Source organism: Amblyraja radiata, chromosome 2 (genome assembly GCF_010909765.2).
Source record: "Amblyraja radiata isolate CabotCenter1 chromosome 2, sAmbRad1.1.pri, whole genome shotgun sequence".
Taxonomy (NCBI): domain Eukaryota; kingdom Metazoa; phylum Chordata; class Chondrichthyes; order Rajiformes; family Rajidae; genus Amblyraja; species Amblyraja radiata.
This window is the reverse complement of record NC_045957.1, coordinates 111,103,962-111,248,140: the sequence shown is the minus strand read 5'-3', so window position 1 is coordinate 111,248,140 and position 144,179 is coordinate 111,103,962. Positions and strand designations below refer to the sequence as shown.

Below are 144,179 nucleotides of genomic sequence, written 5' to 3'. Positions count from 1 at the left end.
AGACCAAGCGTAGGCTTGGCGATCTTTTCGCCTAACACCTCGCTCAGTCCGTATTAACCAACCTGATCTCCCTGTGGCTCAGCACTTCAATTCTCCCTCCCATTCCGAATCAAACCTTTCTGGCCTGGGCCTCCTCCATTGCCAGAGTGAGCACCACCGGAAACTGGAGGAGCAGCACCTCATATTCCGCTTGGGCAGTCTGCATCCCGGTGGCCTGAACATTGACTTCTCCAATTTCCGGTAGCCCTTGCTGTCTCCTCCCCTTCTCAGCTCTCCCTCAGCCCTCTGGCCCCTCCTCTTCCTTTCTTCTTCCCGCCCCCCCGCCCCCCCCCCCTCACCCTGCATCAGTCTGAAGAAGGGTTTCGGCCCGAAACGTTGCCTCTTTCCTTCGCTCCATAGGTGCTGCCGCAGCCGCTGAGTTTCTCCAGCAATTTTGTCTAGCTTCATCTACTATATCTGTTGTTCAAGATGTGGAGTCTTATACATCGGCGAGACCAAACGCAGACTGGATGATCGTTTCGCGGAACACCTTCGCTCAGTCGTCCTGAACCACCTACCTGATCTCCTGGTTGCTGGACACTTTAATTCTCCTTCCCATCCCTATACAGATCTTTCTGTCCTTGGTCTCCTCCATTGTCAGAGTGAGGCTAAACGCAAATTGGAGGAACAGCATCTCATATTTCACTTGGCCAGCTTACAGCCCAGTGGTATGAATATTGATTTCTCTCACTTCAGGTAGCCCCGGCATTCCCTCTCTCTCTATCCCTCCCCCACCCGTCTCACTAGTTTCTAATTTTCACCCTACAAACAGCTAACAATGGCCTGTTTTGCTTATCATCATAACTTTTTTGCATATCTTTCATTCATTGGTCTTTATCTCTCCTCAACACCGTCAATATCTCTCGTTTCCCTTGTCCCTAACCAGTCTGAAGAAGGGTTTCGACCCGAAACATCACCCATTCCTTCTCTCCAGAGATGCTGCCTGTCCCGCTGAGTTACTCCAGCATTTTGTGTCAATCTTTAGTGGTAACAGTGGCTCCTTTTAGCATGAGCAGGTACTACTTGATTTGCTCAAATAAGATGTGGCTGGCTCACTTGTAATCTGTAGTTTAAGGCTCGCGAAGAGTTTTTTCGTGGTTGCTGCCTTACAGGTTCTATGCAAAGGAAGCACTTTTTGGGCTGAATTTTATCATCTCAATTAAAAAAATCCTTTTTCAAAAAGATCAAAGATGATTAAAAATTGAAGGCAAGTAATTGGCGATAGTTTACGAAGAACAATGGTTGTATATTTTTTTGGCAAAGCTCTGTTTCACTGAAAAAATCATTGCAAAAAAGATTATGAGATGGGCAATGACTCTGGATACATTGATTAGCAAACCAGATACCGAAATAGGCAGAAAAAATGTCATTAAACTGCATGAGAGAAAAGCCAGTAATGCTATTACTCGTTGAAGAGAAACCATAAAGACAATTCTACGTCGGGGTCAGAGCAACTCTAATTCAATTGCCCACAGGAAATAAAGCAACTTGATGATCTCAGAGAATTAATTCACATGAGTGCTACCTCGTGATTTATCCGTTTTTTTAGGAAACCAGAAACATAATTAAATATTTAAGTGGTGTGCATAACTCCACAGCATGCAACTCAAAGTCGAAAGATGTCATGCAAAAGGACTTTCAATTCAATTTGTACAATATTTGCATTTGATATTCACCTCCAACATTTCCCATCTTCATCTATTTTTTTAAAATAATATAATAGCTCTGATATTATATTATAAATCAGCTCTGCTCAGCTCTGATAAAGGAATATTATTAAATAAATAGATGAGGATTTAAAATGTTGGACGTGAATACCAAATGCAAATATTGTAATATTGCAAATATTGTCTGAGCCGCTGAGTTACTCCAGCTTTTTGTGTCTATTTTCCCTTCATCAGGGCATTTAGTATGTTGGAGCCCAGATTGTCTCATCTGCATTACTTTAACATTAGTGCTTACTCATTTAAACCGAATAGGCTGACAAATGTGCTATATGATCAGCAAATTCAAAACTGAGGTCTTCAGATCTCGGCTTTCCTCTTCAATTTTGGATAATTACTTGTCAGAATTAGCTGGATGTGATAGTTCTGAGTAAAGATTCCACCAGGAATATTAACCTGTCTGCTTTCAATTTCTGAATCACCTGTTGTGCACTTTGAATATATTTTGTTTCTGTTCCAGTTTCTTTCATCCTCAGAGGTTCATCAATTCTAGGAGCAGAATTAGGCCATTCGGCCCGTCAAGTCTACTCTGCCCTTCAATCAAGCTGATCTATCTTTTCCTCTCAACCTTCTCCCTATAACCCCTGACACCCGTACCAATAAATAATCTGTCAATCTCCACCTCACAAATATCCATTGACTGCCTCCGTAGCTGTCTGTGGCAATGAATTCCACAGATTCACCACCCTCTGACTAAAGAAATTCCTCCTCATCTCCTTTCTAAAGGTACGTCCTTTTATTCTGAGGCTTGGGCCTCTGGTCCTAGACTCTCCCGCTAGTGGAAACATCCTCTCCACATCCACTCTTTCAATGAGGTGCCCCCTCATCCTTCTGAACTCCAGGGAGTAGAGGCCCTGAACAGAATAAAAGTGAGTGGACAGGTACATGGAAGGGAACGGTTTGAAGGGATATTGGGCCATGCTGGTAGGTGGGACGAGTGTAGATGGGCCACCTCTACCTCCTTAGAAGGCTTAGGAAGTTCAGCATGTCCCCAACAACTCTCACCAACCTCTACAGATGCGCCATCGAAAGCATTTCATTGAGATGCATCACAGCATGGTTTGGAAATAACTCCGTGCAAGACCACAAGAAGTTGCAGAGAATTGTGGACGCAGTCCAGACCATCACAGAAACCAACCACCCTTCCACTGCCTCCATTTACACTTCGCGCAGCCTCGACAAGGCCAGCAGCATAATCAAGGATGAGTCTCACCCCAGTCGCTCCCTCCTCTCCCCTCCATGTTGCCTGGGTTTCAGCAATTAAGTTACAGAGAAAGGTTGAACAAGTTAGGGCTTTATTCTTTGGAGCGCAGAAGGTTAAGGGGGGACTTGATAGAGGTCTTTAAAATGATGAGAGGGATAGACAGAGTTGACGTGGATAAGCTTTTCCCACTGAGAGTAGGGAAGATTCAAACAAGAGGACATGACTTGAGAATTAAGGGACAGAAGTTTAGGGGTAACATGAGGGGGAACTTCTTTACTCAGAGAGTGGTAGCTGTGTGGAATGAGCTTTCAGTGAAGGTGGTGGAGGCAGGTTCGATTTTATCATTTAAAAATAAATTGGATAGTTATATGGACGGGAAAGGAATGGAGGGTTATGGTCTGAGTGCAGGTAGATGGGACTAGGGGAGAATACGTGTTCGGCACGGACTAGAAGGGCTGAGATGGCCTGTTTCCGTGCTGTAATTGTTATATGGTTATATGGTTATATGGTTATTAGGCAAGTGGTATAGAAGTGTGAAAACGCACACCTCCAGATTCAGGAACAGTTTCTTCCCAGCTGTTATGAGGCAACTGAATCATCCTATCAACAACTAGAGAGCAGTCCTGAGCTACTACCTACCTCATTGGAGACCCTCGGACTATCGTTAATTGGACTTTACTGGACTTTATCTTGCAATAAACGTTTATCCATGTATCTGTGCACTGTGGATAGCTCGACTGTAATCATGTATAATCTTTCTGCTGACAGGTTAGCACGCGACAAAAGCTTTTCACTGTACCTCCGTACACGTGACAATAAACTAAAATAATCTATATGAAAACTTGGGCGACATGGGCAAGTTGGGCTGCAGGGACCTGTTTCCATGCTGTCTGACTCTCTTGACTCTACGAGTGGATGGAAGGGTGATATTTTCAATTTAAAATGAACGCTTAGCCACTTTTGTTAAAATAGCGGTAAATACAAGGTCGCACCCTTGCACTCGCACACGTAATGGAAATAAAGTGGATTGCGATTTAACGTGATTGCTCACCAATCGTTAAAAATCAAAACTTACAGGACCAGGCCAATTACCTTCATGTTGACAATTCCTTCGAATGATCCTTCTTACGCTCCAGAACTGACACTTGGACCAGTTAAATGATGAGCCCCTAATGGTAAGTGCCTTCCCCGTGTTACCCTGTCATTCCAAATTAGTCAGACGGTGTTAAGAGCTCTGTGGATGATTGCACATTTCTGAGCATCCTCTTCGGTAGGCTGTCAACTGAAAGGCAACCCCTGTTGGGCCAGCATCGGTGTGACAACTTGTTAAAAAAAATCACCATTATTAAACCACGGACGTCCTGAGTGTCACAATCCTGCAAACTACCCAGATGCCACTTACTACATTACTGTCTACATCAGAATCCACGCCAAGCATGAGGTCTGTCCAATCCTGATGTCAATTTCAGAAATAGTAAGGATTATTTCACAAATAAAATATCCCTGTCAACCGCACGCAAAAAGGTAATTTGTAGTTCAACCAACAAACCTTTTTGATTAGTACGGGTGTCAGGGGTTACGCGGAGAAGGCAGGAGGATGGGGTTGAGAGGGAGAGATAGATCAGCCATCATTGAATGGTGGAGTAGACTAGATGGGGCAAAAAATGGCCCAATTCTGCACGGAGAACTTTTGAACTCTCAACAAATATTTTAAAAATTGGCGTTACTTGACGTGGCATGGGTTTTCACAAGTCGTGCTTTTTAAAAAGAATGAGGCACCAAAGGTCATGAGGAGTTAAGTCAAGTGATGCTCCGTTCTATCTAAGAATAAGGGGTGTGCCATTTGGGACCGAGATGAGGAAAAACCTTTACACCCAGAGAGTTGTAAACCTGTGGAATTCTCTGCCAGAGAAGGCAGTGGAGGCCAATTTACTGGATGTTTTCAAGAGAGAGTTTGATATACAGTAGCACTTAGGGCTAATGGAGTCAAGGGAAATGGGGAGAAAACATGAACGGGGTACTGATTTTGGATGATCAGCCATGATCATATTGAATGGTGGTGCCGGCTCGATGGGCCGAAAAGCCTACTCCTGCAGCTATTTTCAATATTTCTATGTTTCTATTCCTTAGGTAAATCTAATTAACTTTTTGCACAATTCCATAATATGTCTAAAATCACCTGTGCTTAAATTTTCACAAGATGAGACTTGTGGGAGGGAGCCGACGCGAGGTGCAAGGGCCGGTAGGAGAGTGAACCGGTGGTGTATTGCCTTCAACACCTTCAAGATCGGCTGCAGGAGGTGCCCCCGGGACACCAAGATGGCCGGTCGAGGAGAGGGACGCCGGTTTGTGGGCCGATCCGTTCGAAGGCGATGGAGGAAGGACCTGCAGGTGGCTGGGGCTTACCTGGATTGGGAAGTGCTCCAGTCGAGCGAGCAAAACAAATTTCACTGTGCAGTCCCACATGTGATAAATAAAGCACCATTGACGTTTGTCGGACAGATGGAACTCTGTCAAATGGCCTAATCATTTGTCTGGACATAAGTTCAAGAGCTGTTTGGAATGGAATGGAATGGAATACTTTATTGTCACATGAGACGTGGAATAGTGGAATTCTTTGCTGCATAGCCAAGGTATGCAAATATAAGGGGTGCAGACAAACTTACAAACTTTGAGCATCGTGTACAAGCACAAAGAGCACAATTGGGAACGAGGTCAACCAAAGACACAGGGAGGGGGTAGCTTGATCAGCAAGGGCTTCCACTGGATCGTGCAGTTCACGTCTTGGTTAGACTGACACAACGTATAAAAATTCATCGTGACGCGATCGTTATGTTTCACAGTTCCTGGTTCAGTTCTTAAATACAGGTCCATCACCGATTCTCCGGCAACTGAGTGGCGCGGTGGCGCAGCGATAGAGTTGCTGCCTTACAGCGCTTGCAGCGCCAGAGACCCGGGTTCTCTGTACGGAGTTTGTACATTCTCCACGTGACCGTGTGGGTTTTCTCTGAGATCTTTGGTTTCCTCCCACACTCCAAAGACGCACAGGTTTGTAGGTTAATTGGCTTAGGTTTATATACTTGGTATAAGTGTAAATTGTCGCTGGTATGGGTGGGATAGTGTTAATGTGCGAGAATCGCTGGTCGGCGTGGACCCGGTGGGCCGAAGGGCCTGTTTTTGCACTGTGTCTCTAAACTAAACTTTTTGGGATTTTTTTTGCTATTTGATTATAACAATATCAGCAGCTACCCTGTTGACAGAACAATCAGCAATGCTTGCTGTAAGATGCATCCCACATAGATCATTCATTCATTCGTCACCGTTGAAAACATTAGTGATGCAGTGGTACTGGTTTCCAACGGGAACGGTGACGGACGCACCACACAACTCTGTCCTCCAGTTCCTGCGGACTTCCGCCGCTGGAAGTATAGGATTTTGGTGTGTGTGTGCTTTATCATAATTCCTTACAATGCTGTGTACGACAATGATCGCAACTTCTACAGAAGTGTGGATGGCTGTTGGCTCACTAGAAGCTCATCCGCCCTTTGACAGGTCTTGTTTATGGTCCTGCTGGGGGTCCACAGCCCCCTCCTCACCAGGCAAACCAGGTGGGGGAGACGGTTTAGTCGCCGACCATCCCACCATGGAGCAGGTAGCACGGGATTACAAGGTACCCGTGGCGGGGGGAACTCCCCTGACCTGACCCACATAGAAATGAAGGCAGGACACTATTTGAAGCGATAAGCTGAGCTCAATGACGTCCAGCAGTCCGTATGGAACCTCAACATTGGACAGAGGGACATGTTATGATTAATAAGGTAGTGCTTGTGACTGAAATCATAGAACGAATACAGCACAGAGGCCATTCACCCGATCATGTCCATGCCAGCTCTCAACCTGGGCAAAGCTCTAAATCCACCTACTGCTCTTTCTCCACAGCCCTGCATATTTTTCTTCTCCATTTATTTATCCAGTTGCCTCTTGAACGCTAGGATGGAACCTGCCTCCGCCACATATGCACGCAGTGCATTCTAGATTCCAACCACACGCTGCACTCCTTTTCCTCTGCTTAGTTTGCACAATTCTATTCCCTTTTTTTTCCTGCAGCCTCCAATCTTCGACCACCTCACCAATGGGAACACCCTCCCACTATCCACCCTGTCAAGATTCCACATTAGTCTATTCGCTTCCGTTAAATCTCCCAGTGGCCGGTTCCAAAGGAAAGATACAGCCTGTCTCATCTATCCCCATAACGGCTGTTCCTTTACTTTATCTTCCCTGCTTTCTGACCAAAATGCATCGCCTCACATCTCTCCACATTATAAACATCATCATAAGATCATGTGATAGGAGTACAATTAGGCCATTCGGCCCATCAAGTCTACTCCGCCATTCAATCATGGCTGATCTATCTCTCCCTCCTAATCCCATTCTCCTGCCTTCTCCCCATAACCTCTGACACCCGTACTAAACAAGAATCTATCTATCTCTGCCTTAAAAATATCCACTGACTTTGCCTCCACAGCCGTCTGTGGCAAAGAATTCCACAGATTCACCACCTTCTGACTAAATAAATTCCTCCTTATCTGCTTCCCAAACGAATGTACTTTAATTCGGAGGCTATGACCTCTAGTCCTAGACTCTCCCACTAGTGGAAAACTTCTCTCCACATCCAATCAGTACAAGTGATTGTAATAACTTGCCCACAAGGTGGTTCATACTTTTAGGTGCTCATTAAATACCTATATCTATGGTATGTACTGTGAGCATTTTAAATAAACACAAGCAGCAATCTTTGTGGCACATTGGCGTAACACTAGAGTTGCTAACTTACAGCGCCAGTGACTCCGGTTCGATCGTGACCATGGGTGCTGTCTGCATGGAGTTTGTGCGTTCTCCCTGTGACCACGTGGGTTTTCTCTGGGTGCTCTGGTTTCCTCCCACACTCAGAAAAAACATAGAAAAATAGGTGCAGGAGTAGGCCATTCGGCCCTTCGAATCAGCACCGCCATTCAATGTGATCATGGCTGATCATCTAAAATCAGTACCCCGTTCCTGCTTTTTCCCCATATCCCTTGATTCCTTCAGCCCTAAGAGCTAAATATAACTCTCTTTTGAAAACATCCAGTGAATTGGCCTCCACTGCCTGCTGTAGCAGAGAATTCCACGGATTAACAAACTCTCTGGGTGAAGAAGTTTTTCCTCATCTCAGTCCTAAATGGCCTACCCCTTATTCTTAAACTGTGACCCCTGTTTCTGGACTTCACCAACATCGGGAACACTTTTCCTGCATCTAGCCTGTCAATTCCTTTAAGAATTATATATGTTTCAATAAGATCTCCTCTCATCCGTCTAAATTCCAGTGAATACTAGCCCAGTCGACCCATTCTTTCATCATTAACCTAGGAATTAACCTGGTGAACCTACGCTGCACTCCCTCAATAGCAATAATGTCCTTCCTCAAATTAGGAGAGCAAAATTGCACACAATACTCTAGGTGCGGTCTCACCAGGGCCCTGTACAACTCTAAATCCTCTAAACTCAAATCCTCTTGCAATGAAGGCCAAAATGCCATTCGCTTTCTTCACTGCCAGCTGTGCCTGCATGCTTACTTGCTTACTTTCAGTGACTGAAAGAAGTACAGGTTTGTTGGTTAATTGGCTTCTGTAAATTGTCCCCAGTGTGCAGGATAGTGTTAGTGTACGTGAATCGCTGGTCGGCACGGACTCAGTGGGCTGAAGGGCCTATTTCCGCGCTGTATATCTCAGCTAATCTAAACACAAGAGATGCACCTGCTCTTTTACCTCCTCTTTTCCCAAACAGTCCTTTCAGTTTTTTACATGGAGAGTGGTGGGCGCCTGGAATGTGATGCAGCATAGAGTGGTGGTGGAAGCAGATACAAGTGTACTGTAGAGAGGGGGGAGAGAGGGGAAAGAGAGGGGTTAGAGGGTGGGAGGGGGCAGAGAAGGGGAATAGAGTGGGGCAGAGGTGGGGGGAAGAGAGAGGAGGGAGAGAGGGGGGAGAGGGCAGAGAAGGGGAATAGAGGGGGGGCAGACGTGGGGGGAAGAGAGAGGGGTAGAGAGAGGGGGGGGAGAGGGGGGGAGAGGGTGGGAGAGGGGGCGAGAGGGGGGGGAGGGGGGGATGGGGGAGAAGGGGGGTGAGGTGGGGGAGTTAGAGGGGGAGAAAGGGTGGAGAGGGGTGGGGGAGAGGGGGGGAGAGGAGAGAGGCTGAGGGAGGGGAGAGGAGTGGAGGGGAGAGGAGAGGAGGGGGGGAGAGGAGGGAGGAGAGGTGGGGGGAGGAGAGGAGGGAGAGGAGGGGGAGAGAGAGATGGTGGGGGAGAGGGTGGGCAGAAGGGGGGAGAGCAAGGGGAAGAGGGGAAAGATGGGTGAGAGAGAGCGGGGAGAGAGAGGGGGGAGAGAGAGGAGAGACCCTGGGGGAGGGGAGAGAAGGGGAGAGGAGCGGAGGGGGGAGGGGAGGGGGAGAGGAGGAGAAGGGAGAGGACGAGGGGGGGAGAGGGACCCGACCCGAGACGGACCCGAGAGATCGTTCTTCACTCGCAGCATGAGGAACACTGCGCGCCAACCCATTGTGATGTCATCAGTGAAAGAGGCCTTTTTTTTTTCAACGTTTTACAGATTTGTGAATATTTTAATTAATAAGGCATGAATTTTTCAGATAAGGTGATTTTGGATTCCACGGGAGAAATCTCTACCGGAATATGTAAAGATTTTACCGTTGGCGAGTCGTTTTTTTCGAGAAGAGGTGATCACACACACACACACACACACACACACACACACACACACACACACACACACACACACACACACACACACACACACACACACACACACACACACACACATCCAAGATCAGAGTTTTATAATTATAGAGATAATGTGGAAATGGGTAGCTAGAGGGAGAATGGGACCTCTTCGGGATCAAAGTGGTCACGTCTGTGTGGAGCCACAGGAGATCGGCAAGGTCCTCAATGAGTATTTCTCTGTATTTACCGAGGAGAAAGACAGGAGAACGGAGGGACGGGGCAGTCAATGGAAGTGTCTGGAGAGCAGAAGGCGTTACGGTCGAAGAGGTGCTGAAGGTAGTATCGTGTTTGAAGGTAGACAAATCTCCTGGGGCAGATCAGATATATCCTAAGACATTGTGGGAAACTGGAGAGGAAATTGCCGGAGTCTTGGTTGAAATTTACGAGTCGTCTTTAAATACAGGAGAGATGCCGGAAGATTGGAGGGTGGCAAATGTTGTACCTCTATTCAAGAAGGGCTGCAGGGAAAATGATGGGAACTATAGGCCAGTGATGCTTAACATCTGCAGTTGGAAAGTTACTAGAGGGTATTCTGAGGGATAGGATATATAGGCGTTTGGACGGGCAAGGGCTGATTAGGGACAGTCAGCATAGAATAGAATAGAATAGAATAGCCTTTTATTGTCATCCAGACCGAAGTCTGAACGAAATTTAAGCAGTCATACATATAATACAATACAATAAAAAACAACAATAAACACATATTAACATCCACCACAGTGAGTCCACCCAACATCTCCTCACTGTGATGGAGGCAAAAGTCTTAGGGCTGCAGTCTCTTCCCTCCTCTTCTCCTTCTGCGCTGAGGCGATACCCCCCGGGCGATGTTAAAACCTGTCCTCGCGGCTCAAACACCGCGGCCCGGGGTAGTCGAAGCTGCCGCTCACCAGACCTGCTGACGCAGTCGCTGGCCCGCGGCCGAACCCCCGGTCTCAGGCCACCGCCACCAGAACTGCCGTCCCAGCCCCCGGAGCATCGTTCCAGCCCCGAGCCGGATCGCCCTCACGTGAGTAAGTGGGAGATCGTGTCTTAAAAATCTGATTGAGTTTTCTGAAGTTGTTCTCTAAGTGACCAAAAAGGTCGATGAGGGCAGAGCTGTAGATGTTGCATACATGGATTTCAGTAAGGCATTCAACAAGGTTCCGCATGGTAGGCTGCTCTGGAAGGTTAGATCGCTTAGGGATCCAAGGAGAGATAGCTGAAAGGATAGAAAATTGGCTTCATGGAAGGAAGCAGAGGATAATGGTGAAAGGTTGCTTCTTGGACTGGAGGCCTGTGACTAGTGTTGGGGTTAGGGTTTGGTGCTGGGCCCGTTACTGTTTGTCATCTACATCAATGATTTGGATTAAAACATAAGGGCAAGATTAGCTGAAGAATGGTTGATGGAATTTAATACAGAGAAATGTGAGTTGTTGCATTTTGGGAAATCTAACAGGAGCAGGACCTACACAGTGAATGATAGGGCTCTGGGGAGTGTTGTAGAGCAGATGGATCTAGGAGTACAGGTGTATGGTTCCTTGAAGGCTGAGTCGCAGATAGATAAGGTGGTCAAAAAGGCTTTTGGTACATTTGCCTTCATCAGTCAGAGTATTGAGCATAGAAGTTGGGAGGTCATGTTGCAGTTGTACTTGACGTTGATGGGGCCGCATTTAGAGTATTGTCTTCAGTTCTGGGCACCATGTTATAGGAACGATGCTGTCAAGCTGGAAAGGGTACAGAGAAGATTTACGAGGATGTTGCCAGGACTAGAGGGTCTGAACTATAGGGAGAAGTTGAATAGGCTGGTACTGTATTCCCTGGAGCGCAGGAGGATGAGCAGTGATCTTATAGAGGGTATAAAAGATTTAATAGGTATCTGAGGGGTAACTTTTTCACACAAAGGGTGGTGGGTGTATGGAACAAGCTGCCAGAGGAGGTATTTGAAGCAGGGATCATCCCATCATTTAAGAAACAGTTAGACAGGTACAACGGTAAGACAGGTTTAGAGGGATTATGGACCAAACACAGGCAGGTGGGACTAGTGTCGCTGGGATATGTTGGCTGGTGTGGGAAAATTGGGCCGAAGGGCCTGTTTCCACACTGTATCACTCTATGACTCTAATTAGGCAACACTCAAATCTCCACCTGAATCGACTTGCATTAGAAGCTCTTAAGCCTGGGCCACGCCACGACAGTGCCATTGAACTCTGGCTTTACGTTAATTGATGTGGACACAAGAGGAGCCCTCCATTTGTGGAGGCGTTACAAGCAAGTGCAGCCGCGTCCATAAAACTACACCACGGCACAAGGTCAAATTGTGTAGGACAGTGCATAACGACGGCACATTCAGGCAGCAATTGTGGAGGCATCAGCCAGTGCGGAAAGCGCAATTTATTACCGCTGACAGAAATTTTAATTGCATTTCATTAAGGTGGATTTGGGGGGGGGGGGGGGGGAGTAGTGTGGTGCTACTGATAAGAAAACAGAGCGCCGGTGTCTTCGAGGCTTTTAGGAGGAGGACACTCAACCGACAAAAAAAAAAGAGCAGGCGGCAGAAAGTAATTTCTCAAGGCAGGCATTCATTATTAGATTGCTAAATTGCCACCATGACACAGCGGGGAAGCAAATCAAAACTTGCCTCCCTCGGATGTAAACAGCGACTGGTCCCCACTGCAGATGGCTAATTAGCTCTGTACTTTCAGTGCATGTGCAAGGCCTCTCTCGGGTTAAGACAGCCCTGGGCAGTGACAGTGGGCTCCTCTGGGACTTGTGTTATATACTGAACGGGAGAGGGGGGGCATTCTCTGTCTAGTCGATACCGAGCTATGACAAATTGGCCCTGTCACTGCTTTAGTGCGGGTCATGCATTCAGGAAAGGGACAGGCACCGAGCTCTTTTCCTGATAGATGGAGCATCCTGACCCCTTTTCCACCTTTGCTTTAATATAAGTCGCCAATAATGAAACCAACCGCCGAAGCTTAATTTATAATTTGTCCTATCTTTGCGGCAAAGAAAGCTAATTATCCAAATTAGACGGCCAAACGGAGTTTTTTTTTTAAACGCGTTTACAGAAGAAAGCTGCTTTTTCCCCCCCAGCATTATTACAAGAACGTAGCGAGCGGGAATAATTATAAATAAAGCACTGCGAGAAAAAATCCATCAATGCCAATTTCCTCGGCATCTGTAATATACAGTATACATCTCTTAAGACCATTATCTCAGCAACACAGAGGGACAACTCTTCAGTGGCTTCATCCAGTTACCCTTTGAAGCACGTACAAGATTAGGTTTCCAAACTCGGCAGATGGAGAGCACACGATGCCCTACTTTATGTGTGCGAAAGAAATGATGCACTCGGTTAAAAAAACCCAACTGAAACCCCTGTATGAATAATAGCACAGCGTGATTAGGACTGCAGATGCTCTGGCTAAACCCACAATGAAATGCTGCCGCTTTATTCCTCACCGGGGCCGACAAAACGACAGGCAGGCAGACTCCCTCCCCTCTGGTGTTCTTGTAGTTTGGTCTATCTTCCCCCACCCCGCCCCCCACTGTTCACGGCACATAGAGGTCTAAATAATACTCATGACTGCAGACTGCTCCTGCAGTTAATAATCCTCGCTGCTATCGACTTGAGTCCAATTTAAATATATTTGCCTACGATTGTTTGCAGCGATTGGAGACATTACGCCCTTCTTTACCCAGCAGATGTAGCTTTGTGGGCCTGTCCCACTCAGGCGACATTTTAGGCGACCGCAGGAGACTATGCAGTCGCCACATGTTCACGGGTGGTTGTCGGGGAGTTGTCTTCATGGTCGTGAGGAGTTCCCGCATTCTGGGAACTAGTCGCGGCCTCATTATGGTCACCGCAAATTTTTCAACATATTGGGTGGGTGGGTGGGTAGGTAGGCAGACAGACAGTGTAGAAAGAACTGCAGCTGCTGGTTTATAGAAACATAGAAACATAGAAAATAGGTGCAGGAGGAGGCCATTCGGCCCTTCGAGCCAGCACCGCCATTCATTGTGATCACGGCTGATCATCCCTTATCAATAACCCGTGCCTGCCTTCTCTCCATATCCCTTGACTCCACTAGCCCCAGTTTAAATCAAAGGTAGATACAAAATGCTGGAGTAACTCAGCGGATCAGGCAGCATGAGTCTTGAGACTCGTATATAGCTGGAGGAATGCATTCAGCCTGCAAAATCCTGCAAGCCTTTTGGATTTGCCACGGTCGGAATACAAAACGCCTTCACAATTGCTTGCTGCACATTCAAGCGGCACAATCCTTACAGCGCCAGAGACCCGGGTTCAATCCTGACTACGGGTGCTGTCCGTATGGAATTTGTACCTTCTCCCAGTGACCTGTGTGGGTTTGCTCCGGGTGCTTCTGCTTCCTCCCACATTCAAAGATGTGGACGTTTGCAGATCAATTGGCTTCTGTAAAATTGTAAATTCCCCCTAGTGTGTAGGATAGTGCTCGTTCAGTTTAGTTTAGAGATACAGTGCGGAAATAGGCCCTTCAGCCCACCGGGTCTGCGCCGACCAGTGATCCCCGCATACTAACACTATGTAGGTGCTCCCCAGATTTATGATGCTTCGCCTTGCTATATTTCGACTTTACGATCGGCAAATGCTCGGCAACGGCAGCGAGTCGCACGTCACTTCCGGTCACGTGATCGCATTGTATTAAATACGTTTTCGAATTGCGATATTTTTGGTTTACGATGGGCTTATCTAGGTCGAGGAGCAGCTGTACTACACACACTAGGGCCAATTTTTACATTCACCAAGCCAATTAACCTACAAACCTGTACATCTTTAGTGTGGAGTGTGGGAGGAAACCGAAGATATTGGAGAAAACCCACGCAGGACACGGGGAGAATGTGCAAACTCCATACAGACAGCACACGTAGTCTGGATCGAACCCAGGTCACCAATGTTGCAAGTGCTGTAAGGCAGCAACTCTACCGCTGCAGCAGCATGCCACGCTATCCCTGCTAGTGTACGGGGATCACTGGTCGGCGCGGACTCGATGAGCAGACGTGCCTGTATCCGTCCGTACCTCTAAACTAAACTAAACATGCATGTTAGCTTTCCATGACAAGGACGCCCAAGTGCCTTTGAACCGCACCATTTCAGAATCTTTCACCATTTAAAAAAATACTCCGCTTCTTTGTTTTGTGCACAAAAAATGACATCACATTTTTTCCATCTGCCCACGTTTCCACACATTCATCCAGCTTGTCTGTATCCCCTTAAAGTCTCTTTAAAACCTCCTCTTCATTTGCATTCCCACCTGGTTTTTGGATTATTAGCAAACCTGGACGTATGACATTTGGTCCTTCAGTCAAATCATTGATGCAGAATGTGAATAGATATGTTCAGGCACCAATCCCTGCAGTCCCGCATGTTTCCATACTACACCCAATGTGTAGAAAGATGCTGGTTCAAACCGAAGATAGGCACAAAAAGCTGGAGTAAAGCAGCGGGTCAGACGGCATCTCCGGAGAGAAGGAATAGGCGACGTTTCGGGTCGAGACCCGACCACGGGTGAACAAAGAGGAAGGTGACTGAACTTTATAGCCTTCCATCACAGTGTGAACCGTTGATTCCGCTGTGGTGGATGTTTATGTTAAACCCTATTGTGTTCTTTTTATTCGTATAGCTGTATGGTAACTCAAATTTCACTGTACCAATTGGTGCATGTGACAATAAATGTGAACTTGAACTTCTTCGGACTGGGAGTCAGGGGAAAGAGAAACGAGAGATATAGACGGCAATGTCGAGAGATATAGAACGAATGAATGAGAGATATGGAAAAAAAGTTACGATTATAAAGGACACAGGCCATTGTTACCATGAGACCTGGGTGTCATGGTACACCAGTCATTGAAAGTAGGCATGCAGGTGCAGCAGGCAGTGAAGAAAGTGAATGGTATGTTAGCATTCATAGCAAAAGGATTTGAGTATAGGAGCAGGGAGGTTTTACTGCAGTTGTCCAGGGTCTTGGTGCAGTACACTTGCGTACAGTTTTGGTCTCCTAATCTGAGAAAAGACATTCTTGCCATAGAGGGAGTACAGAGAAGGTTCACCAGACTGATTCCTGGGATGTCAGGACTTTCATATGAAGAAAGACTGGATAGACTCGGCTTGTACTCACTAGAATTTAGAAGATTGAGGGGGGATCTTATAGAAACTTACAAAATTCTTAAGGGGTTGGACAGGCTAGATGCAGGAAGATTATTCCTGATGTTGGGGAAGTCCAGAACAATGGGTCACAGTTTAAGGATAAGGGGGTAGTCTTTTAGGACCGAGATGAGAAAATCATTTTTTACACAGAGAGCGGTGAATCTCTGGAATTCTCTGCCACAGAAGGTAGTTGAGGCCAGTTCATTGGCTATATTTAAGAGGGAGTTAGATGTGGCCCTTGTGGCTAAAGGGATCAGGGGGTATGGAGAAAAGGCAGGTACAGGATACTGAGTTGGATGATCAGCCATGATCATATTGAATGGCGGTGCAGGCTCGAAGGGCCGAATGGCCTACTCCTGCATCTATTTTTTATGTTTCTATGTTAGCTGTGTGCAAGGTGAAAACCAGTACAGACAATTAAACTCACCCGGACAACATTGAAAATTGGTATAACGACTAGCGTGGGAGAGGAACGGAGAGAGGGGGTTTGCAAGGGTTACGTGACGTTAGTGTAGTTCTGCCAACTGTTCCGCAGTGTAGTTTGCGGTTGCTATCTCACTGCAACAGGCAATAACATTCTTATTTTCTAATCCTTCTTTAACCTTGTCTTCCCTTTCCTTTGAAGCATCAATCAGACTAGGAACTCTCCAAGGCATCTTCACTCCTTCAATTCCGTCTCTTAATCACCACCCAATTTAGTTGCTCCACATAGACATAGAGTCATACAGCGTGGAAACGGGTCCTTCGGCCCAACAACTTATCCACACTGACCAACATGTCCCATCTACACTAGTCCCACCTGCCTGCGTTTGGTCCATATCCCTCTAAATTCATCCTATCCATGGACGTCCAAATGTTTCTTAAACATACTACCTGCCTTAAATAAGTTCCATACATCCACAACCCTCTGTGTGAAAAAAAGATATCCCTCTGGTTCCTATGAAATCTTTCCCCCTCTCACCATAAACTTAAGTCAACGGTCATTCCTTTGAACATCATGGCTTAGAATTATGTCATTCCCTCCCATAACTTTACTGACTTTACTACCACCTCTCATTCCTCCTTCATGATTCTACTTGAGGCCCACCATTTTTTAACGGGGATTTCAGTAATCTTATATCACCCTGTGGACTCAATGTCAGTCTTTGTTTGATCACAGATGGACACAAAATGTTGGAGTGACTCAGCGGCGACAGGCAGTATCTATGGATGGAAGGAATGGATGATGTTTCGGGTCAGGACCTTTCTTCAGACGAAGGGTCTCGACCCAAAACCTCACCCTTCTATCCAGAGATGCTGCCTATCCCCGCTGAGTTACTCCAGCAATTTGTGTCCATCTGCTGTTACATTTATTGCATCCGCAGTCCCTTCCCACACAGTTGTTTGATCACATCTTATGAAAGACTTTGGGAGATTTTACTACACTAAGCGCGCAATATAAATACAGATTATAGCCGTCGCTGATATCCGAGAGCTGAGTGTAGCATGATGACTCAAGCAATATGCATTAGGTTTCACGAGAGATCACTGTTCAGATCAATCAGTCCATTTGTAATTCCCCAGCTGAGCAGATGCAGACAGTAGTTTTGCCGAATCGATACATAAATGGAGTCAGCAAGCCATGGCGCATACTGATCAACACAGAGGATGACTAGCAATTCTGATGTAAGCATCAATTCTAATTTTAGCAGGCACGGGCTATCTTTTCGTTTTGAAGATGTACACGGAAGCTGTTTGAAGCTGTCATGTTAAAAATCTGAGAAAAGAAATGCAAACTAAGCAGATAAACGGCACTTTATATTATTTTCCCTCCCAGCGACGAGTGCATTCTGCATTGATCAGGAACCACTTGGCTAACGTAAATTCCAGTGTTTACCACTGGTGTTCTGTTAGGGAGCGCTGATCAGGCAGCATCCAGGAAACAAGGGGACTAAAATCTGGAACTAAAACAGAAAATGGTGGAAACACTCGGTTTATCTGGCAGCATCTGTGGAAAGAGAAAAAGAAACACTCCATCTGAAAGAGAGAAGACAAGTTAGGCTTCAGCCGCAGAGTTGGTGAGGAGAAATGGATAGGCACAGTGGCACAGCGGTAGAGTTGCTGCCTTAAGGGGCTGTCCCACCTGGGCGACCTAATTTACGAGTTCAGAAGAGTGTCTTCGACCATCAAACTCGCAGCATCGTCGACACGTATTCCTAGGAGGTCCTATGAGGTCGCTGGAACTCTCCTTCATGATCAAGGGAAGTTCCCGAATACTCGTGACCTCAGCTAGGTCGCGGAAAACTTTTCAGCATGTCGAAAAATGTTCCGCGAGTAAAATTTGGTCGGTATGGTTCTTTTGAACTCGTAGTGCAGTGGAGTGGGGTCGCTATTTAGTTACAGGCAGTCAAGGGCAGCCGTAGGCAATCTCCTTCGCTGACCGGGCATTTTGTTTGGCTTATTGGAGTTTTCAGGACCAGGGAAAACCGACGGTTAAATGCCCGCTAAACTTTATTATACTTCTTAAAAGTGTCTCAACTCCTTCTCCCCCCCCCCTCCTTCTCTCTCCTTCTCTCTCCTTCTCTCTCCTTCTCTCTCCTTCTCTCTCCTTCTCTCTCCTTCTCTCTCCTTCTCTCTCCTTCTCTCTCCTTCTCTCTCCTTCTCTCTCCTTCTCTCCCCCCCCCCCCCCCCCCCCCCCCACGCTCTCTAAAGGACTCACCGTTATTGTGCAGCAGTTTACCTTCCTCTTCATCACGGGTGTGAATTTCAGACAGTGCTCCCCCGCTTTCCTTGGCCCCGGCCTTTGCGATGGGTTTGTGTGTGTGTGTTTGCATGTGTGCGTGTGTGTGTGTGTGTGCGGTCAGTCTATCCAGCTCGCGGTTTCAACGCGGACGGTCGATCCAGCTCGAGGTTTTCCAGGCGAGTGCCCTCGAGCTTGATCGAAGACACTCTTCTTAACTCGTGGATTACGTCACCCACGTGGGACAGCCCCTTTACAGCACCAGAGACTCGAGCCCGATCCTGCCTAGAGCTGCTGTCTGTATGGAGTTTGTACGTTCTCCCCACCTGACCACAGTTATTCCTCATGTGGCGATAAATGCGGGTTTTTCTGGTGCCCATCAGGATTGGGTGCCTGAGCCACTGCTCTTCACGTTGTATATTAATGATTTGGACGAGGAGATTGAAGGCTTTGTGGCTAGATTTGCGGATGATACGAAGATAGGTGGAGGATGTGTAGAGAAAGCACTAGAAAGGGTCCAGGGGAGGTTTAAGAGAATTAGCGCGTTAACAGGTGATGAGCGTTTGACGGCAGATGACACAAAGCTGGGTGGCAGTGTGAACTGTGAGGAGGATGCTATGAGAATGCAGGGTGACCTGGACAGGTTGGATGAGTGGGCAGATGCATGGCAGATGCAGTTTAATGTGGATAAATGTGAGGTTATTCACTTTGGTAGCAAAAACAGGAAGGCAGATTATTATCTAAATGGTGTCAAGTTAGGAAAAGGGGAAGTACAACGGGATCGGGGGGTCCTTGTTCATCAGTCAAAGAAAATAAGCATGCAGGTACAGCAGGCAGTGAAGAAAGCGAATGGCAATGTTGGCCTTCACAACAAGAGGAGTTGAGTATAGGAGCAAAGAGGTAATTCTGCAGTTGTACAGGGCCCTAGTGAGACCACACCTGGCGTTTTGTGTGCAGTTTTGGTCCCCTAATTTGAGGAAGGACATTCTTGCTATTGAGGGAGTGCAGCGTAGGTTTACAAGGCTAATTCCCGGGATGGCGGGACTGTCATTTACTGAGAGAATGGAGCAGCTGGGCTTGTACACTCTGGTTTTAAAGGTGAGAGGGGATCTTATTGAAAGATATAAGAAACCCGGCTCATGGGGGAGAGTGAGGGAGAGGGGGAAGGAATGAGAGGGGAGTTTGAGAGCGGGGAGTGAGGAAGAGGAGAGTGAGGGAGGGGGAAGGAGGGAGTGGTGAGGGAGGGGAGAGCGTGGGAGGGGGGTGAGGGGGGGAATGAGGGAGGGGGGATGAGGGAGTGGGGGAGAGAGGGAGGGGAGAGTGTGGGAGGGGGGTGAGGGGGGGAGTGAGGGAGGGGGGATGAGGGAGTGGGGGAGAGAGGGAGGGGAGAGTGTGGGAGGGGGGTGAGGGGGGGAGTGAGGGAGGGGGGATGAGGGAGTGGGGGAGAGAGGGCACAGTGAGGGACGGGGATCAGATGCTTGGTGGCGCAGCGGGTAGAGTTGCTGCCTCACAGCGCCGGAGACCCGGGTTCGATCCCGACCACGCGTGCCGTCTGTACGGAGTTCGTCTGTTCTCTCCATGACCTGCGTGGGTTTATTCCCACACTCCAAAGACGTGCACGTTTGTAGATTTATTGGCTCTGGGAAAAATTATAAATTGTCCGTTGTGTGTGAAATAGCACTCGTGTGCCGGGATCACTGGTCGGCATGGACTTGATGGGCTGAAGGTTCAAAAGTGATCGGAGCAGAGAGGCCATTCGGCCCATCAAGTCTATTCCGCCTTTCAATCATGGTTGATCTATCTCTCCCTCCTAACCCCATTCTCCTGTCTTCTCCCCATAACTTCTGACGCCTGTACTAATCAAGAATCAATCTATCCCTGCCTTAAAAATATCCACCGACTTGGCCTCCACAGCCTTCTGTGGCAAAGTATTCCACAGATTCACCACCCTCTGACTAAAGACATTTCTTTATGATGATCAGCCATGATCACATTGAATGGCGGTGCTGGTTTGAAGGGCCGAATGGCCTACTCCTGCACCTATTGTCTAGTGTCTATTAAGGGTTTGGACACGCTAGAGGCTGGAAACATACTCCCAATGTTGGGGGAGACCAGAACCAGGGGCCATAGCTTAAGAATAAGGGGTAAGCCATTTAGAACGGAGACGAGGAAACACTTTTTCTCACAGAGAGTTGTGAGTCTGTGGAATTCTCTGCCTCAGAGGGCGGTGGAGACCGGTTCTCTGGATACTTTCAAGAGAGAGCTAGTTAGGGCTTTTAAAGATAGTGGAGTCAGGGGATATGGGGAGAAGGCAGGAACAGGGTACTGATTGTGGATGATCAGCCATGATCACATTGAATGGCGGTGCTGGCTCGAAGGGCCAAATGGCCTACTCCTGCACCTATTGTCTATTGTCTATTGTCTCTTCTCGCTGGAGTTTAGAAGAATGAGGGGGGACCTCACTGAAACTTACGGAATAGTTAAGGGCCTGGATAGAGTGGATGTGGAGGGGATGTTTCCACCAGTGGGATAGTTTGGACCAGAGGTCGTAGCCACAGAATTAAAGGGTATTCCTTTAGGAAGGAGATGGGAAGGAATTTCTTTAGTCAGACGGTGGTAAATCTGTGGAATTCATTGCCACAGAAGGCTGTGGAAGCCAAGTCTGTGGATATTTTTAAAGTAGAGATAGATTCTTGATTAGTTTGGGTGTCAGGAGTTACGGGGAGAAGGCAGGAGAATGGGGTTAGGAGGGAGAGTTAGATCTGCCATGATTGAATGGTGGAGAATGGGCCGAGTGGCCTAATTCTGTTCCTATCACATGAACTTATTCACTTGTGGTCCCAGAATGTAGTATTGGGAGAATCATGACACATCGCTTAAAGCAACCAAATCAAAGTTATGAGCACGGTGGCGCAGCGGTAGAGTTGCTGCCTTACAACGCCAGGGACCTGGCTTTGATCCCAACTATGGGTGCTGTCTGTACGGAGCTTGTACGTTCTCCCCGCAACCTGCATTGGTTTTCTCTCAGTGCTGGCCTCAGCCAGGGGCAGCACGTTGCTGCCTTACAGCCTTGCGGCGCCGGAGACCCAGTTTCGATCCCGACTACGGGCGCTGTCTGGCCGGAGTTTGTACGTTCTCCCCGTGACCTGCATGGGTTTTCTCTGGGTGCTTCGGTTTCTTCCCACACTCCAAAGACTGCAGGTTTGTTGGGTTTCGGCCCGAAACGTCGCCTATTTCCTTCGCTCCATAGATGCTGCTGCACCCGCTGAGTTTCCCCAGCAATTGTGTGTACCTTCGATATTCCAGCATCTGCAGTTCCCTTTTGAACAGGTTTGTTGGTTAATTGGCTTGGCATAAGTGTACATTGTCCCTAGTGTGTAGGATAGTGTTAGTGTGCGAGGATCGCTGGTCGGTGCGGACTCGGTGGGCCGAAGGGCCTGTTTCCGTGGCTGTATCTCTAAACTAAACTGAAACTGAGCACAACAGTGATGCTGGAACAGAGAATAAGCTTTGTAATAGTACTTTGTGCTGTCACCGTAGCAGTGCCTGTGAATTGGCACACAAATTGTCTTTGATGTTTCAACTTTCCACTTGAATAAATAGTATACATGTGTGAAAACGCACACCTCCAGATTCAGGGACAATTTCTTTGCAGCTATTATCAGGTGACTGAATCATTCTACTACAACCAGAGAGCAGTCCTGAACCACTATCTACCTCCTTGGTGACCTTCGGACTATCCTTGATCTGGCTTAACCCTGCACTAAACGTTATTCCTTTATCGTGTATCCACACACTGTAAGTGGCTCGATTGCAATCATGTACTGTCTTCCTACTGGCTGGATAGCACGCAGCAAAAGCTTATCACTGTACCTCGGTACACGTGACAATAAACTAAACACTCCTTGCAACCATGTCTGGTGCTGAACAAAGACCTCCGTTACAAGCTGAACACAATCCGTACTGATGCATTTCTCTATCGGTGGCCGTTGTTTAATGAGAATGCCTCTCAAAGCTTGAATTTTTCTGAAAGTGAAGGGTGACGGAATTAAAAATCTGTTGCAAAATTCAAAAGAAAATGATTGTGCATTTCAGCAATGAAAACCTCATCCTACCTCCCTCCCCCACTCCATTAATCATGAAAATAAGTCATTTTTGACAGCTTTAACCTTATTTTCACATACCTTGGAAGTTCAGCTTGCCGACGGAGCATCATTTACTTCAGTTAAATTTATAACAGCACCACGCAAGTGTAGGCATTACAAATCCCCTGTCATCTGCATGAGTTATGTTTTCAATCCCACAATTATTTACAAAAATGAGGGTGGGCTATTTTATGCTCAAATTTATTGAAGGCACTTTAGTTCTTTCAGCAGTTGCTCTTAATTAATACTGCAAATTGCCCCTGTTCACTTGAAGCGGCCGAACAATAAAGTGGTAAATTGGGAGGCATGCGAGAGGAACAATTGCAGTTCTACGGGAAAACAAGACAATGGGGAACTAGGAGTTGGGCACCGGGGAATGAGGCTGGTAGGATTGCTCCACTCGGAGCCAGCATAGACTTGATGGACCCAATGGCCTCTTTCTGTGGCATGTGTATTTATACTTATACCAAGCCAATTAACCAACAAACCTGCAAGTCTTTGGAGTGTGGGAGGAAACCGAAGCACCCAGAGAAAACCCACGCAGGTCACGGGGAGAACATACAAACTCCGTATGTGTATTTATGATATACGTTAGGAGGCACCTAACAAACAGCTAACAATGGCCTGTTTCCTTTATCTTTGGTATTTTTTTGCATCGACTCCTCCCTAAATTTGATCAATAATTTCCCCAGGTTTTTAATAAAGTTGTTCACAAAACAGACAGTTTTTTTTAAAAACCGTTACGGCAGCTGCGTACGTCACAATGCCCTTTCTCGCAGCACCGCCCCCCCCCCCTCCCCCCGCACTCGATTAAAGCAGATGCTCTCAACGCGCAGGCGCACTTTCCACCACCCCCCCCCCCCATCCCCCCAGTCATTTTTTCGCCTCCCGCTGTGCTGCGGACCAAAGATCCAGAGGGAGTAATGGCCACCAGGGCCACGTTCAATCACTCTCTCCCCACCCTCCCTCTCCTCCTCCCCTCCAACCCCCTCTCCCTCTGTCTCTTGCCCTTCTGTCTCTGCCCCTCTCTCTCTGTCTCTCCCCATTCTCTCTCTGCCCTCACTCTCCACCCCCCCCCTCCCTTAATAATATTAATATAATATCCAGTTAGCGTGTGTGTGGGGGTGGTTGGTGCGTGTGATGCCCCCCCCCCCAGCCCCCCCACCGCAACCGGGCGTTGGAGGAACAGACCCAACGGGTCTGCACTTGGTCTAGTATCTTTTTAAAATACAATTGAAAAATAAGGATGAGAGGCCTCCAACTCAATCATCTGTTAATTAAAATAAGTTTAGCACTTAATTCACAGGGAGACTTTTTGAACCTTTGTATTGAGTGGCCTGGTGGTGCAGCAGTGGAGTTGCTGCCTACTGTAGTAGGATAGTGTTAGTGTGCGGGGATCGCTGGTCGGCGTGGGCTCGGCGGGCCGAAGGCCCAGTTTCTGCGCCGTATTTCTAAAGCTAAAACAAAATCTAAAAACTATTCACTGCGTCTTCAGTCATAGGACAATCTGGCTCAGGGCTAAACCTGCCCAGCCCACTTAGCACCTTCCATTCTTTGTAGGTAGGAGACCATAAATAGCCTTGCCAATTTCCCTTCATTAATCACGCTCCCAACACAAAGCATCGGCCCTTTGTTGCAATCTTCCAGGGTTTGAGTGATTCATTGACCAGATCTGAAGCCTTCATTCAAGGGGCACCTGACTAGACCAAACTGGCTTTAGACTAATACCTGCCCTTCCTGAAATCAACAGCACTCATCACATAAATACCCTCTCCTTTGCAATAAGAACCCTTCCATTGTGAGTATATTAGTTTTTAATGTCCACAATTCTACACAGTTCCAAATTAACTTTTCAGACCTTGGAGTTGTTTTGCACTATTACTACAGTTATTTAATATGTTGGATTTTTTTTATTATTTTGTTTTATCTGTGTGTATTATGTTGAGAATTTCATTGTTCGATCTGGGACATGACAATAAAATAGTAAGATTAAACGAGAACTTACCAGTTTGAAGTTTGATCTGTATTTTATGAGTTACGATGAGGGATTACGTGAAGAACCCCGCCACGACGCATGCGTGTCATTCTTCAAAGCAGCGGTGTGAAATCACAGATAACTGCAATGACTAAACATAGTAAGATTAGAGAAGAGATACCAGTTAAGTATATGATCAAGGGTGGGAGCGGAGGGCACGTAATCCCTCATCGTAACTCCTCATAAAATACAGATCAAACTTCAAACTGGTAAGTTCTCGTTTAATCTTACTATTTTACTTCGGAGTCACGTGAGTGACTACGTGAAGATTTTAAAGCTCTGTGATTTCGTGCCGTGGAAACGAGTCCATGCATCACGTCTGCCTTGATGACTGTAGGAGGAATAGTGTTAACATAATTTGGACATGAATTCGACACTGAAATCATAAAATTTATTAACACAAATTTATAACCCCTTTTTATGGGTTTAAATTAATTTACAGAACTTTAAATTGTTTCTGCAAACGTTCCAGGTTTCATTACTGGTTTATTGTAAAATAATTGGAATGTTTCCCCCCCCCCCCCCCAGACCATCCTGCTGCCTTGAGGATTTGGTCCATTGTGACATCCAACTGTATCGCTGCCGATGTAGCTGCAGCCCTGGTGGAATGAGATTAGTATCCACCCCAGCCTGTGTTAGCACCTGTTTCAGCCATCTTGAGATGGTCTGGACCGTCACTCTTTGTGTGGTTGCTAGTGGCTGACCAAAAAGTTCCTTCTCATTGCCTCTTAGGATTTTCGTTTTCTCCATGTATAACGACAGATGTCTTACTATACACAGACGGTCATCTGTTGGGTATGACCTAAATTGTATATTGAGGCCTGCTGATCCCTGTCTGTTCTGCTTACTAACTCATAGATATGAAACGTAATATTTTCTGTTGAGGAAGTCATGTTGTCCAGTCTTAGTTTATGCAGTGACTGTACCCTTTGTGCCGTGACCAATGCCATTAGCATGACTGTTTTTAATGTCAGTCTGTGTAGGGACCGAGCTGTTGCTGGAGACCAATTCCTGAGCATCTTCAGGATAATAATTACATCCCATATTTGGGAGTACCTGGTTCTTGGGGGATTAGTATTAAAATTCCCCTCATAAGTTTTGTTACCAGTGGGTGAGTCCCAACAGAGTAACGCTCTGTCCCCTGCCATAGGTAAGTCGATAGGGTACTTCTGGCGCAGTTGATGGCACTGTAACTGAGTCCCTCATCATAGTGGAGGCCTGCCAGATATTCCAGAACAGACGGGATGTTCATGTCTCTGTAGGTGATGTTGTTTTTATGGCAGTGCATCGCCCACTTCCTGATATAGACCAGATACTGTTTTTTGGTTGAATGTCTTTAGGCCGCCGAGATCATGTTCACTGTTCGGTCCGTCAGTCCCAGTTGTAGTAGAGGTGTTTTTATAACTCTACAAATTAATAAGTTCAAATGTTTATGGCATGGGTGGCTATCGCTTGTTATGGAATGTAGCAATAAATCTGGTCTATGTGGGATGGTGATACATGGTTCTAATACCATGTTTAATACCACTGGGAACCATGGTTGAGTAGGCTAATCGGGTACTACCAATACCAGACGCAGAGTCTTGTTGTATTTTCCTTAATACCCGACTGATGAGGCAGGAAGGAGGGAATGCGTAAATAAACAATTTCCCCCCCAATGCAGCGAAAATGCATCTGTCGCCGCTGCCCCAGGGTCTGGTTCCCATGAAACATAATTTGATAACTGGTGGTTAAGTCTGGATGCGAATAGATCGATATCTGGTGTTCCATATTTTGCTGTAATATCAGCAAATACTTTTTATTCAACATCCATTCGGTGTTTTCATTAAATTTGCGTGACCTGGTGTCTGCCACTAAATTTAGTCTTCCTGGTAGGTAAGTGGCTGATATCCAAATATCTCTCTGGATACACCATTGCCAAATTGTATTAGCCAGATTGTCACATGATGTTGATTTGTTTCCACCCATGTGGTTAATGTATGCTACCACGGTGGTATTGTCTATCTGTAGTCTAACATGCTGGTGATATGATCCAGTACAATATGACTTTAGGCCATGGAATGCACCCAACATTTCCAGGTAGTTTATGCCCAGTGTGAGTAATAATGATGCCTCCTGAGCAGTCCATCTACCTCCACAGCTGGTGATGGTATTGGTGGCTCCCCACCCAAGTGCACTGGCATCAGTTTGTAGTACCATGGAAAGGTTACTGACAATGATTGGATTGGAACAAAGCCAGATGTTATCTATCCACCATTTTATTCCATTTTAGCTTGATTGGTAGTTTCATAGGTCTGTCAAAGTGACCTGCATTAATTTAGAGTGCTTGTATTTTTGCTCTCTGTAAGTTTAGGTAATGTAGAGGTCTAAATTGTGTGGCTGGAAAGGCAGCCACCATTTGCCAATTACTTTTGCTACCAATCTGATGGATGGTTTGCTGATGTCAATGAGGTTATGCAAGCCTCTATTAAATCTCTAGCCTTTCCCTTAGGCAGAGTCACCGACATGTGAACTGAGTCAATGGTGAAACCCCCAAATAGTCCATAGTAGTGGAAGGCGTTAGTTTAGATTTAACTGGATGGATAATAAATCCCAGTTTTTCAAATAACTGTTTTGTGGCTGTTACAGTTTGTTTGGCCAATTCCAAAGTTTTGCCCACATTGAGTGTGTCATCTAAATATGCCATGACCATGTGTTTACGTTTATGTAAAAATGCTAGGGCTGGTTTCAAAATGTTTGTGAACAGCCTGGGGCTGATGACCCATTTGGCAGTGCTTTATACTGCCAGAGTTGCCCATCCAGTTGAATTTTAAGTAACATCTGTGGTCACCTCGTATAGGCACTGAATAGTAAGCATCTTTTAAATCGATGATGACCATGAAGTAACCTTTGGAAATGAATTGTTTAGCAGTAACAAAGGTATCCATTTTGTCAGATCTATGGTGATGCGGCAACCACCATCTTTTTTGTTTTTGATAAATATATTGGACACGAATTCTAATGGTTCGTGTTGAGTTTTCTCAATTACACCTTTTATGTAAAGCCCCTCCAGTTCAGCTTGTGCTTTGATTTTTCTTTATCAGAAGGCACGAACATTTGGTTCGGTATATGTTGAACTGGAGGGCTGTACTGTGTATAAACTCTATTGTATATCCCTGGATACTGCTTAAGATGTAAGTATCGGTTGTTAACATGCTCCATGCATTCAGAAAAGAGTGTAGTCTCCCCCCAACCTCCATGCTCCCTGTATTTTGTAGGGGACCAGACCCACCTACCTCCATAGTTACCAGTGGCAGGTTTACTTCTTTTTGTAGGTTCTTCGCTGCTGTTGTTGCGCTGGTGTCTGGATTTTCGGTTTGGTTGGTGTTGGAGGTCCCGCATCTTCCAAGAAGGCCGGCCTGGGCCATGGCCTAAAAAGACTCATGTTTTGAATACCGGGCCTTCGAGCTTTCACCAGTTCTGCTGGTGGGTGCGTAGGGGTGCTATCTTTGGCTGTAGTTTTGTTGGAGTCCATTTTATTAGTCCAGTAGGTTCTCCTGTTCCTGCACCCCTTGCACACTTGTCTTTCCTTCTGCGGACCCCTCTTCCAGGTCAGCCCAGAACTGACCCGCAGTGCTCCCCTCTGATGAGGTAGAAGCACTGTGCAGCCCTTCAAGAGGTACTGCTGTGGGTTTATCATAGGGCCCACAGTGACCCGACTCCATCTCCCGGAGTCTGTCACATTGGAGCAAATGCTCCACACACCGCTCCATCCGGCTCCAGCGCTCTCGGTCGCTGGCCGCCCGTGGTTGTTCAAAGTCGGACTCCTCTGAGTCCACGACCTTGTTTGTTTTTGTGTCTAGCCTTTCCGCCCGGCTGTGTGGATCTGGCCGGTGCGGAGGCGACATCGGGCACAGCTGATCCCACTATCGGTGATCCGAGTGCCGCTGGCTGCTGCTGGCTGCCCGCTGCTCCGCGGTCCTCCCTCACCAGCTTTGTCCTTACTGCCGTGGAGTGGATCTGGCCGGTGCGGATGCGACATCGGGCACAGCTGATCCCATCTAGCCCACCAGCTTTGTCGCAGCCCGTTGGTTTCTCCACCTGTAATCAGCATGGTAAAAACACAAAAAGACCGCAGCAAATTGTCGCTACGGGGGAACGTCGTTCCACCCCGTCTCCTGCTGTTTTTGACTTGTCCAAAAATTCGACGGCCCCATTCTGAATAGTCTCCCGCCCGGCCGTGGTGTTCTGGCCGGCGCGGGACCAAAAGTCGGCACAGCTGATCCCTTACGCGGTCCTCCCCAGCCAGCTTCACTCGCAGCACTTGTGGACACTATTTTGTCCAGCTTCCCCCCCTGTGTAAAACAGCGCGGGGAACAAATCTACCGCAGAGTAAATCACTTACCTGCAGGTCGCGGTTTCAAACTTACCGCTGCGGGGGAACGCTCCCCCCCGCCTGTCGTTTCGCAAGGGACTAGAGACGGAAATTAGCTACTGATTGGCTACAATCTCGCATATTTACATGCAAAATGTTCATTAATATGCACTGTCCCTATAAACAAAACATTATTATATGACACGCATACGTCGTGGCGGGGTTCTTCACGTAGTCACTCACGTGACTCCGAAGTAAAATCACTCTTGACTCTCTCTTGTTAAGCTGCTGCAAGTAAGAATTTCATTATCCATTGTTGGTTCATCTTGGCAACTAAACACTTTTTGACTCTCTCTTTACCCTTGATATGGTGTAATCTTTTTTCAATTATTCTCCCGTTTTAATAAGCTGCCCTTTCCCCTCATTAATACAGTAACACTTGCAAATTTGAACATATTATTTTGACTCCAAAACAGAAAATTGAAATAAACAACCGCGGATTCTTTAAATCTAAAAGTGGAATTATTTTAAATGCTAAGCAGGTCTTTCTGCAGAGTAGATGTTTCTGGTTATAGACCCTTTATCACAATTCATATGATTGCGGGTCATTGATCTGAACATTAACTCTGTTTTTCTCCCCACAGATGCGGCCTGATTTTTCAAAGTGATTTACACTTTAGACTTTAGAGATGCTTCACAGAACCAGGCCCTTTTGCCCACCGAATCCACGCAAACCAGGCCCTTTGGCCCACTGAATCCACGCAAACCAGGCCCTTTTGCCCACCGAATCCACGCAAACCAGGCCCTTTTGCCCACCGAATCCACGCAAACCAGGCCCTTTGGCCCACTGAATCCACGCAAACCAGAGATCACCCTATATACTAGCACTATCGTACACATTAGGGACAACTTACAATATTTTTCGAAGTAAATTAACCTACAAACGTGTACATCTTTGGAGTGTGGGAGGAAACCCAGGAGAAAACTCGGAGAAAACCCACGCGGTCACTGTGAGAGCGTACAAATAGCACCTGTAGTTAGGATGGAACCCTGGTCTCTGGCGCTGTACGGCAGCGACTCTACCGCTGTGCCACTGTGCCGCCCGCCAATGGTTTAGTTAGAAATCAGATTATTTAAATAGCTACATGGAGGTGAGACAAACCACAGGGAATTCTCTGCAATACATAAATTTTGTTCTGCTTGATCAATTTGGTTCTTTTTACCAGTAAATTGTGTAAGACATGGAAACATAGAAAATAGGTGCAGGAGTCGGCCACTCGGCCCTTCGAGCCAGCATCACCATTCAATATGATCATGGCTGATCATCTAAAATCGGTATCCCGTTCCTGCTTTCTCCCCATATCCCTTGATTCTGTTAGCCCTAAGAGCTATATCTAACTGAATTGTGCTTTCATCAGTAGTAGCAGGGCTGGAAATTCCGAGGAGAGTCACTCATAGTCATAAAGAGACACAACACTGAAACAGGCCTTTCAGACTACCATGTGTGTGCCAACCAACCCATGTTTACACTAACCAGACTCTAACTCATCTATAGCTCAACATTTTCATCATTATCATCCCCCCCCCCCCAACACTCCCTCGAGACCTCAAATTCAATAATTTAACCAACACCACGGTTAAGTGTCCAATTAATCTACAAATCTAGTTTTTGCGTATGTGGCAGTAACCTAGTGCGCCTGGAGGAAACCCAGATAGTCACTGGGAGAACATGCACACACCACATAAGCAGTACCAGACATCATGATCGACTGCAGTCACTGAATCGGTGAGTCAAGCAGTTCTACCACGCAGTTTAGTTTAGAGATACAGTGCAGAAATAGGCCATTCCACCCACCGGGTCTGCTCTGATCAGCGATCCCCGCACATTAACACTATCCCACACACTAGGGGCAATTTTACATTTATACCAAGCCAATTGACCTACAAACCTGTACGTTTTTGGAGTGTGTGAGGAAACCGAAGATCTCGGAGAAAACCCACGTGGGTCACAGGGAGAACGTGCAAACTCCGTACAGGCAGCACCTGTAGTCAGGATCGAACCCGGGTTTCTGGCACTGTAAGGCGGCGACTTTACCGCCGCGCCACCGTGCCACCCTCAGCCAAGGGCTTTGATGCCCACACAATAAATGACGGCATCTGCAACATCTTCGCCCAGGAGACGCATTCGAGGGATGGTTTTCATTAAAAGTTCAGTTTTAACCATTACTATTTATTTAAGGAATATTGTTAAATGAAGATGAATACTGGTGCAGCAAAAATACACTAAATTAAAAGTGAATGTATTGAAAACAACTTTCAAAATAATCTCTAGCTGTATTAGAGATGAATGATACATAAATGTAATTTTTGGAAATGAATTGACACCATCTCTAGATTAAAAAATCACAATCGCATTGTCACCGTGTATCATTAAGCTCATGTCATGTGAAAGGAGCAGAATTAGGCTGTTCAGCCCATCAAGTTTGCCATTCAATCATGGCTGATCTATCTCTCCCTCCTAACCCCATTCTCCTGCCTTATCCGCATAACCTCTGACACCCGTACTAATATAGAATCTATCTATCTCTGCCTTAAATATATCCACTGACTTGGCCTCCACAGCAAAGAATTCCGCAGATTCACCACCCTCTGACTAAAGAGATTCCTCCTCATCTCCTTCCTAAAAGAACGTCCTTCAATTATGAGGCTATGACCTCTAGTCCTAGACTCTCTCACTAGTGGAAACATCCTCTCCACATCCACTCTATCCAAGCCTTTCACTATTCGGTACATTCTTTTCCTTCAATAAGCTCACTAACTAAATGTTAACAGTTACCATGGTTATTATCACATGCATCTTGGTGACAAATGTTCAAGCCAGCATGGGCTAATAATAATGGCACCTTTCAGTCAAATAGTTCTCGTGACCTTGACGATGACAGACAAAGCTATGCCTAATTAAAGCTATGCAGATTTATGAAATCTGTCCTCACATAGCAACAGTGCAACCGAACAACACAGATACACCCAAGAAGCTCAGGACTAGATGAGAAATTTTAAATTCCTTTGCCGAATTATATTTTTGATAGATACGAATGCTGTATTTCTACAAAATGGTGTGGAGCAATATTGAACATGGATGATGAAAACTGAGCAGGTGGATCGCAAAACCATTAGCAAAATGGTTGAATGATTCAATGCTGCCTTTATGTGAAGTGGAAACGCACAGTGAATTTATTTTCTTACAAACTGTCCAGTCGAATAGTTATACCTGCGCATGGTGGCGTAGCAGCAGAGCTACTGCCTTATGGTGCCAGAGACCCGGGTTCGATCCTGACTATGGGTATGGTCTGTATGGAGTTTGTACGCTCTCCCTGTGACCTACGTTGGTTTTCGCCGAAGGTACACAAAATTGCTGGGGAAACTCAGCGGGTGCAGCAGCATCTATGGAGCGAAGGAAATAGGCAACGTTTCGGGCCGAAACCCTTCTTCAGACTGATCAAGTTGGTTTTCGCCGAGATCTTCGGTTTCCTCCCACACTCCTATTCTTTTCCTCCAAAGATGCTGCCTGACCAACTGAGTTACTCCAGCATTTTGCATCTATCTTCTGTATAAACCAGCATCTGCAGTTCCTACCTACACAAAGGAAATTTGTACCTGGGGAGGGGGTGGTTTGGGTGGGAAAGGATGAGTCGACCAGGGAGTTGCAGAGGGAACGGTCTCTGCGGAAAGCAGAAAGGAGTGGAGATGGGATGATGCGGCCAGTAGTGGGATCCCGTCAGAGGTGGCGGAAATGTCGAAGGATTTTGTGTTGATGGGGTGGAAGGTGAGGAAAAGGGGGACTGTTCTTGTTAGTAATGGGGGGAGGGGGAGCAAGAGCTGCGCTGCGGGATATCGAGGAGACCCTAGTGAGAACCTCATCTATAATGGAAGGGGGGAACCCCCATTCGCTAAAGAATGAGGACATCTCCAATGGTCCATCGTTAGCTGGGGACGAGGTGATAACAAAGGAATACAAATGGTGAAAGTAACAAGAGGTCTCGGGTGGGGGAGGGAAGGAGAGAGAGGGAATGCAAGGGTTACTTGAAGTTGGAGAAATTTAATACACTAATATCAATTATAATAATTTATATTTATATTAATTTTATTATACATATTATATTATATATGATTTATCAATATAACATATATATGTTATAAATAATTTTATAATTATGATGAATTATAATAATAAAATAAACGGTGAAGTTCTGAGGAACAAGTCTAGAACCCAGCAATTAGCACTCGAGCACTCATTGAAATGGGGAACTCGGGGATGGGATATGTGTGTACAAAGAGCAAAGTAACTACTGTGGTTTATTCACTGAGCAGAGAGAAGAAACACAATAAACTAATCTGAAGAAGGGTCTCAACCCGAAACATCACCCATCCCTTCTCTCCAGAGTTACTGCCCGTCCCGCTGAGTTACTCCAGCATTTTGTGTCTATCATATCATAAGATCTTAAGTGATAGGAGCAGAAATAGGCCATTCGGCCCATTGTCTACCGGGCCATTCTATCATGGCTGATCTACCCCACCCTCCTAACCCCATTCCCCATAACCTCTGACACCCGTACGGATCAAAGATAGGTACTTTACACCTATCTTCAGTGTAAACCAGCATCTGCAGTTCCTTCCAGCACAATAAACTAATCTGAAAATAGACACAACATCTGGAGGACAGGCAGCATCTCTGGAGAGAAGGAATGGGTGACGTTTCGGGTCGAGACCCTTCCTCAGAATGGTTAGGGATCAGGGAAATTAGAGATATAGACAATGATGGAGAGAGAGAGATAAAGTAGAGGGGTGCAGCGAGAGAGGATGTTGCATAACTCTCATCGGAGAGAGGAGAGTTGTGAATCCATGGAATTCTCTGCCACGGAAGACAGTGGAGGCCAATTCACTGGATGTTTTCAAGAGAGAGTTAGATACTCTTAGGGCCAAAGGAATCAAGAAATATGGGGAAAAAGCAAGAACTGGGTGCTGATTCTGGATGATCAGCCATGATCATATTGAATGGCGTTGCGGGCTCGCAGGGCCGAATGGCCTACTACTGCACTTATTTTCTATGTTGCTATGTTTCTATGAGAACTTCTTCAAACTAATCTGAATCTGATCTGAATGGGGCAGTTGCGTCAGATTGGCCATGTCGCAATGTCCCAGACACACTGCCCCATCTGCCTGTACTTCTCGTCAGCAGCGGCCTCTGCAGTCCGTCTGTGTTTTTATTATTTTTTGTCTCGTTTTTATGTAGTTTTTGTTATTTTTTGTGTTGGGGTATGTGTGCGGGGGGGTGGGGGGGAGGGGGTAACTTTAAAATCTTTCCCCTGCACGGGAGACCCGACCTTTTCTTTGTCGGGTCTCCGTTGTCGTTGGGGCTGCAACGTGGAGCGGCCTCCAACAGGAACGACCTGGGGTTCCAGCTGCCGACTACTCACCGTCACGGGGCTGGCCGAGTCCGGAGCGGGTGGAGCGGTGGTGGAGCGCTGCTGCCACCCGACCCCCGGAGTTTCGGAGGCTGCAACTGCGGGTTTGGCGGACCACGGCACCGGGAGCCCGCGGGTCCCTGCTGGGAGACCGCTTTTCGGGGCTTCCGCAACGGCGACTTCTCCCGCCCGAGTTGCGGGGTTGAAGAGCACCTGAGCGGGGCTATGGCCGCGGGACTTTGCGAGCGCACGCCGGGGGTTCTAACACCAAGACCCGGTGCGCGACCTTGCATCACCCGGCGTGGCTTTAATGGCCGCGGGACAATCGCCATCGCCAGCCGGGGGCTTTGACTTTGACTCTGACTCTGACATCGGGGGGGAGAGTGCAGTGGAGAGATAAGTTTTTTTTTGCCTTCCATCACAGCGATGTGATGGATGTTTGTGTAAACTGTGTTGTGTCTCGGGTCTTTTTGTTTTGTAATGTATGGCTGCAGAAACGACATTTCGTTTGGACCTCAAGGGGTCCAAATGACAAATAAAATTGAATTGTATTGTATTGTATTCAGCACCACAAATGCAAACAACCTCAGATGTTAATTGAAAGGACATTTCCAGGGATTAGCAGAGCAACCCGCTCTGGGCTCCCCTGCAACTCAGCAGTGAGATCAGAAGGGTGTGATCCAAGGGAGGGACGCCTGACCAGATTTACGATTGCCAAGGCTCAGCAGTTTTGGTACGTCGAGTTAAAAATTAAATATTCAGTCAAGGAAAGAAAGCTGAATGTTTAGGTTCAATCAGGACATTTTAAACTGCGGTCAATCATTATCCCTCTCGCATTCCCAACAGCCCGCAGAGAAGCAATTAATGACAAAAAAGGACACACAAAGTGCTGGAGCAACTCAGCGAGTCAGGCAGCAACCCTTGAGAACACAGATAGGTGACGTTTCAGGTCGGGACCCTTCTTCAGACGAGAAGCGATCAATGTGGCGTTCCGTAAATACAGCAGGTTCTCACTGCCATCTACTGTCAAAAACCTTGAACTACAGGAGGAGGTCATAATAGGTAGAATAGCAGATGCTGGTTTACACAGAAGGACACAGAGTGCTGGCGTAACTCAGCAGGTCAGGCAGCAGCACTGGTGGACACACATGGATAAGTGACGTTTGGGGTCGGGACCGTTCTTCAGACAACTTTGTCAGGACGGCACAGTGGCGCAGCGGTAGAGTTGCTGCCTTATAGCGCCAGAGACCTGACTATGGGTGATGTCTGTAGAGAGTCTGGACGTTCTCCCCGTGACCCCATGGGTTTTCTCCCGGTGTTCCAGTTTCCACCCACACTACAAAGACGTACCGTTAATGGGCTTCGATAAAGATTGTAAATTGTCCCTAGTGTAGGATAGTGTTAATATGCGGGGATCGCTGGTCGGTGCGGACTCGACAGGCTGAAGGGCCTGTTTCCACATTGTGCCTCCATACTAAATACAAATTCATTCTTTTCAGGAAAGTCTATCCCTAATCTCCTCACTTGTTTCACCTCCCAGAAGTTGAAAGCAATCCATTCAGCTGGGTTCATAAGTGATAGGAGTAGAATTAGGCCATTCGGCCCATCAAGTCTACTCTGCCATTCAATCCTGACTGATCTATCTCTCCCTCCTAACCCCATTCTCCTGCCTTCTTCCCATAATCTCTGACACCCATACTAATCAAGAATCTATCAATCTCTGCCTTAAAAATATCCGCTGACTTGGCCTCCACAGCCTTCTGTGGCAAATTCACCATCCTCTAACTAAATACATTTCTCTTCATTCTCCAGAGATGCTGACTGACCTGCTGAGTTACTTCAGCACTCTATGTCGTTTTGAAATCAATAATTTTATGACAGGGAAGACCATTTCAGCTATTATGACTCCGTCAGCATTCGGGTGCGTGCATTTCCATGCCTTTTCTCCACATGCTTTCAGATTTCTCTCTTATCTATTTGCCGCTATATTTTTCCAGTCGATTCCGTTTGGTGTTTCCTGCAGGACACTGCAGCTTGTGCCTGGGAACATGCACTGAAATGCAAGGAGACTCGCCCCATTCTCCTGGAACTATTAACTGATGGCTTTTTGCGTACATCTCGTAATGAAGAGACACTGATGGTGGTGCTTTGCCATCAGCCACTAACCACCAGTCGATGCTGAGTACGGGTGCTGTCTGTGTACCGAGTTTGTACCTTCTCCACGTGACCTGCGTGGGCTTTCCCCGAGATCTTCGGTTTCCGCCCATGTTCCAAAGATGTACAGGTTTGTAGGTTACTTGGTGTAAGTGTAAATTGTCCGCAGCTGTATCTCTAAACTAAGCGCTGTATCTCTAATCAGAGATTTCCGCGCTGTATCTCTAAACTAAGCTACATTAAACTAAACATGCTGGTACTAACCAGCACCAAGTGATATCATGGCTGCACTTGGTAAAGGGTTGGAGACCACTAATATTCTGACATACCAGGACATGTATGGGCAGAAAAGGCATGGCAACAGCCATGCCACTTCACTGGCGGTGACCCCAAAGCCCAGATGCAAGAGGTGGTATCAGATATGGTTGTATCAACTATGACTCTTTTGCTAAGAACAGAGGAATTAAAGAAAATTGGGTGAAACATTGAAACATTCTTGGCTTCATTCTCTTCAGTCCTTGAATCATGTCATCCCCGGGTGCCCGCTCTACCACCCACCAAATGAAGCTCAGGGCCTGGCAGACATTGACGCAGAGACAACAACCTGACTGCTCAATACACAGCTTGAGATCTAACTATTCCTTTGGTTTATATTTCATTCGCAAGAAAAAGAAGAGTCCTTGAACCAAATAAACAGCAGCCCTGAGAACAAAGCATAACCTAGTTGGTTACTAGGAAACTTAAGGGCCTGTCCCACGAGCGCGGCAAGCGCGACCTAACGTGGTCGCTTGAGCCGTACGGCCTCGCGGGGCCGGTCCCACATCGATCGCCGGAACCGTATGGAGTTGTGCGGAGCTGGTCTCCGAAAAACTGACACTGTCCAAAAATTCCGCGTGGCAACGGCCTGCCGGCCTGCAGCCGCATTAACGGGCGTGCGCAGCGTCTCAACGCAGTACGCAGCGTCTTGACGCCGTACGTCACGCGCGAACTTCCCACGGACTTCGCTCGAACTTCACGTCAACTCGTACGGGATCACTCGACCTCCGCGCGGCCCCCGTTTCCGGTTTGGGCGCGCTTGCCGCATGCAGTCGCATGCTCGTGGAACAGGCCCTTTACAGACAAACGAAGACTAATCTGTTGGTCCAAGTGAATAGTTAATTCAAGATAAGACTGGCCAGAGAAATGCTATCAGGGAGTAACAATCTTCCAAAATAATTCCTTCCACAATCCAAAACCAAAACATTGTTGGATCATCTTCATCCACATGTCATTTTCCTTTTACTTCAAGTTATGACAATGAGCAAACCCAATTTGGAGGAAAAATATGCTCAAATTTTGATATACCAATTTTGAATGGGCAATCTCCAGATATTAATTAAAAGTGTACCGGATTGACATTGGCAACCGCTCCAGATATTTTTTTCCAAATGCAGGATAGAAACATAGAAACATAGAAAATAGGTGCAGGAGTGGGCCATTCGGCCCGTCGAGCCAGCACTATGATCATAGCTGATCAACCAAAATCAGTACCCCGTTCCTGCTCTTTCCCCATATCCCTTGAATCCCCTGGCCTTAAGAGCTAAATCTAATGCTCTCTTGAAAACATCCAGTGAATTGGCCTCCACTGGCTTCTGTGGCCCAGAATTCCACAGATTCACAACTCTCTAGGTAAAAAAAAATCCTCATCTCAGTCCTAAATGGCCTACCCCTTATTCTTAAACTATGACCCCCTGGTTCTGCATGGGGAAATGTTTTCCTGCATCTAGCCTGTCCAATCCCTTAAGAATTTTATATGTCTCTATAAAATATCCTCTCATCCTTCTAAATTCCAGTGAATACAAGCCCAGGCGAATTCATCAAATGCCCAAAGTACAAAATTGATGGAATTTATTGACTGGTTTTTAAGAAGGAAACTTTAGATGCTGGGACCAAGATGAGGCAAGGCCCCTCTGCTAATGATTGGAGCAGAGAGAATCCAGGGAGAGCAAGACAATGAAAAAAAACATCGCTTCAAGAATCGCTTCAAAAATCGCGGAACATCTTTAACGTTTATCATCTTTATCATCATTAACATCTTTAACTTATTTATTCATTACACATGCCTGCTCACCAACAACCATGAAAAGCCAACCTCTTGGAGACAAAATGCACTCGGAAAAATGGGAATCAATCATTAAAAAGAAGCTTCAGAAGTAGTTATGCCAGATATATGTGCTCAGCCCTCTACTTTACTCACTCTATACTCATGACTGCGTAGCCGGACATAGTGCGAACTTCATCATCAAGTTTGCTGATGACATCACTGTTGTGGGACGAATCACTGATGGGGACGAGTCTATACTCTAGAAGTGAGATCGACCGATTGACCAAATGGTGCCAGCACAACAACCTGGCTCTCAACACCATCAAAGCCAAGGAACTGATTGTGGACTTTGCAAGGTGTAGGATAGGGACCCCCAATTCCCGTTTATATCAACGGTGGAAAGGGTCAAGAACTTCAAATTCCTGTGCGAGCACATTTCCGATGATCTTTCCTGGTCCCAGTACACTGATCCAATTATAAAGAAAGCACATCAGCGCCTCTACTTCCTGAGAAGATTACGGAGAGTCGGTATGTCAAAGAGGGCTCTCTCAAACCTTTACAGGTGCACAGTAGAGAGCATGCTGACTGGTTGCATCGTGGCTTGCTTCTGCAACTTGAGCGTCCAGGAGCAGAAAAAATGCAGAAAGTTGTGACCACTGCCCAGTCCATCATCGGCTCTGACCTCCCCACCTTCGAAGGGATCTATCGCAGTCGCTGCCTCAAAAAGGCTGCCAACATCATCAAGGACTCACACCATCCTGACCACGCACGCGTCTCTCCGCTACCATCGGGTAGAAGGTACAGGAGCCTGAAATCAGGTACATCCAGGTTCAGGAACAGCTTCTTCCCCACAGCCATCAGGCTATTAAACACGCCATCAAACAGACTCTGAACTGTAACAGCCTATTGCACTTTATCAGTTTATTTATGTGTATATGTGTGGTCTATGCTATATAGACACACTGAACTGTTCTGTATTTATGCTTACAATACTCCGTTGTGCTGCAGCAAGCAAGATTTTCATTGTCCTATCTGGAACACATGACAATAAAACTCTCTTGATTTGACTTGACTTGATTGTAGGATGGAGCCCATTATCTGTTCCATCTATAATTTCCTCCAAATGCACGAACAACAGTTAATAACTGCAACTCCATTAGTTTCTGATTAGCAATAGTTTGGAGTTACCGGATGTGTCGGGAAGTGAAGTCACGATAGGGCAGGTTAAATTCCTTACGGCCTCTGTGGGAGGAGGCACAATACAAGCATTGCATGCATTTTATCGGGGAACATAAAGAACATAACTCACCGTTTTCAGGGCTAAGCATCGGGCTTCCACTGCCATTTTTGTCAGGCTTCACTTGGCCGGGTTTTGCATGGAACACGGATTCTTCTTTGGCCAGGACTTGTTCCTTCTTTCCTTTCCTCTTTGGGGATTGTGACAGCATCAGTGGATATACTTCACTTTCGATCCCTGAGGAACGGATTTGCCGATCTCCCTGTTAATCCAATCAATTCAGCTGTTATCAGGCAACTGAACCGTCCAACCAACAACTAGAGAGCAGTCCTGAGCTACTACCTTCCTCATTGAAGACCCTCGGACCATCTTTGAACAGACTTTACTGGGCTCTATCTTGCACTAACCATCATTCACATTATCCCCTTTCATCATGTATCTGTACATTGTGAATGGCTCGATTGTAATCATGTATTGTCTTTCCGCTGACTGGTTAGCATGCGACAAAAGCTCACACTGTACCTCGGTACACGTAAGAATAAACTAAACTAAACTAAATTGAATTGAACTAAGCTAAGCTAAATACAGGTGAGCAGTATTTCACCTGTGGTTCTGCGCTAATTGTTAATGGGGAATTTCTGTCCATCTTGACATTAATTGTTAAAGTGTGGCGTCACCTGATGGTAAGACCACTTACGGTCGAGCCCTCGTCAGTGGTTACGAGGACTGTCGCGTGACGTCATGGGTTAAGGGGAGTGTCCTGCTTCATAAGCAGATCTTACCTTGAGATCAGCAGTCGACAGGTAGCTGAGCTCGAGGCAACACCCTCGCTCAGCAGCAGCAGTAATGACAATATGTTAGAGAACCAAACTTGCATGTACACCAAAACCATGTAATGCCTGAGTAAAGCAACTGTTTGTTCATCACTTTTGGTACCGCTACAAAAGCTCTTTAAACTCGCTATGAATGACTGTACAAGGTGCTGTCTTCTTCCATGATTTCCTTAAGAAACAGAGGTATTTTTTAATTACATATCTCCCAACATCTTGCCCCTGCATCTCACCCACCAACCAGACCTTTTCATTTCATATGTACTTAATCAAAAAATGCCAAATGCCGGCATTTTAAAGTCAATTGGACACATGAAGGTATTGATTAGTTTGGTTTATGCGTCCTCACGATAGTTTTGAAAGACATACGGCTGGCTATAAAACAAATAACTGCACCAGAGACCCGGGGTGCTGTCTGTATGGAGTTTGTGCGTTCTCCACATGACCTGTGTGGGTTTTCTCCAGGAGCTCCGGTTTCCTCCCACACTCCAAAGACGTACAGGTTTGTAGGTTAATTATCCAGTAAAAATTGTAAATTGTCCATAGTGTGTGTAAGATAGTGTTAGTGTAGGGGGATCGCTGGTCGGCACGGACTCGGTGGGCCGAAATGCCTGTTTCTGCGCTGTATCTCTGAACTAAACTAAATTAAACTAAAGATTCAATATTGCAGAGGTCTGGGAAAAGGTTCATTTATTAGTATTAAGTATCATAAACAATATTAAGGTCAATTCTGCATGTTTGTGATGTGATTATTGTGTGTTTGTGATGTGATTATTTTCAATAACTATCAGTTCAATGACCCTTGGCTATAACCTCGCCTGCCCGAGTAGATTAAAGTCAAGAAAAGTAATTCACTTTCACTTTCTTTGGGTTTATTCCTTTCCTCCTGTTTAATATTGCCTGATATAGTAGTGGCCAGAGGATCTGGGGTGACGGAGGAACTGAAGGAAATCCACATTAGGTAGAATATGGTGTTGGATAGACTGATGCGACTGAAGGCTGATAAATCCCCAGGGCCTGATGGTCTGCATCCCAGGGTACTTAAGGAAGTGGCACTAGAAATCGTGGATGCATTGGTGATAATTTTCCAATGTTCTATAGATTCAGGAACAGTTCCTGTGGATTGGAAGGTAGGCTAATGTTAACCCACTTTTTAAGAAAGGCGGGAGAGAGAAAACGGAATTATAGACCAGTTAACCTGACATCGGGACCGCAGCTATTTATAATATGCATCAATGATTTTGATGAAGGGATTCAAAGTAACATTAGCAAATTTGCAGATGACACAAAGCTGGGTGGCAGTGTGACCTGTGAGGAGGATGCTATGAAAATGCAGGGTGACTTGGACAGGTTGGGGGAGTGGGCAGATACACGGCAGATGAAGTTTAATGCGGATAAATGAGGTTATCCACTTTGGTAGCAAAAACAGGAAGGCAGTCAAGTCTAAATGGCGTCAAGTTGGGAAAAGGGGAAGTACAACGGGATCTGGGGGTCCTTGTACATCAGCCTATGAAAGTAAGCATGCAAGCATGCATGTACAGCAGGCAGTGAAGAAAGCGAATGGCATGTTGGCCTTTATAACAAGAGGAATCAAATTCTGCAGTTGTACAGGGCCCTAGTGAGATCACACCTGGAGTATTGTGTACAGTTTTGGTCCCCTAATTTGAGGAAGGACATTCTTGCTATTGAGGGAGTGCAGCGTAGGTTTACAAGGTTAATTCCCTGGATGGCAGGACTGTCATATGCTGAGAGAATGGAGCAGCTGGGCTTGTACACTTTGAAGTTTAGAAGGATGAGAGGCAATCTCATTGAAACATATAAGATTGTTAAGGGTTTGGACACGCTAAGAGGCAGGAAACATGTTCCCGATGTTGGGGGAGTCCAGAACCAGGGGCCATAGTTTAAGAATAAGGAGTAAGCCATTTGGAACGGAGACGAGGAAACACTTTTTCTCACAAAGAGTGGTGAGTCTGTGGAATTCTCTGCCTCAGAGGGCGGTGGAGGCGGGTTCTCTGGATGCTTTCAAGAGAGAGCTAGATGGGGCTCTTAAAAAGCACGGAGTCGTGGGATATGGGGAGAAGGCAGGAACTGGGATACTGATTGGGGATGATCAGCCATGATCACATTGAATGGCGGTGCTGGCTCGAAGGGCCGAATGGCCTACTCCTGCACCTATTGTCTATTGTCTATTGACTATTGTCTAAATAAACTTGCGGTAAAACTGTGTCGTTAATAAGAAAAAATCTTAAATATTCAAAAATCACTCCTATACATATCTAAGGAAATATGCATGATATCTTATCGTCCACCTATAATTTTCAGAATTTTTTTTTTAATAATAAGAGTGATATTGCCAGAATGTTAATAACTTTAACAAACCTGGAGGATGAAGAGTAATACAGAATGAGGTGATGGAAATAAAGTATGTTATCGAGTCAGTCATGGAGTCATACAGTGTGGAACAGGCCCTTCGACCCAACTTGCCCTAACTGACTAACATGTCCTATCTACACGAGTCTCTCTTGTTTCCGTTTGGCCCATATCCCTCTAAGCATGCCTTATCAATGTACCTCTAATTGCGTCTTAAACATTGCAATAGTCTCTGCGTCAACTACCTCCTCTGGCAGTTTATTTCAAACACGCACCGCACTTTTTGTGAAAAAACTACCCATCATATTCATATAGAATTTTCCCCCTTCACCTAAAACCTATGCCCTCTGGTTCTTGATTCCCCTACTCCGGGCAAGAGACTCTGTGAATTTCCCGATCTATTCCTCTCATGATTTTTTCACCTCTCTAAAGATCATTCCTCATCCTCCTGCGTGCCAGGGAATAGAGTTCCAGTCTGAAGAAGGGTCTCTACCCAAAACGTCACATATTCCTTCTCTACAGAGATGCTGCCTGTCCCGCTGAGTTACTCCAGCTTTTTGTGTCTATCTTGCTCAACTTCTCTCCGTAGCTCAGATCCGAGGCCTGGCAACATCCTTGTAAATCTTCTCTGAACACTTTCTAATGTTTAGTTCAGAGATACAGTGTGGAAACAGGCCCTACGGCCCACCGAGTCCGCACTAACCAGCGATCCCCGCACTTTAACAGTATCCTACACACACTAGGGACAATTTTTTAACACTTATACCAAGCCAATTAACCTACAAAACAGTATATCTTTGGAGTGTGGGAGGAAACCAGAGCATCTGGAGAAAACCCATGCGGTCAAGGAGGGAGCATACAAACTCCGTACGGACAGCACCCGTAGCCGGGATCGAACCTAGGTCTCTGGCATTGTAAGCGCTGTAAGGCAGCAACTCTACCGCTGCGCCACTGTACCACCCATTGTTGATCAGAATTTTTTCCAAGGCTATACTTGTGAGTGCATAATCAAAATGAATGCTCCAAAACACGCATCTTAATTTGCCAGACTTATATAACTAACTCCGATTGCTGTTACTCAGTGATCGTAGTGGACTAAAAACTTCACACCACCTTAAACAATGCTCAGTGAAAATGAGCTCTACTTCGAAGGAGATTTGAAATCCATCTCTTTTACCACATGTTTAACAACCTATCTTAATATCTCTTTCTGAGACTAAGTGCCACATTTTGTGTGATAACACCCCTGAAGCACCTTGCGATGTTTTACTATACCAAAGCTACAAATGCAAGATGTTATTCTTGCCAAAAAAAACATGCTGTAGTCAACCAAGAAGTTCTTACAGACTTTGCTAATCAGCAGGTTTATGGGACAGGCTCTACCCCCTTCAGAAAACCTGTCGACAAGAGTGGAATGTGAATCGTGCAAACTCATAGAGAAGTGTCAGTTTTATGTCGGCACTCAAAATTGGCCGTCTGAATTCTATTCATCTTGTGTGCGCAGCAAATAGGGAAATCTGAGCTTGGAGATGGGAAAAGAATGCTAATTATTGGGAATAGCAGAATTCATGGACACCTCACAGTAAATTTTCCAAATGGTCCAGGGAGCATCTTCATACCCAGCTATGCTAATCATCTCTGGTGACATGCTCCACGTAAAACAATTATCTGTCACCTTTTGCATAGGAGCAAATCACTCAGCCTATCTAGACGATAGACAATAGACAATAAACAATAGGTGCAGGAGTAGGCCATTCGGCCCTTCGAGCCAGCACCGCCATGGCTGATCTTCCCTTCAAAGTTGCGTCACAGGCAGATAGGGTGGTCGAAAAGGCTTTCGGCACATTGGAGCCTTCATTAGTCAGAGTGTTGAGTATAGACGTTGGGAGGTCATGTTGCAGTTATATAAGACATTGGCACACAAGGGTCAATTTACCAAAGCTAATTAACCTACAAACCTGTACCTCTTTGGAGTGTGGGAGGAAACCAGAGCAGCCAGAGAAACCCATGCAGTTCAAAGGGAGAACGTACAAACTCCGTACAGACAGCACCTGAAGTCAGGATCGAACCTGGGTCTCTGGCACTGTAAGGCAGCAACTCCACCGCTGCGCCACCATACTGCCATTTTCCTGCTTCAAAGCATAGTGCTTTAAGTCAGCACATTAGCCTGTAACAGAAATCACCAGCAGTCTGTAAGGACAAAAATGATCCCGCTCCAAAAGGCATATAAGGATCATTCGTGTATTTTACAAAGAAAAAGGGTCCGACTCAGTGTCAAATTTGGGGATGTTAGCATTTCATTTCCAGATTAACTTATTAAATATTTCCAAATTCCCAGACTATGACAGTAGAATATGTATTCTCACTCTTACAATACAAGTCCACTCCACATCATACGGCCAAAGACGTACAGGTGCGTGGGTCAATAGGCTTTGGAAAGATGGTAATTTGTCCCTAGTGTGCAGGGTAGTGTTAGTGTAAGGGGATCTCTGGTCAGCACTGACCCGGTGGGCCATAGGGTCTGTTTCCAAGCTGTATCTCAAAACTCAACTAAATTAAAACAAAAGTTGGGCCACATGTTGCTTTTGAGCATTGGTGTCCTGTGTTTTAATAAGGCGTATAAGGCTCAGATCTTAAGAGGATGACTGGTTTACATGTCGTAAGTGTGTGGCGGTTTTTGTCTTGTATTTTTCAGTACAGCCATATGAATTCCATTCGCCATGAAAGGCACGTGGATCCGGACTGCACTTTCAAAAGCCTTGAACACAAAAAAAAGATAAAACTATCTAGACTGCTTCATTAAACAATAATTTAGTCAGATTATTTTGCCCTGAACAGAGCATAAATAAAAGCAGACTCTATCTTCACTCCTATTAACTTGACAATAGAAAGTAGTTTCTGCTTTTGTCACATCCCATCCTAATGTAAAAATGAAGTTGATTAGTGAGGTATGAAGTAGAACCCTTACTGAGAGAGAACTATCTACGGATTATAGTTGGTCGTGCTCGCAATGCATCTTCGAAACAAATCAGAACACAAATTGCAAATTAATGCTGAATGGTTTAAGAAGCCAGTAGTATTAACTTATGAATTATGAAGTTGATTTAGAATAATTCTCCAGTGAGAAAACTTACTGACCATATAAGTTAAAAAAAGAAGTGCAAGATGCAGAAAGGTATGATTTAATTCTTCAAGCTGAACTGAAAATACATATTTGACAGAAGTACATCCTACGACCTGTTCCTCGCATAGAAGCCATACATTTGGAATGAAAGATGAAATACTTCCTTACATAGTCATAGAGAGTCATACAGTGTGGAAACAGGCCCTTTGGCCCAAATTGCCCACACATACCAACAGGTCCCATCTACAGACATAGACAAGAGACAATAGGTGCAGGAGTAGGCCATTCGGCCCTTCGAGCCAGCACCGCCATTCAAGATCATAGCTGATCACCCCTAATCAATACCCCGTGTTCCTGCCTTCTCCCCATATCCCCTGACTCCGCTATCTTTAAGAGCCTTATCTAGCTCTCTCTTGAAAGTATCCAGAGAACCGGCCTCGACGGCCCTCTGACGCAGAGAATTCCACAGACTCACCACTCTCTGTGAGAAAAAGTGTTTCCACGTCTCTGTTCTAAATGGCTTACCCCTTATTCTTAAACTGTGGCCCCTGGTTCTGAACTCACCCAACATCGGGAACATGTTTCCTGCCTCTAGCGTGTCCAAACACTTAATAATTTATATGTTTCAATAAGATCCCCTCTCATTCTTCTAAACTCCAGCGTATACAAGCCCAGCCGCTCCATTCTCTCAGCATATGACAGTCCCGCCATTCCGGGAATTAACCAAGTAAATCTACGCTGCACTGCCTCAATAGCAAGAATGTCATTCCTCAAATTAGGGGACCAAAACTGCACACAATACTCCAGGTGTGGTCTTACAAGGGCCCTATACAACTGTAGAAGGACCTCCTTGCTCCTATACTCAACTCCTCTTGTTATGAAGGCCAACATGCCATTCGCTTTCTTCACTGCCTGATCTAAACTTGTCCCACCTGCCTGCATTTGGTCCATAAACCTCCAAGCCTGTCCTATCCATGTACCTGTCTATTTTTTTCTTAAACATTGAGATAGGTCCCTGCCTCAACTACCTTCTCTGGCAGCTTGTCCCATACACCCAACACCCTCTGTGTGAAAAGGTTGCCCCTCGGATTCCTATTAAATCTTTCCACCTTCACCTTAAACCTATGTCCTCTGGTCCTCGATTCACCTACTCTGGGCAAGAGAATCTGTGCATCTACCAGTTCTATTACTCTCATGATTTTATACACCTCTACAAAATCACTCCTCATCCTCCTGGACTCCAAGGAATAGAGTCCCAGCCTACTCTACCTCTCCCTATAGCTCAGATCCTCGAGTCCTGGCAACTTCCTGGTAAATCTTCTCTGTACCCTTTCCAACTTTAAAACATCTTCCCTATAACATGGTGCCCTGAACTGATCACAATACTCTTAATGTGGCCTCACCGACGCCTTATATAACTGCAACATGACCTCCCAACATCCACACTCAATACTCTGAATTATGCAGGCCAATGTGCAAAAAGCCTTTTACAGATTTGGAGAGATACAGTTTGGAGGGATATGGACCAGGCACATGGTCCAGGCACAGGTAAGTGGGACAAGCCTGGTTGGCCAACAGTCAACCTCAATGAGTAGTGCCCAAGTTGCCGTTTCTGTGCCTCATCCCTCTATAACTCCATGATAAGGAATTTGTTTGTTCCCCCAACATTACTCACAAAATATTTGGATCGGACTTTTGAATTGTGGGAGCTATCAATTGCAATAGCAAGTTTTCTTAATTTTTGAGACAGCATATGCATCATTAATCTTTTACTTATGAAGGAGGCCATTCAGCCCATGAGGTCAATGTTACCTCTCAGGACAGAACCCATCACTTTCATTCCCCACATAGAACATAGAACAGTAACGGGCCCTTCAGCCCACAATATTTCTGTTGAACACTGTGCAGGTGCGACACGGGATGGCGCAGTGGTAGAGTTGCTGCCTTACACCCCTTGCAGCGCCGGAGACCCAGGTTCGATCCCAACTACGGGTGCTGTCTGTACGGTGTTTGTAAGTTCTCCCCATGGCCACATGGGATTTTCTCAGAGATCTTCGGTTTCCTCCCACACTCCAAAGACATATGTAGGTAAATTGGCTTGGTAGAAGTGTAAATTGTCCCTAGTGTGTAGGGTAGTGTTAATGTGCGGGGATCGCTGGTCGGTACGGACTCGGTGGGGCCGAAGAGCCCGTCTCGCGCTGTATCTCTAAACTAAACTAAACTAAACACGATGTCAAGCTGAACTGCTCTTATCTGCCTGCAAGTGATCCATATCCCTCCTTTCCCTGCAAATCTATGTGCCTATCGAAAAGCTTCTTAAACACCACTACCCTATCTGCCTCCACCATCATCCCTGGCAATGCGTTCCAGGCCCCCACCACCACCTGTGTAAAAAACTTGCCCCGCACATTTCCATTATATTTTCCAACTAACACCCTGTAGCTATCCCTCTAATGTTGGACATTTCCACCCTGGGAAAAACGTTCTGATTGTCTATCCGACTATGCCTCTCATAATTTTATATACATCTTTCATGATAACCTGATGCCTCTATCTCATGCCTAACAATTCCCCCGCCCCTCCGTATGTCTTGCCACCCAGCCACACAACGGGCAAATGACAGTAGTCAATTATGTAGTCAATTAGTCGGATATGGGGAGAAGGCAGGAACAGGGTACTGATTGAGGATGATCAGCCATGATCACATTGAATGGCTGGTGCTGGCTCGAAGGGCCGAATGGCCTACTCCTGCACCAATTGTCTATTGTCTATTGTCAATTAACCTACTGTAGATGTGCAAGGAAATTGCAGCTCAACGCAGACAGCAACCAAGGTCAACCACGGTTTCTGGAGTTCCCACTTGAATCACCTGGTACAGGTGCTCCTCAACTTACGATGGGGTTACGTTCCGATAAACGCATCGTAAATCGAATATATCTCAAGTCGAAAATGCATTTAATGCGCCTAACCTACCAAACAATCTCTCAGATGGGCGTTTTGTAGACATGATGGGATGCAAAAACACGAAACACAATGCACTGTATCCAAAAAAACACTGGCAATGCAGCACACCTTAGAGTAGGGGTCGGGAACCTACGGCCCCCAGGCCAAATGCGGCCCGTAACCCGAACTCATCCGGGCCGCAGACTTCCATCATCTCCGATACCTCCCTGGCCCGAGGCCTCGGCGCCCAGGCGCGGTGACGTAAGGAGGCCAGCGCTGGCCTCCGAGCTGCCAAGCTCTGGCTGTACCGCATGCTGTGCAAAGCCGCCAGCACGGCCATGAACCTTCTGTGTCTGGGCTTCACTGTCGGGATCGGGGTTGTCAATAGGCCGGGGATGAGTGAGTGTGAGTATTTGAGCCATCCGCCTTCAGGACAGAGTCAAGGCAATGGTCTGTAGGTACGTCATGTTCAGTGAGCGCCCGTAACTAGGGGCCAGTGCTCCGGGTGGCGTCCTCAAAGCGGGCGGGATCTATGTGAACACGTGATTTGATGCCTGCCATCCAGGGCGGGATGGGGGCTGGATCTATGTGATAGATGTGGCCGCCATCCGCTCACATCCTGGCCTCTATGCAGAACAAGGTTGCCGACCCCTGCTGTAGTTTGGTGGTTTACACTCGGGCTCGCATGGCTGACTGGGAGCTGCCCAGCATCACGAGTGAGTATCGTACCGCATATCGCTAGCCCGGGAAAAGATCAAAATGTTGCACTTTTTGCACAAAGTCCGCGAGCATTGCCACTTTTCATTTCACTGCACATCTCGTATGTGTATATGACGAATAAACTTGACTTGACTTGACTTGACTTGACTTGAAATTCAAAATTCAAAGTACAGTTTCTACTGAATGTGTATCTCTTTTGCACTATCGTAAAGTCGAAATATCGTAAGTCGAAGCATGATAAGTCGAGGAGCATCTGTAATCAATTTGATGAAAAAATGCAGGAGTATCATGCTTTACACTTGGAAAGATAATGTTTACTAACTAAAGTAAAAATCAACTCGAGAAAAAGTGCATTTTTAATATTGTGACTCTACCTTGACACTTTTGATCACTTTACTGATTTACAATACCAGACATCCGACTATACCGAACATCAATTCAATACAGCTTTGATTTCGATTCACCTTCCAAGCCTGATTCTTAAAGCCTGCAGTACAACAGGATGGGTGTCTAGATTGTGGGTTGAAGTTCCTCCTAGACAGAGTGATTTTTGGTTGGGCAATTAAATGAAAGCACTGTCGGCCTTTTTAGTTGCACAGAGGAAGTTTGTGTTCCTAATGCGTAGATGCTGGTTTAAACTGAAGATTGACACAAAATGCTGGAATAACTCAGCGGGACAGGCAGCATCTCTGGAGAGAAGGGAATGGGCGACGCTTCGGGTCAAGAAGGGTCAAAGAAGGGTCTTGACCCGAAACGTCACCAATTCCTTCTCTCAAGAGATGCTGCCTGTCTCACTGAGTTACTCCAGCTTTGTTGTGTCTATCATAAGTTCCAGGAACAAATTAGGCCATTCGGCCCATTGAGTCTACTCTGCCACTCAGTCATGGCTGATCTATCTTACCCTCTCAACCTCATTCTCCTGCCTTCTCCCCGTAACCCTTGACAACCGTACTAATCAAGAATCTGTCAACCTCCGCCATAATAATATCCATTGACTTGGCCTCCACTGCCGTCTGTGGCAGAAAATTCATGTCCCCGTTAAAACTATGTTTTCCCTGGTGTTATGGTACACATTTGTTCTTGAAATGTCTCTAAAACTGGTCGTGAACTGCACATTAAAATTTCCACAGGACAAAAGCACTTCGGGTCGACCCGAGGATGTGAAAGATTGTCAATTAAATGTACATTATTTCCTCACGTTATTGCAAGTATATCCACATATTGTTTTCCCGGCCCCAGTCCTCATATCTTCTAACTGCAGGTTCCCTTCCTTTATTTGTTCGCTTCGTCAGCTATTATCTTACAAACTATATCCTTTCACACATCCGCGAAACATTAATTAACCGCTGATTACTCATGATAAAACATTATGGGGGTTAAGGATCATATTATCATGTCCTGCATTAATAAAATGAAGCCCTGACTAAGAATGGTGAGGAATGACAATGAACATTGAGACTGATTAATGAGGGAAGCCCGAAAATATTCAACGAGAAAACTTGCACATTAATCAAGACAGCATCAGAATTGGTGCAATGCCCTGATTAACCCATTCCGTACTAGACGATTACTACTAAAATGTGCCTTTAACTTAGTTTAGTTTAGAGATACAGCGTGGAAGCTGGCCCTTCGGCCCACCGAGTCCACGCTGACCAGCGATCCCTGTGAAAGTAAGCATGCACGTACAGCAGGCAGTGAAGAAAGCGAATGGCATGTTGGCCCTCATAACAAGAGGAGTTGAGTATAGGAGAAAAGAGGTCCTTCTGCAGTTGTGCAGACCTGGAGTACTGTGTGCAGTTTTGGTCTCCAAATTTGAGGAAGGACATTCTTGCTATTGAGGGAGTACAGCCTAGGTTCACAAGGTTAAATCCTGGGATGGCGGGACTTTCATATGCTGATAGAATGGAGCGGCTGGGCTCGTATACTCTGAAATTTAGAAGGATAAGAGGGGATCTTATTGAAACAAATAAGATTATTAAGGGTTTGGACATGCAAGAGGCAGGAAACATGTTCCCGATGTTGGGGGAGTCCAGAACCAGGGACCAAATTTTAAGAATAAGGGATAAGCCATTTAGAACGGATATGAGGAAAACCTTTTCACACAGAGGGTTGTGAATCTGTGGAATTCTCTGCCTCAGAAGGCAGCGGAAGTCAATTCTCTGGATGCTTTCAAGAGAGAGTTAGATAGAGCTCTTAAAGATAGGGGATATGGGGAGAAGGAAGGAATGGGGTACTGATCGTGGATGATCAGCCATGATCACTGTGAATTATGGTGCTGGCTTGAAGGGCCGCATTGGCCTCCTCCTGCACCTATTGACTATTGTCACCAGCCCTCTTCTACACACTAGGGACAATTTAGATTTTTTTTAACCAAAGCCAATTAACCTACAAACCTGTACGTCTTTGGAGTGTGGGAGGAACCGCGGGAAACTGATGTGGTCACGGGGAGAACGTACAAACTCCGTACAGACAGCACCCGTAGTTGGGATCGAACCCGGGTCTCTGGCACTGTTAGGCAGTATCTCTACCGCTGCGCCACCATGGCGCCCAGAAACAAGGTAATGTTTGAGGAATCCATCTCCTTACATGCCATTGAGGTTGCTCCTGTGATTGTGTTGCAATGGACACCAAGTCGCCACCATTAGGTTCATAAGTTCATGTGATAGGAGCGGAATTAGGCCATTCGGCCCATCAAGTCTACTCTGCCATTCAATCATGGTAGATCTATCTTTCCTTCCTAACCCCATTCTCCTGCCTTCTCCCCATGACCTCTGACACCCGTACCAATGCAAGAATCTATCTATCTCTGCCTTAAAAATATCCATTGACCTAGTCTCCACAGCCTTCAGTGGCAATGAATTCCACAGAACCAAAGAAATTCTTCCTCATCTTCCTAAAGAAACATCCTTTAATTCTAAGGCTATGACCTCTGCTCCTAGACTCTCCCACTAGTGGAAACATCCTCCCCATAACCACTCTATCCAGGCCTTCGTGATATTATGAGTGGCTTTGACGGTTCCAGTTGTCTTTATTTATTGGCTTCATCTCGTATCATCACCTTCCTGTCATCTATCATCGTATCATCACTTTCCTATCCATCTACCTGTCCAAATGTCTTTCAAATGTTATTATAGTCCCTGCCTCAAATATATCTGTTGGCAGCTCGTTCCACCACCTTCTGTTTCAAAGAGTTGCCACTCAGGTCCCTATTAAATCTTAACCCTGTCTATTCCTTTCATCATCTTACGCATCTCCATAAGATCACCCCTCATCCTCCTGCGCTACAAGGATTAAAGTCCTAGCCTTCCCAACCTCTCCCTACAGCTCAGGCCCTCAGGTCCTGGCAAAAATCCTCGTAAATCTTCTCTGCAGTCTTTCTAACTTAATGGTGTCGTATTTTTGAACGTCGAAGAAGGTATTCATTTTTCTATTGAGAATAAAAATATTTGTCATTGTTCAGACAACTCTCAGCGTTTCAGTGTGTTTCTGCCACAGACGCTGCCAGCATTTGCACAGATCCTGTGTGGTCGCAGGATCGTCAAAGAACCCGTGCAAGTCAGTACAGGTCAGCACAAAGTCTGGGCGAATGAGCCTCAGTGAGGAGGTTGCCAGCTAAACATTTCCATGCATGGATGACAAAGAACGGACACTAGAGGGCAACCGAGTCGCACAGTGTAGGAAGGGACTGTAGATGCTGGTTTAAACCGCGGGCAGACACAAAAAACTGGAGTAACTCAGCGGGACAGGCAGCATCTCCAGAGAGAAGGAATGGATGGCGTTTCGGGCCGAGACCCTTCTTCAGACTGAGTCAGGGGAGACGAGAGATAAGGAGGGGAGACGAGAGATAAGGAGGGGAGACGAGAGAGAGAGAGAGAGAAGAGAGAAGAGAGAAGAGAGAAGAGAGAAGAGAGAAGAGAGAAGAGAGAAGGGAGAGAGAGAGAGAGAGAGAGAGAGAGAGAGAGAGAGAGAGAGTCACTTGAAGTTTGAGAAGTCATACAGTTTCTGGAGGCAAACCACCTGCTCTTTAGTAACACTGAAACCAGTTATGTAAAATGAGAAATATCACACCACGTGCTGCCACCATCGGGCAGGGCTTCTCATTCCCTATTCTAAGAATTTTCAGACTGTGCTAGAAGTCCAGTATCTAATCAGGATGGATCCTGCAGCTTGAAAGCATCCAAAACACAAAAGGTGTTCCGCTAATTAGCAGGAAAGGATGCGGAGAAGATTTATGAGGATGTTCCGTTACGTATAATTTAGTTTAGTTCAGAGATACAGCACGGAAACAGGCCTTCAGCCCACCGAGTCCGCACAAACTAGAGATCCCCGCAAATTAACACTATCCTACACACACTAGGGCCAATTTACATTTATACCAAGCCAATTAGCCTACAAACCTGCACGTCTTTGAAGTGTGGGAGGAATCTGAAGATCTCAGAGAAAACCCACGCGGGCACGGGGGGAACGTACAAACTCCATTCAGACGGCACCCGTAGTCAGGAGTGAACCCAGGTCTCTAGCACTGTAAGGTAGCAGCTCTACCACTGTTCCACTTTACCTCCCTTGCCAGGACTCGAGGGCCTGAGCTATAGGGAGAGGTTGAGCGGGCTGGGACTGTATTTCTTGGAGTGCAATAGGATGAGCAGTGATCTTACAGAGGTGTACAAAATCATGCAAGGAATGAATCGGGTAGTGTCTCTTGCCTAAAGTCGAGGAATCGAGAACCAGGCTTAAGGTGAGGGGGAAAAGATTTAATAAGAACCTGAGGGGTAACTATTTCCACACAAAGGGTGGTGGGTGTATGGAGCAAGCTGCCGGAAGAGGTAGGTGAGGCAGCGAATAAGAAACATTTAGACAGGTACATGGATAGAACAGGTTTAGAGGGATTATGGGCCAAATACAGTGTATGAAGGAACTGCAAATACTGGTTTAAACCAAAGATAGACACAAAACACAATTTTGTGTCTTTCTGTGGATGGGACATGTTGGTCGGTGTGGGTAAGTTGGGCCTGTTTCCACGCTGTATGAATCCATGACTATAATTAGGGTTATTGAAGACTTTGGGAATGGTTGTAATCAAGAATTCACAGCCTCACACCAAAATGAGCACAGGCTGTAACTTCATTACACCTTTTCTGCCTGCTCCGCATCATTCATCCCGTGTAGAAAAATTACCAGCCTGCCTTCAGTCAGAAATTAAATTTGGTAACATTTCTCATTGTGGTTTTGCTGGTTTTCCTTATCCCTTGCACATCCATTTTATTACCTGGGGAACAAGAGGCTGACAGCCAATTCGCCAATCCTCCAGACAAGTTCCAAACAGCAGTCTCCTTTTTTTGTCACTTTTAGTTTAGTTTGTTGTCACGTGTACCGGGTGCAGTAAAAAGCTTTTAGTTGTGTGCAAACCAGTCAGCAGAAAGACAATACATGATTACAATCGTTCCATTTACAGTGTATAGGTACGTGATAAAGGTATAACGTTTAGTGCAAGGTAAAGCCAGCAAAGTCCGATCAAGGATAGTCCGATTCACCATGGCTGGAAAATGGCAGATTGGCCACGGTTTATATCTCCTTAATCGTTCCAACCCCACACATTCACAGAAATTAAAAGCCAGTAGGTAGGTATGAAGATGAGAAATTGGCAACTCCTCTCAACTACCCTTGAATTCAATAGCAACGTCACAATCACCATTTTCTTTCATTAAACTATGACGCAATAGATAATACTGCACTCCACTGGCACAGTAATTGTGACACAACACAAGGGATGAAATGACTCACATTTTCTTTATTCTTCTTGGAGCCTGGGATTGGAGGAAGTGATGCAGCCTTGGATCTAAGACAGAAACATAGAAATAAACTAATGATCATTGTGCTATTTTAGCGTCGAAATTGGAGTCAAATTAAGCCATTCTGCTCACTGTGTTCACATTACCCCTGCTTTAAGGTGATTAGGGTCATTGGGTCACAATAGCGTGAAAGCAGGCCCTTCGGCCCAATTTGCCCACACAGGTCCCAGCTACACAGGTCCCAGCTACACTAGTCCAACCTGCCTGCGCTTGGTCTAAATCCCTCCAAACCTGTCCTATCCATGTACCTATCTAACTGTTTCTTAAATATTGGGATAGCCCCAGTCCCAACTGCCTCCTCTAGCAGCTGGTTCCATACACACCACTACCCTTTGTCTGAAATAGTTACCCCTACTATTCCTATTCAAATTTTTCCCCTTCAACCTACACCCTCTAGTCCTCGATTCCCCAACTGGGCAAGGATTGTGCATCTACCTGATATATCAAACATAGAAACATAGAAAATAGGTGCAGGAGTAGGCCATTGGCCCTTCGAGCCAGCACCGCCATTCAATATAATCATGGCTGATCGTCCAAAATCAGTATCCCGTTCCTGCTTTTTCCCCATATCCCTTGATTCTGTTAGCCCTAAGAGCTATATCCAACTCTCTCTTGAAAGCATCCAATGTGCATCCTTCTGTGGCAGAGAATTCCACAGATTCACAACTCTCTGGGTGAAAAGGTTTTTCCTCATCTCAGTCTAAATGGCCTTGAGGGGAAGCTTGTTAAATAAGTGAGGAAGAATAGAAAGTTATGATGCCCTCTGACTGAATTGAGCTGGGAGGAGGACCATGAAGACCAACATGAACTTATTTGGTGAAATGTCTCTATTTGAGCATATATATATATATATATATATACACACACACACACACACACACACACACACACACACACACACACACACACACACACACATATTTATTTTATAATATATTATGATATATATAATAAAATTAATATGTGCATGTATGTGTACAGATGTTATGAATATATATGACAGACAGACAGACAGACAGACAGACAGACAGACAGACAGACAGACAGACAGACAGACAGACAGACAGACAGACAGACAGACAGACAGACCGGCAGACCGACCGACCGACCGATAGATTTGAATGCAACTTCAACTCCATATGAATTAATGAATAAGGTTATTGGCCAAGTATGTACACATACAAGGAATTTGTCTTGGTGCTCCGCTCGCAAGTAACAACACAACATACAGTAACAATTAAGAATGACACATAAAACATTAAACATTAATAATAAAACATTATACTTTAAACATGTGAATTAAATAAAATACCAGAGCAAAAGGAGGCTACGGACTTTTGGTGCCTGCCTACATTCCTGCCTAGATCCCACCTCTCCACCCCCATCCCACGACCTCTCTCCCTCGCCCTCCAGCAATCCATCTACCTGTGCTTCAGGAGCTATCTGTTGGAAGCAACTGCAGATCGATGTCAGGCTGGGCAGAGATAGAATGTAGTTTCTCAAACGTTGGGATAGTCTCTGCCTCAACTACCTCCTCTGGTAGCTTGTTCCATACACCCACCACCCTTTGGGTGAAAAAGATACCCCTCAGGTTCCTATTAAATCTTTACACATGTATACATAAAAACACATGTGTATACATAACAACCCCCCTCTGTTGTACTTTACAAGCCAACATCTCCGTATATCCAACCACTAAATGGGAGGTCAATGGCTGAGCGTTCTACTTTCACTGTTACTGGGACCCAGCAGGCCAACCTCCAGAGCACCAGATAACATCAAAGAATGCAAGCCTTCTGCAGCCTGCTCGGGATTGGAAAATGGAAGTGGACTTAGAAAAAAGGACCTAGAAAAAAAGGCCCCCAGACATTGTGGCTACAACACTCCGGCCTGACATGGTCCTGTGGTCCACAACAGCCAAGTTGGCATACGTTGTGGAATCAACAGTTCCATGGGAAGATGGTGTTGAAGAAGCTTACGAGAGGAAAAAGACCAAGTACTCTGAACTGGCAATTAAAGCTTCCCAGAATGGCTGGAAGACCAAGATTATCCCCGTCGAAGTGGGATGCACGGGATTTGTTGCTACATCTATGACCAGGCTATTAAAGAAAATGGGGGTGAGGGGTCGCTCCCTCTAACAAGCAATCAAATCATTATCAAATTCTGCAGAAAAAAGCAGCAATTGGATTTGGATCAAAAGGAGAGACAACAATTGGGCTGCAAGATGAAGACAGGAGGGTATGGAATTGAGGGGGTGTAACTGGGACGCCAGGTATCACCGTTGAGCCCTCTGGAGATGTTGTGGGCTTATAAATGAAATGTCAAAGAAGGAGGGTGCCCACCTGATGACCCCGATGACGTACCTACCCTACCTTTCACCACTCCAATCCCACTGCAAATCGCAAGAGTGCTGACTTATTACAGGGATTGAAACATCAAGTCCTATTAGCTCCACTCTACTTCCAGTCACCTCTTTTCCCACTTCAGTGCATGGAAAGCTTGATACATGGGTCAATGGTGTTTCTCTTGTCACGTGTGCAAAGAGCAAACACACAGTGAAATTATTTTCTTACAACCAGTCCAGTAGATTATTGCTATACCCGAGCACATCCTGTGTTGGCAAGTATACACAAATAGTCCACTGATCCCGCATGCAAGAGGCGCCATGTTTTGGCACCATTTTCAAAATCCACTGTGCGCTCTAGGATTCATGAACCCTGCCTGGACTAGGCAAGTCCCAGGCTGCTGCAGGCCACCAGCCATCGGCTTCCTTGGGAGCGACGTCCCTCTCCTTGCCCATCCACCTTAGTTCCCCACAGGCGCCTCCCACAGCCAACCTTAAGGGCGCAATAGGGAACACTGAGAAGTCCCTGTCCCTTTACAAATATTTTTTTGTAGTAAAGAGGTCCCTCGAGTGTAATCAGTGGAATAAAAGTGGAGGCATCACTTTAACCACAAGATGTTGTCTTTTAATGTCAAAGGTTATGGGGAGAAGGCAGGAAAAGGGGTTAGGAGAAAGAGATAGATCAGCCTTGAATGAATGGCGGCAGGGGCAGAAAACCCGGGGGGGCCAGAGGGGACACGTTCCCTCCATGTTTTGAGAGGTGGGGGACATCCCCCCAAGTTTTTGTGATCCGGATTTTAAAACCCGGTGAAATCTCCGCTTTCAGCGAGACAGTGGGGGTGGGACTGATGATCGAGGGCGCCGATTGGATGAGAGAGACGTCGGTCAGCAGGCAATGGGGGCGGGACATGATTCAGTGCGATGATTGGAGGAGGGAGGAGTGGGGGGGGGGTGGGACTGAGGATAGAGCGCGGTGATTGGAGGAAGGAGACGTGGCACAGACCTGCGCCTCATCCTCAGCAAGGATCGATCCCGGCCGGGTCTCCGGCGCTGTCCGGTCCCCTCCCGAGTACCCCCCCCCCCCCTACAGAGAGGTCAGCAGCAAAGGTCCTCCACTATAGGATCTTTGGTCGGGAATCAGACGGGCCAGCGCAGAGAAACAGCGCTAAACCCAGCTCAACTCTGCCTGTCCCACCAGGTGAGCCTACAGCCTTCCTGGATTTGCGGGAAATATGGCCAGCGCGGAGAAGCAGCGTTGGTATCCCGTCAGTCCAGGCCGGGTTGTAGTTAACCCGGTGAGACAGGCAGAGTTGAGCTGCATTTAGCGCTGGATTGAGCCTCCGAAGTCTCGAGCGCGTGTGTGTGAGTGTGAGTGTTCCCCGGTCCCCTCCATGTTTTGATAGCGAGTTCCGCTCTTGAATGGCGGAGTAGACTTGATGGGCCGAATGGCCTAATTCTGCTCCTATTCCTGATGACCTTATGACAGTGTCCATGATTACTATTCCCACCTCTCATCCTCTTCTTTTATTTTTCTGGAAATGCCCAGTATTAAGGGTAATCCAGACCTTTAAACATGAAATTGTCCAGTCTGGGCCACAAAGACCAGCCCTGGACAATTTGTATCCAAAAGGGGGGGGGGGGGGACTGGACACCATGCACATCCTCCTGTGAGGTATCTCAATGACTGCACCAGTGCTACTCAACACACAGTGGATTCCTAAGGACTTCCAAGACCGAGAGATTTATTTAGGACGGAACTGCAGATACTGGTTGGCACCGACTCTCTGGGGAAAAGGAATAGGTGACGTTTTGGGTTGAGGTCCTTCGTCACACTCAGAGATTTCTTGCTCTATCCCATTCTCAGCGATGGACAAGAAATCTCCGTCTAATCAAAAAACAATGCTGGGGAATTCCTCTCCAAATAACTCCCCACTGCAGAATGCCCTTTTGCATGACTTTACCTTCATCATCCTTCTGGTTGGAATCCAGTCCCAATTATTACAGTCAATACCATTTTTATTTTTACATTGCGCTGACGAACAAAATATAAGAATCGTCTTGCAGTGAAATTGGACTAGAGTGTGGAATACAGTGATACAGTCATAGAGTGATACAGTGTGCAAACAGGGCCTTCGGCCCCACTTGCCCACGTAGGCCAACATGTCCCAGCTACACTAGCCCCAACTGCCTGCATTTGGTCCATATCCCTTCAAACAAGTCCTATCCATGTAGCTATCTAACTGTTTCGTGAACATTGGTATAGTCCCTGCCTCAATTACCTCCTCTGGCTCCTTGTACCATACACCCACCACACAAAGTTACCCCTCAGATTCCTATTAAATCTTCTCCCCTTGAACCTATGTCCTATGGTCCTCGATTCCCTTAGATTCTGTGCATCTTCCTGATCTATTCCTCACATGATTTTATACACCTCTATAAGATCACCCCTCATTCTCCTGCGCTCCAAGGAATAGAGACCCAGCCTACCCAACCTCTCCCTATAGCTCACACCCTCTAGTCCTGGCAAGATCCTTGTAAAAATGAGGATGACTGAAGGCTGTGGACATTATTTTTTTTTAATCTACTATAGATTTCATTGCTTTAATATTTTCCTAAAGCAGGATTAACCCCAGTCTCACCTGTTTGTCCTTCTTGGATATGATTTATCGAAAATAAGTTCGTTGTAGGGTAACTTCTTAAATTTATCTCTACCCACGGCAACATAGTATCCTCCATTCTCAAGTTCTGAGCCGTCATTGACGGACCTGCCATCCAGGGTGTGAAGCCTAGAAGATATTACGTGCAAGCAGAAAATGTTCACATTGAAATAAAGTTAAGGATGATCATGACATAAACCACGAGCTACGTCTTCACAACTTGGCTCAAGGTGCAATGAAATAAGTAATAGTGACAATGTTGTTATTTAGAGCATTGGGACTTAAGGATTCAAACAAACCCGTGCAATAATAGGCTTTATCTTTCAGCTAACTAGGAACACAACGTATGTGGATGCAAGATTCAGATTCAGATTCAGATTCAACTTTAATTGTCATTGTCAGTGTACAGTACAGAGACAACGAAATGCATTTAGCATCTCCCTGGAAGAGCGACATAGAATATGATTTCAATAAATAAATCTATTTACATGCATACAGTCATAGTGTTTTTCCTGTGGGAGGTGTGTCCGGGGGGGGGGGGTGATTGGCAATCACCGAGGTACATTGTTGAGTAGTGTGACAGCCAGCAGGGAAGAAGCTGTTCCTGGACCTGCTGGTTCGGCAACGGAGAGACCTGTAGCGCCTCCCGGATGGTAGGAGGGTAAACAGTCCATGGTTGGGGTGAGAGCAGTCCTTGGCGATGCTGAGCGCCCTTCGCAGACAACGCTTGCTTTGGACAGACTCAATGGAGGGGAGCGAGGAACCGGTGATGCGTTGGGCAATTTTCACCACCCTCTGCAGTGCTTTCCGGTCGGAGACAGAGCAGTTGCCATACCATACTGTGATACAGTTGGTAAGGATGCTCTCGATGGTGCAGCGGTAGAAGTTCACCAGAATCTGAGGAGACAGATGGACCTTCTTCAGTCTCCTCAGGAAGAAGAGACGCTGGTGAGCCTTCTTGACCAGAGTTGAGGTATTGTGGGTCCAAGAGAGGTCATCGGAGATGTTGACCCCCAGGAACCTGAAGCTGGAAACACGTTCCACCTCCGTCCCGTTGATGTGGATGGGGGTGTGCGTGCCGCCCCTAGACTTCCTGAAGTCTACAATGAGCTCCTTGGTCTTCTTGGAGTTAAGGGCCAGGTTGTTGTCAGCGCACCATGCTGCTAGGAGCTGGACCTCCTCCCTATAGGCCGACTCATCGTTGTTGCTGATGAGGCCAATCACCGTTGTATCATCTGCATACTTGATGATGGTGTTAGTACCATGTACAGGTGTGCAGTCGTAGGTGAAGAGGGAGTAGAGGAGGGGGCTCAGCACACAGCCCTGTGGAACGCCGGTGTTCAGGGTGAGGGTTGAAGAGGTGTGCTTGTCTAACCTAACAGACCCCAGTCTGTTAGGTTAGAAAGTCCAGTATCCAGTTGCAGAGGGAGGGGTCGATGCCCAGGTTACCGAGTTTGGTGATCAGTTTAGAGGGTATAATGGTGTTGAATGCTGAGCTGTAATCGATGAACAGCATTCTTACGTAAGTGTCTCTGTTGTCGAGGTGGGAGAGGGCGGAGTGAAGTGCCGTTGAGATGGCATCCTCCGTACTCCTGTTCTTGCGGTAGGCAAACTGATAGGGATCCAATGTGGGGGGTAGGCAGCCTTTGAGGTGTGCCAGGACCAGCCTCTCGAAGCACTTGGTGATGATGGGGGTAAGTGCAACTGGGCGGAAGTCGTTGAGGCTTGCCGCAGTGGAGTGTTTTGGCACCGGCACGATGGAGGTGGTTTTAAGGCACGTGGGGACAACTGCTTGGGCAAGTGACAGGTTGAAGATGTCAGTCCAGACGTCTGTCAGCTGCGCAGCACAGGCCCTGAGGCCGCGCCCGGGTATGCCGTCAGGGCCAGCAGCCTTACGTGCATTAGTCCTACTCTGGAACTGCAGATGCTGGTTTACATGTCGGCACTGCACCTGTACTCACTGGAGTTTAGAAGAATGTGCCAAATGGAATAAATCCTATCACTTATGACCTTATGAATTTATGTCAATTGAAGGCACAAAGTGGTGGACTAACTCAGCGGGTCAAGCTGCATCACTGGAGAACACGGATAGGTGACTTTTCAGGTCAGGACATCTTCTTCAAACGGATTGTAGATGTGGGAGGAGGTAGAACGCTGGAAGAGAGGAGGGGCAGGACAATGTCTGGCAGGTGATAGGTTGATAGAGGTGAGGGGAATTTTTTAACAGGCAGATAGATGGTGGACAACGGGCCAGAGATGAAAAGACACAAGGTGTGTGACAAAAGGATTGAAGAGTTGTGAATTAGGATCATGCTCATCCGTTATAGGAGCAGAATTAGACCATTTGGCCCATCAAGTGTAATTCGCTATTCAATCATGGCTGGTCTGTCTTTTCCTCTCAACCCCATCCTCCAGAAATAATAGGGCAGAAAGTTGAAGAAGGGATAAGACAGTAAGTAAGGTCAGGTAAAATCAGGAGCAATGTGAGGAGAATACTGAACTAAAGGTATGATATAGGGACCGCACGGTGGCACAGCGGTAGAGTTCCTGCCTTACAGCGTCAGAGACCCGGGTTTGATCCTGACTACGGGTGTTGTCTGTATGGAATTTATACGTTCTCCTCGTGACCGGCGTGGGTTTTCCGGGATCTCCCGGTTTCCTCCTACACTCCAAAAACGCGCAGGGTTGTAGGTTAATCGGCTTGGTAAAAATTGTAAATTGTCCCTAGTGTGTGTAGGATAGTGTTAGTGTCCAAGGATTGCTGGCTGGCCTGGACTCAGTGGATCAAAGAACCTGCTTACGTGCTGTATCTCTAAATTAAACTACACTAAACTATTTGAATACACATAGTATACAGAACAAAGGAGATGAGCATGTAGCGCAATTAGAAATTCCTGCCTGTGCTGTTCCACCATTATTCCTGCTATCTTCATAACAATAGGATTTCAGTATAGGAGTAAAGAGGTTCTTCTGCAGTTGTATAGGTCTCTGGTAAGACCACATCTGGAGTATTGTGCACAGTTTTGGTCTCCTAATTTGAGAAAGGACATCCTTGTGATTGAGGCAGTGCAGCGTAGGTTCACGAGATTGATCCTGGGATGGCGGGACTATCATATGAGGAAAGATTGAAAAGACTAGGCTTGTATTCACTGGAGTTTAGAAGGATGAGGGGGATCTTATAAAAACATATAAAATTATAAAAGGACTGGACAAGCTAGATGCAGGAAAAATGTTGCCAATGTGGGGCAAATCCAGAACCAGGGGCCACAGTCTTAGAATAAAGGGGAGGTCATTTAAGACTGAGGTGAGAACAAACTTTTTCACCCAGAGAGTTGTGAATTTGTGGAATTCCCTGCCACAGAGGGCAGTGGAGGCCAAGTCACTGGATGGATTTAAGAAAGAGTTAGAGGGGCTCGTGGAGTCAAGGGATATGGGGAGAAGGCAGGCAAGGGTTATTGATAGGGGACGATCAGCCATGATCACAATGAATGGCGGTGCTGGCTCGAAGGGCCAAATGGCCTCCTCCTGCACCTATTTTCTATGTTTTAATGTTTCTATGATCCCTTTCCAAACAACCTTAGCCAGTTCCTCCCTCATGCCTCTGTAATCACCATTGTTCAACAGTAATGCCAGCGTATTTTATCTTCTTCCTCTCAAATTGCAGGTTGAATTTTATCATGTTACGGTTACTATCTCCTAGTGGTTCCTTTATCTTAAGCTCCCTTATCAAATCCAATTCATTACAGATACCAAATCCAGAATTGCTTGTCCCAAACTGCTCGAAGAAACCATCTCGGAGGCACTACAAATTCCCTCTCTTGGGGTCCAATACCAATCTGATTTCCCCAGTCTACCTGCATATTGAAATCCCCATGACCACCGTAACATTGCCTCTCTTACATGCCGATTGTATCTCCTGATGTACTTTGTATCCTACAACCTGGCAACTGTTCGCGGGCCTGTAAATAACTCCCATCAGGGTCTTTTTAGTCATGCAGTTTCTTAGTTCTACCGACAAGGACTCTACATCTTCCGATCCTATGTCACCCCTTGCTAAGGACCGACTTTCATTCCTCACCAGCAGAGCTACCCCACTTCCCTCTGCCCACCTGTCTGTTTTTTCGATAGAACGCAAAACCTTGAATATACGCCCAACCCCTCTCTCAGCCACATCTCTGTAATGCCCACAACATCGTACCTACCAATTTCCAACTCTGCCACAAGCTCATCAACTTTGTTCCATATACCACGTGCATTCAAATATAGATCTATACTTCAGCATTCATCATCCATCTTCTCACATTCCTCACAATTTTACCTGACCTTACTCTCTTACCTCTTCTTAAATGTTTTGCCCTATTATTTCAGGAGACTTCAGTAACCTCTCCTGCACGCTCCTTCACTTTAACTTACTATCCATACAATTACAATTTGCTGGCTAGAAGAGTGCCGTGGAGATCAGTCCCATCTTTTCACAATAGTGGTTTAGAAGAGGAGTTGCAAGAAGCATTTTCATTTTATCTTCAAACCTTGGCTTTGGATTAATATTGCTGTGGTGACCATTTCAGTTTAGTTTAGTTTAGAGATCCAGCGCGGATAAACAGGCCCTTCGACCCACCGAGTCCGCACTGACCAGCGATCCCCACACATGAACACTATCCTACACACACCAGGGACAATTTACACTTATACCAAGCCAGTTAACCTGTAAACCTGCACGTCTTTGGAGTGTGGGAGGAATTGGAAGATCTCGTAGAAAACCGCGCGGTCACGGCGAGAACGTACAAACTCCATACAGACAGCGCCCGTAGACAGGATCAAACCCTGATCTCTAGCGCTGTTAGGCAACAATTCTACGGTTGCGCCACTGTGACACCCATTTCAGTGTTCTCATTTTACATAATTCTTTAAAGAATGTGGTTGTCATCACAATTCAAAGAGTCTGATCTCCAGTTTTTTGTGTATATATTAATGATAAATGAACAGTCTACTAATTTCAAAGAGTCTGATCTCCAGTACTAGTACAAATGTTGAGAGACACTACTTTACCTTGCCATGGTTGAATATGTTCCTTTAACAGTGTATTAATTAGAAATATTGCCTCTATTGAAATACATCAAATCTGCAAGAATTCACATCCATGAGACTGTGAGGAAAACAGCTGCTTTTAGTATGACTCCTCAATGAGAACATTATGTGTACCTTATCTATCTATATTACTAAAACTCTGTTCTTGACCGCTTTTGGCCATCTGTGCTGCAATTTCCGAGAGAACGCCGCCACCTACGGCCGTCATTTTTGGCCACCTCGCTCAGAGCCCCCCTCCGCCGCATGTGTGCCGAGGATTTTTCCCGTCGATGAAATATGACAGAGATATTAATGTTTTTACAAAATTCCCCATTCTCTCTGCTGCTCCTGCTGGTGGGATGGGGGAGGGACTATAAAACCAGGAAGTGGTGTGCCCCAATCAGTCTCTACAACATGGAGGTCTGAGCTCTGAATGACTGAACAAATGTCTACACAGCTGTGAGTAAATGCCCTTAATTTGGTTTGAAAATGAAAATATTGTTTTGGTTAGTTTGAAGGCAAAAAGCACTGCCTGCAAATGGTTGTTTGGGGGGTTTGGGTTCTCTTTCTCTCCCCCCCCCCCTCTTTCCTCTCCCCCCCCCCCTCCTCTCTCCCCCCCCCCTCCTCTCTCACCCCCTCTCCTCTCTCCCCCCATCTCTCCTCTCCCCCATCTCTCCTCTCCCCCCATCTCTCCTCTCTCCCCCCTCCCCTCTCCTCTCTCCCCCCCTCTCCTCTCCCCCCCCCCCCTCCTCTCCCCCCCCTCCTCTCTCCCCCCCTCTCCTCTCTCCCCCCTCTCCACTCTCCCCCCCTCTCCACTCTCCCCTCTCCCCTCACCCACTCCCCTCTCCTCCCCCCCCTCTCCTCTTCCCCCCCTCTCCTCTTCCCCTCCCCCCCTCTCCCTTCCCCCTCTCCCTTCCCCCCCTCTCCTCTTCCCCCCCTCTCCTCTCCCCCCCCTCTCCTTTCCCCTCCCTCTCCTCTCCCCCCTCTCCTCTTCCCCCCCTCTCCCCATGCCGCCTCCCCCCCCACAACCGCACGTCGGGGGAACAGACCCAACGGGTCTGCAGTTGGTCTAGCGCACACACACACACACACACACACACACACACACACACACACACACACACACACACACACACCACACACACACACACACCCCCCACACACACACACACACACACACACACACACACACACACAAGAGAAGGGTCTTGACCCTAAACGTCACCCAGAGATGCTGCCTGTCCTGCAGAGTTACTCCAGCTTTTCGTGTCTATCTACGGTTTAAACCAGCATCTGCAGTTCACATATCTATATTACTAAAAGTGTGTTCTTGACCGGTTTTGGCCATCTGTGCTGCGATTTCCGAGAGAACGCCGCCACCTACGGCCGTCATTTTTGGCCACCTCGCTCAGAGCCCCCCTCTGCCGCATGTGTGCCAAGGATTTTTCCCGTCGATGAAAAATGACAGAGATATTAATGTTTTTACAAAATTCCCCATTCTCTCTGCTGCCCCTGCTAGAGGGAGGGGGAGGGACTATAAAACCAGGAAGTGGTGTGCCTCAATCAGTCTCTGCAAGTGGTGTGCCTCAATCAGAGCTCTGAATGACACTGAACAAATGTCTCCACAGCTGTGAGTACCCATAATGTGGTTTGAAAATGAAAATATGGTTAGTTTGAGGAAAAAAGCATTGCCTGCAAATGGTTGTTTGGGGGGTTTGGGTTGAAGTAAAAAGGCACCCTCTCTCTCTCTCTCCCTATCCCTCTCTCTTTCTCTCTCTCCCCCCCCCCTCTCCTCTCCCCCCCCCTCTCCTCTCCCACCCCCCCTCTCCTCTCTCCCCCCCTCTCCTCTCCCCCCCCTCCCCCCCTCTCCTCTCCCACCCCTCCCCCCCTCTCCTCTCCCAACCCCCCCTCCCCTCTCCTCCCCCCTCTCCTCTCCCCTCCTCCCCTCCTCTCCTCTCCTCTCTCCCCCTCCCCCCTCTCCTCTCCTCTCCCCCCCTCTCTCCCCTCTTTTTCTCCCTCTCCTCCCCTCCCCCACCGTCCATCCCCTAAACCCCATTCCCTCCACCCTCCCTCCCTGCTCCCGAACTCTCCCCCTCCCCTCACCTCACCCCCCTCTCAGCACACCCTCTCTCCCCCCCTCCTCCCTCTCTCCTCCCTCTCTCCTCCCCCCTCTCTCTCCCCTCCTCCCCTCCCCCACCCTCCCTCCCCTAAACCCCCTCCCCTCCACACACCCTACCCTCTTCCCTCCACTCTCCCCCCTCCCTCCCCCTCCTCCTCCCTGCTCCCCCTCACCCCCCTCTCAGCACCCCCTCTCTCCCCCTCACTCTCACCCTCTCTCTCTCTCCCCCCCTCCACTCCCCCTCTCCTCCCCCCCCCTCTCTCCCCCCCTCTCCTCTCCCTCTCCCTCCTCCTCTCCCTCTCCCTCCCCCTCTCCTCCCCCCTCTCCTCTCCTCTCCCTCCTCCCCTCCCCCACCCTCCCTCCCTCCCTAAACCCCCCTCCCCTCCACACCCCTACCCTCTTCCCTCCCCCCCTCCCTCCCCCTCCCCCTCCCTGCTCCCCCTCCCCCCCTCTCAGCACCCCCTCTCTCTCCCCCTCACTCTCACCCTCTCTTTCTCTCCTCCCCTCCTCCCCCACCTTTCCCCCCTCACCCACCCTCCCTCTTCTCCTCCTCTCCACGCCCTATCCCTCTTGCCCCTCTCTCTGTGTCTCTGTCTCTCTCTCTGTCTCTGCCCCTTCTCTCTCTGCCCTCACTCTCTACCCCCCCCCCCCCCCTCCCCTCCCTCTCTAGATGTGACTGCAAGTTGGGGGCTATGTGTCAGTAGATAGGGTGGTTATGGGGTAAAAGGAGAAAATTAATAATATTAATATAATATCAAGGGGGGTAATTAGTGTGAGTGCCGGGGGGGGGTAGTTAGTGTGTGTGACGCTGCATGCCGCCTCCCCCCCCCCCACAACCGCACGTTGGGGGAACAGACCCAACGGGTCTGCACTTGGTCTAGTATATATATATTTTTTTTTTATGTGTATGTGTATATATATACACACACTGAACCATTTTTCTCGTTTATTATATTGTTTACAGTGTACTATGTTTACATATTCTGTTGTGCTGCCTTCTCCGTGGATTGCCACCTTGTTGTGGTGGAGAAGCTTGTGTGGACCTGTGATCCTGAGAGCGATGCTGTCTGGAGCTATGCTCCTGGTAGGGCCACCCATGGCGGTAAGGTCGAGGGGGAAGTCTCTGACAAAGAGCAATCCAACCAAGACCTCAACGGTGGAACAGGCGGAGGACGATGGCTAACTTTAGTGAAGCGTCACAACGGCTGGGAAGGCGGATGAAGGCTGCAGCAGAAAAGGGTCCCCGGTCGTCTTGGACTCCATGCCACTCGATCCTGACCCAGATCTGTCAAGAACCGTGTGGTGGCTGTCTGTGCACCAGTCTCCCCACGTTAAACAAAGTCACGCACAGGCGTCCTCCCAAAAGAGGACAGTCATACTCGTTTTGAGTGACCGCCGATGATTATGTGCTGCTGCAAGTAAGAATTTAATTGTTTTAACTGGGACATATGACAATAAAACACTCTTGACTCATCTCTTGACAGCGACTCAGGGTGGGCGACGCAACTCACGTCGCAGCGGCCTCTGCAGTCCGTCTGTCGTTTTTTTTTTTTTTTGTCTCGTTTGTATGTCGTTTTTATTTATTTTTTAAAACTGGGTATGTGTGTGGGGGGCGGGGGTGGGTGGGAGTGGGGGGGACTTTTTAAAATCTTTCCCCTGCACGGAGAACCCGACCCTTTTCTCTGTCGGGTCTCCGTTGTCGTTGGGGCCGAGCACCGTGGAGCGGCCTCCAACCGGAACGACCTGGGGCTCCAGTCGCGGAGCCTGCGGACATACCCACCTTCGCGGAGCTGGCCGAGTTCGGAGCGGGAGCAGCGGTGGTGGCGCGCTGCTGCGGCCCGACCCAGGAGATTCGGGAGCTCCAGCCGCAGGCCCGGTGGACGGTGACACCGGGAGCCCGCGGGTCCCTGCTGGGAGACCGCTTTTCGGGGCTTCCGCAACGGCGACTTCTCCCGCCCGAGTTGAGGGGTTGAGGATGACCTGGAGCGGGGCCTTACATCGCCCGGCGCGGCTTTAATGGCCATGGGACTTGCTAGTGCACGCCGGGGGCTCCAACACCAAGACCCGGAGTGCAGCCTCGCATCACCCGGCGCGGCTTTATAATTTCCGCGGGACTTATTTACCATCGCCCGCCAGGGGCTTTGACTCTGACATCGGGAGGAGAACGAGGAGTGCAGGGGAGAGATAAGACTTTGCCTTCCATCACAGTGAGGAGGAGATTCACTGTGATGGATGTTTGTGTAAATTGTGTTGTGTCTTGGTTCTTCTTCTTGTGTGTATGACTGCAGAAACCAAATTTCGTTTGAACCTCTGGGTTCAAATGACAACAAATAAATTGTATTGTATTGTATTGTATTGACACTGGCCATTAAACTCCAGTCGAAGAATACCAGCAATTATCCTGCCCTACACAACTGGTATTCCCAGCAAGTTACTCACCTGTGTATATTATCCATCCCAAGAAGATTAATCTATTAGCTATTTCCAGACAGCTAGATTAATTTAAGAGTTTAAACCAGAATTTGGCAGCCAAGCAGTGCAGCGCAAAAGATATTTCACTCAAGTTAAAATAAATTGCTGCAATTTAACAGGGCATAAAGATAGGGGTTGGGAAAGCTTTAAGCCTGTTAGTAAAATTACCTATTTATTTCTACACTAGAAGTGATAAATGAAGGGCACGACCCGAAACGTCACCCATTCCTTCTCTCCAGAGATGCTGCCTGTACAGCAAGTTACTCCAGCTTTTTTGTGTCTATCTTCACGATAAATGAACAGTTCTACTACTTGCCTTCAAGCTTTAGACTTTTACTTTACTTTAGACTGTAGCGATACAGCACAGAAACAGGGTCTTTGGCCCACCGAGTCCACACCGACCAGCGATCAACCCATACACTAACACTATCCCACACACTAGGGGCAATTTTAGAATTTTACCAAAGCCAATGAACCTACAAGCCTGCACATCTTTGGAGTGTGGGAGGAAACCGGAGCACCCAGAGAAAACCCACGCAGGTCACGGGGAAAACGTACATACTCCGTACAGACAGCACCCGTAGTCAGGATCGAACCCGGGTCTCAGGCGCTGTAAAGTAGTAACTCTACCACTGTGCCGCCCCTAATGTAGGCAGAATTGCTGTTTAACGATTAGCTACAATGGCTACAGTATTCACCACGATTCCAGCTTCACAATGGTATCACTTTAGTGCACGGCAACCAAGCAACCTTCACACAAACTTCTGTCTCCAAAACATATGACCAAGAGGCACTTAGGCTTTCCTGTTCATGAGACACTTTCCTCTATCCCCACCTCTGTCTGCCAGAAGTATCCAGAAGGCCACAAATCTGTGTCAAATGTTCAAACCTGACAGAAAATCCATTTTCACTCCTCTCTAGAGAGGAAAAAATGACGTCTTGCGTTAAGTTCTGCCTGACCTACCTCCTCCGGCAGCTCGTTCCACACAAAGTGTGTTACGTTTATGGAACGAGCTGCCAGAGGAGGTAGTTGAGGCAGGTACTATAGCTATGTTTAAGAAACATTCAGACAGGTACATGGATAGGTCAGGTTTAGAGGATTATGGGCCAAATGCTGGCAGGTGGGACTGGTGTAGATGGGGCTTGTTGACCAGTGTGGGCAAATTGATCCAAGGGGCCTGTTTCCACGATGTATGTCCTTATGCTTCTTTAAGTGGCAGTGACTTCAGTCAGTTCAGTTACAGGAAAATTAGCGTCAACAAATGTTCAAATGTTTCAGAAACCAATTTCTTCCCACAATTGATGATGGACACAAAAAGCTGGAGTAACTCAGCGGGTCAGACAGCAGCTCTGGAGGAAAGGAATAGGTGACGTTTAGAGTCGAGAACTTGCTTCAGACAGAGTCAGGGGAAAGGGAAACGAGAGATAGAGATGGTGAAATAGAGATATAAAACAAATGAATGAAATATGCAAACAAGTAATGCCCCTGTCCCACTTAGGAAACCTGAACGGAAACCTCTGGAGACTTTGCGCCCGACCCAAGGTTTCCGTGCGGTTCCCGGAGGTTGCAGGTGGTTGCCGGAGGTTGCAGGTAGAGGAAGCTGGTAGGGAGACTGACAAAAACCTCCGGGAACTGCACGGAAACCTTGGGTGGGGCGCTAAGTCTCCAGAGGTTTCCGTTCAGGTTTCCTAAGTGGGACAGGGGCATAACGATAAAGAAAACAGGCCATTGTTAATTGTGGGTTCGGTGAAAACGAGTTATAGACAATGAAACTCTACAGACAGTAAAACTTTAAAACTAGTACAATGACTGGGGTGGGGGAGGGACAGAGGGAGAGGGGGTGCAAGCGTTACTGAAGTTAGAGAAATCAATATTATTCCAAAAAGCTTCCCACAATCACTTGTTTCGTGATGGCTGAGGATAGTGACTTACAATTAAGGTCTCATTGAAATAAGTTCAATGCGAGTGTTTTATCAAATCCAAGATGCCAAGACCTGCTCCAATGGATTTCTGTGACATTTCTTTAGTCAAATCAATAGGAATGCGCACCTTTTACAGGTCCCAACGATAGACACAAAGTGCTGGAGTAACTCAGCGGGTCGGGCAACATCTCTGGAGACAAATGATGGGTAGGATGGGTCGGGACCTTTCTTCAGACTGAAAGTAGGGGGTGGGGGAGGTGAAGAGCTGGAGTTAAGAAAAGACCAGGACCAATCATGGCCAACCACAAATGACCTCAGGCAAGGTGTTGCCTGGTAAATCCAAGGTGTGATCTCAAGAGAAACAACATGGAGGGCGGCACGGTGGTGCACCAGTAGATTTGCTGCCTTACAGCACCTGAGACCCGGGTTCAATCCTGACTCCAGGTGCTTGTCTGTACAGAGTTTGTACGTTCTCCCTGTGACCTGTGTGGGTTTTCTCCGGGATTGTAAATTGTCCCTAGTGTGTGTAGGATAGTGTTAATGTGCAGGTATTGCTGGTCGGCGCGGACGCGATGGGCCAAAGGGCCTCTTTCCGCACTGTATCTCTAAACTAAACTAAACCGTAGAACTGGTAAAACAACTAGGAAGGAGAAGTGGGAACATGGAAAATAGGTGCAGGAGTAGGCCATTCGGCCCTTCGAATCCCTTCAATGGCTGATCATTCAAAATCAGTACCCCGTTGCTGATTTCTCCCCATAGTCCTTGATCCCGTTAGCCCGAAGAGCTATATCTAACTATCTCTTGAAAACACCCAGTGAACTGGCCTCCACTGCCTTCTGTGATAGAGAATTGCACAGATTCACAACTCTCTGGATGAAAATATTTTTCCTCATCTCAGTCCTAAATGGCCTACCCCTTATTATTAAACTGTGACTCCCTAAACATCGGCACATTTTTTCCTGCATCTAGCCTGTCCAATCCCTTAAGAATTTGATATGTTTCTATAAGATCCCTCTCATCCTTCCTAATTCCAGTGAATATAAGCGCACTCGGTCAATTCTTTCATCGTATGTCAGTCCCGCCATCCTGGGAATTAACCTGGTGAACCTACGCTGCCACTCCCTCAATAGCAAAAACGTCCTTCCTCAAACTAGGAAACCAAAACTGCACACAATACTCCAGGTGTGGTCTCACCAGGGCCCTGTACAGACTGCAGTGGGACCTCCTTGCTCCGATACTCAAACCCTCTCGCTAGGAAAGGAGGGAAGGTGGGGGAAAGACATGTGTGAGGCTAGTCTGCTGAAGGCACGGTCACCAGTGATGAAGTGAAATAAAGTTGGGGATTACACAAAAGACCTGATATTTTCCACCTCAAAGAGTCTCATCCAAAATAAACATCCACATGCTGTGCAACAGAATTTTGAAGTCTAAACCTTTGGCCATGCTACATGGTACAATCTCCTCTTGTTGCTCAAGCAACTGCATTACATTTCCCAACAGGCTGTGAATTCAGCTGCTGTCTTCTATGGGACTTACCTTCTTACAGCACCGGTCCTGAGGTTCACTTTCTCCGTGATAATGGCGAGCACTTGTTCCCACTGGCCCAGCACTCTCTTTGGGATGAGCAGCCGGATTGCTGGACTCAAGAGGTCTCCATTTGCAATCACACTGTGAACAGAAGTGGAACATGTAGGCGTTCGAATACGAGATTACAGGTAAAAGGAGCAGAAGACAGCATCCACCTCATCTCCCGGTTGCTGGACACTTTAATTCTCCTTCCCATTCCTGCACAGACCTTTCTGTGCTCAGTCTCCTCCACTGTCAGAGTGAGGTTAAACACAACTTGGAGGAACAGCATCTCATATTTCGCTTGGGCAGCTCACAGCCCAGTGGTATGAATTTTGACTTCTCTCACTTCAAGTAACCCTGGCATTCCCTCGCTCTCTCTGTCCCTCCCCCACCCAAGTCGCTCCAGCTTCTCGTTTTCACCCAACAAACAGCTAACAATGGCCTGTTTCCTTTATCATCGTCACTTTCTTGCAATATCTTTCATTCATTGTTCTTTATCTCTCTACATCATCGTCTATATCTCTCGTTTCCCTTTCCCCGTGACTTTCAGTCTGAAGAAGGGTCTCGACCCGAAACGTCACCCATTCCTTCTCTTCAGAGATACTGCCTGTCCCTTTGCCCTTTTCTTCGGTTTAAACCAGCATCTGCAGTTCCTTCCTACACATCCAGCCCCTAGTGGCTGCTCCATCACTCTACGAGATCATGGCGAAATGTTATCACAGAGCAACACATTCTGCATTAATTCCTTTTTCCCTTCATATCCAGACATCTATCGATTTCTCTCTCAAGCAATAGAAGCTTCACAGCTCCTCTGGGCAGAGTATTGGGAGAGTATTTCCACGCTGTATGACTTTATGACCCTTTGACTAAGCAGGTAGCCATTGATAAGGCAGGCAAATGGGCACCCACACCTCTATGCCAGATTTCCAATAAGAGAAGTCCAATGTTGCAGGCAGTAATGGGAGCTATTGCAAGACATGCTTCGATACATGATAAACTTTTGTTCTCATTCAGCCGTAGAGCCATAGCATCATACAGGGTGGAAACAGGCCCTTCAGCCCAACTTGCCCACACCAACCAACTTGTCCCATCTACACTAGCCCCACCTACCAAAATTAGCACATATCCCCCTAAACCTATCCTATCATGTACCTGTCCAAACGTTTTTTTAAACATTGTGATACTACCTGACCTAATTACCTCCTGTAGCAGCTGATTCGATATCCCTACCACCTTTTGTGTTTAAAAAGTCACCCCTCAGGTTCCTATTAAATGTTTCCCCCCCTCACCTTAATCCTATATACTCTCATTCTTGAGAGGCAGTTCGCAGTTCTATTTCTACTCTACACTTTATTCTAACAGAAACTTCAACAGAGCTTAGATATGAAAGGTTTAGAGGGATGTGGGCCAAATGCAGGCAAATGGGACTAGCTTAGATACAGAATCGTGGTCGGTGTGGACATGTTGGTCAGAAGAGCCTCTATACAGGACTGCTTTGAAAGGACAAACTGGGACATTTTTGGAAATCAGGACTTGGAGGAGTACACATCCACGGTACTCTTTTACATCCAGAACTGTGTTGACAACGTCACCGTCGACAAACTCATCCGGGTGTACCCCAACCAAAAGAGGTCCAAACTCTCCTCAAGGACCGCAACACCGCCTTCAGGTCTGGCGACAGAGCCCTGTACAGCGCTGCTAGAGCCAACCTGAAGAAAGGCATCAGGGATGCCAAAGCGGCCCACAAGAGGAAGATAGAGGACCACTTTAACAACAACGATCCACGGCGGGTGTGGCAGGGCATCCAGCACATCACCAACTACAAGCCCAGCAACAGCACGACGGCCGATGGCGACGCCTCACTGGCAGAGGAGCTGAACTGCTTCTTTGCTCGCTTCGAGGCAGAACCAGAAGAGTTTGTCACCATTCTCCCACCAGCCCCTAACAACAACAACTACACCCTCACTGTGCAGGAGCATGAAGTGAGGCGGGTGCTCAGGGCGGTGAACCCGAGGAAGGCTGCCGGCCCGGATGGCGTGACAGGAAGGGTTCTGAAGGAATGTGCAGACCAGCTCTCCGAGGTCTTCACGAAAATCTTCAACCTGTCCCTGTCCAAATCCATCATCCCACCGTGCCTGAAGTCTGCCACAATCATCCCACTACCAAAAAAGCCTGTTATCAGCGGCCTTAACGACTACCGACCGGTCGCTCTCACACCAGTCATCATGAAGTGTTTCGAGAGGCTGGTCCAGCAACACATCAAAGCCAGCCTCCCGCCCACCTTCGATCCACACCAGTTTGCCTACAGAGCAAATAGGTCCACTGAGGATGCCATCGCCACTGCTCTTCACACTGCACTGACCCACCTTGAACATCAGGGGAGCTATGTGAGGATGCTTTTCATTGACTTTAGCTCCGCCTTCAATACCATCATCCCCAGCAGACTGGTCACCAAACTCATGGATTTAGGACTCTCCCAACCCATCTGCCTCTGGATCAAGGACTTTCTGTCTAACCGCCCTCAGACATCAGACTGGGCCATCACCTCTCCACCCCCATCACACTCAGCACCGGCTCCCCACAGGACTGTGTGTTGAGCCCCCTCCTCTACGTCCTCTACGCCCACGATTGTGCCCCCGCCCACTCCACCAACACCATCGTCAAGTTTGCGGACGACACGACTGGTTGGACGTATCTCAGGAGGAGATGAGACAGCCTACAGGGAGGATGTCCAAAGACTGGCAGCGTGGTGTTCAGACAACAACCTCATCCTAAACACCACAAAAACAAAGGAAATTATCATAGACTTCCGTAAGAACAGTGCAGCCCCCAAATCCTTAGTCATCAATGGGAACTGTGTGGAAAGGGTCTCAGACTTCAGATTCCTGGGCACACAAATTACGGAGGATCTCTCCTGGACTACAAACACCACCACAGCAGTCAAGAAGGCCCAGCAGCGACTCTACTTTCTGAGGATCCTCAGGAAAAACAACCTGGAGGAGAAGCTGCTGGTGTCCTTCTACCGCTGCTCCATCGAGAGTGTGCTGGCGTACTGTATAAACACATGGTATGCCAGCTGCTCTGCAGCGGACAGGAAAGCCCTTCAAAGGGTCATCAACACCGCACAAAAAATCACTAGCTGCCCACTGCCTTCCCTGAAGGACATCTTCAGCTCTCGCTGCCTTGGCAGGGCAGCCAACATCCTGAAGGACCCTTCCCACCCTGGACACAACCTGTTCCACCTGCTGCCCTCTGGCAGACGGTACAGGTCTTTCAAAACTCGCACAAACAGACTCAGAGACAGTTTCTACCCCATAGCCATACGTGAACTTAACAATGCAAAATAAGAAATAACACTCACATTCAACTGAATGGTTCTACCTCAGCTGCTATTGTTATTTATCTGTAATTTTTTTTTTTTATATGTATATATTTTTACCTTTTCTTATATATTTAAAATTGCTCTTGTGAATAGCACCGTGGGATTGACTTTAAAATTTCGTTGTACCATGTGCAATGACAATAAAGAGATTCATTCATTCATGTGCTCATGAAACAGTGGCGCAGCGGTAGGTTGCTGCCTTACAGCGTTTTCCGCACCAGAGACCCGGGTTCAATAGACAATAGACAATAGGTGCAGGAGTAGGCCATTCAGCCCTTCGAGCCAGCACCGCCATTCAATGTGATCACGGCTGATCATCCCCAATCAGTACCCCGTTCCTGCCTTCTCCCCATATCCCCTGACTCCGCTATTTTTAAGAGCCCTATCTAGCTCTCTTGAAAGCATCCAGAGAACCTGCCTCCACCACCCTCTGAGGCAGAGAATTCCACAGACTCACCACTCTCTGTGAGAAAAACTGACTATGATCCTGTCTATGAGTGCTGTCTGTACGGAGTTTTACGTTCTCCCTGTGACTGCGTGGGTTTTCTCCGAGATCTTTGGTTTCCTCCCCCACTCCAAACACGTACAGGTATCTAAGTTAATTGGCCTGGTATAAATGCAAATTATCCCTAATGTGTATACAATAGTTTTAATATAAGTTATTTAATATAATAAAATAGTTTAAGGATAAGGGGGAAATCTTTTAGGACCGAGATGAGGAAAACTTTTTTCACACAGAGAGTGGTGAATCTCTGGAATTCTCTGCCGCAGAAGGTAGTTGAGGCCAGTTCATTGGCTATATTTAAGAGGGAGTTAGATGTGGCCCTTGTGGCTAAAGGGATCAGGGGGTATGGAGAGAAGGCAGGTACAGGATACTGAGTTGGATGATCAGCCATGATCATATTGAATGGCGGTGCAGGCTCGAAGAACCGAATGGCCTACTCCTGCACCTATTTTCTATGTTTCTATGTTTCTAATATGTGGGGATCGCTGGTCGACGCGGACTTGGTGGGCCAAAGGGCCTGTTTCTGCGTTATATCTCTAAACTAAACTAAATATTCTCTTCTGCGCTCCAAATTGTCAAGAAAGTGAAATCTTGCTGTTTTCAAACAGAAGTAATGTTATTTCATAAACACTGCTTTGACCTGTTATTCTCCAGTGTAGCATGTGAAACAACATCACATACTTGCATGCAGCTGGAAGAAAGGAAAGCTTCTGTGGGAGTGGTATTGTTCTTCATTTGGTAAACTCTTAATTGAGACAATCACTTGAGAGGAGGCAGTGACCTGGTTAGTGAATTGGAGCCCAAAAGCACATTGACACGAAATACTATGTAACCTGAATGAATATCTGATAGGTTCCTATGATGCACAATTCCATTTAATTAACGGCAGACCAAGTAGAAGTTTTTAATTAACGTGGACTTGTATAAAGGAGAATGGGTAGTTTTGTTTAACGTCAGTGAACTTTGGATGCACTGCGCTATCCCAATTGTTCCAATGTCATTAAAGAATCACAGAAATTCACCATGATGAAAAAAGGTTCCTGTACTTCAGAGAAGTTCTGATGAGAGGAGACATTTTGCTTTTGAGCTGCTTCACTATTCTGTATTTTACGAATGGAGCTATTCAGGAAGCAAGGAACTCCACCCTGTGCCAAGCAACAAAAAATATTACAGACAGGTTCTCTTTACCCAGCATATATTTGTTTTAAAATGGGTAGGAATTATTGGAAACTATGCATTGCCAACCCAGTCACACTTCACTTTCCTTCCATGTACTCAAAGAGTTTAAGGCACATTACAAAGCTTAAATACAAGCAGGTACATCGCCCCACTTGCTGGTTTAGTTTAGTTTAGTTTATTGTCACATGTACCAGGGTACAGTGAAAAGCTTTTTTATTGTGTGCTAGGCAGCGGAAAGACATGATTACAATCGAGCCATCATATGTACAGATTTGGTGCAGGATAAAGTCCAGTAAAGATAGCCTGATGAGATAGATAGTAGCTCAGGGTCGCTCTCTAGTTGTTGATGGGATGGTTCAGTTGCCTGATAACAGCTGGGAAGAAACTGTGCCTGAAACTGGAGGTGTGCATTTCAAAACTTCTGTACCTCTTGCCCGAAGGGAGAAGAGGGAGTAACTGGGGTGGGACTCATCCTTGATTGTGCTGGTGGTCTTGCTGAGGCAAAGTGTAGATGGAGTCAATGGAAGGGACAGGGCCGGCCTTAGGCCGATTGGACCGATTTTCCCAAATTGGGCTCCGCGCCCAAGGGGGGCCCCGCGTTAATTTTCCATATTTCAAATGGAAATACAAATTCGCGTTGTTAAATAAAGATTTTTTTTAAAAACATTTACCATACGCACTTTTTTACAAAACGAACATGGATAACAACCGCTGCATGGCCATCAGACACAAACGATGTGTTAACTATTACTGTAGCACTTGTTAACAGCCAGTAGTTAACAAGTGGTTATACAATGTGTCAACAATGCTCTGATCCACATTCCTCAGTAAATGTAATTGTGTTTTAACTCGCTGCCGCCGTAGCGTCCGAGACTCTGGTCTGAGCCGGGGGGGGGGGGGGGGGGGGGAGAGAGGAGAGGAGGGGGGGGGTAGTACCGGGCTCTGGAGGGGGTGTGGAAGTCTCACAGCCCCCGCCAGACTACCATGTCCAGGCGCAAACAGGGCAGCAAGCCTCAGCACCGCAGCGAGCTCAGCCGTGAGTATTCAACGCTAAATGCCGGGAGCGGGCAGGCAGGCGGTGTGCGAGTGAGAGGGGGGGGACGAGAAAGGGTCAGATTTGTATGAAGTCGGCGGCGTACCGGACCACTCTTGGTCGAGGGGGGAATAGAGTTAAAAGACCTGAAACAGCAAAGACAACAGGCCGGATAAGTGCGAGAGGGAGACAATCTGTGGATAAACAGATCTGGGGGTTTGTGTTAACTCGTTCGGTGCCGGTACAAAAGCAGACCAGGTTGGAGGTTTGAGTCTGCATTAACATTGGTGTCGGGGTTAATGTCCGGGCCGGGGTACGGGTGAGATTTAACCCTGTGTGTGTCTGTGTGCGGCTGTCTGTCTGTCAGTGTCTGTGTGTGGCTGTGTGTGTGTGTGTGTGTGTGTGGCTGTGTGTGTGTGTGTGTCTGTGTCTGTGTCTGTGTCTGTGTCTGTGTGTGTGTGTGTGTGTGTGTGTGTGTGTGTGTGTGTGTGTGTGTGTGTGTGTGTGTGTGTGTGTGTGTCTGTGTGTGTGACTCTGTGTGTGTGTGTGTGTGACTCTGTGTCTGTGCATGTCTTTGTGTTTCTGTGTCTGTGTGTGTGTGTGTGTGTGTCTCCGTGGCTATGTGTGTCTGTGTTTCTGTGTCTCTGTGGCTGTGTGTGTGTGTCTCTATCTGCGTGTGTGTGTGTGTGTGTGTGTGTGTGTGTGTGTGTGTGTGTGTGTGTGTGTGTGTGTGTGTGTGTGTGTGTGTGTGTGCGTGCGTGCGTGCGTGCGTGCGTGTGTGTGTGTGTGGAGGGGGGACAATGGAGAGACAGAGAGAGGGGGGATTTTCAGTTTGCAAACCACACGTTTTCAGTTAAGAGTTGAACACGATTACTGTCAATACGAGCAGCTCACGGAGCAGAGTCAGAATGACAAACACTGCTCGGCTCTCACACACACACTCGTGGAGTGAACTGTATAGATATAAACGTGGCTGGGGGTAGAGGAGTGGGGGGCGGGGGAGAGGGAGAGGGGGAGAGAGAGAGAGAGAATTGGAGAGAAGAGAGAGGAAGGATGGGAGAGAGAGGGAGAGAGAGAGGGGGGAGAGAGAGAGAGAGGAAATGGAGAGAAAGAGAGACAGAGAGCAAGGAAGGGGAAGAGGGAGAGAGAGGGAGAAAGGGGGGAGAGAGAATTGGAGAGAGAAGGGGAGAGAGGGGGAGAGAGAGAGAGAAGAGAAGAGAGAGGGAGAGAGAGGAAGCGGGAGAGGGAGAGAGAGAGAGAGAGTGGGAGTGAGAGGGGGGGGAGAGAGAGAGAAGGGGGGAGAGAGAGAGAGAGAGGGGAGAGAGAGAGAGAGAGGGGAGAGAGAGAGAGGAGAGAGAGAGAGAATTGGAGAGAGAGAGAGTTCTCCCTTCTGCCTCACCATCAGTTGGCTGCCCTTTGTGAGGTGATTGGAGACCAAAACCAGTTACCCTTTAGATATCCCTCTGCCCCCCCCCCCCCATCTCCCTCTCCCTACCTCTCACTCCCTCTCCCTCCCCCTCCTTCTCCCTCCTTCTTTAGAGAAGGGGGGGCGGATGAGGGAAGGAAGGGGGTGAGAGGGCGGAGATGAGTGTGCCTTGCCTTGTGTGGAGAAGAGGGATGCTGGAACACTGTACGCAAGGTGGTGACTCACTCTCCACACTGGGATCCCCCACCTGTCATTGCGTGCCAGTCTATCTGGCCCTGCACCCCCCCCCCCCCCCCCCCCCCCCCCCCCCCCCCCCCCCCCCCCCCCCCCCCCCCCCCCAGCTCTATGGAGCGAAGGAAATATGCAACGTTTCAGGTCGAAACCCTTCTTCAGGCCCGGCCCGAAACGTTGGCTGTTTCCTTCGTTCCATAGATGCTGCGTCAAGCCCTGTCCCACTGTGCGAGTTCACCCAAGTGCTCTCCCAAGTTTAAAATCTCTGTGTAGCATCTCTGTCCCTACCTTCAAATTCCCACTTTGAAATAAAATACAACTTTCGACTTAAAAATTTCGCAGCAGACAAAACTTGTAACAATGGAGTCGACTTTTATAAGAATCATAGAATAAGTAAAAAACACTTATGTAAATCAAAGATAAATGGAGGTCTGGCTTTGCCAAATTTCTTATTTTATTTTTGGGCAGTCCATATTAAAAACATGAATTTTTGGCTGGAAGAAATGGACCAACAACCAGATTGGCTAATGATGGAAAAGGAAGACTGTCTACCTTTTGAAATTGGACCGATCATATTTGCCCCCACAAAACAGCACAAAAAAACCTATAAAGAAAACCCCATAATACATAGTGGAATACGAATTTGGAAACAAATAAAAAAAGATTTAAAATTGAATAATATATCACTCTGCCTTCCCATTGTAAATAATCCTTTGTTCAAATCATCCTTTATGGACAAAGGTTTCACACAATGGAAAAATCATGGAATCAAAAATATAGGACATCTTTATGGGAAAGGTACTTTTCTTTCATTTCAAGAGTTACAACTGAATTATGGACTGCACTCAAATAATTTTTTCAGATATCTACAAATTAGAGATTATGTTAAATCTAATACACAAGTTTACAAGAATAGGGAATCAGAAATTCTTGATGAGTGTCTGAACAAGCATCCTAATACTGAAAAACTAATAGCTTATATTTATAACACCCTACTAAATAACGAGGTACCACCGACCGAACTACATAGATACAAATGGGAAATTGAAATAGGTCATCCTATCACGAAAGATATGTGGGACGAAAGTTTACAACAAATACATCAATGTTCATTAAATGCCAGACATATTTTAATACAATTCAAGGTCTTACATAGACTACACTTCTCTAAAATAAACTAAATAGAATTTTCCCACAAATCTCTCCTATTTGTGATAAATGTCTACATTTAGAGGCTAATTTAACACATACTTTTGCAAACTGTATAAAACTTAAACATTTCTGGACAGATATTTTTGAAATAACTTCAAAAGTTATTAATACAAAACTGGACCCAGACACAAAATTAATAATACTTGGAATATCAGAACAAAGCTTAACACTCACAACAAACCAAAGAAACTTCCTCAATTACAGTATAATAACCGGAAAAAAATTAATATTAAAATTTTGGAAAGGCCCTACAACCCCCACAATCAAAATGTGGATTACGGAAATGTCGGAGACCCTATACTTAGAAAGAATTAGACTTGTCTTAATGGACAAACAAGATCTTTTCCATAAAATTTGGGCTCCATTCAATAACTATCTGAAGGGATAGACTGGCACAGCACGAGGACCCAGCTGAAACTTGAACTCAGGAACAGATGAAAAACTATACTCTATACTTTATAACCTACGAACCTATCTCCATTGATGTATCACAGGTAACCCATTCCACCTTCCTTGTTTTTCTGTTGTGTTTTTTTTTTTTTTTTTTTTTTTTTTTTTGCTTCCTCTTTTATCTGTAACTTTCTACCCTCTCTTTTTCTCGCTTTCTATAAAAAATAAAAATACTAGAAGCAGAAGTAATTGATAATGGAAAATTTTAATAATGTATGACTGATGTATATGAAAAGTTTTTTTTCTACTATAATATGTAATTACATTGTATAATATGTCTACTTCTAATAAATAAATAAAAATAAAAAATAAAAAAATTTCGCAGCAGGATCGCAATTAGTCGATTCCTACGCATTTTCAATCATCGTTCGATTCAGTGTAATTTTCACACTAGTATTGAACTAGTATTGAACTAGTATTGTCATTCAATAAGATGACAACTGATTGAACTTGTCCCGGTGTGCTCCCGTTTTTCCCACCATCTTTCCACCTGCCATCACCCTCCACCCCCCACCCATTCAGTAATTCAGAAAGAAGGAGATTTGGAAGCTGTGGGAAAATTGAATTGTTACTTTATTTATTTTTATTTTTATTTTTACGGAGAGAACAATCTGCGCATGCGCAGTTTAAGATTTTTTTTTAAAAGCTGACTGACTGTCATATTACTCACGACATGTGACTCATTTATAATTATTTATTTATATTTCTATGAAAAATTTTCCCAATTGGGCCCCGCACCTCCTAAGGTTGGCCCTGGGAAGGGAGGTTGGTTAGTGTGATGGTCTGGGCAGCGTCCACAATTCTCTGCAATTTCTCCAGTTCTCCAATCTAATATGAATAGTAATTCAATGAGCAATGTAATGAACATTATATTTAGACAATGTAATGCATTGTCTAGACAAAGTATCGGAATAATATATTATCTAGACTGTAACAAAGTGTCAAAAAAACATTGGTTTTCTGCTGCACGTCCACATTCTCCTCTGGGGGAACAGAATGGAGATGTGGTCCCTGTCACACTTCAGTTGATCGCAAGGGCAATGTTGTGGCAGGACTTTTGGATAAATTCAGTTATTGGTTTATCAAACTGCTGGCTTAACAGGCAGATGGAACAGGTAACCAGATCTCACACCGGGAAGGATTAAAAAAGGGCCAGAATGCAAGAGCATGAGTGTTTTTTTTAATAAAATCTGGACACTTAAAGCTGACTCTTCGTGGATCTCAGGGAATGGATGCAACCATTCTTGTCTGGGTGTGAAGTTTAGTGTTGGTGCCAACCCAATACATAGCCGCAAGCCATGTTTAGTTTAGTTTAGTTTAAATTAGTTTAGATTAGTTCAGAGATACAGCACGGAAACTGGCCCTTCGGCTCACAGAGTCCGCCCCGACCCGCGATCCCCGCACACTAACACTATCCTGCACACTTGGGACAATACACAATTTTTACCAAAGTCAATTAACCTACAAACTTGTACATCTTTGGAGTGTGGGGGGAACCCGGAGCTCGCCGGTCATGGGGAGAACGTACAAAATCCTTACAGACCGTAGTCAGGATCGAACCCGGATCTATGGTACTGTAAGGCAGAAACTCCATTGTGCTGTCCCAGCACGAAAAGGTCAATTCACCTGGTTACACATTTGATTCATCATTATGCATGTGTATATCCACAGCTGTCTGAGTTCTGTACTCACCAAATAATGCATGGCTCTTGTGTATACTTCCGAAATCTTGCTGATGCTATTATCCGACTGTGGGCAACAGGCCTGATCTGGAAGAAAAAGAAAATATCGGTCGTATCTCTTGTACCAGTGAGTCACGACTTTCATTTGAAGTCCAAGACAGCTTTATCATCAAACCCTCCAACTACAACAGTACAACATATCCATGTTAAAGCATTACCCGTTGAAAAGCAACTGCACAATAAATAGATTTGATGCGAACAGTGCAGTCTCTCAGCAGCTGAGATCTGCATGCTACATTCTAAGAAATTTCCTTCTATAACTGACAATCGCTGGCAGGAGAGGGCTGTGTGTGGTAGAGGAGGAGGAGGTGAGAAAAATTGCGTTAACACGAGTACATGATGTGGAACATAAATCACATAGCTAAATAGATGTCTCCCTAGTAAGCCTCGTAAGTACGATGACAAAACTGGAGCACCCAGAGAAAACCCATGAGGTCTCAAAATACAAAATGAGCTTAAAAAAAGACAAAATCATGAGAGCTCGAAGGATTTCACCGACTCTTCAATCATCCTCCCATCAACTGCGGCACGGTGGAGCAGCAGTAGATTTGCTGCCTTATGCCCCTGTCCCACTTAGGAAACCTGAACAGAAACCTCTGGAGACTTTGCACCCCACCCAAGGTTTCCATGCGGGTCCCGGAGGTTGCAGATGGTTGCCAGAGGTTCCAGGTAGTGGAAGCAGGTAGGGAGACTGTCAAAAACCTCCGGGAACCTCACGGAAACCTTGGGTGGGTCGCAAAGTCTCCAGAGGTTTCCGTTCAGGTTTCCTAAGTGGGACAGGGGCATTACAGTGCCAGAGTCCCGGGTTCGATCCTGACTACAGGTGCTCTCTGTCTGCAGTTTGTATGTTCTCCGTGTGACTGTGTGGCTTTTCTTTGGGTGCTCCGGTTCCCTCCCACAGGTTTGCAGGTTATTTGGCATCTGTAAATATTGTAAATTGCCCCCAGTGTGTAGGATAGTGCCAGTTTACGGAGTGATCCCTGGTCGGCATGGACTCAATGGACCAAAGGCCCTGTTACCAGGCTGTATCTCAACACCACGTTCAAAGATAATCCCTCACACAACCCACACATATATTAAGAAACAGCATCGCAACGCCCACTCTCCATAAGATACAGATAAATTCTATAAAAAAGGAAGCAAAGCGCTGGGGTAACTCAGCGGGTCAGGCTGCATTTCTGGAGAACATGGATAGTTGATGTATCGGGTCGGGACCCTTCTTGGTGTCGGGACCATTCTTCAGGCACTCTGAAGATGCTGCTTAACTGACTTAATCCAGAACTTTATGTCCTTTTGGGAAACTGCAACTGCAGTTCTATCTCAAATCGGTCTTTATCTTGCACAAAACGTTATATCCTTTATCCTGTATCTGTACGCTGTGGATGGCTTGATTGTAACCATGTACCGTCTTTTCGCTGACTGGATAGCATGCAACAAAAAGGCTTTTCACTGAAGCTCGGTACATGTGACAATAATAAACTATACGAAAACGAAAATGAAAACTTTCTACATTAAAAGTTTCAATATTTGTATAAATGCAGGAAAGACTGAAATGAGGACTGCTCCATGTATCCCATAAATAGGTGGCATAGGTTGTCATGTATTTCTCACCTATCCACGTTCACCAGAGATGCTGCCTGACCTGTCGAGTTACTCCAGCACTTTGTATCTGATGGGACGACAGATGGCACAATGGGCTAAGTGTTCGGCTGGCGACCGGAAGGTGGCCGGTTCGAATCCCGCTTGGAGTGCATACTGTCGTTGTGTCCTTGGGCAAGACACTTCACCCACCTTTGCCTGTGTGTGAATGTGTGTGAATGTGTGTGAGTGATTGGTGGTGGTCGGAGGGGCCGTAGGCGTAGAATGGCAGCCACGCTTCCGTCAGTCTGCCCCAGGGCAGCTGTGGCTACAGAAGTAGCTTACCACCACCGAGTGTGACTGAGGAGTGAATGAATAATGCGATGTAAAGCGCCTTGAGTATTAGAAAGGCGCTATATAAATCCCATCCATTATTCATTATTATTATCATTTTGGGTAAACCAGCATCAATGATTCCTTGTTTCTACTGTATATATATATTTATATATAATTATATATACTCTATTAAATGCTCATTTATCTATTGAATTTTCACTGCCTGATAGATCAGCATAGTCTAAACAATTGGTGAACCACAACCATGCATGAGACAGATCAGCATACAGGGAAAGAGTAAGCTTGCAGACTACATTTTGAATGAAAAAAGTCCTAAGTGTTATTCTTTGTCCAATTTTATAATCTTTCCTCTATGTACAAGGAGGTAGATCTGCAGTACTATCCCTTTGCCGGAAAGTCAAGTTGCGAGATGGTGTGTTCTCGATTCTGTGAAGCAGGAAGCTAAAGATGAGGAGGCAGTAGCTGTTTCAACATGTCCAGACTTCACGCCATTGTAACGCTTGGCAGCACGGTGGCGCAGCAGTAGAGTTGCTTCCTTACAGTGCCAGAGACCCGTGTTTGATCCTGACTATGGGTGTTGTCTGTACGGAGTTTTTTTACGTTCTCCCCGTGACTCGCGTGAGTTTTCTCCGAGATCTTCGGTTTCCTTCCACACTCCAAAGACGTACAGGTTTGTAGGTTAATTGGCTTGGTATAAATGAATTAATTAATTAATTGATTAATTGGTTGATTGATTAGAAAAATATTGGCCAAGTATGTATATGTATAAGGAGAAATTTGCCTTGGTACTTAGCTCACAAAAGGATAAAAGCACGATTTACAGCAGCCAATCAAAAATAAAACATTATAATTTAAACATTTGAAAATAAAGTACCAGAGTAAAAAGAGGCTACAGACTTTTGGCTGTAGAACTACTGCTGTTTTTATGTCTGGCTGTGGCGACTTTGACAGAGGGTCTCCTCCCAGAGGAAAGTGCTTCAAAGAGTTCTTGACCAGGGTGAGAGGGGTCAGAGACGATATTACCCACTCACTTCCTGGCCCTTCCAGTGTACAGTTTGATGTAAATTGTCCCTAGTGTGTGTCGGATAGTATTAATGTGTGCGGGGATCGCTGGTCGGTGCGGACTCGGTGGGCCGAAGGGATGTTTCCGCACTGTATCTCTGATCTAAACTCACCTAAAAAAAAACTAAACAGCCCTCAAGCCCAAGAAAGAGGAACAGAGGGTTCAATATGGAAAGAAGCATTTGGGAAAAGTAAAGTTATAGAACACATACAATGGATTTTAGAGATGGTCCCAGAGAAAAGTGATCTTACAGTGTGCACGGCATCCAGGTGCGTTTGCCCAGTATCTCCCCAATGGGTGTAAATGGTTCGATTGTAATCGTACTCTTTAGAATTTAGAAGACTGAGGGGGGATCTTATAGAAACTTACATAATTCTTAAGGGGTTGGACAGGCTAGATGCAGGAAGATTGTTCCCGATGTTGGGGAAGTCCAGAACAAGGGGTCACAGTTTAAGGATAAGGGGGAAATCTTTTAGGACCGAGATGAGAAAACATTTTTCACACAGAGAGTGGTGAATCTCTGGAATTCTCTGCTACAGAAGGTAGTTGAGGCCAGTTCATTGGCTATATTTAAGAAGGAGTTAGATGTGGCCCTTGTGGCTAAAGGGATCAGGGCGTATGGAGAGAAGCCAGGTACAGGATACTGAGTTGGATGATCAGCCATGATCATATTGAATGGCGGTGCAGGCTCGAAGGGCCGAATGGCCTACTCCTGCACCTAATTTCTATGTTTCTATGTTTCTATGAATATTGTCTTTCTGCTGACTGGTTAGCACGCAACAAAAAGCTTTTCACTGTACCTCGATACACGTGACAATAAACTAAGTTGAACTCTGCCCCTGCATAGCCATTGTTCACCAATTATTTAGCCTACACTAATCCATCAGGTGGTGGAAATACAATGCACAATGAGCATGCGTTTCTTGCTCACTATACTGGAGACTTAGGAGTGAGACATTTATTGGTTATATTTTTAGATTACAACTTCACACAGAGAACAAAACGGAACATCAATTAGATTTGACTTCAAATGATTGACTAACTGATGGCTAAGAAATACGTCACGTATTCAACCATCATTTACTGCCAGCACAATGACTACATGATAACATCCAAACACTTGATTAGAAATAACCAATTTTTGTGTTTGGATTGCAAGCTGAGAGCACTTGAATCAAATCTTTTACCTAATGAAGCATGAAGCAGAGTTCATTACTGTAAAGGCTCCAAATTGAATTAATCAATGATGGTGCACAGTCCTATCGACTAAAATAACCCTTTGTCATTATCATCAACCAGAACAATTCGTCTTAAAAATAATTACAGCAATCTATGTTTCCACCCTCAAGTTAGTACAGCTTGTGTATTATGAGGAAAATTGGTTGAGCTCCTTGAATAAATTCTGAAATATATTGAATTTAGGTCTTTCGGAAATGCTAGAGTATTCCAATTATTTTTCAAGTTAATCTTTAAAATTCACCCATGATGGTCTATTTTACTTGGATGAAATTAGGCCTGTATGTTGCTTTAAACCAATATATAACAATCACTGGGTGGCACGGTGGTGTATCGGTAGAGCTACTGCCTTACAGCTCCAATCCCAGGTTCGATCGTAACCGCGGGTACTTGTCTGTACGGAGTTTGTACGTTCTCCCCATGATCTGCATGGGTTTTCTCCGAGATCTTCGGTTTCCTTCCAGACTCAACTAACTAATTGGATTCGTCAAAATAAGGACTCAGTGAGAAGTTGTACCATTTGTAGCACTCTTCTTCCATCCCCGTAACTTGCTTTGTGACTATGGATCAATAATCCACAAACTTAAAACACATCTTGCCACCACACGATTACTCAACCTTTTTCCTTCCGCTTTGGCACCAATAGTATCAAAAAGGGTGGTGGGTGTATGGAGCAAGCTGCCAGAGGAGGTAGTTGAGGCTGGAACTATCCCAACATTTAAGAAACAATTGGACACGTACATGGATAGGACAAATTTGGAGGGATATGGACCAAACGCAGGCAGGTGGGAAGAGTGTAGCTGGGACATGTGGGACGGTGTGGGGAAGTTGGGCCTGTTTCCACAGTGCATCGCTCTATGGCGCAATGAAAATGGCGTCTCCCGCATGTGTAATATACAAAATGAATTTCGCTGAGCAGTTGCTAAATAAAGCACTATTGAACTACTGTTTCATTTGTGGAATAGAGCATGGCATGGATCGTTTCCCAATGTTATCCGAATAAAAACATTTAACAAGTCTGTCTGAAGAAGGGTCTCGGCCCGAAACGTTGTCTATTTCCTTCGCTCCATAGATGCTGCTCCACCCACTGAGTTTCTCCAGCTTTTTTGTGTACCTTGCATCAAACTACTTATGGGGCTTTTTCACGGGGCGAGTTGACGCAAGATGTCACCAGAGTGAAGTGGTCGTGGTCCAGCACGAGTCTCGCACGATATAATGGACGTAGATAAAGAGTTCCCACGGTACTCGGCATTTCTGTTATTTGTGCGAGTGACTTGTCCGTCTCCCGAGCTTTCGCGTTAAATCTTGAATGAACATCGTGAACTACACGTGACACAAATGATGTAACTTTTTTTTTCACACACTATAAATATCCTCCCTTGGTTGAATTGGCTCATTTGGAGACATGTTTTACTGTGTATGTGGGAGACACAGATGGACTGAGCACAGTACCTCGGTCTTACTGTGTGTGGGAGAGGGGGAGAAAGAGACGTACACTCACAGAGGCAGAGTCTCTCAGCCTGTGTAAGAGGGAGGGAGAGAGAGAGAGAGAGGGAGAGAGGCACACACAAGGTGGATGTGAAATCTCACCTGCCTGTTTCAGTGACAGACACCCGCCGCCAGTAAATGAAGATACCCCCATCTGTCTCCCCCTCCTCTCCCTCGACTCCCCCACCTTTCCCTCCCAACTCCAGTCCCGTCCCGACCCCCTGGGAAACTGAATAGAGCAACAATATAGATATAGAAACTGAAACAATATAGAAACTGAATAGAGCAACATGGCAAAAACATCTCTGACACGCTTTACCCCCTTTCTTTGAGATTTTCTGGGAGCCATCTCTGCAAGTGTTCCTGTTAAAAAGATTATCCAACAATGACAATTAGGTGGGACGTCCTCGAAGGACACATGTTCCCTTGTCGATATTGAGACCACTTTTTTACTCACCTTCTGTCCCCTCTGTCCAGCTTCCGGGTTTACCGTTCGCAGGAGTTCCCACGCGCTATATCTCTAAAATCTGAAGTTAGGTAATGTCTAAAGGAACTGCAGACGCTGGTTAATGCTGGTTAATACGCACAGAAGGACACAAAATGTTGGTGTAACTCAGCAGGTAAGTCAGATCTGGGAAGAAAAACATAAAAAGCTGGAGTAAGTCAGCGGGTCAGGCAGCATCTCTGGAGAAAAAGAATAGGTGGCGATTCGAATCGGAACCCTTCTTCAGACAGCCTAATCGGAATTGAGTCTGAAGATGTGTCTCGTCCCGAAACATCAGCTATTTTTCTCCAGAGATGCTGCTTGACTCGCTGAGTTACTCCAGCTTTTTGTGTCTGTCTTCGGTTTAAACCAGCATGTGCAGTTCACTCCTTACACGGGTCTCTGTACAACATTGATTGGTAGCGTTCCGGACCCTGCTTTGGAAAGGCATCGATCGCTAGTCGGCGAGGACTCCGACCTGTATCTCTCAAAGAAGTACATGTGAAAAATTTCTCACGGACCATAAAAATACGTAACCTTTCAGTAAAGTCCCTTTTAAAGTCCCTTTTAAAGATTATAGTTATTTTCTTGAATCTCATTAACATAACTCATGAATAAGTTGATGTCCATATGCGGATGCAAATCTTTATTTTTATTTATTTTTAAAATTCAATCCCACAGAAGACAATTTTTACTCACCTTCTGTCCCCTCTGTCCAGCTTCCGGGTTCACCGTTCGCAGGAGTTCCCACGGTACCCGCAAGAGTTATTACGGATATCGCACTGGCCACTACGTCCATATAATGTTGCAATGCTCAACCACAAGTGTACAAGTCACTCTTGGAGAAATTCAAACTTTCTTGAATTTTCTCCCGAGTGACCAAGATACACGATTACCTGCCGTTAGCGCTACGGTGGTCCACGGTGGTCCACGAATGCCGTACTGTTATCGCACGAGGTTCCCACGATGTTAAACTCTGGTTAACTCTTGCGTCAAGTCGCCCCGTGAAAAGGCCGATTTATTCTTCTAATGGAACCATCTAAAATGAGCACATTACTCCTGCACAAATTTTCTACTGAAAACAACTATTCTTGTTCAAATATCAAGCTCACAAACAATTTGCACTTTGCAAATCATTGGTATTCGACACTTCAAGGATGAGATACGCCACTTGTTTTTGGAAAACTCCAGTCATCGCTCAACCTGACACAAAATTTACAATTTCTAATACAAATGCTTGGTTAAAATGTATGAACTAACCTAATAAGTTGGTGACATTTCCAGTCATCAGCAAGTTTCCCCAATATGTTGAACAAGTTCTATCATAAGGTCATCAGCGATAGGAACAGAATTAGGGCATTCGGCCCATCAAGTCCACTCCACCATTCAATCATGGCTGATCTATCTCTCCCTCCTAACCCCATTCTCCTGCCTTCTCCCCGTAACCCCCGACACCCCTAATGCCTATCAACAATAAGCATGCCATTTACATACTAAATTGATATATTTAGATTATTATTATCAATATAACCCGCAAAATTTTCCATATTCCAAATAGATATTATAATATTGTTGTTGGATGCATTTTGTTATGCCAGAATTTTTGACCTGTAAGTTAATTTTAAAAGGATATTTTCCAGCCTTTAGTTTCTGTTGCAGTTTCAAGATGAAAGGCTACGTGCCAGTTTGCAATCACGTACATGCTTTACAATTATATTTTGAGATTAATTGGTAGCTTGGCCTATTTTAATCCTAATCACCACAAAGTGAAATTACAGGGTACAGAAGCACTTCAAAGGCTAATTCTTGAATAAAGCAGTAATTTTAAAACATCCATTTCCGCAATATATGAAGCCTAAACGTTAATCACAGCTATTACTGAAGTGGGAACTTTCGAGTCATAGTCATAGAGTCACAGAGCCTTACAGCGTGAAAACATGCCCTTCGGCCCAACTTGCCCACACCAGCCAACATGTCCCATCTACACTTGTCCCACTTGTCTGTGTTTGCCTCATATCCCTCCAAATCTATCCTATCCATGTACCTGTCCAAATGTTTCTTAAAGGTTGAGATAGCCCCAGCCTCAACTACCTCTTCTGGCATCTTGTTCCATTACACCCACCACCCTTTGTATACAATACAATACAATACAATACAATACAATACAATACAATACAAAACAATACAATACAATACAATATTTATCGTTATTTGAACCTCAGTGAGGCTCAAACGAAACTGTTTCTACAGCCATACAAACAAAAACGATTCCTACTAGACACACACACAATTCAATTTACACAAACATCCATCACAGTGAACCTCCTCCTCACTGTGATGGAAGGCAAAGTCTTTTCTCTCCCCTGCTCTCCATTTTTCTCCTGATGTTGAAGCCTGATGTTGAAGCCCCAGGCGGGCGATGGTAAGTCCCACCACCATTTTAGGCCGCGCCGGGCGATGTACGGCCCCGCTCCAGGTCTAAATGTTGGAGCCCCCGGCGGGCGCTGGAATGTCCCGCGGCCATTAAAGCCGCGCCGGGCGATGCATGGCCCCGCTCCGGGTCGTTCCAACCCCGCGACACGGGCTGGAGAAGTTGCGTTGCGGGAGCTCCGTAAAGCGGTCTCCCACCCGGACCCGCGAGCTCCCGATATAACAGTCCACAGAAGTTGCGTTGCTGGAGCCTCCGAGTTCCGGGATCGGGCCGCAGCAGCGAGCCACCACTGCTCCCCACGCTCCGAGGCCGGCCAGCCCCACGATGGTAAGTCCGCAGCTCCACAGGCTCCGCGTCTGGAGCCCCCAAGTCGTTCCGGCTGGAGGCCGCTTCACGGTGCTAGGCCCCAACGACAACGGAGACCCGACAGGAAAAAGGTCGGGTCTCCCGTGCAAGGAAGAGATTTTAAAAGTTTCCCCCTCCACCCCCCACTCGTATGAAAACGTTATGAAAACGTTACCCCTCAGATTCCTATTAAATCATTCCCCCCCTCAACTTAAACCTATGTTCTTTTTGTTCTCGATTCCCCTGCTCTGTGCAAGAGACTCTGTGTCTACCTGATCTATTCCTCTCATGATTTTATTCACCTCTATAAGATCATCCCTCATCCTTCTGCGCTCCAAGGAATAGAGTCCTTGCCTTCTCAAACTCTCCCGATAGTCCAGGACCTCGAGTCCTGGCAATATCCTGGTAAAAATTGCCTAAACCTTCAAGGTCGACAACATCTTTCCGATAACATGGTGACCAAAACTGAACATAATCATCTAAATGTGGCCTCACCAACATCTTACAGTGTATAACTGTAACATCACCTCCCAATTTCTATATTCAAAACTCTGACTGATGAAGGTCAATGTGCCAAACGCCATCTTGACCTCCCTATCCACAAGTGACACCACATTCACGGATCTATGCACATCCGAGATCCCTCTGCTTCACAACATGACCCAGAGCCCTATTCATGAGAAACTACAATGGTTATCCATGTGAGGAGCTGCAGGAGATGAGCAAGGTCTTCAATGACTATTTCACCTCTTTGACTGCGGAGAAAGACATGAAGCAAGCAAGCAAGCAAGTTTCAGCAACAAGACAATTCAAAGTGCTTTACACAAAGCATTAAAGAGCAATCAAAAGTGTCTGCAGTCCGTCCTTTCACCCTTTATTATTTTTATTTTTAGTCCTGTTAAAAACAAAATGTTTGTTGGAGGACTTCTTTTATGTGGTGGGTGGGGGGAGGGGAAGGGGGCAACTTTATTTCATAGTCCCTACCTGGTCGGAGAGGCGGCTTCCCTCCGAGCTGCTTCTTCGCCCCTTCCTCGAGGCCTACCATCGGACTGGAGCGGCATTTCCTGTCGGGACCGGCCGGGACTACAGCTTCGGCGGCGGCACAGCGCCGGGACACCATCACGGAGCGGGCGATGCCTTACCAGGTCACCGTGCGGTAAGCTCCGGAGTGCTGTGACCGCCGACTCCAACATCGAGGGGCTGTGGCTGCGGGCGTTCTGCCGCGGGCGAGCGGCGCTGGATTTAAAACACCGCGGAGCCTGTGGTCCGAAATCGCCAGAGTCGGAGCTCCAAACAGCGCGGCCTGAGGCCTTCGGGAGCCGCGGTCTCCGAGGAGGAAGCGGCCAGTTCAGACATTTCCAAGCACGCTGAGGAGTGTTCACCCGACGCCGGAGTTCCAGCTTTCCGGCAAGAGGGTCTATAACATCGGACTGGCTGCGGAGGCCACAAATAGGCCCCGACCTCGGGTGATCACAGAGGAAGAGGACTGAACTTTCTGGTGCCTTTCCCCACAACGGAAAATTTTGATTTTTCTGTGAGGGGACGTTCATGTAGAATTCTATAATGTGTTGTGTCATTTTTCGATGGATGGCGGAAACTTAATTATTTCTTCTATGTAAAGCACTTTGGTTTCAACACGAGTTGATTTAAACGTGCTATATAAATAAAATGTACTTACTTACTTATTAAAAGCAAATAAAAACAACCATTAAAAAGAATAGAAAATAAAAACAAGCTAAAATAGAATAAGACAAGTATAAAATACAGGAATAAAAGTTACAGTGCAGTGTAAGAAATGAATAATTATTTAATTTAATTAAAGGCAGCCTCAAACAGAAGTCTTTACCCCAATTTAAAAGAACTGAGAGTTGAAACGGACTTGCATTTTTCTGGAAGTTTGTTCCATATATGTGGTGCATAAAAGCTAAACGCTGTTTCTCCATGTTTAGTTCTGACTGGGAACAGAAAGCCTTAAAGGCAGGGCTGGATTTACGTATAAGCTAGACAAGCTTAAGCTTAGGGCCTTGAGATGTCTGTTTATTACGAAGTTAACCTGTTTGTTTAGTTATAAGTTAGCCTTTTTCAAGCAGATTCAGATTTTGCAATATAATTGTCAATAAGGAACAATTCTTTAAGAAATATTTCCCAACTATTATACAGATCAACAAGCAAAGGCCACCTTGCCAGATGTTAACTACAGAACTGTCACAAGGAGACAAAGCGTAAGGAAATGGCAAAGAAATTATGGAAGTGCACCTTTTCCTGATGCTTTAGATAAACTCTCTTCAAGAGATAAGTTTAGGATAAAATCCCTTATTCCTATACTAGATGCATTTGATACCAATTTAAAAAGAAGAGCTACTGTGTACAGTGAAGTTGCACAACAGTTTTCCTTTCTTGTTAATCTGACCGCATCTAAGCAAGAAATTCAGCAACTGTTGATGGAAGCATACCCAGAAGATGTTGGCCTGGAACTTACTGATGAACGTTTGCACTTTCACTCGTACGTGAGACACAGCCATAGGCATACAGAAAAGCACTCTCTGTCTCATACAGACCTTTATCAAATAATATACAAGGAAACAATTCAGATGGCCTTCCCTAATGTGGAAACAATCTTGCTGCTGTTTCATAGCTTAATGGTCACCAACTGCTCGGGAGAGAGGTCTTTTTCAAGACTCAAAAGAATTTAAAATGAATTAAGGTCCACAATGTCTCAAGAGAGGTTGTCTGCACTGAGCATTCTGTGCATTGAGAGTGACAAACTTAGACAAACAGATCTTGGTGAACCTCTGGATGATTTTGCTATGAGGAAGGCGAGAAAAAAACATTTTTGCTCTTAGTGTATTTGTAGTTTCTTTATTTCTTAATATTCCACATTCAATTCAAGAGACACTTATTGTCACATGCACCAATTGGTACAATGAAATTTGGGGGTCACCATCCGACGCCGGAACGGGAGAACATTCTCAGCGGCTTGTATTTCCGAACCGGCCACTTCCTACCGGAGACCACAGGCTGAGCTGGGCGGAGATTCACGCTGGCGGCCATCGGCAAAGGGATCCCAGGGCTCCACGATGTTGAAATCAGCGCGGCCCGAGGCTGGGAGCTCCGCAAACCACAGCTCCATGATGTTGAAGCAGCAGGCCCAACACTCCAGAACTTCAAACGGCGATCCAGGTAAGGCATCGCCCGCTCCGCGGTGAATCCAATATGTATTTTAAAACCAACTGTTTAATGACAACATACAGTAGGATCTAGAAGTGTCATACTGTGTCAGGTAGTCTTGGTCCTCTAGTCGTAGGGTCGTGGATTGGGAGGGGGGGAGGCCTCATAAGTGAAATAGCTTAGGGCCTCTCTTCATCTAAATCCGGCCCTGCTTAAAGTTCTGAATGGTACATAATGTTGCAGAATATCAGAAATGTATTTTGGCCCTAGACCATTCAGTGTTTTATAAACCAACAGTAATACCTTGAAATCAATTCTTTGACAGACTGGAAGCCAGTGTGAAGACCTCAATACTGGAGTGATGTGATCCACTTTCTTTGTCTTAGAGAGGACTCGAGCAGCAGCGTTCTGAATCAGCTGTCTAATCGATTTTTTATGAAGATGAAGCAACTTGGGACAGGCAATGGAGATGTTGTAAGTACAGTCAGTATTGTGATCGAGGAGGTGTATGAAGGTAGATAAATCTCCTGGGCGTTAGCAGATGTATCCGAGGATACTGTGGGAAGTTAGTGAAGAAATTGCAGCAGCTTCAACTGAGATACATGCTGTTAGAAATGAGGTGAGGTGGCTAATGGTTTGTCTAAATTTAAGAAGGGCTGCATTGAAACGACTGGGAACTACAGACGGGTGAGTTTAATATCTGTGGTTGGTAAGTTATTGGAAATGATTCTTATGAGATAAGGTGTCTTTGCATTTGGATAAACAGGGACTGATCAGGGTTAGTCAACATGGCCACCGAGTCCACGCCGACCAGCGATCCCCGTGAAAGTAAGCATGCACGTACAGCAGGCAGTGAAGAAAGCAAATGGCATGTTAGCCCTCATAACAAGAGGAGTTGAGTATAGGGGCAAAGAGGTCCTTCTGCAGTTGTGCAGACCTGGAGTATTGTGTGCAGTTTTGGTCTCTAAATTTGAGGAAGGACATTCTTGCTATTGAGGGAGTGCAGCCTAGGTTCACAAGGTTAAATCCTGGGATGGCGGGACTGTCATATGCTGAGAGAATGGAGCGGCTGGGCTTGTATACTCTGGAATTTAGAAGGATGAGAGGATATCTTATTGAAACATATAAGATTATTAAGAGTTTGTACACGCTAGAGGCAGGAAACATGTCAACAAAGTTGGGGGAGTTCAGAACCAGGGGCCACAGTTTAAGAATAAGGGGAAAGCCATTTAGGATTAAGGAACCACTTTTTCACACAGAGAGTTGTGAGTCTGTGGAATTCTCTGCCTCTGAGGGTAGTGAAGGCCGGTTCTCTGGATACTTTCCTGAGAGAGCTAGATAGGGCTCTTGAGGATAGCGGAGTCAGGGGATTTGGGGAGTAGGCAGGAACGGGGTACTGATTGTGAATGATCAGCCATGATCACAGTGAATGGCGGTGCTGGCTTGAAGGACCGAATAGCCTACTCCTGCACCTATTATCTATTGTCTATTATCACATGGCATACAGGGAGAGCTAGCTGCCTGGAAATAGAAGACAGACACAAAATGCTGGAATAACTCAGCAGGACAGGCGGTATCTCTGAAGAAAAGGAATGGGTGACGTTTCGGGTCAAGACGTCACCCATTCCTTTTCTTCAGAGATATTGCCCATCCTGCTGAGTTACTCCAGCATTTTGTGTCTATCTTCGATTTAAACCAGCATCTGTAGTGCCTTCCTGCACATTTTGCCTAGATATAGAATTGGCTTAATGGAAGGAAGCAGAGGGTGGTGATGGCAGGTTTTTTTTCAGAGTGGACTAGTGACTTGTGGTCCTCTGCGACCTTAGACAGTCTCCTTCTCTATTTCCCAGTTTAGACAAAGGGCTCTAACAGATTATCTCTCCGCCGATGCTGCCTGAATTGTCAAGTGCTTCCAGCCCTTTCTGTTTTTATTTCAGATTTCTAGCATCTGCCATATTTATTTCACTTAGTAGTGATGAATTACTACAAACATGACAGAGTAAGGGAAAATTTTTAATATTAATGTAAATGAAATCCGTCACAAATCCTATGACCACAATTGCAATGAAGACCTTGTCAAATCTGATGAGGAAGTGACTTAAAAAATGATACTGCCAAAGCAAAAAGCATGGTTACAACATTTATTCCAGTTAACTTTTGACACAATGGTCCAAGGTGAGATGCCAGCTAAATCTTCCCAATAGAAAAGGAATCACAAAGTAGATCTTGTCATAGAGTCATACAGCATGAAAGAATTATCTTTAGTCAGAGGGTAGTTAATCTGTGGAACTCATTGCCACAGAGGACAAGTCAGTGGATATTTTAAAGACAGAGATAGACAAATTCTTGATTAGAACGGGTGTCAAAGGTTATGGGGAGAAGGCAAGGAAAATGGGATTCAGAGGCAGGGATCAGCCATGAATGAATGGCGGAGTAGACTCATTAGACCTAATTCTACACCTATATCTTGTGAACTTGTGAAGAAGCCTCTTTGTAGTCTTTTCTTTCCTTTGCCTGATTTCAAAAGATAAAGTGATGATGTGCAGGAGATTCTTTGTTATAATTGAAAGCATATCAAACAGCAAATACACCTTCTATATTAAAAGCAGTGGACCCAAGGAAATCTGTTAAAACCTGTCTTGTAGCCATCTAATAATACATCCAAAGTAGACATAAAATGCTGGAGTAATTGAATGGGACAGGCAGCATCTCTTGAGAGAAGGAATGGGTGACGTTTCGGGTCGAGACCCTTATTCTGACTAGTCAGGGAAAATGGAAATGAGAGATATAGAGGTTTGGCAGAGAGCAATAAAATTTAAAAAGCTTACATTTTCTGAGCTACAAGTAGAGGTTGAAAATACAAAGTCTATTTCAACATCTTATTCATCTCAGCGATGTCCCCAAGACACAAACAATAGGCCAAACTCTTTCTACAAGTGACATCCACCTGGCCCAACATTTCAGTTGTCCCTATTCATTAGTCCACAGAGACTACTTTTTGGAGTAGGTAGGAACTATAGATAGACTCAAAAAGCATCTTCTGAAGAAGGGACTTGACCCAAAACATCACCTATTCCTTTCCTCCAGAGATGCTGCCTGACCCGCGGAATGACTCCAGCTTCTTGTGTCTATCAAGAAGCGTAGATGCTTGGTTAAACTGAAGATAGACACAAAATGCTGGAGTAACTCAGCGGGTCAGGCAGCATCTCCTGGTCGAGACCCTTCTTCACCTTTTTGGGTGCTTTTTGTTTAAAGCTCCTTATGTTTATTTAGGTTTAACACTTTTTGCTCAAACATTTGATAACAATACAAACCGAAAATGCAACGACACCAGGGATCTTGATGAGCTATGGAACAGAGAGATTATCTCCTTGACAAATTGGATTAAGGGATTGAGAAGTAAACCTAGAACGGACTGAGAAGAAAGGTGTATTAAAGTGGATGTGTTGAATGACAAAGAGAGGGAAACAGTATTTGAGAAAGACAAAGAGGAAAAGATTTTTGAGGGAATATAATTTGTAACCTCTGAAAAAAAACAATTTGCAACCCTAAGGAATGCTTAACATTTTATTCAATCTCTGGACTAGAAAGGTTGATGAGCAGCCGTGAGGAGTAATCATGAGATTCAAAGGGTGCTTACAATGTTAAGTACTTTCCCTGGTGAGTCAAGTTGTAACTAATGGGCCTGCCAGAGACTAGTTTTAATGGAATTCACCTACTGACATCTGGCGACAACCTACGACAGCCTCTACGACAACCTATGACAACACCTACGACAACTTATGACAACCTACGACAGCACCTACGACAACCTATGACAACACCTACGACAACCTATGACAACCTACGACAGCCTCTACGACAACCTATGACAACACCTACGACAACTTATGACAACCTACGACAGCACCTACGACAACCTATGACAACACCTACGACAACCTACGACAACCTACGACAGCACCTACGACAACCTATGACAACTTATGACAACCTACGCCAACCTACGACTGCAAAAATTGTCGCCACTCGCCGAAAATGTTTCAACATGTTGAAAATTTTGCGGCAGTCGCCCAAAAAATCGCTCTTAACCACCAAATCTAGCAAATTGCTGGAAATTAAGGAGGTCAGAAGTGAAAATCCTTCTTCATAAAGCTAACAGCAAAGCAAACAACTAAACCAGCAACTTGCAGAGATTCACGATTTGCGACATTTTTAATCCCATCCCCGCCCTGCCTCTCCTAAATTTACAGCCAAATTTGTAAGTTGATGATGATAGCGCACGGTGGCGCAGCAGTAGAGTTGCTGCCTTACAGTGCCAGAGACCCGGGTTCGATCCTGGCTAAGGGTGCTTGTCAGTGCGGAGTTTATACATTCTCCCCGTGACCTGCGTGGGTTTTAACCCGAGAACTTTGGTTTCCTCCCACACTCGAAAGACGTACAGGTTTGTAGGTTGATTGGCATGGTATAGATGTAAAGATTGTCCCTAGTGTAGGATAGTGTTAATATGCGGGGATCGCTGGTCGGTGCGGACTCGACAGGCTGAAGGGCCTGTTTCCACATTGTGCCTCCATACTAAATACAAATTCATTCTTTTCAGGAAAGTCTATCCCTAATCTCCTAACTTGTTTCACCTCCCAGAAGTTGAAGAACAATCCATTCAGCTGGGTTCATAAGTTCATAAGTGATAGGAGCAGAATTGGGCTATTGCCTTCGAGTCTACTCCGCCATTCAATCATGGCTGATCTATCTCTCCCTCCTAACCCCAATCTCCTTCTCTAACCTCTGAAACCTGCGCTATTTTGCCAAAGTTTTGCATGTTGTAGTCAATATCCAATTTCCTCTCCTAATCGACTTGGCTTCCACCACCCTTTCGGGAAGAGGGCTCCTAGCTTTTCCTCATATCTGCCTTTTACCCTTCACTTTAAACCCTTCAACTATCTGGACTAACGGAAACAGATTTAACATGGTGCACAGAATATAGGAACAGGCCCCTCGCTCCGTGATGCCTGTGATGACCACGTTGCCAAATTAAACGAAACCCCATCTGCCTGCACGTTATCAATATCTCTCCACACACTCCTTGTTCATGTGTGTCGGAAGGAACCGCAGATGCTGGGTTAAACCTCAGATGTTATCAAAGGAGCCGTGGTGAGCAGATACAGGTTTACACTGAAGAGAGACACAAAATGCTGGAGTATCTCAGCAGGACAGGCAGCATCTTCTCTGGTGAGAAGGAATGGGTGACGTTTCGGGTTTTCCTTCTATCCAGAGATGCTGCCTGCCCCGCTGAGTTACTCCAGCATTCTGTGTCTCTCTTCGGTGTAAACCTGTATCTGCTCACCACGGCTCCTTTGATAACATCTGAGAAAACCAAACATTCTACCACATAGCCAACCAATTCTTGTGTGTCCTACCACCCTTCAATACACACATCATCCAGACTTGGCAATACATAGCCAGTCCTCTAAAGTTACTTCTGCAGTTGTATAGGGCTCTGGTGAGACCACATCTAGAGTATTGTGTACAATTTTGGTCTCTTAATTTGAGGAAGGACATCCTTGTGATTGAGGCAGTGCAGCGTAGGTTCACGAGATTGATCCCTGGGATGGTGGGACTGTCATATGAGGAAAGATTGAAAAGACTAGGCTTGTATTCACTGGAGTTTAGAAAGGATGAGGGGATATCTTATAGAAACATATAAAATTATAAAAGGACTGGACAAGCTAGGAAAAATTTTCCCAATGTTGGGCGAGTCCAGAACCAGGGGTCACAGTCTTAGAATAAAGGGGAGGTCATTTAAGACTGAGGTGAGAAAAAACTTTATCACCCAGAGAGTTGTGAATTTATGGAATTCCCTGCCACAGAAGGCAGTGGAGGCCAAGTCACTGGATGGATTTAAAGGAGAGTTAGAGCTCTAGGGGCTAGTGGAGTCAAGGGCTATGGGGAGAAGGCAGGCACGGGTTATTGATAGGGGACGATCAGCCATGATCACAATGAATGGCGGTGCTGGCTCGAAGGGCCGAATGGCCTCCTCCTGCACCTATTTTCTATGTATCTATGCTACCAGCTCATACTGGAACAACCCATCCAATGACACTGTGGAAGCTCCTTGTGAATAGTGCTGCATGGGGCTTAAGAACTTGAGCATCATCTTCTCAAGGCCAATCAGTGCAGCTTGGGCAGCATACAACCCGGCGGTGTGAATATTGATTTCTTTAACTTTAGGTAACCCTTGCACCCCCTCTCTCTCCATCCCTCCCCCACCCATGTCGTCCAACTAGTATCACTGTCATCTTGCTTAGTTTCACTCGTTAGTTTTCAACTTCTCCAGAGCCAACAATGAACCATTGTGGGCTCCACCTATCCTTGGTCATCGTTGCTGGCTTTGATTTGTCCTTTTGCATACCTTTCACTCAATTGTTCTTTGTACCTCTTCATAACTTTAGTTTCCCTCTCCCCTGCCTCTCAATCTGAAGAAGGGTCTCGACCCGAAAATCCACTTATTCCTTTTCCCCAGAGATGCCGCCTGGCCCGCTGATTTACCCCAGCCCTTTGTGACTATCTTTGGTGTAAACCAGCATCTGCAGTTCCTTCCTACACGTTCATTATGTGTCCATCTCCCGTGAAAATAAAGCAGACCTAGAATCCCTATGGCAACATAATTCCCAACTCTGTTGCTGTTCATCACAAATAGAGCCAACAAGCCAACGGCCAATCTACCTCTAATCATTAACAAAACCTTGCAATCATTGACCAATCACCCTTGTGCACATCCTGAGTACCTTTGTCTGTCCAACAAAGTGGGGCATTCTGAGGCTGCTCCCTTGCAGTTAAGAGGCTGCAAAAGGTCAGAAAGGTCACCTATTCCTTTTCTTCAGAGATGCTGCCTGACTCGCTGAGTTACTCCAGCATTTTGTGTCTATCTTGAGTAGCTCAGCTTGGGCGGCACGGTGGTGCAGCAGTAGAGTTGCTGCCTTACAGCGCCAGAGACCCAGGTCCAATCCTGACCATGGGTGTTGGCTGTACCGAGTTTGCACGTTCTCTCTGCGACCGTGTGGGTTTCCTCCGGGTGCTCCGGTTTCTCCCCACGGTTTCAGTTTACTCCAAAGAATTGCAGGTTTGTAGGTTAATTGGCTTCTGTAAATTGTCCCTAGTCTGTCGGATAGAGCTGGTGGGAATGAATGGGTGATCGGCATGGACTCAGTTGGCCCAACGACCTGTTTCCATGCTGTATCTCCAAACTAAACTAAATTAAACTAAAGCTCCAGGTTCAGATGGTGTTGTCAACAATCTGGTTTAGCTGGCAGGCAGTGGGATCATGAGTGCTGGCCTCTCCCTCCCTTCAGCAATCCGAGTAACCCTAGAAGGGTCCCGACCCAAAATGTCACATCTTCATATTGACCAGGGATCCTGTCTGACACACCGTTACTCCAACACTTTCTGCCTTTTATCTCCAGTTGTCAGAGATAGCACTTGATGCCAAAGTAGAAAAGATGGAGAAACAAGGAACTGCAGATGCTGGTTTACACAAAAGGACATAACTCAGCGGGTCAGGCAGCATCTCTGGAGAACATGGGCAGGTGGCGTTCGGGACTAATGGAAAGATGGATCTCTTCGTTGGAGAGTTTGATAAGTCTTGCAGATTAGCTGTGGGAGGATGTGGTCAAAGACGTCATTACCTGAATGTAGCCACCAAGGATATTGGTGCAATGCTGAGGCATATACAATTCTTAAAGGATTGGACAGGCTAGATGCAGGAACATTTTTACCGATATTGGGGGAGTCCAGAACCAGGGGTCACAATTTAAGAATAAGGGGTAGACCATTTAGGACTGAGGAACATTTTTTTTAACCAAAGAGTGGTGTGAATCTTGTGGAATTCTCTGCCACAGAAGGCAGTGAAGGCCAATTCACTGGATATTTTCAAGAGAGAGATTTCGCTCTTAAGGCTAAAGGAATCAAGGGATATGGGGAAAAAGCAGGGTACTGATTTTAGATGATCAGCCATGATCATACCTATAATTCCCAACTCTGTTGCTGTTCATCACAAATAGAGCCAACAAGCCAACGGCCAAACTACCTCTAATCATTAACAAAACAGGGTACTGATTTTAGATGATCAGCCATGCTCATATCTATAATTCAATTCAATTCAATTCAATCATATCTGGCTCGAAAGGCCGAATGGCCTACTCCTGCACCTATGTTTCTATGTTTCTAAAAGATTATTAAAGTCACAAACATGGTCAAAGTCAGCTCTATTTGGGTTCAGCTGATATAAGCAGGCTCTGAAACTGCACCTATTTATCGACTATAGCTCCACCTTCAATACCATAATCCCATCCAAAGTCATCTCCACGCTTCTGGATCTAGGAATCAGCTCCCCTCTCTGCCATGGATCCTTGACCTTCTGTCCCACAGACCACAATAAATGAGGATGAGTGATAACACCTCCTCCACAATATCTCTCAATGCCGGTGAGCTTAAAATGATGCGTTCTCAGTCCCTTACTATACTCCCTTCACACTGTGCAGCCAAATACGGCTCCAACTCCATCTACAAGTGTGCAGATGACACCACTGTTGTGGACCAGATCATGAACATTGACGAGACAGACCACAGGAAGGAGAGAGGGTAACATAGTTTCAGCACAACCTCTCCCTCAATGTAGCCAAGATGAAAGAGCTAGTAGATGCCCCAATTAGCATCAACCGTGCAGAAGTGGAAATGGTTGAAAGCTTCTAGTTCCTTGGAGTAAATGTTACAATGATATGTCGTGGACTGGGCTACATCCACACATTGAAGCGGCAGCCAAGAAGGCACAATGCTTCTACTCCCTGAGGAGAATGAGGAAATGTGAAATATCTCCTATGATTGTTATAAACTTATACGAACCATGGAAAGCAAACTGTAGGGTTGAATCAAATGTTGATTTGGAACAGCTCTGCCAAATTCACAAGAAATTTCAGAAAATTGTGGATTTGGCCCAGTCCATCACACAGACCAAACTCCCCACCATTGATTCCATCTACTCCTCATGCTGCCTTGGAAAAGCAACCAACATAATCAATGACTTATCCCATCCCGATCATTCCTTCTTCTCCCTTCTTCTATAAGGCGGAAGATACAGAAGCTTGAAAGCACACACCCCCACCAAACTTAGCAATAGCTACTTCCCCTTCTGAACTGTCCATCTATAAGGCTCAGGTACTTTCCAACCCATTGTCTCTAGAACTGGTGCACTACAATGCTGTGAACTATATTCTGCACTATACATTTTTCTCTTTGCTCTACCTATTGTACTAGAGTTTGACTCGGTTGTATTTATGTGTAGTATTATCTGATTTGATTAGATAGCCTGCAAAACAAAGCTTTTCACTGTGTCTCGGTAGATGTAACAATTGTAAACCTAAACCCTGGCAATAAGCCAAAACATACTGCATTGGTACTCCAGTAATGTCACTGGGGGCCAAGCGGAGACCACTGGTGCACGTTGCTCCACGATTACGCCTTCACCACAGATCTAAACAAATCCTTCTCCATCACCATCCCTGTCTAACATTCATATGCCTCACCACACCCTGTTAAAAGGCCTGACAGCATTTGACAGACGCAAAAAGCTGGAGTAATTTAGCGGAAAAGGCAGCATCTCTGGAGAGATGGCATGGGTGACGTTTTGGGTCGAGACTCTTCTGACCTGCCTGGGTCAGGCGGATGCTGCCAGTCCTGCTGAGTGACTCCAGCATTTTGTGTCTGTCTTTGGTGTAAACCAGCATCTGCAGTTCCTTCCTACACATTCTGTCTACTCCATTGTGAAATCTTCTCAAGGTTTACCTGCTTTGAAGAAGTTCTTCGCCTCTCTTTGACGAGATGCTGCCTGACCCGCTGAGTTACTCCAGTTGTGCTCAACTGGAATGTCAAGAACCAGGGATCACAGACTCAAAATAAAGAGTTGGTCATTTGGTACTGAGATGAGTAGAAGTTTAATTTAGTTTTGGTTGGTTCAGAAATATAGCGCAGAAACAGGCTCTTCGACCCACCGTGTCTGGGTCGACCAACTTGCACATTAGTTCAATCCTATGCACTAGGGACAATTTACTGAATTTGTAAATTCGCAGTCACAGGGAGAACGTACAAACTCTGCACAGGCAGCATCCGCAGTCAGGATCGAACCTGAGACTCTGGTGCTTTAAGGCAGCAACACTACCGCTGCGCCACCTTGCCGCCCCTGCTGAAAGATCAGCAAATTTTTTTCCCTTCCTTCCCTCCAAAGTTTTCCATACATGAATAGAAAATAATTGAGTTGGTTGGTGATCATTCTAAATCCTCCTCTAATTGCCAAGTGAGGGACAACCTTATTATGCAATAAATCCCTTGCGCTGTTTGACTATTTTAACACGAGTATTTTTACATTCCGCAGCACTCAGTAAACCAGAAAGCAACACAATGCTGGACTTCACAAAACTGCTTGGCTTCTCATTAAAATCAGCTTGGGTGGACAGCTCAATAATGGGGTGGTGATTTTGTATTATAAACCACTCTGATCACCAGCACTAAGGAGTAGTCACTGCGTGAGACTTGCTTTGTATCCTAGGAGCCCCGTTAAACAGAGAACTGGATCTTCTATCAATGCTCTGCAAGTCTCTGGTGTGGACTTTAAGTAGGTGATAATGGAGAGAGGCTGTACACAAATATTTGCTTCTTGGTTTTATTCCCATCAGTCCTTGAACCAAATAAAGAGCAGCCCTGAGAACAAAGTACAAACTAGTTGGTTACTAGGAAACTTAGACAAACAAAAACTAATCTGTTGGTCCAAATGAATAGTTTATTCGAGCTACGACTGGCCAGGGAAATGCTATCAGGGAGAAAAAACCTCCCAAAGTAACTCCTTCCACAATCCAAAACCAAAACATTGTTGGATCATTTTCATCCACAAAATGTTTTCTTTGTCATTTTTCTTTTTCTTCACGCTATGACAATGAGAAAACCCAATTTGGAGGGAAAATGTGCTCAAATTTTGATTCACCTATTTTGAATTGACAATCTCCAGATACTAATTAAAAGTGTAGCTAATTGACATTGGCAACATTTATGCACCACTCCAGATATTTTTTTAGAATGCAGGATCACAGCAGATTAGTTTCCCCTCAATAGCCAAGTTCAATTAATTGCAACACTGGGAAGCTATTTCTACCAAATATACAACTTGTCTGACAATGATTAATTATTCTGATAATATATATATTTTCAAACCTACGCAAGTACTATCACAACATCTCAGGGCAACATTTCAGCAGAACAGGACAGCATGGAGGCGCAGCGGTAGAGTTGCTGCCTTACAGTGCCAGAGATCCAGGTTCGATCCTGACTATTGGTGCTGTCTAGACGGAGTTTGTACATTCTCCCGTGACTGCGTGGGTTTTCACTGGGTGCTCCGGTTTCCTTCCAAAGATGTACAGGTTAGTGGGTTAATTGGCTTCGGTAACTACAAACTAACCTAAACTAAAGAAGACATTTCTAAACTAAACTAAAGAAGAGGCAAAGAGAAAGAGAGGTAAAGCACAGGCAGACTTAACTCAGAGCTCCCATGGATTTTGAAGAAACAGCAGCAAAGAGAAGCAGGAAAAAGCACTGATTGGCTCTAGCCCGAGTGGGAGGAGAGTTAGAAGTGAGTCAGAGGGGGAAAACAGTTCAAAACTGAGGAATTTGGTTTGTAAATTGGTAAATTAGGCAATTTATCAGTCAATATAAGCAAGATGGCTCTTAGGGAGCGGCAGTGAGGGAGCGGCCTTGTGAGAAAAGTGTGAGTCTTTGGCTCGAGAGTCTTCTGAGAGGAGGCTTCGCAAAAGCTCGAGAGGACGGAGCGTGGTGAACACATGTCGGGGCAGATGAGACAGTGTGAGGTTTGCAGAATGTGGGAGCCCAGCGACACAGATGGAGCCTCTGGCTGCTCAACTGTGGCAAGTGTGTCCAGCTTCAGCTCCTAAGGGACCGTGTTGGGGCACTGGAGAAGCAGCAGGATGACCTCAGGGCCATCCGGGAAAACGACAATTTCCTGGACAGGACCTACCGTGAGGTGGTCACGCCGAGGTTACGGGAAGAACCAAGGTGTGTGACAGAGAGAAAGAGTGGAAATCGTGCAGTGCGGGTGGCTGTGCGTAATGAAAACAAGTACGCCCTCTTGGGAACTGTCCGGAGTGACGATGTTTCCAGTCTGAGCGGCGGACACGTCGGTGGCTCCAAACCTACAGATGAGACTCGACCGCCGAGACCGACGTCGGGCAGAGCCCTAGTGGTGGGTGACTCCATTGTCCCAGGAGTGAAAAGGAGATTTTAATTGGCTTCTGAGGCGGCAGACGAGATGCGAGGATGATCTGTTGCCTCCCTGGTGCCAGGGTTCAGGATGTCACGAGCCGAATTCTGAACATGAGAGAGAGAGAGAGAGAGAGAGAGAGAGAGAGAGAGAGAGAGAGAGAGAGAGAGAGAGAGAGAGAGAGAGAGAGAGAGAGAGAGAGAAGGTGAACAGCCGGCAGTAGTTGTGCACGTAGGCACAAACTACATCGGGAAGAAGAGGAAAGAGGTTCTCCAACATGACTTCAGAGAGTTGGGAAGAAGACTGAAATGCCGGACTTCTAGGGTGGTTATCTCTGGATTGCTTCCAGTACCTCATGCTAGTGAGGACAGGAACAGGGAGATAGGGGATCTGAATGTGTGGCTGTGGGGCAGGAGGAGGGAGCAAGGATTTAGATGTATAGACCACTGGGATCTCTTCTGGGGTAGGGGTGACCTGTACAAAGAGGACGGATTACACCTTAACTGGAGGGGGACCGACATTCTGGCAGGCAGGTTTGCTAGGGCTACACGTGTGGGTTTAAACTAAATAATGGGGGGGGAGGAATTGACAAATTGGGAGTATAAAGATGGAGTTGAAGGGGAAGTGGGTACAGGAAAAATTACAAAAGATTCTCAAATTAATGGGAAGGAAAGCTTGAGAATGGACAACAGAGTAAGGTCAGGGCCAATTGCGAGCGGTGAGAGGGGGGAAGTGAATACGGAGGTCAAAGTGTTGTATATGAATGCGCAAAGTATAAGGAATAAAGTGGACGAGCATGAAACTGGCAAGTATGATGTTGTGGGAATTACAGAGACATGGCTGCAAGAGGGCCAGGGCTGGGAACTGAATATTCAAGGATATACCTCCTATCGAAAAGAAAGACAGGTGGACAGAGGAGGTGGGGTTGCCATGTTGGTGAGGAATGAAATTCAGTCCCTTGCAAGGGGTGACATTGAAACAGGAGATGTGGAGTCAGTATGGATAGAACTAAGGAATTGTAAGGGTAAAAAGACCCTAATGGGACTAATCTACAGCCCCCCAAACAGTAGCCTGGACATAGGGCGCAACTTAAATCAGGAGTTAAAATTGGCATGTAGTAAAAGTAATGCTGTTGTTGTTATGGGAGATTTCAACATGCAGGTAGACTGGGAAAATCAGGTTGGTACTGGACCCCAAGAAAGGGACTTTGTAGAGTGCCCTTGTGATGGATTCTTTGAACAGCTTTTATTGGAGCCAACCAGGGAGAAGGCAATTCTGGATTTAGTGTTATGTAATGAACCAGATTTGATAAAGGATCTCGAGGTTAATGAGCCATTAGGAGGAAGTGACCATAACATGGTTAGGTTTAATCTACAATTGGAGAGGGAGAAGAGTAGATCGGAGGTGTCAGTGTTGCAGTTGAATAAAGGGGACTATGGGGCCATGAGGGAGGAGCTGGACAAAGTTGACTAGAAAGATACACTAGCAGGGATGACAGTGGAACAAAAATGGCAGGTGTTTCTAGGAATAATACAGAAGGTGCAGGATCAGTTCATTCCTAGGAGGAAGAAAGATTCCAAGGGGAGAAAGGGACGACCATGGCTGACAAGGGACGTCAGGGACAGTATAAAAATTAAAGCGAAGAAGTACAACGTAACAAAGATGAGCGGGAGGCAAGAGGATTGGGTAATGTTTAAAGAACAACAGAAGATAACCAAAAAGACAATACGGGGAGAAAAGATGAGATACGAAGGTAAACTAGCCAAGAATATAAAGCAGGATAGTAAAAGTTTCTTTAGGTATGTGAAGAGGAAAAAATTAGTTAAGACGAAAGTTGGACCCTTGAAGACCGAAAAAGGTGAATTTATTATGGGGAACAAGGAAATGGCAGTGGAGTTGAACAGGTACTTTGGATCTGTCTTCACTAAGGAGGACACAAACAATCTTCCTGATATAGTAGTGGCCAGAGGATCTGGGTTGACAGAGGAACTGAAGGAAATCCACATTAGGCAGGAAATGGTGTTGGATAGACTGATGGGGCTGAAGGCTGATAAACCCCCAGGGCCTGATGGTCTGCATCCCAGGGTACTTAAGGAAGTGGCTCTAGAAATTGTGGATGCATTGGTGATAATTTTCCAATGTTCTATAGACTCAGGATCAGTTTCTGTGGATTGGAGGGTAGCTAATGTTATCCCACTTTTTAAGAAAGGCGGGAGAGAGAAAACAGGGATTTATAGACCAGTTAGCCTGACATCGGTGGTGGGGAAGATGCTGGAGTCAATTATAAAAGATGAGATAGCCGAACATTTGGATAGCAGTAACAGGATCGGTCCGGGTCAGCATGAAGGGGAAATCATGCTTGACTAATCTTCTGGAATTTTTTGAAGATGTAACTAGGATAATGGACAAGGGAGAGCCAGTGGATGTAGTGCACCTGTACTTTCAGAAAGCATTTGATAAGGTCCCACATAGGAGATTATTGGGCAAAATTAGGGCACATGGTATTGGGGGTAGAGTGCTGACATGGATAGAGAAGTGGTTGGCAGACAGGAAACAAAGACTAGGGATTAACAGGTCCCTTTCAAAATGGCAGGCAGTGACTAGTGGGGTACTGCAAGGCTCAGTGCTGGGACCGCAACTATTTACAATATACATTAATAATTTGTATGAAGGGATTCAAAGTAACATTAGCAAATTTGCAGATGACACAAAGCTGGGTGGCAGTGTGAACTGTGAGGAGGATGGTATGAAAATGTGACTTGGACAGGTTGGGATGGTGGGCAGATGCATGGCAGATGAAGTTTAATGCAGATAAATGAGAGGTTATCCACTTTGGTAGCAAAAACAGGAAGGCATATTACTATCTAAATGGTGTCAAGTTGGGAAAAGGGGAAGTACAATGGGATCTGGGGGTCCTTGTACATACACTCTGGAGCAAAAACAGGAAGGCATATTACTATCTAAATGGTGTCAAGTTGGGAAAAGGGGAATATAGGAGCAAAGAAGTCCTTCTGCAGTTGAACTAGTGAGACCACAGTTGTACGAGTGAGACCTGGTGAGACCACACCTGGAGTATTGTGTTCAGTTTTGGTCCCATAATTTGAGGAAAGACATTCTTGCTATTGAGGGAGTGCAGCGTAGGTTTACCGGGATGGCGGGACTGTCATATGATGACAGAATGGAGCAGCTGGGCTTGTACACTCTGGAGCTTAGAAGGATGAGAGGGTATCTCATTGAAACATATAAGATTGTTAAGGGCTTGGACACGCTAGAGGCAAGAAACATGTTCCCGATGTTTGGGGAGTCCAGAACCAGGAGCCGCTGTTTAAGAATAAGGAGTAAGCCATTTAGAACGGAGACGAGGAAACACTTTTTCTCACAGAGAGTGGTGAGTCTGTGGAATTCTCTGCCTCAGAGGGCAGTGGAGGCAGGTTCTCTGGATGCGTTCAAGAGAGAGCTAGAAAGGGCTCTTAAGTCAGGGGATTTGGGGAGAAGGCAGGAACGAGGTACTGATTGGGGATGATCTGCCATGATCACATTGAATGGCGTTGCTGGCTCGAAGGGCCAAATGGCCGACTCCTGCACCTATTGTCTATTGTCTCAGACATCAGCAGGAAATATAAATCAAAATGGAGGCACAAGAAACCACAGAAGCTGGAATCTGAAACAAAAAAAGCACACTGCTGGAGGAACTCACCAAGAGGGGCAGCATCTGTGGGGGAAAAGGAATAGTTGATGTTTCGATCCTGACCTTGGGTGCTGTCCATGTTGAGTTTGCACAATCTCCCTGTGACTGAGTGGGATTCCTCCAGTTACTTCCCACATCCTAAAGACGTGCGGGTTTGCAGATTAATTGGCATTTGTGAAATTGTCAGGAATGTGTAAGGTATGGAGAAAGTGGGATAATGTAGAACTAGTCTGAATGGGAGATCGATGGTCAAATGAACTAGGTGGACCAAAGGGCCTATATTTCTAATACTCTGGAGGGGAAAAAAGTCTAAACCTTCCTTGTCCATAGAAAATAGAATGGTTTATTAGTCATAGGAGCAGAATTTGGTCATTTAGTCCATTGAGTCCGCCATTCAATCATGGCTGATCAATCTCTCCCTGCTAACCCCGTTCACCTACACTTCTCCCCATAACCTTTGACACCATTACTAATCAAGAACCCAATCATCTCTGGGATGGTTCTCGTAAACCTCCTCTGGACCCTCTTTAGCTCCAGCACATCCTTCCTCAGATATGGGGCCCCAAACTGTTCAGAATACTCCAAATGTGGTCTGACTAGTGCCTTATAATTACATCCCTGTTTTTGTATTCTCAAAATAACTGCTGACTTTGCATTTGATTTCATTATTACCAATTAGACTTGTAAATTAACCTTTGGGGAATCCTGCACCAGCTCTCCCAAGTCTCTTTGCACCTTCAATTTCTAAATCCTCTCCCCATTTAGAAAATAGTCTAAGCTTTTATTCCTACTAACAAAGTGCATGACCGCACACTTTGCTATGCTTATTCCATCTGCCACTTCTTTGCCCACTCTCTGAACCTGCACAAAGTTCCTGTTTCCTCTATACTACCTGCCCGTCCACTATCTTCGCATCATCTGCAAACTTGGCCACAAAGCCAATAAGGGTAAAAACACAGCAGTGTATTCCATTACATTTAAAAAGTTTCAGTTTAGTTTATTGTCACGTGTACCGAGGTACAGTGAAAAGCTTTTTGTTGCGTGCAAACCAGCCAGCAGAAAGACAACACATGATTACAATCGAACCATTTACACCCATCGCGCGTGGAGATACTGGGCAAACGCATCTGGATGCCGTGCATACTGTTAGATCACTTTACTCTGGGACCATCTATAAAATCCATTGCATGTGATCTATTACTTTTCCCAAATGTTTCCTTCCATATTAAACTTCCCTCTATTCCTCTTTCTTTGTTTCGAGGGCTGTTTAGTGGGGGAGAAAGTGGTTGGATGCTAAATGAAGCAGGTGTAACTAGCTATGGACAAGATGACAGACACAAAAAGCTGGAGTAACTCAGCGGGACAGAAAGCATCTCTGGAGAGAAGGAACAGGTGACGTTTCAGGTCGAGACCCTTCTTCAGACATCTCGACACGAAACGTCACCCATTCCTTCTCTCCAGGGGTGCTGCATGTCCCGCTGAGTTACTCCAGCTTTTTGTGTCTATCTTCGGTTTAAACCAGCATCTGCAGTTCCTTCCTACACATTATAGCTATGGACAATCTCATTATAACAAAAAGAAAATAACATGAATATGGAGCTCAGAGCATTGGATACCCTAGGAGCACCTTCAGCAACAGACTGGTTCCACCAAGATGCAGTACAGAATGCCACAGGAGATCCTTCTTCCCTTTGGCTATCAAACTGTAAAATTCCTCCCCCTTCTGCCGTGGGGTAGACTGACTCCCATCCTCCCCCACCCACCCCCATCCCCAATCTTTCCAATCCTTTCCATTCGTCACTTTAATTTCATGTCTCATGTATCTTGTGTTTTATGACTGGGATAAATAAAGTTCTATTGTATCATATTGTATCGTAAGAGCAGAGTTTTGTAATTGTTCAAAATCTTATGTAGGTCACACCCTGGTTTATGTACAGCTCATATAGGAAAGTTACAAAGCAATGGAGAATGCGGCAACATTTCACAAGGAATGAGGTTTACAATAATGGAAAAGACAATGTCTTCCTTCCATATCTGTATAGTAATTGAAGAGCCCCAAAATGTCCTCCACAGATGCCGCCTGACCCGCTGAGTTACTCCAGCACTTTGTGCTATATGTAAGATTCTTGCATCAGCAGTTCCTTGTGTGTGTGTGTGTGTGTGTGTGTGTGTGTGTGTGTGTGTGTGTGTGTGTGTGTGTGTGTGTGTGTGTGTGTGTGTGTGTCTGTGTGTGTGTGTGTGTGTGTGTGTGTGTGTGTGTGTGTGTGTGCGTGTGCGTGTGCGTGTGTGCGTGCGTGCGTGCGTGTGTGTCTCTGTATAGTAATTTGCTGGTATATCCCAAATACTATTCACCACATCATCACAACACCTCACGGGATAATTTTCACATGGATAACTATAGATTCCAGCTGTCCTTTTCTATTAGAACAGAAACATAGAAACATAGAAAATAGGTGCAGGAGTAGGCCATTCGGCCCTTCGAGCCTGCGCCGCCATTCAATATGATCATGGCTGATCATCCAACTCAGTATTCTGTACCTGCCTTCTCTCCAAACCCCCTGATCCCTTTAGCCACAAGGGCCACATCTAACTCCCTCTTAAAAATGGCCAATGAACTGGTCTCAACTACCTTCTGTGGCAGAGAATTCCACAGATTCACCACTCCCTGTGAAAAATGTTTTTCTCATCTCGGTCCTAAAAGACTTCCCCCTTATCGGGAAGACGGGAAAGAAATGGAGGGGGGTTATGGTCTGAGTGCAGGTAGATGGGACTAGGGGAGAATAAGTGTTTGGCACGGACTAGAAGGGCCGAGATGGCCTGTTTCCGTGCTGTAATTGTTATATGGCTATTATATGGTTATCCTTAAACTGGGACCCCTTGTTCTGGACTTCCCCAAGTGAGGCCAGAGCTATTCTTGTGCCTTATAAGCCGCATCCTGGATGAGAAGAAGCCATGTGTAACACAGTGGCCCAGCGGTAGAGTTGCTGACTTTGAACACCAGAGCCCTGGGTTCATTCCTGACTACGGGTGCTGTCTGTACGGAGTTTGCACGCTCACCCTGTGACCGTGTGGGTTTTCTCTGAGTGCTCCAGTTTCCTCCCACACTCTAAAGACATGCTGGTTTTTAGGTTGACACAAAATGCTGGAGTAACACAGCAGGTCAGGCTGTCACGTCAGACCCAAAACACCACCTATTCTTTTTTTTTCGGAGATGCTGCCTGACCCGCTGTGTTACCACAGTGTTTTGTGTCTATCTTCAGTGTAAACCAGCATCTGCAGCTCCATCCCACACAGTCTTGGAGGTTAATTTCGCTTGTGTAAATTGTAAATTGTCCCTAGTGTGTAGGATAATGCTGGTATTCAGGGTGATCTCTGGTTGGCATGGACATTGTGGGCCGAATGGCCTGTTTCTGCACTGTATCTCTAAAGTCTAAAGGCTTCTTGTTGAGCCTTCTGAAGTGCTTACGCTATTCCAATTTAATCTACCTTTCTGGTCAAAAGTCTGTGATGAGCAATTTCATAATTTATCGTCATTCCGTCCGAGCTGCATTTGCTTTAACGCACATGAGATCAACCAAAGATGTAAAAGGCTCAACAGAAGTGAAAGTCAATTGTGGTCTTGGGGACTGATATATTACCTTTCAATGGTCCACTCATTGCTTTATTTTATAAAGTCAAGACCCAACAAGTTAAATTATCTATTTATTATTCTTATTTATATTATACAGGGACAGATAAACTATAGTAATCAGCATTAAGAGATTATAAATCAGCCAAATTCCCTCATCAGCTCAATGGATTTGGTAAAAATCCTGAAAAATCAGATGGTGTGCTAAGGAATTGTTTTCCAAGCTTTCTCTGTTTGTTTAAGGGCCTGTTCCACTTGGACAATTTTTTAGGCGACTAGGCTGTCGCCACATGGTCGCCAATGGGCGCCGGGGTGTCGCCCGTATGGTCGTGAGTGTATAGTCTCCTAAAGTCGCCCAAAGTGTCGTAGCGTCTTTCTGGTCGCCGCTGAAAATTTTTCGCCGACCGTGGGATTGGCGCCAATGAGTGCAGTTTGACGTAATTGCTGTCATAGGTTGTCGCCAGGTTAGCGTAGGTTGTCGCCAGGATGTCGTAGGTTGTCGCCAGGTAACGTAGATTGTCGCCGGTACTGACTTTGGTGAATTCCATTGTCGTATTCGCCGGCAGTCGCCTAAAAAATCGCCTATCGTCGACAGTCGTTGGCAGTCGCCTAAAAATCGCCTCAGTGGGACAGGCCCATTTGTTTCCAGATGTCTGGCTAATTGATTGAACTGAAGATAGACACAAAAATCTGGAGTAACTCAGTGGGACAGACAGCATCTCTGGAGAGAAGGAAGGGGTGACATTCCGTGTCGAGACCCTTCTTAATCATAATCATAATAATCATAATCATAAGCATACTTCATTAGCCAAGTATATTTTGCAACATACAAGGAATTTGATTTGCCATACAGTCATACCAATAAAAAGCAACAAGATACACAAAATACATTTTAACATAAACATCCACCACAGTGACTCCTCCACATTCCTCACTGTGATGGAAGGTAAAAAAAAGTTTAACCTCTTCCCTTCTTTGTTCTCCCGCAGTCGGGGACCTCGAGCTTTCCGTTGATGGGACGATCTTGGCTCCCGTCACCAGCGGTCGGACCCTCTGCGTCAGGGTAATCAAGCTCTTGCATTGGGGTGAAGTCAGTTCCCCGCGCCGGGCGATCGAACCCGAGTTGGGACCTAGTTGAACCTTCTGCAACTTTGGAGCTTCCCGACATGTGTCTCTAAACCGAGACTGCGACCTCCTCGATGGTGAAATCCCAGGCAAGGGATCGGTAGGTCCGCAGCCCCGCAGTGGGGCTCAAAATCAGTCCTGAGCAAGGCCGCGATGGAAGGCCGCCGAGCGACCGGAGATAAGATCCAGAAAGTAATCGCATCTCCAGCAAGGTAAGAGATTGAAAATAAATTTCCCCTGACCCCCTCCCCCACCCACCACATAAAACAAACCAGAGAACATTAACACAAACTTTAAAAACACACTAAAAATAATTAAAAGGACGAAAAGACTGGCAGACCATTGGCGAGACTGCCATCGCTGACGGCGCCACCCAGTGGAAAAAGACCTTCAGACCTTTTTTCAGTTCCTTCCTATTCATAATTGATTGAACTGTTTATGCACAGATCATGCTGGGGTTTTGTAGTCTTGCAGTTACTTAAAAATACAATCCTCTTGTTAACACAGATGGTTTACCTTTTTCAGCAAGACACCAAGTTCACAAGTTATAGGAGTAGAATTAGGCCATTCGGCCCATCGAGTCTACTCCGCCATTTAATCATGGCTGATCTCTGCCTCCTAATCCCATTTTCCTGCCTTATAATTGACACCAAGTGTTATGAAACACCTCAGGGAAATATCTTATTCTCTCTGACGCGTCCTATCACCATTTAATCCATTACTTAAATAGCAAAACATATTAGGAAACCAGGCAACAAATCAACTCAAGCAGTGGATATGCATGGAATGTAGAACATGTGACTTCCTTTATCACTCAAGCCTTTCCGGTACTACCATATGATTTAGTACTCCAATTTACAAGAGCTCTTTCTAATTCATGTATTTCTAATGTACAATTGCATTAATGCAAAGCCTTTAAGATAAGATTGTCTCCGGTTATTTAAGCAATTGGTACAAGCAAAGTTAACAACTGAAAGGGAGATGATGGATGAGATTAGACAAAAAATACTGAGCCAAATTGGAACAGAGATTAAAGTAGGCGCGTTCAATAAAAGGCAGAGGACGATACGGTTCGCAGAACATTTTAAGTAGGAGACAAGATGAAATCAGATAGGGCCTCTGAGGAATGTAAAGCAAGCGGGTAAGCACTCAAGGCGCTAATTAGAAGGGCCAAAAGGGGCTGTGAAATAACATTGGCGAGTCAGATTAGAGAGAATCCCAAGGCTTTTTATAAGTACATAAGCACAAGAGGTAAACAAGGAGAAGTACCGTGCAATAATAATGGAGGGAATTTATGCTTGGCCACAGAGGACGTAGAAGAGATTCAAGAGTGTTTTATACAGTCATAGAGTGAAACAGTGTGACAACAGGTCCTTCGGCCCAACTTGCCCACACCGTCCAACATGTCCCAGCTACACTAGTCCCACCTGCCTGCGCTTGGTCCATATCCCTCCAAACCTGTCCTATCCATGTACCTGTCTAACTGTTTCTTAAACGTTGGGATAGAGCCAGCCTCAACTACCTCCTCTGGCAGCTTGTTCCATACACCCACCACCCTTTGCGTGAAAATTATTGTCATATGTCCTGAAATGGAAGAATTAGATTCTTACTTGCAGCAAGCAGCAAAACAGATAAGTAAACATGTGTAGGAAGGAACTGCAGATGCTGGTTTAAACCGAAGATAGACTTAAAAAGCTGGAGTAACTCAGCGGGTCAGACAGCAGATGATACGACACAATATGACCCAAGAGATTGAAATTGGTCTGCCACCAGTCAAGAGATTTGGTTACATGGCATTGAAAGTGTCATGTGCATTGTAATAATAATAAATTTAAGTGACCAGTTATTGCACAGCACATATGTAATGTTGCACAAATATGAAATTAAAGTATGAAGTGGAAAAGTTCAGGATGAGGGATGTGCAATCTCTCCATCTCCAGAGAAAAGGAATAGGTAACGTTTCGGGTCGAGACCCTTCTTCGGACTGAGAGTCAGGGAAAAGGGAAATGAGAGAAATGAGAGATATTGATGGTGATAGAGAGATTACATTGAATTGAATAGAATACATTTTATTAGCCAAGTATGTATACATACAACGAAATTTGCCTTGGTGTGCTTTGCTCACAAGTAACAACACGATATACAGTAGACAATTAAAAATAAAACATTATAATTTAAACATATGAAGAATGAAATAAAATACCAGAGCAAAAAGAGGCTACAGACTTTTGGTTGTTGAGTAGAGCTACTGCTCCTGGGAAAAGCTGTTTTTATGTCTGGCTGTGGCGGCTTTGACAGTCCGGATATAGAGCAAATGATTGAAAGATACACAAAAAAGGTAACAATGATAAAGGAAACAAGCCTTTGTTAGCTAGGGGCTAGGCTAAAACGAGTTACAGACAATGAGACTCAACAATAAGCCTTGTGTTACTCCAGCTTTTTGTGTCCAGGTAAGTAAAACGGAAAAAGTACTTTGCGTTATATTCCCTAAGGGGAAGGACATGGAGGACAGTGTGATCAGTGTATCGAATACTAATACGCAAGGGCTGTTTGAAATCAAGGAGTTGAGTTTAGTTTTGTTTATTGTCACGATTACCGAGGTACAGTGAAAAGCTTTTGTTTCATGCTAACCAGTCAGACAATAATGAGGAGGTGGTGTTCGAGAGGCTTGAAGAGCATTAAGGTGGGTCTGATGGGATCCATCCCAGATTATTGAGAAGGGCAAGGGAGGAGATTGCAGGGGCCTTGTATTATATTTTTTCTGGCCACAGGCAGCGTTTCGGATGACGAGAATGGAGTCAAGTTCATAAGTTCATAAATTCATGTGATAGGAGCAGAATTAGGCCATTCGACCCATCAAGTTTACTCCGCCATTCAATCATGGCTGATCTATCTCTCCCATTTTTCTGCCTTCTCCCCATATCCCCTGCCTCCAATATTGTTCCTTTGTTTAAGAAGGGGAATGGAGATAATCCTGGAAATTATAGGCCGGTGAGTCTGATGTCAGTGGTAGGGAATCTTTAGTTTAGGTTAATTTAGAGATACAGCATGGAAACAGGCCCTTCAGCCCACTGAGTCCCCGCCAACCAGTGATCCCCGCACATTAACACTATCCTACACACACTAGAGACAATTCTAGGGACAATTTACAATTTTACCAAGCCAATTAACCTATAAGTTTGTACGTCTTTGGAGTATGGGAGGAAACCATAGAACTTGGAGAAAACCCACGCGATCACGGGGTGAACGTGCAAACTCCATACAGACAGCGCCCATAGTCAGGGTCAAACCCTGGTCTTCGGCACTGCAAGCGCTGTAAGGCATCAATTCTACCTCTGTGCCACCGTGCCGCCCTATTCTAATCGAAAAGATTCTGCAGGATAGTGTAGCGGACACTGAGCTGTCCGTCAAAGAGCGTGGCAGGACGTGAAGTTTGACCAAGCACGAAATTCTTATTGCTACTACAAAGTCTCCAAACTCTGTGGGCTAAGATTTTTGTTAATATCTTCTGATCGGTATTTAAAAGAGCTATTGCTCTATATGAGCCAGGGTCCTCAAGATTTAGTAATTCATAAATTAATACACCCCGATCAAACAGGTTTTATCCCAAAACGCTATTCATTCTATAATTTGAGACGATTGTTTAATATAATATACTCAAATAGAATAGCTAATGTAGATTTAGCAGTCATCTCGTTAGATGCTGAAAAAGCATTTGAGCAGGTAGAATGGCCCTATCTCTTTGTGGTCTGTGATGGAAAAATGGGTGAGAAGTTTTGTACATGGGTTAAACTCCTATATACTAATCCATCAGCTAGAATATTGACAAATCAAATGTTATCACCCGAATTCAATCTATCTAGAGGTTGTAGACAAGGATGCCCACTATCTCCGTTACTATTTGCTTTGGCTATTGAACCACTTGCAGAAAGTATCAGAGCTCATCCAGAAATTTATGCGTACAATACTAAAGATACAATTAATACAATTTCTTTATATGCAGATGATGTATTATTATACATCACAAATTCAGAAACTAGTATTCCGAATTTATTAAATCATATAACGCAATTTGGCTCATTCTCGGGATATAGAATTAATTGGAATAAAAGTGAAATTATGCCAGTAATGGAACCAAACCTATATATATTGCAACAATCTCCTTTGAAAATAGTCTACGAAAAGTTTAAATACCTTGGAATTTATGTGACTAAGAAATATGCGTCTTTATTTAAATCAAACTTTCCTCCCCTACTCAATAAGCTACATTATTGGACTGTGGACTGAAACCCGAGCTCAGGATTGGATGAATAATCTACGGGCCTATCTCCAAAACTGTTATTGGTAATTTTCTTTGTTTTTTTTGTTTTTTCTTTCTCTCCCTTTTTTTCTTCTCTTTATCCCTTCCTTTCTATTAGTTTATTGATCTTTCTTTTCAGTTCTGTCTTTTAAAAAATTCTATAAAAAGAACAGAAGCTTTGTATGAAAACAAAATAAACAGAATAAACAATCCGTGTTGTTATTATGTGTTTACGCTTCTAATAAAAATATATATTTTTAAAATTAATAAATCTCCAAACTCACACACCGTGTACGCACGATTATCACCTTAAATAACCCCCAGGTCACCCTGACCACTATGTGACCCCTACCTCTCGTCACCGGGACACGTGACCCCCCCCTGGGCCGAAGGTTATGTGCAGTGCGTGGCCCATCACCAGGGGCCGTCACATTACACCCCCAGAACCGGAGGCACAAAAACGGACGGGCAGCCGAACGAGGTAGCCGGACCTCGTACGTACGTCCCCACGCAAAGGGCGGCTGCCCTGTAAGGACGAATTAGGTGGAATCCGAGACGGCGGACGCCTTCGACAGCGAGGCTGGGCAACCTGGACTGGTTCACTCAGGTCCAAATGCGAATTGGGCGTTAAGTGAGCTCTTGCTGACCCCCCCATCTCCAATACAAAAGTCGTGGGCCCGTACTGTAGCAACTGAAAAGCACCTTCACATGGGCGCTGTAAGGGCGACCTGTGGGCGCCGCGGCGGAGGAAGACATACTGACTGTCAGCAAGAGCCGGCGGCACATGTGATGGAGCGACACCATGCCGAGACGTTGGGACAGAAGACAGGGCGCCGACCATCTCCCGCAGAAGGACCAACATGGATGATGGCGACTCCTGGGGGTCACCAGCGATTGGGATAAACACGGGCACGGTTAGCGGGACGCCGTAAACTAACTCATCTGATGAAGTCTGCAAGACCTCCTTTGGGGCGGTGCGAATCCCCAGCAGGACCTACGGCAACTCGTCCATCCAACCGGGACCGGTGAGGCGAGTCTTCAAAGCGTCCTCAAGCCGGCGGTGGAAACGTTCCACCAACCCATTGGACTGGGGGTGATAAGCCGTCGAGTGGTGGAGCTGAGCCCCCAACAGGCGAGCCATTGCGGACCACAGCTCTGACGTGAACTGGGCACCCTGGTCAGACAAGAAGTCCAGCGGTACCCTGAAATGGGCAATCCAATAGGCCACCAGGGCATGTGCGAGGTGTCAACAAGCGGGATAGCCTCCGGCCACTGGGTCAAATGGTCCACCACCGTAAGCTGATGCGAAACGCCGCAGGACGGAGGCAGCGGCCCCACGATATCCACGTGGACCTGGTCGAAACGCCTGCGAGGCACCGCGAAGTCTTGAGCCGGCACCGGGATGTGCCGCTGAACCTTCGATGTTTGACATGGAATGCACGTCCGGGCCCAATGTCCGACCTGCTTCCGCAGCCCATGCCACATGAGTCTTGCAGCAACCAACGCCACCCTCGCCCGGATAGATGGGTGGGCCAAACCATGAATGACGTCGAAAATCCGGCGACGCCAGGCTGCTGGAACAATAGGCCGCGGCTGCCCTGTGGAGACGTTACACAGGACTGTGATGCCGGCGGAACCCAAAGGAACGTCCTCAAGCACCAGTCCCATGATCGCAGTTCGGTACGCCCTCGTCTCCTCGTCCACCAGCAGAATCAGGAGCAGAACCAGAACCAGGATCAGGCCCAGCAGATATTTCTAAAGGGCCCTGCTGAGTGCCTCCCACCCCCACGAACTGTCTCCCTCGGATGGTCACGTCGCACAGACACATCTGCACTTTAGTCTGTTTTGACTATTTTACTGTTGTAATGTTCTTTTTACAAACCATGTTCTCGGGGTATCTAAATCTAAATTTTAGTAGTTACTTAAGTTATGATGTCGGATGGAAGCTGCATACCCAAATCTCGTTGCACTTATGTGCAATGACAATAAAATATATTATTATTATTATTATTATTATTATTATTATTATTATTATTATTATTATTATTATTATTATTATTATTAATTATCATTATTATTATTATTATTATTATTATTATTATTATTATTATTATTATTGTTGTTGTTGTTGTTATTATTGTTATTATTATTATTATTAAATAAAAATGTCAAATAGCTCATCTAACTGGAGTATCGATACTCCAGCAACATTTCTATTTGTAGGTTGTCATACTCAGAATATGCATAACGTTTTATATCGCTGGCGGCATGGTGGCGCAGCGGTAGTGTTGCTGCATATCAGCGCCAGAGACCTGGTTTCGATCCTGACTGCGGGTTTTACGTTCACCCAATGACCGCATGGGTTTTCGTAAGTGAAAGTAATCGGAGCAGAATTAGGCCATTAGGCCCATCAAGTCTATTCTGCCTTTCAATCATGACTGATCTATCTTTCCCTCGCAACAGTTAGATATAGCTCTTAGGGCTAATGGAATCAAAGAATATGGGGAGAAAGCAGGAACGGAGTACTGATTTTGGATGATCAGCCATGAATAGCGGTGCTGGCTCGAAGGGTCGAATTGCCTACTCCTGCACCTATTTTCTATGTTTAAACCCCATTCTCCTGCCTTCTCCCCATAACCCCTAACACCCCTACTAATCAACCTGTGATCACATGGGTTTTCTCCGGGTGCTCCCTCGCTCCAAAGACATACAGGTTTGTAGATTAATAGACAATAGACAATAGGCGCAGGAAGTAGGCCATTCAGCCCTTCGAGCCAGCGCCACCATTCAATGTGATCATGGCTGATCATCCACAATCAGTACCCCGTTCCTGCCGTCTCCCCATATCCCCTGACTCCGCTATCTTTAAGAGCCCTATCTAGCTCCCTCTTGAAAGTATCCAGAGAACCAGCCTTCACCGCCCTCTGGGAATCACAACTCTGTGTGAAAAGGTGTTTCCTCATCTCCGTTCTAAATGGCTTATCCCTTATTCCTTATTGGCTTTTGTGCGTTGGAACGTTGGAACAGTGTGTGCAGGTTAGCATAAGGGATGATCGCTGTCAGCGCCGACTCAGTGGGATGAAGTAGCCTGTTTCCACGCTGTGTCTCTAAACTAAACTAAACCTGTGAAACCTGTATCAACAATGTTCTACTGCCATCCCAGCTTCCTACAAACAGATAAGAATGCAAAGCAACTCTCTGCAGTTTTTCCGCCGTCTCTTCTCTCTGCCCCACCTGGACTCGCACATATTTCTCCCTCCCTTTCCCCCTATATTCCTTCACAATTCCTTCTATCCTTATCTCAACCCTTTTGTCTTTTCACCTCTGGTCTTTGCCCAACCATCTACCTATCAAAAGCCAACCCTTGCTATCCCTCTCTCTATCTGTCCTTTCTTCATCCTAGTTCCCCGACTAGTCTGACTGTCCTCCTGAGTAAATTGTACATTGTATCTCGTTGTCAACTTCCCCTAGCCAACAATGATCTATTCTACATTTTCCTTGAACTTTGTCCCCTTTGATCTCTTGTTTTCACACTTTACCCTTCCATATCTCTTGTTTCCCTCTCTACTGACTCTCGGTCTGAAGAAGGGTCTCGACCGGAAACATCACCCATTCCTTCCATCCAGAGATGCTGCCTGTCCCGCTGAGTCACTCCTTAAATGTTAATCTTCTGTGCCAAGCCTTGCACAACAATAATGGCCTCGCAGAATGATTAACTACAGCTATTGATAACTCAAGACATGGTCTACTTCCTTCAACGCCTCACTGAGTTAGATGTTGAGACTAATGAAGTGTAACTAACTGATTTGTTTTTTATCCTTGCCCACAATGGAATACACTGTCGCTGGCTAACTCCATTACTGCTCAGCCCTGTGACTTAAAAATCTAGGTGCCTCACAAAATGTTTACCTGTGGTCATGAGTACAATTAGGCCATTCAGTCCATCAAGTCTACTCCGCCATTCAATCATGGCTGATCTATCTCTCCCTCCTAACCCCATTCTCCTGCCTTCTCCCCATAACCCCTGACACCCATACTAATCAAGTGGGTGGTAGCAGCTAGTGAAGTGCTATTCACCTTGTCTGCCCTGGTCCTGATGCTGTGCACATTCCCTGTCATGGTTTCTTGCTGAAGCAATTCACTGTATCCCGATATTGCTTTGGAAACAATGCACCTAATATTCTCGTATATCATTCTCCGACACCACTGGACATCGCATCCAAAATATCATTCTCTGGTTAGCATGCAACAAAGGCTTTTCACTGTATCTTGGTATACGTGACAATAAACTAAACTAAACTAATTTTCGACATTTAGGCTACCTTCAACGTGATCCCACCGACAGTCACATCTTCCCATCCCTACCCCTTACTGCCTCCCGCAGTGACCGCTCACTCCGTAACGCCTTGGTTCTCTCATCCCTTCCCACCTACACCTCACCCTCCCCAGGTATCTTCCCCTGCCAGCGTAGGACTAACACTTATCTCTGTATCACCTCTCTCAGATCTATCTAGAGACCCCAAACAGTCCTTCCAGTTGAGGCAGAGGTTCATGTCCACCCACTTAAACATCATTTACTGGGGTCAGTGTCCCCAATGTGGCCTTCTTTACATTGGCGAAACCAAGTGTAGGTAAGGCAAGCATTTCGCCAAATACTTGCACTAGGCCCAAGGCTTGATGGCTCTCCCGTTGCCAACCACTTTAAGTACCCTTCCTATTCCCACACTGACCTTTCTGTCCCAGTCCGCCATCCTTGCCAGAGTGTCGCCACGCACAAACTGGTGGAACAGCACCTCACATTAAGGTTATGAGGTCATAGATAACACACAAACGGGTGGAACAGCACCTCATATTAAGGTCATGATGTCATAGATAACAGGATGAGAATTAGGCCATTCGACCCAACAATCATGGCTGATCTATCTCTCCCTCCTTACCCCATTCCCCTGCCTTCTCCCCATAACCCTTGACACCTGTACTAATCAAGAATCTATTTATCTCTGCCTTAAAAATATTAATTGACGGGCTCCACAGCCTTCTGTGGCAAAGAATTCCACAGATTCACCACCCTCTGACTAAAGAAATTTCTTCTCATCTCCTTCCTAAAGGAACATCCTTTAATTATGAGGCTATGACCTCTAGTCCTGGACTCTCCCACGAGTGGAAACATCCTCTCCACATCCACTCTATCCAAGCCTTTCACTAACCGAATATTCTGCTTGGGTAGCTTACAACCTGATGGTATGAACATTGAATTCTCCAAGTTCAGGTAACTAACTAACAACATCTCCCCCGCCTCTTTTATCCCCCCCCCCCCCCCCCCCCCCCCCCCCCCCCCCCCCCTACTCTTCCCTGTGCCCCACCTGGATTTGTGCCCATTTCTCGCTTTTCCCCTCCCCCTGTCCCCTTCCACCTAAATTCTTCTGGCTTCACAATGCGCAACCTTTCCATCCTTATCTCACACTCCTGATTATTCCACACTGAAATGATCAGTGAAATGATCATTTTTACTGTCTTCATTTGTGGCCTTCATCCAACCATCTACCTATCATAGAAACATAGAAACATAGAAAATAGGTGCAGGAGGTCATTCGGCCCTTCGAGCCAGCACCGCCATTCATTGTGATCATGGCTGATCGTCCCCTATCAATAACCCGTGCCTGCCTTCTCCCCATAATCCCTTGACTCCACTAGCCCCTAGAGCTCTATCTAACTCTCTTTTAAATCCAACCAGTGACTTGGCCTCCACTGCCCTCTGTGGCAGGGAATTCCATAAGTTCACAACTCTCTAGGTGAAAAAGTGTTTTCTCACCTCAGTCTTAAATTACCTCCCCTTTATTCTAAGACTGTGGCCCCTGGTCCTGGACTCGTCCAACATTGGGAACATTTTTCCTGCATCTAGCTTGTCCAGTCCTTTTATAATTTTATATGTTTCTATAAGATCCCCCTCATCCTTCTTAACTCCAGTGAATACAAGCCTAGTCTTTTCAATCTTTCCTCATATGACAACATATCAAAAACTCTCCTGACCTATATCTACCTATCACTTGCCAGGCTTTGTCCTGCTCCCATCTCTCTTCCAGTTTTCTCCCTCCCCCACAGTCAGTCTAAAGAAGGATCCCGACACGAAACGTCACCTCTCCATAGTTCTCCAGAGATGTTGACTGAACCGCTTAGTTACTTCAGCACTCTTTTTTTTCTTCTTTTTCAAAAAAAAGCATCTGCAGTTCCATGTGTCTCCACCTACATATCTACTGCCTTTGGTTTACATTTAAACCCCACTGTTATCACACCCTTTCTTTTGGCATGTAAAGTTCAAGTTGAAGTTCGCATTTATTGTCACTTAGCCAATTAAGGTACAGTGAAATTTGAGTCACCACACAGTCATACTAAGTGAAAAGAACACAATACACACATAAAATAAAATTTAACATAAACATACACCACAGTGGAATCAACATTCCTCACTGTGATGGAAGGCAATAAAGTTCAGTCATCTTCCTCCTTTGTTCACCCATGGTCGGGGCCTTTGCGCCTTCCGCAGTTCGCCGCTACAGACGGTCGGATGTTCAGGCCCTCTCGTCGGGATGATCGAAACTCCGACGTTGGGACGGATCAGAACACTCCTCGGCATGGAGTTCCCGAGCCGGCCGCTTCTTACAGGAGACCACAGCTTCACGGTGTTAAAAGTCCACAGGCCCCGCGGTCCGAGCACTTCCTCTGCCGATCCTTGGTAAAGGATCGCAGCTCCGTGATGTTAAAGTCCGTGCCGTGACTGCGGCTTGCAGCTCCAGGCCGGTCTCCAGGAAAGGCCGCAATACTCCAGTTGTTAGGCCGCGGTGGGGGGGGCGGAGATTATACACTGAGAAAGTCGCATCTCCGTCGAGATGTGACTGAAAAAAATGTCCCCTATTCCCCCCCCCCCCCCCCACATAAACCAACCAAGAAACATTGAAACACACATTTAAAACATACTTACAATAATAAAAACATAGAAGGGACGTGACTGACTTCTGGCAAGGCAGCCATTGTTGGCGCCACCCGGTGGTACCAGTAAACTACTTGTTCCAAACAAACAGACAAATGGGCAGCACGGTGGAGCAGCGGTAGAGCCGTTGCCTTACAGCACCAGAGACCCAGGTTCGATCCTGACTATGGGTGCTTGTCTGTACGGAGTTTGGACGTTCTTCCCGTAACCTGTATGCATTTTCTCCGAGATCTTCAGTTTCTCCCCACACTCCAAAGGCATACAGGTTTGCAGGTTAATTGGCTTGATGTAAATGTAAAATTGTCCCTAGTGTGTGTTGGGTAGTGTTAATCTGCGGGGATTGTTGGTTGGTGCTTCGCTGGGTCAAAGGGCCAGGTTCCGCGCTGTATCTCGAAACTAAACATACCGATAGAGATTGGTTGCTCTGACATCTGCAACACAAATTCCAATATTTTACGTGGTGCTGTCCAAAGACCCAAGCTTTGAAACGCTGACGTGATTGTCTGCTGTATTTGCCGCTGACAGTGGATGGAATTTGGCATTTTCAGCAGCATCATCAATGAATTCTCAATATACTCCAAGTCATTCACAAATTCCCAGACGACTCCACCATAGTGGGCCGAATATCAATAGTAACATAGAAACATAGAAAATAGGTGCAGGAGTAGGCCATTCGGCCCTTTGGGCCAGCACCGCCATTCAATATGATCATGGCTGATCATCCAGAATTGGTACCCCATTCCTGCTTTCTCCCCATATCCCTTGATTCCGTTAGCCCTAAGAGCTATATCTAACTCTCTCTTGAATACATCCAGTGAATTGGCCTCCACTGCCTCCTGTGGCAGAGAATTCCACAGATTCACAACTCTCTGGCTGAAAAGGTTTTTCCTCATCTCAGTCATAAATGGCCTACTCATTATTCTTAAACTGTGACCCCTGATTCTGGACTCCCCCAACATCGGGAACATTTTTCCTGCATCTAGCCTGTCCAATCCCTTAAGAATTTTATATGTTCCTACGAGACCATGTGGGAACCCGTTGGGTTCACACGGGAGGGCTGGTCCCCCAACGCAATATTCCACCTCTCCACTAATTCCAATATTGGTGGCCAGTGGGGGTGGGGGCGGGGGGGGCTTTCTGGAGCGCTAGTATGGGTATTTTGGGCTGGACTGGTTTCCAGAGGGCTAGTATGGACATTGTGGGCCAAATGGATTCTTGGGGTGACAGCTCAGTCACTCAAGCCTGATGTGCTGATGTGAGCTCACTTACGGCTGATGGGCGAGCAGTTGACTCACGGCTATTCCTTGAAATTTCATTTCAAGCAGGGTGCAAGGCCACCGAATTCAAGTACAATTTCATACCACTTCAAGCAGGGTGCAGGGCCACCAAACTCAAGTGCAGTTTCCTACCACTTCAAGCAGGGTGCAGGGCCACCAAACTCGTGCAGTTTCCTACCACTTCAAGCAGGGTGCAGGGCCACCAAACTCAAGTGCAATTTCATGCCACTTCAAGCAGGACACAATGCCACCAAATGCTAGTGCTGTTTAATGCCATGTCAAGCAGGGTGCAAGGCCACCAAATTCAAGTGCAATTTCATACCACTTCAAGCAGGGTGCAAGACAACCAAATTGAAGTGCAGTTTCATACCATTTCAAGCAGGGTGCAAGGCCACCAAATTCAAGTGTAGTTTCAAACCATTTCATGCAGGATGCAAGGCCACTAAATTCAAATGCAGTTTCATACCATTTCATGCAGGGTGCAAGGCCACCACATTCAAATGCAGTTTCATACCATTTAAAGCAGGGTGAAACCACCATAAAACCACCATAAAACCACCATAAAACCACACCAAACACCACATAAACACCACACTCATGGTTCAGTAGAAATTCAGTGTGTTCAGTTGATTCACAGCTCAGGCAGTCATGACCTCTCCATCCCCCTTCTTGCAGAGACTGAGCCACACCTACACTTCCGGGTTTTATAATCCCCCCCCCCCCCCCCCCCCCCTCCCACCGGAAGGGCTGTGGCCTTCATGGCGTGATTAACAGGAGAGAGATTCTCAACATTTTTTTAAACACTAATAACACTTTTATTTTTAATTGATGGGAAGAATCCTCTGCACCTGATGAGCAGAGGGGGACTGAGTAAGATGGCTAAAAATCACAGCAGTAAGTGGTAGCATTTTATCTAAAATCAATATACAGTGCAAACAGGAAGTTGTCAAGTTACCACTAACAACCATTTGCAGTGCAGCATTTCAAAGCAGTTACCACCATCAACAACCATTTGCAGTGCAGCGTTTCAAAGCAGTTACCACCACCAACAACCATTTGCAGTGCAGCATTTCAAAGCACTTACCACCACCAACAACGATTTTGCATTGCAGCATTTCAAAGTACTTTCCACCACCAACAACCATTTGCAGTGCACATTTCAAAGCAACCACATTTTCATTTTCAAACCACATTAAGGGCACTCACAGTTGAGTAGACATGTGTTCAGTGTTATTCACAGCTCAGAGAGACGTGACCCTCTCGCTTCCTCCATCTTGCAGAGACTGAGTGAGGCACAACACTTCCGTGTTTTATAGTCCATACCCCCTCCCACCAGCAGGGGCAGCAGAGAGAATGTCAACATTTTTTAAACATTAATAACTCTTTTATTTTTCAGCGATGGGAAAAATCCTCTTGTCCTGCGCAGCGGAGGGGGACTGAGTAAGATGGCCAAAAATCACAGCCGTAAGTGGCAGCGTTTTTTCAAAAATCATGAAACAGAAAAACAGGAAGTAGTCAAGATCTTACTTTTAGTAATATAGATAAGATATCCTCTCATCCTTCTGAATATATGCCCAGTCGATCCATTATTTCAAATAATGATGAGACAGAGTACAGGAAGGAGATTGAGAACCTTGTAACCTGTGTCAAGACAACAACCTTTCTCTCAATGCCAGCAAGACAAAGGAGATATTGATCAACATCAGGAAGCAAAGCAGTACCCATTCATTGACAGCACCAAAGTAGAAATGGTTGAAAGCTTCAAGTTCCAAGGAGTAAAATCATCAGCAACATGGCCTGGATTAGCCATATAGAAGCAATGACCAAGAAAGCACACCAACGCCTCTACTTCCGTAGAACACTTAGGAAGTTCGGCATATCCCCAACAACTCTCACCAACTTAGAACTTTGCCGTAGAAAACATTTTACCGGGATGCGTCACAGCTTGGTTTGGGAACAGCTCCATCCAAGACCGCAAGAAATTGCAATGAATTGTGGACGCATCCCAGACCATCACACAAACCAATCTCCCTTCCATCGACTCTGTTTATACCTCACGCTGCCTCGGCAAGGCCAGCAGCATGATTAATGACAAGTCGCACCCTCTACACTCCCTCTTCTCCCCTCAGGAAAGAGACACAGGAAAGAGACACAGAAGTGTGAAAACACATACCTTCAGTTTCAGGGACAGCTTCTTCCCAGCTGTTATCAGGCAACTGAACCATCCTACCAACAACTAGAGACTTTATCTTGCACTATACAATATTCCCTTTATCTTGATTCTGTACACTGGGGACGCCTTGATTGTAATCATATATAATCTTTCTGCTGACTGTATAGTGCGCAGCAAAAAGCTTATCACTGTACCTCGGTACACATGACAATAAACTAAACTAAACTTGTAGGTCATGAAATGCGAGGGTTTTGGAGCTCATTATTTTAAGATTGTACCACTTTGTTCTGACTTCATCAGTGGAAATCGTTATTCTATATCTATCTCATTAATTCCCTCCACATTTCAAATGTCTCAATTAGATCACCCATCAATCATCTAAGCTTTTGAAAGTAACAGTTAAATTAATGGAACTTCTAAATTTGAAATTCATATTTTCATCCTTCAAACCCCGGCATCTCTCCGGTGTAGATACACAAAATGCTGGTGTAACTCAGCGGGTCAGGCAACATCTGTGGAGAAAAGGAATAGGCGACGTTTGGGGCGGCAACCGGAAGGTAGCCGGTTCGAATCCCGCTTGGAGTGCATACTGTCGTTGTGTCCTTGGGCAAGACATTTCACCCACCTTTGCCTGTGTGTGAATGTGTGTGAATGTGTGTGAGTGATTGGTGGTGGTCAGAGGGGCCGTAGGCACAGATTGGCAGCCACGCTTCCGTCAGTCTGCCCCAGGGCAGCTGTAGCTACAGAAGTAGCTTACCACCACCGAGTGTGACTGAGGAGTGAATGAATAATGCGATGTAAAGCGCCTTGAGTATTAGAAAGGCGCTATATAAATCCCATCCATTATTATTATTATTAGAACCATTCTTCAGACCTGAAACGCCACCTATTCCCTTTCTCCAGAGATGCTGCCTGACCTGCTGAGTTACTCCAGCATTTTGTGTCTATCTTCAGTATAAACCAGCATTTGCAGTTCCTTCCTACACATCTCTCTGGTGTATCTGGGCCGCACCAAGGCCAATGTAAACATCCAGACTTGGTCAGGTACCCACAGAGGGATTTGTAATGCAAATCAACATGTCTTCATGTTATAATAAATTACACTTTGAAATATGACACAGCTAAACAGCAATAAATGTTGGCACGTACCAGTCCATCTTTTGGCAGTGGCTTTGTCTTCTTTATTCCAATCTGAATATAACTGGAAAGAAGAACATGCGTGGTTACTTGCTTTTCTTCATATCAAGTCAAGTCGTCAAGTTTATTTGTCACATACACATACAAGATTGAATGCAACATCTCCAAGTTTGCGGATGACACGAAGCTGGGGGGCAGTGTTAGCTGTGAGGAGGATGCTAGGAGGCTGCAAGGTGACGTGGATAGGCTGGGTGAGTGGGCAAATGCATGGCAGATGCAGTATAATGTGGATAAATGTGAGGTTATCCACTTTGGTGGCAAAAACAGGAAAGTAGATTATTATCTGAATGGTGGCCGATTAGGAAAGGGGGAGATGCAACGAGACCTGGGTGTCATGGTACACCAGTCATTAAAAGTAGGCATGCAGGTGCAGCAGGCAGTGAAGAAGGCGAATGGTATGTTAGCATTCATAGCAAACGGATTTGAGTATAGGAGCAGGGAGGTTCTACTGCAGTTGTACAGGGTCTTGGTGAGACCACACCTGGAGTATTGCGTACAGTTTTGGTCTCCTAATCTGAGGAAAGACATTCTTGCCATAGAGGGAGTACAGAGAAGGTTCACCAGACTGATTCCTGGGATGGCAGGACTTTCATATGAAGAAAGACTGGATAGACTCGGTTTGTACTCGCTAGAATTTAGAAGATTGAGGGGGGATCTTATAGAGACTTACAAAATTCTTAAGGGGTTGGACAGGCTAGATGCAGGAAGATTGTTCCCGATGTTGGGGAAGTCCAGAACAAGGGGTCACAGTTTAAGGATAAGGGGGAAATCTTTTAGGACCGAGATGAGGAAAGCTTTTTTCACACACAGAGTGGTGAATCTCTGGAATTCTCTGCCGCAGAAGGTAGTTGAGGCCAGTTCATTGGCTATATTTAAGAGGGAGTTAGATGTGGCCCTTGTGGCTAAAGGGATCAGGGGGTATGGAGAGAAGGCAGGTACAGGATACTGAGTTGGATGATCAGCCATGATCATATTGAATGGCAGTGCAGGCTCGAAGGGCCGAATGGCCTACTCCTGCATCTATTTTCTATGTAAGATGTGCAGTGAAATGAAAGTGGCTATGCCTGCGGATTGTGCAAAAAACCACAGAACAGAATAGAACAGAATCAGTATTTACATGTTGGAGAAAAAAACACAACAATTTTAAAAAGACACATCACAACAGTAAATTAGTACAGTAAATTAGTCCCTGGTGAGATAAGAGTTTACAGTCCTGATGGCCTGTGGGAAGAAACTCCGTCTCATCCTCTCTGTTTTCACGGCATGACAGCGGAGGCGTTTGCCTGACCGTAGCAGCTGGAACAGTCCGTTGCTGGGGTGGTAGGGGTCTCCCATAATGTCCATATCAGTGAGTGAAAGCATTTTATAATAAAGTACAGTGATATCAGAGTGAAACATGAGACATGTTTTCCAATCTCTCTGGTTCTTTGACGCTCAGCAGGGAGGTACACAAGAATGACGGTGCCGAAGTGGAGATGGTTGAAAGCTTCAAGTTCCTCTGAATAAATGTCACCAGTAATTCGTTCTGGACCAGCTACATCGACGCAACAGGCAAGAAAGCACACCATCACCCCTACTTCCTTAGGATGAGGAAGTTTAGAATGTCCCCAACAACCCTTACCAACTTCTACAGATGCGCCATAGAAAGCATGTTATCGGGATGCATCACAGCATGGTTTGGGAACAGCTCTGTCCAAGACCACAAGAAATGCAGAGAATTGTAAAGGGAGTCCAAACCATCACACAAACCGATCTCCTTTACATCGTTTCCTCCCAGGTGTTATCAGGCAAATGAACCCCCCTCTCACCAACTAGAGTGTGAACCTGCCCTCATTGGAGACCTTCAAACTATCTTTAATTGGACTTTGCTGGGATTTATCTTGCATTAAATGTTATCCCCTTCATCCTGTATCTGTACACTGTGGACGACTTGATTATAATCATGTATAGTCATTTCGCTGACTGGATAGGACGCGACAAAAATCTTTTCATTGTACCTCAGTCAGCGCGACAATAATAAACTAAACTGAAATGTAAAAAAGAATCAAAGGATAAATGAAACGCAAAAGATCCTTGCAGAACCATATGAAATATAATGTGGAAAAGTTTTATAATTCACTTTGGGAGAAAAGATTAAATACTGGAGGGTTTTTTTGAACGCCAAGAAATTGAGAGGTGTTCATAGGTACCTTGCTGTTCTTGTACATTAATCACTGACTATTTACATGCAAGTATCACAAGAATCATAAGGTCTTTTATTTGAGGTAAAACCAAGAACCAGAGGAAATAGGTTCAAGGTGCGAAGGGCAAGATTCAATAGAATTTTAAAACTTACTTGGACAAATACATGGATAGAAAACGTCTAGATGGATATGGGCTGGCATGGACAAGTTGGGCCTGTTTCCATGCAGTTTGACTATGATTCCAATAATAAAGGTATGCACTATTACAAGTAGATTTGAGAACAAGAGTAGAGATGCCTTAATGCAATTAACAAGGATTGCACATGTGTTATTTTTCACAGGTCTGGTCTCCAAACCCAAGGAATATATAGATGCAATAAACAGAGTCAAGAATCAAGTGTGTTCGATTGTGATAATAAATAGAACAATGGAATTCTTAGGTGTTACAGCTAACATGCCCATTAATGCAATACCACAAAAATAAATACAGAATAAGCAATAATGCAATGTTAATAATTAATGATTCATCTAATTGATTTCTAAGATGGGGGGTGGTTTATTTTATGAGGAAGATTAAGAAGAAACTCTTTACTCAGAGGGTGGTGAATCTGTGGAATTTGTTACCACAAACAGCTGTGGAGGCCAAGTCTATGGATATTGAGTCGGAGATTGAGAGATTCTTGATTAGTACGGGATATGGGGAGAAGGCAGGAGAATCGGGTTGAGAGGGAAAGACAGATCAGCCAAGATTGAATGGCAGAGTAGACATGATGAGCTGAATGGCCTAATTCTGCTCCTAGAATTTATGAAACATGCAAAATCCTTATGGACCTTGACAGCATGATGCAAAAATTCTGTGCTCACCGATTGGGATGTCTAGAACCAGGGACCACAGTGTCAGAATAAGGAGTCAGAATAAGCGGTCAAGCTTTGACATTCTCTACCCATAAGGGGAATTCTAGAAACATAGAAACATAGAAAAGAGGTGCAGGAGGAGGCCATTCGGCCCTTCGAGCCAGCACCGCCATTCATTATGATCATGACTGATCGTCCCCTATCAATAACCCGTGCCTGCCCATATGTTTTATAGTTGAACATATCCAAGAGAAAGGTTGATAGATTTTTCAATATTAAGGAAATTGAGGGAATGGGTTTCATGCAGGAAAGAGGGTTGAGATTAACAATCAGCCATGCAATTGAAACATCAGAAAGCAGGCACGCAGGGCTGAATGACCTAGTCCTGTTTTTATTCCCATCTTGCTATATAGAACTAACTATAGTTTCTTTATGTTGCATCCTTGACATGGATTTATCCATTAACACCCCTCCTTCCACAGGGTCACAGGGAGAACATACAAACTCTGTACAGACAGCACCCGTAGTCAGGGTCTCTGGCACTGAGATTCAGATTCAGATTCAATTTTAATTGTCATTGTCAGTGTACAGTACAGAGACAACGAAATGCATTTAGCATCTCCCTGGTAGAGCGGCATAGCAAATGATTTGAATAAATAATAATAAGTGATAATAAGTGTCCGGGGGGTGGGGGGGTGATTAGCAGTCACCGAGGTACGTTGTTGAGTAGAGTGACAGCCGCCGGGTAGAGTGACAGCCGCCGAGTAGAGTGACAGCCGCCACTGTTGTGCCACTATGTCGCCCGTTCTTCTGAATCACCTCATATATTTCCACTTTGTACTCCATCTGCTCTGTTGACCTGACCACTCATATTTCCACTTAAGTTTATCATCAGTAAGCTCAGAAATATTGCAATTAGAGCCCTCATTCAAATCATTGACATTGATTACGAATAGCTGGGGTCCGAGTGCCAGGTGCAGTACCCGATTAGTTATAGCCTACATCCTGTTACAGCCTGCATGCCATTATCAGGCAACTGAATCATCCTACCTCAACTAGAGAGCAGTCCTGAACTACTATCTACCTCATTGGTGACCCTCAGACTGGCTTTGATCGGACTTTACTAGCTTTGCCTTGCGCTAAATCATATTCCCTTATCATGTATCTGTACACTGTAAATGGCTCGATTGTAATCATGTATAGTCTTTCAGCTGACTGGTTGGCACGCAAGAAAAGTTTTTCACTGTACCTCGGTACACATGACAATACACTATACTGAACTAAACATGAGATCTAAATTACACACATGAAAGAAAAAAAATAACTTTCTCTCTTCGTACTATCGTAATTTGTAAAGGTTAACGGTGGTAAAGTTACTGTAGGGATGCACAATTTAAAAAATAACCTAAACATTGGCATTGTAAAATTTAAGTTTTAATTCACTGGCAGTATTGAAAAACATACCAGCCTTTTGTTTGAGAACAGAACATGGATTATATGGATAGGTCAGAGGGATTATGGGCGAAGTAGGACTAGAGCAGATGGGACATGTTGGCCGATGTGGGCAAGTTGGGCCGAAGGGCCTGTTTCCACACTGTATCACTCTATGACTCCATAACAGAACCTGCATGAACAACAACATATTTACAAGATGAATTGGCAACTGAATGCACATTGTTTGGCTCTTGAGAATAACTGTCGTACTTGGACTTCGCTATTATGGTGACAATGATTAATTTTGCAGGTAATTTAATTTAGAAATAGATATATTGAAATGTGGAGGTAGATAAATATTTCAGAGATGGAGGAATTGAGGGTTAAGGGGAACTGGCACAGAAGTGTTGATCTATATATGAGTTCATCTATTGATTAGTATGAGTGTCAAGGGTTATGAGGAGTAGGCCTGAGAATGGGGTTGGGAGGGAAAGATAGATCAACCACGAAAGAATGGCAGAGTAGACTAGATGGGCCAAATGGCCTAATTCTGCTCCTATCACATGAACTTATGAACATACTCTAATATACTAATGTAATTTTAGAGTACAACACTTCAAAGCGACTTTATTCATATTAATGTTAGGAACACTGAACTTCCATTTCATTGTGTTCTTTACATTGTTTTGTTCAACTTTGTGGGTTAATTTATTTCCAGTTCAAACAACGTGTGTTTGTTGCTGCAACACTGCTATGGACTCACTTCACTAGGTTTTCTGAATGGCGGAACGCACTTGGAACCCGACAACTTTAGTTAAACCCATCCATTTTACATGAACAAAGTCTGAAACTTTTTTTTTTGACAAAGACGCTGACTTTGTATTTGACCCACTAAAATGGCAATAAATAATTACTATAGATGATAATGGCTAAATTACATGTTTCCAAGTGACATAAATCCCTCTGGGCCTTGAAAATCCTGAAGATAGACAGAAAAAGCTGAAGTAACTCAGCAGGACAGGCAGCATCTCTGGAGAGAAGGAATGGGTGATGTTTCGGGTCAAGACTGCTCTTCAGACTGAAGAAGGGTCTCGACCTGAAATGTCACCCGTTCCTTCTGCCCAGAGATGCTGCCTGTCCCACTGAGTTACTCCAGCTTTTTGTGTCTATCTTCGGTTTAAGCCAGCATTTGCCGTATATATATTTTTTCTCTCTCTCTCTCCCTGCTTAACAGAGCAACAGAACAAAAACAGCAGTCAGCAGAAATCATGTTTGGAGCCAGTGTATTACACGGGCCACTTTGAAAAGTATTCGATTGTTAGAATATGGATGATGAGGAATTTCTTTAGACTGAAGGTAGAATTGATTGCCTCAGATAGCTTTGGAGACCAAGACATTGGGTATTTTTAAAGTAGATGTTGATAGATTCTTGATTCGTAAGGGCATCACAGGAGAAGGCAGGAGAATGTGGTTGAGAGGGAAAAATTGATCAGCCATGATCGAATGGTGGAGTAGATCCGATGGGCTGAATGGCCTAATTACGTTCCTTTGTCTTACGTTTTTTGGTATTCTCAATAATTAACTGAATCTAAATATTGTGCATTAACAGTGCATAATATATGTCCCTTCATATAAAGATATAGGCAAGCACATATGTATCAATGCACATAATATGGTGCTTCTTAATAGCTGTCAAAATAATATTGTTTATATTGTACAAATAGCAGGGACTGAATATTTTTTTTTTCCACCATTTACAGTTTAACTTTATTTAAATTTAATGTGAATGGACCTAACCCTAATCATTTAGTTTTAGACAATAGACATTATGTGCAGGAGTAGGCCAATTCGGCCCTTCGAACCAGCACCGCCATTCAATATGATCGTGTCTGATCATCCACAATCAGTATCCCGTTCCTGCCTTCTCCCCATATCCCCTGACTCCGCTATCTTTAAGAGCTCTATCTAACTCTCTCTTGAAAGCATCCTGAGAATCGGCCTCCACTGCCTTTTGAGGCAGAGAATTCCTCAGACTCACAACTCTCCGTGTGAAAACGTTTTTCCTCGTCACTGTTCTAAATGGCTTACCCCTTATTCTTAAACTGTGGCTCCATTTGCTTCATTGTAATTAAGTGCGAATAAATCTTATTCATGAATAACAGTGCATAACCATTTACATTTGTTGTCGATTTTAATTTAGTGTGGATAGATCTTATATCTAAGTACTATAATATGATTAATATTTAACAGTGCATGTAAAACAGTGCATAACCATTTACAGTTTTTGTTTATTTTAATTTAATGTGAATAAATCCTAACCCTAACCCTTTACAGTTTTTGTATATCTAAATTTAGTAGAGATCGTATTTCTAAGTGCTGCAGTGTGTGTAAACGGGATGCATCACAGCTCGGTTTGGGACCAGTCCATCCAAAACTGCAAGATATTGTAGCGAATTGTGAATGCAGCCCAGACAATCACACAAACCAACCTCCCTTCCATTGACTCCATTTATACCTAGGTCATAGAAACATAGAACATAAGTGTAGGAGTAGGCCATTCGAACCTTCGAATATGATCATGGCTGATCATCCAGAATCAGTACCCCGTTCCTGCTTTCTCCCCATATCCCTTGATTCCGTTGGCCACAAGAGCTATATCTAACCCTCTCTTGAATACATCCATTGAATTGGCCTCCACTGCCTTCTGTGGCAAATAACTAAACTGTTAAACTAAACTGAATATTAGGATCTCAACCCGAAACGTCGCCAATTCCTTCTCTCCATAGATGCTGCCTCACCCGCTGAGTTACTCCAGCATTTTGTGTCTACCTTGAATAATGCATTATAAAGTGCATGTATAACAGTGCATGACCCTTGCAGTTTCTGTTGATTTTAAGTCAGCATGGATCGATCTCATAAGGACTGTATAGTATAGTATAGTATAGTATAGTATATACTGATTTCCAGTCAGATAGAAGTAGATGGGTTACTAGCGGTTCACACACTCACTCACTCACTCGAGTTTCTTGAACTTCTCCTTGCCTCCCGCCACGTACTGCTTGCCGCTGTCCAGCTCCTGCAGCTGGTAAACGCGGTGTCCCTGCAGCGGTGTGTAGATGTTGCGGACGGCGCCGAACGGCGGCTCCAGCCCGTTGGTCACCTCCTTGAGGAACGCCTCGAACGTGGACATCCGCCGCTCGTTGATCACGAACTTTCTGCCGGCGAAGAAGGGGTCCCCGTTGCGGTAAACCCGCACACTCTTCACCGCCGGCTGCGACAGAAAGCTCGGCTTGGCCGCTGCCATAGCCAGCGTTGGAGGGACTGGGGACCGGGGACCGGGGAGAAGTGAGACACAGAGGTAGGGGAGAGAGGGCAAGGGCAAAATACTTCTCCAACTGGCCGATTAGTGTTACATTTGGGACTGCAGGGGCCCGGGGGGGGAAGCGTTGCGGGAAGCGGCCGGAGTTGCCACTCACTCGGTGGGGAAATGTATCCACTGCTTTGAACTGCAACACTCCGCCGTGTCCCGGGCAACTGTGCATGTGAGTTCCAGCGTCCCCAAGGCAACGCAACGCCGTGGAGCTCGGCTACACACGTGTGTGTGTGTGGAGGCTGCGCCGCTCCCTCTCCCTCTCCCTCTCCCCGCCCTCCTCCTCCTCCTCCTCCTCTCCCCTCTGCTCCTCTCCCCCTCTCCTCCACTCCCCCCTCTGCTCCTCTCCCCCTCTACTCCTCTCCCCCTCTACTCCTCTCCCCCCTCACCTCCTCCTCTCCCCCCTCTGCTCCTCTCCCCCTCTCCTCCTCTCCCCCTCTACTCCTCTCCCCCTCTACTCCTCTCCCCCTCACCTCCTCTCCCCCCTCTCCTCCTCTCCCCCTCTCATCCTCTCCCCCCTAGCCTCCTCTCCCCCTCTCATCCTCTCCCCCTCTCCTCCTCTCCCCCTCTACTCCTCTCCCCCCTCACCTCCTCCTCTCCCCCTCTCATCCTCTCCCCCTCTCCTCCTCTCCCCCTCTACTCCTCTCCCCCTCTACTCCTCTCCCCCCTCACCTCCTCTCCTCCCTCACCTCCTCCTCTCCCCCCACTGCTCCTCTCCTCCTCTCCCCCCTCTCCTCCTCTCCCCCCTCTCATCCTCTCCCCCCCAGCCTCCTCTCCCCCTCTACTCCTCTCCCCCCCTCTCCTCTCCCACTTCTCCTCCTCTCCCACCTCTCCCCCTCTCCTCCTCGCCCCCTCCCCTCCCTCTCCTCTCCCCCCTCTCCTCCTCTCCCCCCTCTCCCATCTCCCTCTTCCCGCTCCCTCTTCCCACTTCCCTTCCATCTCCCCCACCCCTTCCCCTTCCCTTTCCCTCTCCCTCGTCCCATGGAGCTCGGCCCACACGTATATTTGGAGGCTTGGCCGTTCCTCCCTCAGACTTCCCTCTCTCTCTCCCCTCCCCCTTTCTTTCTCCCTCCCCATTCTCCTTTGTCCTCCTCTCCCCATCTCCTCTGTCCTCCTCCCCCCATCTCCTCCCCCATCCTCACCAACTCCCCTCCTCTCCCGCACCTCCATCCCCCCCCCCCTTCCTCTCTCCTCCTTCCCCTCTCCTCCTCCTCCCCTCTCCCTCTCCTCCCCTCTCCCTCTACTCTTCCCTCCCCCCGCCTCCTCCTCCTCCTCCCCCTCCTCCTCCTCCCCCTCTCCTCCTCCTCCCCGCCTCCTCCTCCTCCTCCTCCCCCTCTCCTCCTTCCCCTCTCCTCCTCCTCCCCCTCTCTTCCTCCTCCCCCTCTCCTCCTCCCCCTCCTCCTCTCCCATCTCGGGAGAACATGGGTAAGTGAGGTTTGGGGTCGAAACCCTTCAGAACATTCTGAGGAACTGTAGAAGGTTCTCAACTCAAAACATCACCTATCCATGTTCTTCGGAGATGCAGTCTGACCCACTGAGTTACTCCAGCACTTTATGTCCTTTTGTGTATTTAACCAGCATCTGCAACTCTTTGTTTCTACTGTGTGGAGGCCAAGTCTGTGGGTCTTTTTAAAGCAGAGATTGATAGGTTGTCAAAGGTTACGGGGAGAAGGCTGGAGAACAGGGATGAGACAGAAAAATAGATCAGCCGTGATAGAATGATGGAGCAGACTCAATGAACCGAATGGTCTGACTCTGCTCCTCTGTCTAATGATCTTATGATTATGAAAGGTGGGGCGGTCTGGAATGTACACACTGTTCTCAGGTGGAACATGCTCTGGCTACACTTGGTCACAAGTTAGTGACAAACAAACGTCTACACAGATCAGTGCGGTCGACTGCGTTGTCGATGTCGATCAAGGATGACATATTTTTCTCCGGAGATCCAAGGAACTGCAGATTCTGGAATCGACAACAAAGTGCTGCAGTCTCTCAGCACATCCAGAAGACTTTATTTGATGGTGACAGGTGGAACAGGAAAGACATTGAAGTAACTCAGCAAGGTCAGGCAGCATCCCTGGTGAACATGGATAGGTGACGTTTCAGGTCAGGACCCTTCTTCAGACTGATGCTGCTTCTCCAGGGATTGGTTTAATTTACTTTAGTTTAGAGATACCACGTGGAAACGGGCCCT

The 144,179-nt window shown here is 45.9% G+C and overlaps 1 protein-coding gene across 1 annotated transcript; it reads right to left on the bottom strand.

Annotated features, from left to right (window-relative positions):
* Nucleotides 1–31,331: 31,331 nt before the first annotated feature.
* On the bottom strand, nt 31,332–142,198 carry dcdc2 (doublecortin domain containing 2). Its single transcript, XM_033039931.1, has 8 exons — nt 141,633–142,198; nt 134,096–134,147; nt 85,252–85,328; nt 74,109–74,240; nt 60,974–61,120; nt 55,923–55,977; nt 40,227–40,416; nt 31,332–31,441 (listed from the first exon to the last, which is right to left on the bottom strand). Exons 1-8 carry the CDS (start codon nt 141,917–141,919, stop codon nt 31,332–31,334), a joined length of 1,050 nt encoding a protein of 349 aa, XP_032895822.1. The 5' UTR covers nt 141,920–142,198.
* Nucleotides 142,199–144,179: the final 1,981 nt, after the last annotated feature.

Excerpts from the sequence above, each read along its gene's own strand:
- dcdc2 (XM_033039931.1), bottom strand. The coding sequence starts at position 141,919 with ATGGCAGCGGCCAAGCCGAGCTTTCTGTCGCAGCCGGCGGTGAAGAGT. Across the intron at positions 74,241-85,251 it reads CAAGAGCCATGCATTATTTG|TGTGATTGCAAATGGAGACC; the intron begins GTGAGTACAGAA and ends TTCTGTTCACAG. Across the intron at positions 61,121-74,108 it reads AGGACCGGTGCTGTAAGAAG|GCTTCACACCCTGGATGGCA; the intron begins GTAAGTCCCATA and ends AATATCTTCTAG.